Source organism: Sarcophilus harrisii, chromosome 4, assembly GCF_902635505.1.
Source record: "Sarcophilus harrisii chromosome 4, mSarHar1.11, whole genome shotgun sequence".
In the NCBI taxonomy this organism is placed as follows: Eukaryota; Metazoa; Chordata; class Mammalia; order Dasyuromorphia; family Dasyuridae; genus Sarcophilus; species Sarcophilus harrisii.
The window spans coordinates 462,163,328-462,304,069 of NC_045429.1; the positions used below are offsets into that span (position 1 = coordinate 462,163,328).

Genomic DNA, 140,742 nt, shown 5'->3' on the forward strand with positions numbered 1-140,742 from the left:
AGACCTTCAGGGGGTGTGTGAGTGTTAGTGTGTGTAAATGTGAGTGTGTGATGTGAAATTCCATACCCGCGCTGATCTACCTTCAGGACACGTCCAGATAATCACATAAAGCCTCAGGTCAAAATTGCCTCTGCTTTTGAGTCCCTTCACTGTGTCCCTGCAGTCCCCCACCAGCACAAGGGCTCTTTCTGCAGGATGCGGCGTTCAGGTCCCTTTCGCTTCTGAGCTAGTCATCTCTAGCAACCATTTGGTTTCTAAACAATCCATAAACAGTCTTGATCCTTGCTGTCCTTAATGGATTACTGCAGAGTCCAGCCAACCTTTCTCTCCCTGGCTGCTTCTTCCAAAAAACCTCATGCTGCCCCTACTCCAAAAGGTGACATCATGCCTTCCCTTTCCTGGCACTGGACTGAGAGCTCCAAATCTCTGAATCTCACCCAACGACTTCTCCATTAAGAATGGCCCCAAGATGTCTCCCTTTAAATCTCTCTCTTGTTACAGACGGTGCCTTTGATAGTCCCTGAGCTCATCCCCTCCAAGTCTCCACTGCAACCTTCTTTTCATTTCCTGGTTTCCTTCTCTCTTCCTGAAACTTTAGATAACTCCCCAGATATCCCACTGGAGAACTTGTTTTCTGGATCTGGTCTTTCTTCTTCTTTCCTTTTCTCCTTTCCCTTCTTAGAGAGCAGCATGATGTAGTAGAATGCTGAGCTTGAGTCAGAGGATCTGCCTTTAGAATCCTGCCCTATATATGAATGTTATGGAATATTATTGTTCTGTAAGAAATGACCGGCAGGATGAATACAGAGAGGCTTGAAGAGACTTACATGAACTGATGCTGAGTGAAATGAGCAGAACCAGGAGATCATTACATGCTTCAACAATGATACTCTATGAGGATGTATTCCAATGGAAGTGAATTTCTTCGACAAAAAGAAGATCTAACTCAGTTTCAATTAATCAAGGATGGACAGAAGCAGCTACACCCAAAGAAAAAAAAAACACTGGGAAATGAATGTAAACTGTTTGGATTTTTGTTTTTCTTCCTGAGTTATTTTTTACCTTCTGAATCCAATTCTTCCTCTGCAACAAGAGAACTGTTCGGTTCTGCACACATATGTTGTATCTAGGATACACTGTGACATATTTAACTTGTATAGGACTCTTGCCATCTGGGGGAGGGGGTGAAGGGAGGGAGGGAAAATGTTGGAACAGAAGTGAGTGCAAGGGATAATGTTGTAAAAAAAATTACCCAGGCATGGGTTCTGTCAATAAAAAGTTATAATAAAAAAAGAAAAAAAAGAATCCTGCCCTAGCCTCTCTCTAGATGTATGACTGTGGGAAAGTCAAAGTATCATCTTGAATCTCAGTTTCTTTATCTTGGAGCTACCAGAACCATTGGGAAGAACAGGGGGCAATCAATAGTATACTTTCCGTGCCTGGCAAGAACCCAAGATCAATGCACTCTTAGTTTCAGCCACAAGTTGGTAAGACGACCATTTGGGAAAGAGAGTGAAGGAAACATTTTATTTATCCCTCTTCCTTTTAGCTAGAAATAGCCATATTTGATACAGTAGAGAAGAAAAGTCACGGCCTCCCAAAGGGAGGGAGAGTACTGTGCTTTACAGAGAAAGGCACAGCTACCTGGGCAGGGTCTGCAGGGAAGCCCTGTCCTCAAGTAAGATGTCCCAGCATGCAGTCAGATAGGTCTGCTTCAGAGTTAAAACGATGGGTTGGAGCAAGACCTACTATGCTTCACTTGAACTCAGCGGTGCTCGTTATTGTGTTAATCTAAGAACATGTAAATGCAAAGTCACTTTTGGTTTATCAGGGATTGTTGCTCTGTGGTCCATGTTAAGCATTAAGTCAGTAATATTATCATCTATTTGTTTTGTTGTCATTTGCCGTATTTCACTTGTTTAGAGAAGTGTTTTATTATTCATTGTGGTGCAATACAACACCATTTGATGTTTACTAAATACTAAATTTACTAAATTACAATATTACACATTTGATGCTTAACAGCATCGATTGATTCACTGAATGTTGTAGTTTGCGTGACCCCAGCCATTGGTGATGGTGTGATGGGAGGGGGTGGTGGGGAGAGGTTAAAAACTAATGGAAAGGCATTAAGTATGTGTCCCCAACTTTAAAATACTCCATAGATGGCGCTCCATGGGAGCACCATGAAACAGGGGATGAGTGACTGAAATGAAGTTGCTCTGACTCAGTAAAAAATACTAAGTACAAAGGACTCCTAGTTGAGAAAAGCCAGTGAATGTTAGAGTCAGTTCTTGAGAGGTCATTTGTTACTGATTGTGCCTCTGGGCTTGTCCTATGGAAGACCCATGGCAACTTTAATTAGCCTAGAGCTGCACTATGGCCATAGACGGACAACAGAAAAGGATGATGTTGGGCGGTTAGAGCATAATTATGGAACATCAGTGGAGCTTTGAGGAGCTCCAGGACCAAGAACAGGTGTTCTTGTACCAGGTCAAGATTCAGGAATTTGCATCCTGAACTTAAAGAGAAACTGAGGAAGAGTCATAAAGTTCAGAGCAAAGATGAAACTCAAATTGGTGTTCCTAATCTCACACCTAGAGCCATTCGATAAACTTACGCTTATCTTAAAAACACTTTATTTTTGCAATATGAATGAAACTATCCCCAACTTGATATTATAGAAGCTAGCTGGAGCAGTAAGGCATTCAGGGAGAACCAGAGGCTTCTCCTTTGCACACAGCAATTAACAAGTCTTTCCACTTACTCATTCTTCACCCATCTAGGTATGAGTATCACATGTTCAGACATGATCAGGGGACTCGTAGCAGTACATATTATAATACACCATCGGTAAATGTGTCTGTGAAAAATGAAACTCCCCTTTCCTGATTGGCTGGTACTCGTTTCCTGTGTTTTGGGAGATTGGGGCAACTCAGTTGACCTCCGATTTCTAATCTAAAACCAAAGGACTTTGATCTCTAGGGCTCCTTCTGGTTCTGAAGTTCTGTGCCCTCATGTTATAAAAATGAAATGTCTATAGGGCTCCTGGATGCCTCAATGATAATTCAAGCTAAAGGCTTCAGAGGCATTCTTAATTTGCCCAGCCAGGGCCTCCCCTTTTAATTTTCCCCAAAGGGCAGGAGGTGCAAGTGGCCTCTGACGCCAACCATTGCTTGCCTTTCTTAAAAGTGATATTCAAATGCCCATGGCGGTGTCCTTCTCACACCTCAGTCATCCAGAGAGAAGCTCAGTCTTACCTCAAATGGACGTCATCCAAGTCGGGCCCTTTGGTGAGACTCCGTATTGGTGAGACAGATGGAGATGGGGCAAGACCAGGGTCCTCTGCAACCAGAGAGAAGTGATGATCTCCAAATAACTGGCCTGAGCTGTAAATAACAGTGAAAAGTCTTTCCCAGGAACTGAAATGCTGGGCTCAGCAGACAAGCTTTGAACTTCTGATTCCTATGTCCATGTACTGCCCGGGACTACCTGTGGGAAAAGCTTTCCCAGATTCAAGGTACTGTGCACATCCACCCTAAACTATAAGTCAAGGGTTCCCACCAACAACTTTGCTTTTGCTAGTCATTGGGGGAGATGATTCATTCAAAATAAAGGCATTGAATGAAATAGCATTGAAAGAAAAGTAGCAAGTGCAAACCACTTCTCCCACAAACCCACAAGACATCCTTGCCCACGAATATATCGTGTCTGTTGCTTAGGATGGAAGGACATACATATAAGAAATGGCGTGTGCAGAGAACATGGGTACCATGGTGTGTTCTGGTGAGCTCATCATGCTGCTCTCTGCTGGGCCTGGTCGCCACTGGGGACGGCTCTGCCCTGAGTCAGTCCTATCACTAATGCTCCCAGACTATCCCTCTAGGGACCAGCTTGGCTGGTCCTTGACCTTTCCCCTTCCCTCGGCCGCTCCTGTTGCTGTCCCCTCCAAGTCTTTCAATAGAGTCCTCAGCTAAGGGACCACCTTCCCCCTGTAATGGGAATGGGCTGGATTTCTTTTGGATGAGGAACTGGCCCTTTTAGTGAGACAGGCTGCCTGGTCCTTTCTCAGGACACACGGTGACATGTGTGAGGGCTGTTTGAGGGGAGATTAGAGCCCCCAGTTCAGCACACTTTCAATTGTGGTCACTGCCTTCAGAATTGGAACGTCGCCCCCGCTCACAAACTCATACGTTCGTCCCTTGCCGTGTGTGGACCCCGACTTGATGGATTTTCACTAGAGAGGATGAGAATTGCTTGGGGCTCACTTTCCAGATGCTTGTTTGTTGTTGTCATCAGTATGGGTCAATTCCTCTCTGGATGGTAAGTCTAAGAGGCCGTGCGTAGGTGAGAGCCCCCCTGCTGATGGGTGCACCCCTGCCTGGGAGGGTTTAGGAGCCTCTGCTGTGTCACCAGGAGGTTCTTTCCCACCACCACGTTTTCCTCACCTTCGTGCTTCTTCGCCCTGACCCAGCTTGGTAACCGGTCATTTCAGCAGGGGAACAAGTAGCCCTGCTAATGTGGGGAACCAGCTGGGTCCCTTGAGAATGGAAGCTCCCTAAAGGCAAGCCCTGGCTAGGAGGTGGGTTTTTGCATCTCCACCGTGGACGGCAGAGCGTTGGGCTGGGAAAGGTTCACTTGGAAGACTGGCCACTCAAATCAACTTGGCAGTTTGCAAAATAAAGCGAGAAGCAACGAGGCAATCGCTTGGCCTGGGCGGCCGATCAGCTTCTGGTGTCCTAGGGATGGCAGGACTGCAGTTCTGCATTTCCTGGACAAAGCGCTCCAGCCTTGCTCCACCTCGGCCCTCCTTTGCCCGTGAGAAATTTGCTCTGCTTCCCTCTCCCTCTGACCTCTACACTTACACACTAGCTTCTTCTTTTGTTTAAAGCAACTGAAATATCAACAATTTATATATAGGTGTGTGTGTCTATATAAACACACACATATGATATTGGAATATTTGGGGTCCTGGAATGCCTAATTTTCCTCTTTAAGATGAAGGGAAATGGGGTTTCCATCAGTGGAATTTTATTTTATGGACAATTTTTATGGACTAGGTTTTGTCTCCCCAGTAGGGGAAGGAAGCAGCACTTCCTGGGCAAGGGCACTCAGGTGGCATTGCAGGTTCACCGGTGATCACGGCCTTATTCTGAGAAAGGAAGGAAAGAAACAAGCATCTACTAAGTACCTACAGTACCAGGTAGCATACTGAGTACTTTACCAGTGTTATTTCATCTGATCCTGTAATTCTGGGAGATCGGTGCTATCATGACTGCCGTTTCACAGCTGAGGAAACCCAGGGAGCCGGAGGTGGAGCGACACAAAGGGCCACACAGTGAGGCAAGCTTTGAATGCAGATCTTCCCAGTGCTTTGTCCATGGCTGTATCCTTCCCTACGCCCGAATTTCCCAGCATAAAGTTAGAGAATGGAAGCAAAAGGCTCACAAAAGTCTGTTTGGTGAGTGTTTGAGATGGCAGGGAAGCAGTGTGGTCCACTGGGCCAAGTGCCCACCTCAGAAGCACAGGACCTACATTTGAATCTCCACCCCAGCACTTCATGAGATCAAGCTTCATTCTCTTTCCTCCCAACCCTCCTTTGATTATTTAGATCACAAAGGAAGCGTTTTAATTATGGCAGAGCGTCACTTCTCTGGACTCTACTCATTTGATGTTGCAGGGCCAGTTTCCCCTTCTGTCCAATCAGAAGGCTAAGTCAGGTTCTCTCTGGAGTTCTGACTGTGTATGGGGCCGGGTGGGGGGGCTCACAGCCTCCTGAGCAGCTTTTGCAAATGATTAATTGATGAACTAACTGGACTGTTAATAAGGGAAGTCCCCTCAAATAAGGAGTTCTGTCCCCCGAGAAAACCACGGGCTGGGACCATTGAGAAAAACAGGACTAGCTGGAGAGGAATGAATTTAAAACTTATTGTTTGCTTGGTCTCTAATATTGAAACTGTCCAGCAGTCGTGCTCTCCGATGTTCTGAGTCTGTCCCTGTCTTTCCTGGAGGGGGGAAGGTAGGTGGAGGGAAATGCTAAATTCTCTCCGGGCCTAGCAGAGCCATACGGTTCAAACGCCTCTGCCGCAAGGCTCTGGTTAACCCTAAGGACGAGACACTATTAAATTTCATTGCTTCCCAAAATAGGTCACCACGGATCTGCCAGGTGGCAGGGGACGGAGCCGGAGGAAACCCCAGCACCAAAAATCCCATCGCGTTTTATTGCATGCTGGTAATAAAATGAACTTAGTACTGTAAATATATTTTTAATGGGCCTCTAAACAGATCATGGCAGGGGCTTCCATTAAGCCCTTTAAATCTCCTGCGCATGAAGGAAAGCAAGCTTCTGCACGTCTTCTCCTTGCACCACTGACGGCCCACGAGATCTTTCAGGAGGAATGGAAACGTTCCCACCCAGTTGTAGCAAGATATTTTTAAAAGGAATCCCTTTGTGAGATCTGATGACTGGAGAAGGCAGAACGGTGGACGTCTTCCCTGATGGAACTTCCCAAGCCCCGCCAGCTCACTGAACACGACTTTGACGACACGGGGCGCCACACACCTCAGTGGGGACTCTGGCCCTTTGCTGGCTGGGCCCGGGAGAATGCAGGGTGGCCCCGAGGGTACTTGACAGAGGGGCCTTAGATCCACGCACAGCTGGCAGGGACTATGTGTCGTGGTCAGCGTTCCAAAACGCTCCCCGTAACTGAATGGGAGGGGGAGATTTCAATTTCTAACATTACCCAAACCTCAATCTTTCACTGTCCCCCTTCGGGATGTGATTATTTTACTAACCAGTCCCTTGGGTTAAGATTGGACATTCTCCCATCAGGTGGTATTAGGTATTTAGCCCCATTCACAAGTAAAATCATCCTTCAAGGCCATAAGGCCTGATCACAAAGGATGGTCCCTCCACAACCTTTGGCAACTTGAAAGTGGTCTTTTAGATTGCTGGGACCCAAGACCAGTAGGAGGAGCCTCTCTGAAGAAAGGGCTCCTTAGCCAAAAGACACTCATGTCCCATTCAGGTCCGTCCTGAGTTTGGTGGGACCTGCCCAGGCTTTCCAGGATCAGGGTCACGTCTCTATCAAGATGAACCACCACAAGCCTTTGCTATTCATGTGTTTGGGGAAGGAGGGGAAAGAACAGCTGGGATTTCATGGGATCCCTGGTGCGTACAGTTCCTTCACCAATCCAAGCTCAGAGTCTTAGAGAGGGGCTGGGGCACAGAGAGATAAAGTCATCTGCAGCCTCTGGCGACCATAGCTAGTATGGGTGGAAGGCTGGAGTCTGACCGGGCCCTTCCATCCATTCTACCTCTTTGCTCTTAGCCAGGGGCCCCGGGAGGCAGCCACTGCTGACATCGGGGAAAGGAAAGGATCCTCTGGAAGTTGGAAAGCATCAGTAAGAGTCCTCAGGTCTTTAGGCCTTTTCTGTGAGGGAGGACTGTCACTTGGGTAATATTGAGCCCGAGGTCTCCAGACCCCCTGGGACTGGTGGGAGGCCGAGCGTGAGCTGAGCTTTCCGGCTTCCGGGGCCGTTTGTAAAACACCCGGAGTCCCACCTGTTTCACTGGACTTTGGGGCTAACGCGCAATTAATTCAATAGATTGAAAATAACAAGAGGGTGGACAGAAGACGAAGCTGGCACTAGAATGAGCTTTTTTTTTCTTTTTATTTACACCACAAGAATAACAAGTTGTCATAATGTGGTACAAAATACTGGACTCCTAATAAAGTTCCAATAGAAGTCGGTACTGTCAGAGAAAGACACCATTGGCCAGTGGGGGAAAATGATCCAGAACAAAATGAGGATGAAAATGAGAAAACAACAACAGCAACCAGAAATAAAGAGGTGAGAGAGAGAGAGAGAGAGAGAGAGAGAGAGAGAGAGAGAGAGAGGAAGAAAAAGGAATAAAGGAGAAAGAAAGAAAGAAGAAAAGAAGGAAAGAAGGAAGGAAGGAAGGAAGAGAAGTAGAAAGAGAGAGAAAGAGAGACAGACAGACCTCTGGGATCCACTGAGCAAGGGCCACGGGCAGAGGTCGGCAGAGAGAATGCTGCTGCCGTTCCTGGGAGGAGATTCCATACAAGAGGGAGATTGTGTCTGGATGACAGAACAAAGTGGTCGCTGCTACCAATGGTGACGTCGTTCTGAGCACGGATAGGTAGAAAGGAGAATATAACATAGTTACAGCTTTGGATACTATATATCTGTAATAAGCTCTCGGGCGAATAATGCTTCGACCCCCCCCTTTTATATATATATATTATATATATATAAGTTTGTCATCCCCATAAATGGAAAATATCGCCTCCACTATGGAGCACACACACAAAATTGTTAGATTTCTTTTTCTTTCAATAGGATACTTTTAAAATCAACATCAAAGACAAAAGGAAGCCGGCCTCCAAACGGCTCGGCCTCGGAACAATGAAGAAACTTTGGGTTTCCTTTCAATGCGGTCGATAGGATATTTTTTTAAACCACAGTGTTGCTCACACAGTCTGTGACTGTTTATCAGAACGTGAGATCGATAGATAATGTCGTCTAAAAGTCACTTTAAAAAGGGGGGGAAGGAGGGAGGCTGAGAAGTTAACTCTTTAGGCTCCTCGTCAGGTTTTTATTTAATTATTTTTTTTGTCCAAACAAAGCCCGGTGGCAGAGAAAGGGTTGCATTCACTCACCCCCAGAAAGGAAATGAAACAAAACCAAACAAAAACCGTGTCTCTCCCCCTCCCCCCACCCCAGGAACAGAAACTCTTTGAAGAGACCCTGGCAGTTCCATTCTGCGCTGGGAGTAGTTTCTCCAAAACACTGTTTCCACATAAATACAATAAACTCTCTTATTGGTATGTCACAAGTGCTCGATAAACTTTTTCCTTAAAATGACAAAGGTTGAAGTAGTCCTTTTATTTCTCTTACAATAAAAAGCACAAATTCTTCAGAATAAGTTCAGTAAGACGCAAACGTCCCCCCTCCCCACTTTCCTTCCGTGTTTTGCTTTACAGAAAATGTCCCACCTTTTAAAAAATCTGCAAATGCCACGAGAGGGGGGAAAAAACCGGTTTTTTTTGTTTTTCGTGTTTTTGTTTTTTCCCCCCCAAAGCTGCCAAGTTTGGCGTGCAAAATCTGTATACAATAGAAAGACATGCCGACCTTACAGACCATGCAACCTCAAGGTGTAGGAAACTTAAAAAAATATATTCATATATATTTATATATATTTATATATATATCAATGCCCGTAAAACACATGGGCCCCAAAGTTTACAAAAAGCGGAATGGAATGAATACATGACTGTGACGAATACAAAGGAATGTTCTATATCGAAAATAAAAACAAAGCTGAAAAAGAAGCTCCCCCTCCGACCCCTCCCAAAAAAGAGGCTCTGGAGGCCCTCATACCTGCCCCTTGCAGATTCTGGGTCTAAGACCGCCGAAAGAAAGAACCCACCATCCTTCTTCTCCGGACAGATCGAGGGAGAAAAGGGAAGCAACGGGAGAAACAAAACCGCTTCGAGGAGGGGCCCTATCCAACCAGGGCCCACGAACACCAACGTGGGGGGAGCGGGGCACAGCCCTGCCCGCCGGGTTCTGCAGGCCAGGGGAGCAGCCTCGGCGCTCCTGCTGGTGGAGCTCAGGCACATCCTGGAGGGTCAAAGATGCTTGGGCTCCGGGGGAGGCGGGGATAATGAAAAGGGCAGATGGGGAGAGTGGCTCGGAGCCACCCAAGCTGCTCCAGGAGGGCCGGCAACCCCCATCCCTCTCCCTGGGAGCCAGTAAAGTGCTCACTCACCGACCCTGTGGACCAACATTTGAAAAATGCCCCAGTAGCCTCGGCAAAGGTGCAAGTGAAAAACGGGGTGTGGAAAGGATCCCCTCGTGGGGTCAGCATGAGAATGGAGAGCTAAAACGAAGCTCCATCCACGGGGCAGCGAGAGTGGTGGTCGGCCCGGGAGAAGGGGAGCCCCACGGAGCCACAACGGAAAGGCCGAGCGTGGGCCAGCCCCACCCAAAGACAAAAACCAAAGAGAAACATCGATTTTTTTAAACGGATGGCGGGGGGCCGGAGGAGGCTGACAAAGCAAAAGGGATTTCACTCGATGGGGCTTTGCAACATGCAGTAAATAGCACAAAGTCCAAAAATGATAACGGGGCCGCAGAAAGGTCCCGATTATCCCCAGCATCTTGTAAAAACGACAAACGACTCTTTTGTCTCCGATAACTGCTTGCAGTGAAGAGGGAGCCCCAAAAACATCCCCCCTGCTGCTGACACCGAATGCTGTGCTCCAGGTGACAGCTTGGAAAAGTCTGAGAAAAGGCATGAATGGGTGGCTGTTCCGTGGCCATTTCAATGCCGCCAGGGCCAAAGAGAAAAAAAAAAGGGATTCTTTCCACCCCTCCCCCCGACCCTAAAATCAACCCCAGTCGGAACAACCCCAAGGAGCCGGCTTAGGCTTTAGCCCCATGGACAACAAGGGGTGCTCACTTGGGTCAAAGGGGGATCTTTCTTTCTGCACCCAAGGCTGCCCTTCTCAGTCGGCTGCATGCAGATCTAAGGCTCAAGGATAAATGAAGAAATCCTCCCCGCTCTTGGTGCTGATCAGAAAAGCTGAACTGTAAACTAGACTCAAGCTTAGAAAATTCCTTGGCTGCCCCTTCTCTGGAGAGGGGGCCAACCCCCCCCCCAACAGCTTCAAATTCTTTCCACAAGTCTGAATTAAATCAATTTTGGAATGAAAGTGGTGACTTCAAATGTCACCAAAAAAAAAAAAAAAAATAAAGAGAGAGAGAGAGAGAGAGAGACACACACACATAGAAACAGAGAGAGAGAGAGAGAGAGAGAGAGAGAGAGAGAGAGAGAGAGAGAGAGAAAACAGGGGTTGTCCAGAGGAGTGAACTGTACTATTCTATATACTTTGGGGGGGGGGGGAATACATGTGTCAATCGGCCTCCTGCAGCCCCATGCTCCAGTAATAAGCATCTGGTGCTTCAGAGTGAAGGTCTAAACCAGATGGCAGAAAGAAAAAAAATTGAAAAACAACACTCCTCGCCCCGTTCCACATTCTCAAAAGCATTTTTCCCCTAAGGTCTTTGGAGAACAAAAGTTACAATTCTATCTGAGCAACAGTGTCTCGGGGAAGAATTTTGGAAATTATTTTTGTCAAGGCAGACAAGTCTTCCCCGGCGGAGCTCGGCGTGCCGACTGGAGCGGAGGGGGGCCCCCTGGATGGAAGGTCAAAAACACCCCAGCTCCGCTCCGTCTTTGCCAGAACAAAACTCAGGAAAGAGACCTCGGCTCTATCGTTCCACGAGCGAGAGCCGAGGAGCTCTCTTTTCGTTAAACGCTCCGTTTCTGAAAACAGACTCTAAATTGTAATGTCTCCTCAGCCCGGAGGAAAGATGCTGACTGTACAAAACAACAAAACAATCCCCCAAATAATAATAATTATAATAATAATAATAAAAAAGACCTTTAAAGGTTAAAAACTGTATAAGCAAGGACCGAGGCAAGAAAGACCTTTTGACATCATAACAAGTCAGAAAACTGCCCAGTGGAAAACAAGTTCAAATCCACACAAACGAGGTTTCTTCGGGATTGAAAAATATCGATACAAAAATCAACAAGTTTTTCTAGTTCTCGCTACCAAACCTCCCCCCCAAAAAAAATCCCCAAAACTCTGTGTATGTGTGCGAAGAGGGGGAGGGGGGACAGAGGTCCTGTTACAAAAGAAACCCAACATAACAAACAGAACCTGAAATTAAAATGCAAACATCGAAGGTCGTTGCCCAGTGGCGAATGTGTTGGCGGTCTGAAGCCTTTCTAACTTTCCCTTTCCCTCAGCACCGGTCTGGTCCAATTCACAAGGAAAACCATTCGCTAGGGAACCTTGAAAAGGTGACTTTTACAATCTGCATTTATTATATTTACCTTTTTATTTCTTCTATAAATGCATTATAAATATTTTTATCAAGATTTCATAAGAATCAAGTTTCTAAGCTTGGAGTACATTTGGAATATACATTATACATACATTATATATATATCTATATATATATATCTATTTATACCTACAATTGAAGCAATACCTCATGCTAGTCTGCTCTCGGGGAAAAGCATCCCAATCTGAAAACTGCAAGTGTATCTATTACATGCGTCGACGACCAAATTGCTGTGTTCGACCGTTCTGTGATCGATGCCGGAAAGAAAACGCCTCGGATCCTTCTCAATCTGTCAGACTTCAAAACACCCAACCGTATTTGCCACTTCGGGGGCAACTCCCTTAATTTGTCTTAAACAGCAATGAAATGAAATAGAACCACAAAAAAACAAACAAAAATCCAACGGGACCGAACCGAACTGAACCGAACCGACCGCCCCCCCTTTCCCCCCAACTCAGGAGAGAATTCCGGAGGCACCGCAGGCAGGGAGGCCGGCTGCCTTCAGTCCTCACGTGAGCACGGGCCGCTCGCTCGCTCCCTCGCTCTCTCTTGCTCGCTCTGGGCTCGCTGGCAGGTCTTGGCTCTGTCAGCCAGAGGAAGTCGCTCCGCAGAGTCCTGCTTTTTCTTTTCTTTTCAACTTAAGGCATTGTCCTTCAAACTTCTGAAAAATCCGCCACACCAAATCCATCGGATCAATTGAAAAAAAGGCACAAACTCTCATCTTCAGGCGGCTTTGAAAAGCTAAAGCCGACTCCTCCCGGGGGGGGGGGGGGGGGGGCGCTCGTGATTTTTTTTTTTCCTGTTTTTTGTTCTATTAAAAAAGAGAGAGGGATTAGTCTCCTCAGCCCCCCACCCTCCCGATAAAAAAAACCCGCCCTCGCGCATCATGGGGGTTTGTAGATTAGATTTCGGACTCCCGGGCAGGCCGGAGTCATAAAAACCCTTTTCCCCCCTTTTCTTTTTTCTCCTTTTCTTTTTCTAAAAAAACAAACAAACGAGCTACACGATGAGTCGAGTGGTTTCAACGGAGACTGTGGAATTGTGGGTAATCAAACCTTAAGCACCAGTTTTAATGAAGTTTGTTTTCTGTAGTATTAGAGCTTTAAAACGTGGGTCTCCTCGGCGGCTACCGCCGTCTGTCTCCACACAACGTGGCCGTCGACCCAAAGCCGCCACTGGCTGCTTCCTCCTCACGGGTTCCCACTTTGGAGCGGAGAAAGAGCCCCCGGCTCCACGTGTCTCACGTGCGTCGCGCTCACCGGCGGGCCACGTCGAGGCGGAGGGGTCGTTGATGTCTGCGGGTGGGGGGTGTGGGCGCGCCCGTCTATATATCTATGGACGTAGATATATTTCTATATGTCTATCGAGATATCTGTAGATGCAGAAGACTCGTTTTCCGTATCCAGAAAGACCAGTCCTGTGGTTGCGTCACACCTGGCCGTCCCTTTGTATTCTGGGAGAACACCCTGACAGGACGCAGGAGCAACAGGAGGAATTTTCTTGGCAGAGCTTCAAGACAAGAGACGCACAAACGAGAGACCAGCAGGTCTGAGCTGGCTGCTACAGGGGAGGCTCCTCTTCCATGGGCTCATCATCGGACCTGGGATTTCACCCCGGGGTCACGGGAGGGGAAGGGGCCGCAGGAAGCGGTGGGGGAGAGGCGGGGGAAAGACGGGAAGGGAGGAGACAGAGACAGAAAGGCAGAGACACACAGAGAGAGAGGGAGGTACAGAGACAGAGAAAGGGACAGAGAGAGAGAAAGGGACCGGGGGGGGGGGAGAGAGAGAAAGGGACAGAGACAGAGAAAGGGACAAAGACAGAGAGACACAGATACCAGAGACACAAAGACCGAGACAGAGATAGAGACAGAGACAGAGAGACACAGATACCAGAGACACAAAGACAGAGAAAAAGAGATACGGAGAGACAGACAGAGAGAAGGAAGGAGAGAGACAAAGAGATAGACACAGAGACAGAGATAGAGACAAAGAGAAATAGAGACAAAGACGGAGAAAGGGATAGAGAGACACAGAGACAGAGACACAGAGAAACAGAGACAGAGACAGACAGAGAGAAAGGGAGGAGAGACAAAGACAGAGAAACAGAGAGACACACAAAGAAAAAGAGACAGAAAGAGGGGGAGAAACAGAGAGAGAGAGAGAGAGAGAGAGAGAGAGAGAGATGTCAGTTCAGGTTCAGTCACAGACCCTCAATAAGCCTTTGACCTGCTGGGTTTTCCTGACCAGCAGCATCTCTTGCCACTCAGCTCGCCTGCCCCCTTCCCCGGCCTCTCCCCTCTGGGCTTCCCCTACCCCCAGGAGCCATGTTTTCGTACTGAGCCAATCTGTTCTGGATTAAACTTCCTTCCCCATATTTCTAAGTGTGTCCCAACTGGAAGCAGTTAGTGATCGGGCCTCTGTCACCCTGGCCCTGCCCCCTGCCCCCCAGGAGAGCCCGGTGCCCCCTGGACCCGCGCCCCGCTCCCTCCTGCCAGCCTCACTGAGCAGCAGCCTCAACAGAAAGGGTGGAGCCAGCGCCAGCTTGGGGACCTCCCCAGGGGCTCACATGGCAGAGGAGGGGGCAGGGTGCGGGGCACCTACCTCTTCTCGGCGTGCTTGACCCCCACAGACAGGGAGGCCAGGGCGCTGACAGTCTCCGCTTCCTCATTCTCACACTTCTGCGCCTCAAGCAGGGAGTAGCCCACGGTGGAGGAGAAGCGCTGCAGGCAGCGCCAGTACTTGCCTGGGGAGGGAAGAGGGCGGCATTTGGGGGTCCCTGGGGCCGGCCCGGGCTGAGGCCCCCAAGCTCCCCGAGCACCTGCAAGCACCGGAACCACCAACCCCGAGACTTCACTTAAAACCAAATCCGGACCTGGAGCCCCGAGCCCCCGCCACAGCTGGGGGCGCCCCTGTCCCTCACCGTGACCCGGCCTAGGGAAGGCACAGCAGCAAAGGGCACAGGGGGAAGGCAAGTTGGGACCCACCCAGGGGCTCAGGCGGCTGGGACACAGAGGCCGTGAAAGCTGCCCCAGACCAAGCGCCCCTTGCTCAGCTGGGCTCTGAAGCCCGTGGGGGGGGGGCACTGGGCTCCTGCTGCTGCCACCCAGTGTGGGGACAGATGTGACTGCTCAGCCTCTCCGGCTGGGGGCTTGAGAGGGACTGAAGGCAGGGCCCAGGCCGCCACCTTCCCTTATTCCTAAGAACCCTCATCTCCTTTCCAGGCCCATTTCTTTCACGTCCCCTCCTCCACGAAGCCTTCCTGGACCTACCCCTCCGTGGTGTTCACGGACACCTTCCCGGGCACAGGCCCCGCTTCCTTTCGGCCCCTCCAGTTCCAGCCCCGGGACAGGGCAGACCCGCAGGGGGCCCGCTGCGCACTAGGCCATGAGGGTTAAGCCTGGCCCAGCAGTTGGCGCCTCCACCCCCTCTAACCCCTGGCCCTTCTCGCCACTTGCTCCCGGAAACCTTTCCTGAGTCCCCTTAACTCCCCGGGGTCGACCGTCTCCAAGTGACCCAGTTGGCAACTCCTCCGGCTGCCTTTGCCCTCTGCGCCCTGGGGTGCGGTCCTGACCACCAGGATTCTGAATTCCCTCAGGGTGGGCCCCGAGGCCTTGGGGCAGGGGGGGAGGGGAGGGGGGTGTTTGCCAGGGAAGACCAGGGGCCTCTGGCATCATCCCAGAGGGGCCGGCCTGCGGGCATGGCCCGGGGAGCCACATGGTGGGTACTCACTGTGGGTCTCGATGACTTTCTCCATAGAATGGATGGCGTTGGCGTTTGACCTTTGTTGCAAGACCTTGTCTGGGAGGGGGTCGAGCTGGGGAGAGAGAGCACAGATGGCAAATTAAAGGAGCTTGGCCAGGGGAGGGGGCGCTGCCGCCCACACAGGAGGGGTAGGCACAAGCAGGAGCCCCTCACTGACCGCCCCGATACAGCAAAACCCACTTAGGAGATTTGTGTTGCCTCAGTTTCCCCCTCGGCCGATCCCTTTCAACCGTAAGGATGACCACTTTCCCTGGACACCCTCATGGTCAGCCGGACACGAGAAACCAGGGGCGGCAGTGGGGGCTGGCGGCCAGGGCACGGGCTGGCGCTTTCATCAATTCCCCCGTTCTGCCGATGCCTCCGGGTGCTTGAAGGCTTGAGAAGCTTCTCACAGCAATTAGGTACTGGAGACACAATTCCCATTCTACAGATAAACCAACCGAGGTAGCTTTCCCCAGAGTTCGTGTCAGCAGGAGGGCAAGAGCTGTGAGGGCCTCGGCAGCCAGGTGGCAAGAGGCCTGGGCCTGGAGTCAGGAGGATTCGAGTTCAAATGCTGCCTTGGGCACTTCTGAGCTGTATGATCCCGGCCCCCAAAGAAAACCAAACAAACACCACTTTCTGCCTCAGTTTCCTCATTGTAAAATGTTTCACAAGCCTTAAAGCACCGTATAAATGCTAGTGAAACCCTCACTGCCTGCTGGGGCAGGTGAGGGCTGAGTGGATTTCCAAGGATTAATTAAAGCTTCCCCTCCCCTGAGTCACTGATTCTGAAAACATCCCTGGGGCTCCCACACTCTCCCCAATTCTTCAATAGCAGAAGTATCTGAGGGAAGCAAGAGCCTTAGCGGGCGGCAATGGCGGCCGGGCCGGCGATGGGCAAGGTTAGCTCTGTGATTATTCCTGGAATCCCCGCACCAAGTCTGCCTCCTTCCGAAATGCTCCGTGCACAGGAAGCCGCGAACTAAAGCTCATTTGACTTCCATCAACTGACTGGACAGAACTCGGACTCCCAGTGGAAGGTTAAGCTAAGCTAGAGAAGGCTCCACGTCGGGTGTTTTTCTATTTCACGCTTACGCTCTCCAAAGGCTTTTGATTGCAATATGTCACAGACGTGTTTTTCTTCTTGTTACTATAAGGGATGAGGAAGGGCTGGCAAAGAATACAATAGGGTATTTAGGTGGCAAAAAACAAAAGAGAGCAACAAAATGCTATTTTTAAAAGTTGGGGGGGAGGAGTTAGGGAAGAGAAAGGATCTGGGCTTCAGGAAGATAAAACAGCCCCGCAGGTGGATCGATTTGGGGGTCTCATAAACCCGTCTTTGTTCCTCCGAGTGTCTTTGATTAGCCAGGGAATTTCTGAAGTCTCCAGTTCAAAAGCATTCCCGTGGGTCTTGGAAGAATTACGAGGTCACCAGAGCCCCCAAGAAGATGGTTGTAAAATGTGTCGGCAAATCCGAGGTGGAATTTGGAGATGGTTTTCAGGGTTTGGAAAAAACCGTTTCATTCCTAGAAATGAGACCCCTCATAGGATCTCCTGGGAAGAGACGCTTTTAGAACGGGAGGGGGGAGCTCCCGGGGGCAAATGGCCTTCCTCACTCCAATGACTGTTTTGCCACTACCTTGTGGGGATCCCAGAAGCCTCCTCAGATTTCGAACACAGAGACCGAGATGTCCAGGGCAGGGCTTCCACAGAAAGAGGAGGAAAACCACTCAAGTGATTTTTGGGCTAGGAGCTGTGACTTCTGAGCACGTCTCCACGTGAGCTCTCCCATCCGACTGCATCTCTGCATTCCGGCAGGTCTCACCCCCGGCCTCCTATCTGCTCTGTCCACAGCCGCCATTTGCTGGATATTGCAGATGAGGTAAGAGAGACAAAACAATTCCTCCTTTTGAAGGTAGCACTGACTTTGCTCAAAATCCCCACTGGCTCCCGCTGCCTCTAGGATTGGACTCTTCCCCACATGGCACATGAAGCCCTTCCCAGCTTCTCTTCAATCTTTTTAATTCCTATTCTTCTCTTTGGACGCTCTCTGTTCCAGTCACCAGGCTGTGAGCTTTTGCACAGACAGAGCACCAAGCCTTCCTCTGTGGCAGAATCCTGGGCTTCCGATTTCAAGGCTCAGCTCGTGTCCCCTTGTACAAGATCCCTTCCAGGGTCGGCATTCTCACTCTCAGCACAATAAAGTCATCCCCCAGCAGAATGGAAACTCTTAGATTCCTCAGCACTGAGCTCACTGGATTAAGAAAGGCGACAAGGCTGCGATTATCTAGTCTAGGAAAGGGAATTTCTGGGGTCAGTTTATAAAACATCTTCAAGGCTGTGAACTACTTGGGACCTCCATTTATCAAAACTTAGGCTATGGAATAAGGTGATGGAGATCCATGGAAGGACCAAGTCTTCTTGGGTCAAGATCCACAGTCTCAGGCTAAACAGGATTCGTTCTGGCAACTCTGTTCTAGGGAAATTCTTGTAGGGCAGGTAGAACTAGAACCGCTCCATCCCATTTTTGGAGTATAGAATGAAAAGGAATTCCCCAATGGTAGAGATCCAATTCTGTGTGAACCATTCCCTCATCTACAAAATAGGGGATGAATAACTGAAGAACTTTCCTTCCAGCATCTGGCTGGTGAAATTCGGTGGCCCAAATGCTTAGGGATCTGGCCAAGGCTTAGGGCTGTCCTAAAGGGAATAGAAACAGAGCAGACAGGATCCACAACCAGTCCTGAGGACACTTCCAGGAATGTTTCATTTTTGATGGATAGATCTCTAAAACCAGCTTGCATTGTGAGGCTCTTTCCCCATGATAAATTCTGAAAACATAAGCTCCAATCATCTGTCAGTGCTCGTTAGTTAATTAGGCTCATACTCCATTACGGTTGTTTCAGAGATGGGGAAATGGAGGCCCAGGGTTGGGATGTGCCTTGGTTGAGTTTAGGGGTAAAACCTCTGAAGCTAAATTCTGGGATGTACAGGCTAGATGGTCAGTGGAAAAGAGATTCAGAGGCCTGAGCTCCACAGCGGTGTCAGCTCCTAAAAGCAACATGGAAGCCCGACTCTAAACACTACATAGCCCAAGGATGAGAACATTAAAACAGAGCACACAGTTTACTATTGCGGGGGGGGGGGGGGTGTGCATGAAAAACCAGACAGACAGGGGTTCTACTTTATGCTTGGGCTCAGTCTACCCAATACCAAAACATCTGGTCAATTCATTACCAAAAGATAATTTTTGTGCGTGTCATGGCACACTGGTTGAGTGAGTATAAATAATGCTCTCTTTTCAACCATCAGTTGTAGCACTAGCTTTGGGTTGTTTTTCTTTTTAATATGATTTATTATGTTAATTGTTTCTTAATGTTGAATCATCTAAGCGTCCCTGGGATAAATCCAACTTGTCCATAGTGAAGATTTTGTATACACTGTGGTCTTTTTGTGAATATTTTATGAAGAAATTCTGCATCCATTTTCAGTGCAGCCATTGGTCTGATGTTCTCTTTCTTGGCTTTATCCCTCCCTGGTTTAAATCTCAGAGACACATTTGTCTCATAAAAAGGATCAGGGAGCAGAGACAACGTTCCTACAACATTGGATAGATGCTCTAAATCTGTGTGGACTAGCCTTGCTGTTTGTTCTCTTTGGAACTTCTTTTAAAGTACAATTTAGCTTTCTGGCACCCAGTTGTTTAAGGACTTTTTGTTTTTGTGATTTGGGGATTTAATATTTTGTCGGGAATTCTTCATTTCCTTTAGGTTGCCAGTTTCACAAGAATTTAATTGCGTACAATCAATTTGAGTAATTCTTTATACTTTCTTGTGAATTTACCTTATTCACTTTATATTTTAGTCATCAATTTCTTTTTTTGGTCGGGGGAAGGTTAGTGAATGTTTCCTTTGTATTTTCGAAGAATCAACTTTTGGTTCTTATTTTCTTTTCTATAGCTCTTCTTCTCTCCGCCCCCCCCCCCCCCATTTTCTTCCAGTTCCTAATTTTCAAGATTTTCTCTCTTGTGTTTCATTTTTTAAAAACTACATTTTCAGTTACTCATAGTCAGTTTCAGTATTTCACACTCCTCCCTCCACTGCCCTGTGGTTCCCTTCTGGGGCCCCACGAACCCCAGGCTTTCTTCAGGCCTTTCAAAGCAGACTAAGATGGTGAAAAAGTTAAAATGCTACCAGGAGATTTTCCCTTTTCTGCCTTTATCCAAGCCAAGGTTTACCAAAGCCATCACTGCTTCTTCTCGCTCACTTGTGTCCACTGCATTATTAAAAACAAGGGACCATTGAGGGTGAGGGTCCAAAACCGTCCTGGAGTATTTAGCTCCATGGCACATATATGAATTCACACACACACACATATGCATTTCTACACTTATCCAAAACATTACACACATATACACTCATACACACACATACCCCTTGGGTCTGAGATGATTCTCCCACTCCTCTCCCTTCTGAACAAGGGGCCCTTCTTCCTAGTCCTTTCTCACTGAACCCCTCTTTCTCTTCAAGCGGCCTCTGACTGTAGTCCAGGGTTCTCCCCCACCTCCACTCCCTCCTGTCTCCCAGACAATCCAATTCTTAAGTGTCTTGGGCAGATTCCAAAAATCCCAAGTCCTCCCAAGTGGCCTCAACTTTCTGACTCGTGTCAGAAGTTTTCATCTCGGCTGGTGAGCACCAACACCTTGGGGTGGGGGGCCCTGAGTCTCCCCCCCCCACTTCCTACTATTTCACTCCATAATTTAGCCGTCCCTCTTAAGTTAGCGCATTTCCCCTCTGGCGGATTGCTGGCCACAGCTGGCCGCCCATGTGTGTGCGTGCAGAATTGTCCAACACGCTGTATATCAAGCTTCATCAAAGGCCCCGCAGGACAGAGAAGCCATGGGCCGTCCAACTCGCCTGCATTAAAGAGATTTTATAAAAGTCCTTGATAAAACGAGCGTTTCCTGCTTTTTGATGTGTGTAAGGAGAAACGCTTTCTCGTTAGGGGAGCCCGAGCAGGTTCTTCCTGAGAGCGCCAGCCGCCACCATCAGTCTGAATGCCGTTAATGGCCCCAGTGCCAAAGCCGGCTCCAGAGCGGCTCTCGGGGCACAACGCTCTTATCTTTCCCCTGAGCCGGGGAGATCAAAGGCGGCCTTCTTTTGGGAAAAGGGAGATTAAGTGCCGAGGACACTTCAGAAAGCAACCGGCTCTCAGGGGAACCGGCCCGTGAGAAACTGGGGGGCTCCTGACCCTCCGAGGGGAGACCTGGAGGAAACGGCCCCAAACCACAGGGTTGGGAGCCCTCTGCTTCGGGGACCAAGCTCAGGCTTCTCTGGGGGAACTAGGCCATGGCTTTGGTGGGTGACTTGGGGGTCTCTGAGCTCCCTCGGCCTCTTCCTTTGCCCTGAGCTCCGCCAAACCTGCTTCCAACAACCTCAAACGGTTCATTAGCCCCATTCTCTGGATGAGGAAAAGGAGGCTCCTAATTTGTTCCTAGTCACTAAGCTCCCATCACTCAATGAGCATCTGTTAAGTGTTCTCTGAGGTCCCGGTGGGGTGAGAGAGCTCCCCCTCCAATGGCGGCAGGGGCAGGGAGGGCGGACAACAGGCGGATGAGCTCCAGAGACCTGAAGGAAGCTGGGGGGAGGGGAGGGAGAGGGAAGGGAGGGAAAGAAGACAGGAAGGGGAAGAGGAGAAGAGGGAGGGAAAGGGCAAGAAGGGAGCGTTCCAGGCATGGGAAGGTGGAGGGTCTGGGGGGACGTTGGGGGGCTTTCTCTCCCGGCCGGAAAACAGGGCTGGGGACTTAGGCGGCCATTGGCATGGGGTTTGTTCTTAAACCCAAACCAATGCTCAAAACTCTCCCTAACACATTCTGGAAACTTGAAAAGGAAAAAGAAAAAACCCAATGGAAAACACCAAAAGGCAACACCTCAAACAAAACCCCACAAAACCCCTAAACAAAAATTAAGGAGGAAAGGGGCCAAAAAATTCTAACTCCCATTTTACAAATGGAAGGGAATAGGCTGGGGAAAACCAAGGATTAGAAACTGGGACACCAACCTATTTACGAAATCCGGTTTCCTGGGGCAATGAAGTCATGGAAAGGGACCAAACACCCCTCCCAGCCCCTCCTCTCGCTCCAACTCCTCCCCAACTCTCCCTAGTATTTCATTGGGGTCTGGCCCATTCCATCCCCTCGGCCCCTGGGCCAAACCTCAACCCAAACTGTCTCCAAAGGGGCGGGGAACCCCCCTGGGCCTCCTCAAACAAATTCCCCAAAGGAATCGCCAAACCCCCTAACAAACAACCCCACAAAACAAAAGGCTTCAAACTTCTTCCCCCTGGAAAGGCGGCCTCCCATCTCACCATCATCCTCTCACAGGAAACTCTGTCTTTCCCAACCTCCAAAAACCACCCAACCCCTGGGCTGTTAAGCCCAAAGGGAAACTCTCCAATCCCAAAATGACTTACTTCTGTCCTCCAACCACCCAAGGGAAACCTCCCTTTCCCCCCAAACCCTAAAATTTCCATTGAGGAAATTCAAAAACAGAAGGTTAGCCAAAGCCAAAAAGTCCCCCCTCCCCCCCCTCCCAAGGACCCCCCCTTCCCCCACATCCCCAAAATCAAACCCAGTAAACTCTCTCACTCCCTCCAACCCCCAAACCCGCCAAAATCCCCGCCCCCACCCCGCTCCCCAGGAACCCCCTCCCTCACCCCCGCCCGCAAAATCAACCCTTCCTACGCCTAAAAACCGGCCCCCCAACCACCCTTTTTCCCGTTTCCCCAAACAAAACACAACTTCCAACATAAACAACTCCGGTCACCGCCTTCCAAAACCCAAACGGTCGGCCCCCCACCCTTTCTTTCGGTATCCCAACCGGAAAACAAAACACTGAAATTTCCCCGTCAAAACCATAGCCCTTCCCAAGAAAAACCCTGGTCCCCATAAACGGCCAAACCAACCAAATTCCCACTCCAAAACCTCATTTACCCACTGCCCCCAAACCGGGCCTTGCAAACCCCCAAAAGGCACAAAAAAAACCACCACCAACCCAACCCCCCTTAGGCTTCCCACCACCCTCCACCCCCTCCCCCGCCCTTGGTCCCTCCATCCTCGCCCCCCCGCCCTCGGCCCGTGGCCCTCCTACTCACACCCAGCAAGGGTTGCCCCCCAAGGGTTGGGTTGTTTCCCCAGCTCCAACCCGAGGATTACCAACCTCCCGGGGGCCCAAAACTCATTGGCTTTACCCATACAACCTCCTCAACCCAAAACATTAAACCCAAACCCACTTTACCCCAGGTCCCAAACCCCATCCACCAAACCACGGGCCAAAACAGGGAAAAGGTAACCCATGGTCAGGGCCCGTCCTTGGGCCTCCAGGCTTGGGCCCCATGGGGGCACTGACTCATCCTCCTGCCTCCGGCTGCTCTGTCCAAGTGGGGAAGGGGTTTGGAGGCCGAGCAGTCTTTTAAGGGGTCCCCAAGTCCCCCACCCACGGCCCGGCTGTGTTCGGTTCTGTCTCCCCTCGGGGCACTGCGGTTATTCGCTGGGAACCCGAGAAACTGCCCAACTGCTCCTTTCCTCAGGCACCTCTGCCGAGGGGGGATGCCTGAGCCCGGGCAGGCGCCCGCCAGAGCCGATCAAAGCCAACAGGAAACGGCCCCAGGGCCACATCCTGCCACCAAGAACGGGACCCCGAGCAGGCAGGGCTGTCCCCTGCCAATCATCTGCCCTGCTCGGCCTGGGGGCGCTGGTGCCGGTCCTGGTACCCTTGTTCGTACAGAGACAGCCCCGGCGGGGGCATCTCCCAGGTTCTTTCTGGCTTCTGAGGCTGGTGCCGAGCCCCCCAAACCACCGGGGGTGGTGGTGGTGGAGGCCGCCCTTGCCCAGGCAGGGCCAGAGAGAGGCCTGGCGACGGGACGGCCACGAGGGTCAGAGAGCGCTTGTCATGGGACCAAGGCCTGTGTCCCAGCCACCAGAGCTCCAGTGCCTCCCAGGATCCCAACGAAGGCAACAAAGCTGGTTCTATTTTTGAGAAGCAGCAAATCGAAGCCTTTCTGGGCCAGGCCCCAGCAAATGCAGCACGGCGGGCACTGGGCCCACATGGTAGGGCAGCCTCGGGGACCCGTGATAGGGCGGCCTCAGGCCCCATGATGATAGGGCGGCCTCGGGCCCCATGATGATAGGGCGGCCTTGGGGACCAGTGATAGGGAGGCCTCAGGGCCTGTGATAGGGAGGCCTCGGGGCCCGTGATAGGGAGGCCTCGGGGCCCGTGATAGGGAGGCCTCGGGGACCCGTGATAGGGAGGCCTCGGGGACCCGTGATAGGGAGGCCTCGGGGACCCGTGATAGGGCGGCCTCGGGCCTTGCCCTCGATGAGGTTTGGGTCCCGCTCTCAGTGGCCACCACCAGGGCCCAGCGCACTGGGGGCACTCCCCCAGCCGGACCAACGCCCGTTGCTGGTGTTGCCCCCGTGTCTGACGAGGCGTCTTGAGGGTTATTTATCCACTCGGGTGACTCGGCTCCCGCTGGGTCACTGAGGACACCCAGGGCCCTGCGGAGACCAGCCACTGCGCCATCCAGGGACTCCCCCAGAGTGGGGGTGCTGCGGCCCCCAGGGAGAAGGTGGGGGGCGGGACGGGGCAAACCGGGGGAGGAGGTGAGAGGCCCCAAGGCCAGGGATAGGAACGGGGCCCTTCCCCCCTTCTCCTGTCCTCACCTTCTCCTCCCCCCTCCCTCTCCACATCCTCGTCTACCCAGCATCCCTTGCCATTACCCGTGCTCAAAGCCCAGGGGCCGATGGCCCAGCTCTTAAGGATGGGGGCCAAACACACACAGGGGGTTGGGGGCCCCCATCTGTCACTGGTGGGACACTGGGGAGCTCTCTGGACCCCACCATTCACAGCTGCCCACAAGGTCACACAGAGATGCACTGTCAGAGCCCCAGGCCCAGGAGAACCTTGAGGGCACGGTGACTCAGTTTACCCAACTGTGAAACGGCCCTGTGTGCATGTGTCCAGGGTGAGCGAGCGACCCCGAGCCAGCGGATGTCCCCACGGCCGCCCCGATCCCGGGAGCGGGGGAAGCTCACCTGAAGGCAGTTAGATATTCTGTGTCTCCCATGGGCGGGTCCAAGCCACCGGTAAACGCCATGTTCACATTGAAGCCAACCCCGGGTCCTGTGCCGACCTAGGACAAGGAACGGCCACGGTTAAGTGAGGGAGCGGCCCTTCTCAAGGCCTCCCTCGACTCCCGGCCGGCTTCCTCCCAGGCACCCCCATGGGGCCGGCCAAGGGGCTCCCACCGTGCCCCCCAGGGAGACGTCGGCCCTCAGGGAAGGGATAGACGTGTTCCACAGGGGCCCAGGCCGTGCTGCCTCTGTCCCCCCCCCAGCCCCCACTGGGGTCGCCAAGGTCCCTCGAGCCCCCGGGACCAGTGGAGCCGCCCCCTGAGTCTGAGCAGGCCCCACCCCCGCACTGCCTGGGACTGTGCCCTCCCGAGGCATCGCAGCAGCCGAGCAGCCGCACGGGATCACAGGTTCCTGTGGACACAGTGCCCGTCACACACAGTCTCTGCCAGCACATCCTGGCTCTGGGCCCTCTCTGGGGGAACCCACGTGGACTCATCTTGGCCCCCCCCCACCCAGCACCGGCTTCTGGGGTGAGCCACAAGCAGGGGCCACGTGGACTCTGGCCGGGCCTTGGGGTCCGGAGCTCGTGGGTGTCCCCTCCCTGGAGGCTCCGATGCTGTGCAAGGGACAGAATGGCGCAATGGCAGTGGGGGGCGGGGGGGATGGGGGCCAGCCATGAACGTCCCAGGAGGGGAGTGGGAGAGAATCCTGTGCCTGTGGGCTAATGCTCCAGGACCTTCGGACTTAGGGCACAAATAAGGGGGCAGCGGCCCATGGCCCCGGAGGATGCCGGCCTCTGCCGCTCCCCGAGCCTCTTACAATGGCTGACTTCCTTCAACGCTCAGCTCGAGCCATGGGGGCCAAAGGGTCAGCTCTGGGGCCGGCGCTGCCTCAGACCCCTCAAAGTCAGAGAATAATAGGCACCAGGGGAGGGATTTGGGGAGCGCCCGGCCCAGAGCAGGGCCCTCCCAGTGCTCCCTCCTCCCTTCCCTCTTCTTCCTTCCTCCTTTCCACATAAGCGTCCACGTGCACGCATTGTCTCCCCTCACAGAATGGGAACTCCCTGCGTGCAGAGGCTCTTTCCTTCTTGTCCTGAACTTCCAGGACACGGTGCACGAGGCGTCTAATACACGTTTGGTGGCCGAGTCACTGAGAAGGACCAAAGTCCAACCAAAAAACATGCAGGAGCATCCAAGCCCCTACTATGTGCAGGCCCCAGCAGTGTTGGAGGGTACCGTGCTAGGACCCTGTGACAAACCTGAGAGAGAGAGCCCGTTACGGCCTCCGCCTCCTGCCCGGGACAGCCCAGACCTAAATAAAAGTAAACTCAGACACTGGGCCAGTATTCATTAAGCACCTACTGCGTGCCAAACCCCGCTGCAGCTATACAAAGATAAAACTGCCTGGGCCCACAGGGGGAGTTTGCACTGTCCCGGGAGCCTCATGAAGCCCTACTGTGCGCTCAGGCCACGCCGGGGCTGGAGCTGGGACACCCGAGGTCTGAGCGCAGACCCGGAGCTGCTTTTTGCCCGGCCACCCCTCACCTCGTCGGGGGCTCCGCTGCCCGGGAAGAAGTTGCCGTCATCGTAGCGGTGCAGCGAGATGTAGAGTACATTGGGGTCGCTGTAGAAGGCCTGCTGGGTCCCGTTGCCATGATGGACGTCCTGGGGGGGACAAGACCCCGGTCAGGGGCCCCCAGCCCGCCTGAGCCGAGCCCGGCCCTGCTCCCTTCTGTGGCCTCCCTGGCCAATCCTCCCCCTTGCGCCCTTCCCCCCTGGGCCCGCTGTGGGGGCCAGACCGCCGCCCATCCCTCCCTCACTCACCCAGTCCACGATGAGGATCTTGTTCACATTCAGCCGTTGTTGGAGCAGCTTGGCCGCGATGGCCACAGAATTAAAGTAGCAAAAGCCCCTGGGGAGAGAGCAGGGAGGGTCAGCGAGAGGGGCTGGTGCAGGACCTGGCAAGAGCAGCCCTGGGGCCGGAACGAGGGCCTGAGGGAGCGACTGCGGAGCTGGGGAAGCCCCGAGGAGGCCCCAGGGAACTGGGGCCGGGGCTTGGGGAACAGGGGCTGGGACCCTGGGCACCCACCCCCAGACCCAGGCCTGTGGCCTGGCGCCCTCGAGGCAGGAGGCGGTACTCACATGGGCGTGCTCTCCTCGGCGTGATGGCCGGGGGGCCGGACAACAGCGAAGCCGTTCTGCAAAACAAACCGGAGCCAAAGGCCGTGAGGGGGAGGGGCCCGGAGCCACGCTTATCCTGGGGCTGATGGGAAACACCAGGGGGTCCTTCTGTAGGGCCCCCGGCCCCGGGGCGAGTGAGTGGGTGGGTGTGCAAGAGTGAGCATGTAAGCGTCTGTGCACGTGATTGTGAATGGGCAGGTGTGCAAGAGTAAGTGTATAAATGCCTGTCGGCGCATGTGGGTGTGAGTGTGCAAGAGTGAGTGTGTAAATGTGCACACGGGTGTGAGTGGGCAGGTGTGCAAGAATGACAGTGTGAATGTCCATGAGTTTGTGGACAGGGGCTGGAAGTGTCGGGGGGTGTGGGATGGCACAGGCCCCTTCCCATCCCACCCAAACCCCCATAAGCTGCAGCCCACTGGCAGAGAAGCTCCTTCTGGGGCACACAGGGCCCCCTGCCCACTTCTCCCACTTGCTCAGAGGGGCGCACGAGCCCTGGGGACAAACAGCGTCTCAGGGGAGAGGGGATGCCTCCTGCCCGGCCCGGGGGGCCGCCTCCTCAGCCGAGACTCTCCCTCGCTGCTCCCTGCTCCCGGCGGCCCCGCCCCCGGCGCCCGCCCTCACACCCACCTTCAGCTCTCCGGTGGCCACCTTGAAGACCAGCTCCACCACACAGCCCACGGCCAGGCGCGCCGCTCCGGAGGAGTGGACCTCGTTCCAGATGGTGTCGCTGTCCACCTGCGGAGAGAACAGGCCGTGCTGCAGGAAGCGTGTAGGAAGGCAGGGCGGGAGGCTCGGCGCTCCTTGTGTGCTCCTCCTCACTCACTCCCCACATGCTCCCTACTCATGAGGGCCGCTCACGCTCCCCGCCAAGTCCCCCTCCCCACCTGCCCTGCAGAACAACAGAAAGGCCTTGAGGGCAGGACCCAGCCCCAGGCACACAGTAGGGCTGCTGGCTGTTTTCTTCCTTTCTTCTTCAGGATTTGGCCCCACGGTGTCACCCCAACTCTTGGTCCCCTCCATGGGGAGCGCCTCCCACGGGCCGAGTCTGGGCCCAATGCCAGAAGGAAACGGGCTCAGTCTTCCAGGGGACTTCACTTGTCCCCGGGCCGGGCGCACAGTAGGTGTTTCAGCACAGCTGCCTCTGCTCACTGACTGGGGCGAGGAAGTAAAGGCGGGGGACAAATGGCATCAGTGATTTTCCATCAGAAAGAAGAGCCCATTTCTTCTTTTCCTCGTTTTCTGGGCGGGACGAGCATTTCATCGGTGCGAGGATCCCCCATGAGCAAAGATCTCCACGTGTGGACCGGCATCTGCTCGGGGGTGGGGGGTCTCCCAGCCCGGGCCCCTGGCGAGACATGGCAGAGTCCCAGAATCCCATGCGCTCCATCCATGGGCCTCGTTTCCAGTTTGCAATAAAAGCCGGTTGTTAATGAGGGACACGTCAGATAAACTGAGGCACACGTGAGGGGAATGTGTGTGCGCCCAGGTAATGGGTGAGCATTCCTACGTGGGCACAGAGTATGCACTTTGGACGTGGCCAAGCCCTCCGAGGGGGCTGGGAGCTTGCCCCGGGATCACCGGCCCTGACCCTCCCGGGGCTGCCTCTGGTCCCAGAAGAGACTCTAGTGGCGTGTCCTGGGGGTGCCCCGTGGGCAGCTCGGCCCCAAGGGAGGGGCACCCGTTGGCCGACTGCCCCATCAGGTGCTAGCCGGCATTCGCCGAGCCCCACAGACCTGCAGATGTGTCACCTGGTGTGTGTGAGGAGAGGACGGCCCCTCGGTGCCACGTGAGCTGGGTGCGACCTGCCGACCGCCTTCCGTGAAGATCCCTGCCCAGAGGTCGGGGGCCCCATCGGGGATGGGAGCCATTGCCCTGGGAGCCGGCAGCCCCTCGGGCCCTGAGGCCGTCCACACCCCCTGACCGTCATCCCCCTGGCTCTTTCTAACGACACCACTCCCAGAGCAGAGATTTTGTCATGACTCAGGAAGAAAACAATTTAGTCTCATTTCCCTAACGGGATCCAGACTTGTGGCTGCGGCCCTGTGGGGAATTCCGTGCAGGCCCCGCCCCGCTGCACAGTGCGGCTGCGTGCTCTTGGATCGGGGGAGCTGCCCTTTCACCAGGGAAAGATGACGTGAGCCGGGGGTGGGGGGGCATCTGGAGCAGAATCAGGCTGTGACGTCCGTGTTGGTGAAGGACAGACAGATGGACGGGCGGACATTTGCCGGGGGGGGGGGGGGGGGCGTCCAGAGCAGAATCAGAGTGCAATGTCAGCGTTGGTGAAGGACGGATGGATGGACAGATAGATGTTTGCCGGGGGAGTGTCCGGAGCAGAATCAGGCTGTGATGTCAGTGTTGGTGAAGGACAGAAGGATGGACGGATGGACATGAGCCGGGGGGGCCGCCCCAGGTGACCCAGGCTGTGATGCTGGCCCTGACGGAGGGCGGACGGGCAGACAGTCGGACAGCCACGGGCACCGGTCACGTGCTCTCTCGTTGACGTGCTGTGCCCGCCGCCCAGCCCCGCGCTGCCTGGGGAGCTCCCTTAGTTGCTGGTCCCTCATTCGGTCTCTGATCCCCCCCCAGGAGGCAGGGTGGCCCGAGGGCAGAGAGCCTGGTCCGGCTCCCACAGGAAGCTCTGACCAGTGAAATCAGTACATTAACATGTACCCACTACGTGCAGGCACCGGCGCGGACCCTGCCACGCTCACGAGGCCGCCGGCGCTGAGCCTTGGGACGGGGCAGCCCCCGCCCCTTCCCTGGCCGAGCCAGAGCCCGCTCAGGGGAACATCTGGCAGCAATTCCCCCTCCCGTGGAGGGAAGCCACGAACCGCGGCCGTCAGTGCGGCCGGGAGAACAGAGCGCCCATTCTTGGGACATCAAAGGAAGCACTTACCCCCACACCGCCGCAGGGGAGCCTGACGAACATGGACGTTAAGGAACCTGGGGGGAAACGAGAGGAAGCGGTGACCTGCGAGCCCCGGGCCCCTCCCCTCCCCCCCAGGCCCACGGGGGGCCTGAGGGGCCCGGGGGAGGGGCTGGAGGACCCCGCCTCCGGAGGCCAAATCTCATGCAGTCTCTGCGTGCGCCCCCGGCTCCTGCCGCCTTCCCTGACTGACCGATCCCAGCCCTGCTGCCCCCCAGCACTGACGGCGCCCCCGGAGGCGTCTCGCCGAGCCATGGGGAGGGCCCTGCCCTGGCCAACGTGGGCCCCGGGCCTCGCTCGCCCCTCAGAGGCCAGAGCCCCGCCGGGCGAGGGGGGACCGGAAATGGGCAAAGGCCGAGGGGAAGGACCTGAGGCACGCCGTGGGCCGGAGACGCAGGAGTACAATGAGCTGCTGGGGAGGGACCCCCCAGCCTGGCAAGGCCCAGTGTGCTCGGGAAGGAAGCACCGGCTGGACGGGACATCCAAGGCCCCGAGACTCGCTGGGTGGCCCGTGCACGTGGATGCCAGGCCTGCACCAGGAGGCAGGGGGGCCGCCCTGGGCCGCCTAGAACCCTGGGGCAGCCGAGCCCACGGCAATTGGGGCCTGCCGGGCACAGGCTGAAAACAACCTGAAGGAGGAGGGAGAGGGGCTGAAAAACAGCCCCCCATTCCTCGTGCTTCATAAACACAACCCTGGGAGGGGCCCTGGCTAATGTTCTCCCCATTTTACAGATGAGGAAACAGAGGCTGAGAACTCGGAATCGGAACTCAGGCCTTCCCGGCTCCGTGCTCGGTGCCTGGCGGGGCCCCCTCCCCACCGCTCGTGCTCAGAAAAGGCGAGCAGGGGCGGGGGCTCCTGCTGGCATGAGGGGTCTTCTGTGGGCCCCAAGATGGCAGACAGCGCACTCACCCCAGGCGCCCCCGGAACTGCGGGGTCCGGCGGTGCCACGGGTGGCTCGCTGTCTGCCCGGCAAAGATCCCACCTAAATAAAGCCGCAAATCGGGCCTCTTCTTTAATTGAGGGGACGGGCCCCAGGAATGATCTTAGGTGTGACGGCGGATGACCAACGGCCTTGGGGGCAGGAAATCCTGAGTTCAAATCCTATCTCAGACAATGACTCACTGTGTAACCTTGGGCAGGTCGCTTAAGCCCTCTCTGCCTCAGTTTCCCCATCTGTATAGTGGGTATAACAGCACTTCTGCCATCGGACGGCTGCTGTGAGGACCCAAAGCACCAGTACCTCCAAGGGGTTTGGGGCTCTTTCCCCCGTATCGATTCTGGTTCTCATGACTGCGATTCCTGCCCGATAGTCTACGAGGACCCAGAGCCGCTGACGTGCTGGAGCGCGCCATCAGGAGCCCCCGCCCGCTCCCACCCGACCCGCTAAGGTCGGCTCCTTGCCCGCTGCCCCCCGGACGCCCTGAGTCAGCTCGATCCTGGATTGACGGAGAGAGCCAAGGCTTGCAGTCCCCAGGCACCCCGGCCCTGTGTTCACGCTGCGCATGCACCAAGCGTGCAGCACAAGCCAGCAGCAAGGTGGAGCGGTTTTTCAGGAGGCCGAGGCGCACTCTGAACCCCTTCCCAGCTCCCTGTCTGTGTGTCCCAGCATCCTCTCTGCCTGCCCTTCTGGAGTGCCTCTCTATCCGTTCCCCACATCTTAAATGGGCATTAAAATAGGAACCGTCTCCCTTCTCATGCTCTGCACACAGTAGGTGCCTAATGAATGTTTGCTGAAGAGATGAAAAATGCATTTGTTGATGGTAAAAACTGGATTAAGGAACTATTCTTTAACACCAGGGGCAGCCGGTGACCCAGTGGAGGGAGCGCTCAAGACAGGAGGGCCTGCTCTCAATCGGACTGCACACTAGCTGCGAGGCCCATGGCTCGCCTCAGGTTCCTCAGCTGTAAAATGGGAATAATATTCCTTTCTCCCAGGGTTGCGGGGATGACCAAACGTGACACTATCTGGAAAGTGCTCAGCGTGCTGCCTGGCACCTGGCGGGACTCCCATGATTCCTAGCCCTTGTTTACAAAGGCAATCCAAGGCGGGCCATGAGGATTCGGAAGAGCCTCTCCTCCCAAACAAAAGCCAAGGAAAACCATCCTGGGTGAGCGCCCCGGCCGTGAAGGGCAAGGGGTCCTGGAGGGAGGGCAGAGGGGTCCAAGGGGTGGGGGGGGGGTCGAGGGGTGGGGGTGGGGCCGAGGGGTGGGGGTGGGGCCGAGGGGTGGGGGTGGGGCCGAGGGGTCCGAGGGGTGGGGGTGGGGGGTCCAAGGGGTGGGGGTGGGGCTGAGGGGTCCCGGGGGGGCTGAGGGGTCCGGGTGGGGGGCCCCAGGGGTCCCGACTGCCCAGGCTCTGGGAGCATCCTCGTGCGCACCGCCTCCTCTCGGCCCGTGCGGAGGGAGCAGCTTCGGCCCTGCCTTCGGGGCCGCGGGGTGAGCGAGCGCCAGGGCGGCGCCGCCCGGGGGAGGGGGGCAGCCTGCAATAAATACCTAGAAGTTTCTTACTGTCCAATTTCTGCCTGTTCAGGGGGTTGGTGCCGTAGAGCAGGGCGTGGGCCTCCGAGTGCACCGTCTGCAGCTCCTCCAGCGTGGCCTTCCGGCCCCGGATGCACTGCCAGGGAGAAAGGGGCGCCCTGAGCCCGGGGCTCGCAGACCCCCGCGGCCCGCAGACCCCCCGCAGCCCGGCCCGGACGGCGCCGGGGATCACCGAGGTCCGGGAGCTCGCTCGGGGGCCGCCTCCCTCAGGGCAGGGCCCCCTGGTGGCGAGACCAGCTTTTCTCGCCCCCCCCCCCGGGGTGACCGGAGACCGCGCTGGGCCCCCCAACTTCCGGGCAGCGGCTCTTCCGGGGACCTTCTGGCCGCCCCGGGGAGAGACCGTGATTCCTTCTTCGAGGGGCTCCCAGAACGCCCAGAAAGGAGAGACGCGGGGGCTCCTCGGGGACGGCCACCGTGAGGCGCTGCGCCCAGGCCCCCTCCAGCGCCCCGTCGGTCCCTGATTTGGGCCCGGGGGCGGAGCGGCCTGGACCCCCCCTCCCCCGGCCGGACGCCCTGGACACGGCTTTAAGTGGGGGAGGGGCGGGGGGAAGGGCGTCTCTCCCGGGGCCCCGGGAACTCTGGGCCCGAGCCGGCAGCAGCGGCCCCTCCCCCTAAGACACAGTGGGGGTGGCGGGGGAAGCTCCCCCCCGCCCCCCGGGGCCACGGGCCCCTCACTCGGAGGGATACCAGGCCCGGAGCCCCAGCGGCGGGCCCACGCTGCCCCCCGGTGGTCACTGCCGGACCTGCGCCCGCCCAGCACCGGAAGCCTCAGAAGGGCTCCCCCTGCAGCAGAGTCCCCTCCTCTGGGAAGGGCGGGGCCGGCCCGGCAACAGGGGCGGAGCAGGGGCAGGGCCCCCCCCCGTTCTTCTAGGGGGGATGTCCCCTGCCCTTAGGGGCCCTCCCGGCCCCCGCCTTTGCCCCTTGTTTTTCCTCCCCCCAGGGTCCGGGGAACCACGGGATGAAGAAGGCAAATTAAGACTCACCCAAATGGAAGGCCGGGCGGCCCCTGGGCCCCCGCTGGCCGTCCCTCCCTCCCCTCCCCCCCCGCCCGCCCGCCCCTCCCTCCCCTCCCCTCGCCCCGCCCTTGCCCGTCCCCTCCCCTCCCCCTCGCCCCGCCCCGGTCCCCTCCCTCGCCCCCCCCCCCCTCCCCTCCCCCCCCTCCCCTCCCCCCCCCCCCGTCCCCCCCCCTCCCCCGCCCGCCCCCTCCCTCCCCCCCGCCCCCCCCCCGCCCCCACCCCCCCCGCCCCCCCTCCCCTCCCGCTCCCTCGCCTTGCCCCGCAAATTCCGTCTCCTGCAGCCGGGACCAGATGCTCTGGATGCCCCCCTCTCGGGTCTTTTTTCCCAAGGTGCACTGGTCTTCACATCAGCAAAATTTACCCACAAACCTGCAACGCAGGGTGTTAAAAGTCAATCACCACCCCCGGCCCCCCCGCCCTCCCCTCCATCACCCCCCCCCTCCCCCTCGCTGCCCTTTCCTCGTCTCCCCCAGGCCCCTCACCTTGGTAACCTCGGCGGGGCTCCCTCACGGACATGGGGAATGGCCGGGACAAAGGCTCGCCCAGGGACGGGGCGGTGGCCCCGAAACAGGGATACCGGCCCTCCATGGGGAAACCTGGTTTTCTCAGCTGGTGGATCGGCTGGGGGCAGGGAGGGGCTTGCTGCAAAAAGGGCCTCAGCGGGGCTGCCGGTCAGGGAGGGGCGGGGCCCATGGAGGGGCGGAGCCGGGGAGGGGTGGAGCCAGGTAGGGGTGGGGCCCGGGGAGGGGCGGGGCCAGGGGCGTGCCGGCCCCTGGTTCCCCAGGGCCTGGGGCCCCACAACAAGGAAACCGGGGCCGGCGGCCCCCACCCACCCCCAAAGCGGGTTGGATCCCAAGGACTCCCCCACAGGGGCTCCCTCCCGAGCCCGCAGCAATTCCCCCCTCCCCGGGCCCCGGGGGCCGGCCCAAAGACCCGGCCCGGCCCCCCTGGGGGGCCCCCCCTCCCAGGGCCCCTCACCTGGCGGAACAGCAGCTCCTGCTCCGCCTGCCGCTGGCCCGGCTCGGCCTCGTGGGCCTCGGCCTCGCCGTCGCTCTCGATGGGCTCCTGCTTGACCTGCACGGGCTCCTTGTGGCCGGGGAGCCGCTCGGGGTAGGCCTCCTCCAGCAGCGCCTGGTGCTCCCTCAGCTCCTCCTCCGTCTCCTCGGGGTGGCTCTCGTGCTGGCGGGCGGGCTCGGGGGGCTTGGGGAGCATCTGCGGGGTGCGGGGGAGGGGCAGGTCACGGACGGAGGCAGCCACTGGTCACCCGCTACCACCAAACGCGAGCCCTCTGCAGGAACCCCCTCCGCCCTGCTGCGCTGCCCGCTCAGCCTCACTCCCGTCCCCTTCCTCCTTGTTCACTGCACAGACGCTCCCCTGAGCTCGGGTCCCAGGCCCCCATCACACAGTGGGCCCTCCAACACACTTGCTGGCCGTCAGGATCCCCCATCACACAGTAGGCCCTCCAACACACTTGCTGGTGGTCAGGATTCCCCGTCACACAGTAGGCCCTCTAACACACTGGCTGGCGGTCGGGATTCCCCGTCACACAGTAGGCCCTCTAACACACTGGCTGGCGGTCGGGATCCCCCCGTCACACAGTAGGTCCTCCAACACACTTGCTGGTGGTCGGGATCCCCCATCACACAGTAGGCCCTCCAACACACTTGCTGGTGGTCGGGATTCCCCATCACACAGTAGGCCCTCTAACACACTGGCTGGCGGTCGGGATCCCCCCGTCACACAGTAGGTCCTCTAACACCCTTGCTGGCGGTCGGGGGCCGCTGTCACAGTGGGGAGCTTGGAGCCCAGAGGCTCTGAATTCACACAATGTCTCAGGTAATGACTAATGGGGTGGCCTTGGCTAAGGTTCCCCTTCTTGTCCTCAGTTTTCCCATCTGTACAATGGGGGTCATCTGAAACCCAAGGCTGTTTGCCAAGCTCAGGCTGCTGCAGCCAGGGTCACTGTTGCCATCGTCAGCGTAGGCAGGACCGGCTTCCTGCAGCCCTACCCCCTTCTCCAGCCCTGGCCCCAGCTCCCCCCTCACTTCTCCTTCCCTCCCCCCCCCCCCAGAGGCCCGGTGCCTCGGAGCGCAGGCTCCTACCTTGTTAAGGTGCATCTGCTGCTGCTGGAACTGCTGCTTGTGTTTCTCCAGGAACTGCTGGTGCTGCTGCTGGATGACCAGCTGCTGCAGCGCCTGCGTGTTCTGGGGCAGGGGGGCCGACTGCGTGCGCCCCAGGGGCCGGTGCTGCCGCAGCTTGTGGATGGACGGGGACAGCCGGTCGGCGCCCACCAGGGACTGGGCGTGGAGGGGCAGCGCCCCCAGGCCTGCAAGGGACGGTCAGGAGGTAAGTGGGAGGGAAGAGCAGCCGAAGGGGCCCAGGGGGCGGGGGACCCTTCCCCTCACCTGGGAGAGGCGGCCCGCCCCCTCCAAGGGCACCAGGGCTGGCCCTCCCCCCACTGAGCGCCGGCCACTGTCACCACCGTGGGGGCCGGCTGCGGAACAGCAGCGCCGGGTCAGCGGGACAACTTAGGCTCACAACAGAACCCAGTGTCGGACAAACCCAGAGCCCACCTTCGGGGATGAGAATGCGGCCTGGGCAAAAATCGCGGGCAAAGTGGAAGCCGGCATGGCAGAAACTGGGCACCGCCCCCCCTGCCACCCAATACCAAGGCACAGCTGAAAGGACTCATGAGCCAGACCTAAAGGGGATTGTGGGAGCAGACGAGGAGAGCCCAGGACGGCCCACCCCCCGACGTACGGAGAAGGACTCTGGCCAAAGAAGGGCTAGAGGCCACAAGGGAGGCAAAATGGCTACCTGGGAGCACACTAAGTTAAAAGTCCTTGTACAAACAAAAGCAAGAGTGAAAGGGAAACAGAAAACTGGGGACCATGTTCCATCCACGGGCTCTGAGAGAGGCCTCAAAGTCCCAGCTTTGTCAGAATCCAAGCCATTCTCCAAATAATAAATGACTGAAGGAAAAGAACAGACGATTTTCAGATGAAGAAATTAAAACCATCACTAGTCATGTGAAAAAATGCTCCAGATCACGACTGATCAGAGAAATGTGAAGACAGACAGCCCTGAGGCACCGCCTCACACCTGTCAGACCGGCTAAGGGGGCAGGAAAAGATAATGAGCAATGCTGGAGGGGATGCAGGAAAACCGGGACACTGATACATTGGTGGTGGAACTATGAGCGTATCCAGCCATTCTGGAGAGCAATCTGGACGCTCAAAGGACTATCAAACTGTGCACATCCTTTGATCCAGAAGTGTTCTGGGCCTGTGTCCCAAAGAGATCTTTAAAAAGGGAAAGAGACCCACACGTGCAAGAATGTCTGTGGTGGCCTGTGATGTTCTTTTTCCAAAACACAGCCAGGTGATAAAAATTCAGATCTTTTATTGTGTCCTTCAATAGAGCCCGGTTAGCTCAGAGACCTGTCTCTCTGCCTGAGCTCTTGCAGCTTGGTCCTTGGCTTCTGCCTCTGCTTTCTTCAGCCTCCAGCCAGCACCAAGTTGGAAGATGCAATGAATTTCTCTCGCCTTGAAGATAGGGCTTGTGGGCTTCCTCCCAGAGTGCTCCTCTCCAACCCCAGTCAATGTTCCCAAGAAACTCTCTCTAGCTCTAAGAGCTTCCTGTATATATGTGATCTCCCAAAGGTTAACTCCTCCTTCTGGAGAGAGAGGAATTCTGGGTTATCTCCCAGAGTGCTCTCTGGCCCTAAGGGAGGTGTGAATTTGGATATCTCTTTCTAAACCCTGAACTCTCCCAAACATGTGAACTCCATTGAGTACTTAGATACTTATGAGCTCTCGAAAGGTGTGAACACAAGCATTGTTCTATCAGTTCCACTTAGTACCTTGTTTCAAGTTCTGGCCCAAAATATCTCTTTCTAAGATCAAATCAATCATATTGAACCAGGCCAAATTAGAGAATTATCGTCTCTATCAACTCTAATGGCTTAACACTTTGTAAAGATTCCAACAGCGGCCCTTTTTGTAGTGGCCAGAAACTGGAAACAGAGTGAATGCCCATCAGTGGGGGAACGGCTGAGTAAATGATGGTGTATGAATGTTATGGAATATTATCGTTCTGTTACAAACGACCAGCAGGAAGGTTTCAGAGAGGCCTGGAGAGACTCACAGAAACTGATGCTGGGGGAAGTGAACAGGACCAGGAGGTCACTGTATATGGCAATAACAAGATTATGTGATAATCAAGTTTGAAGGACGTGGCTCTTTTCAACAGCGCAGTGATTCAGGCCAGTTCCAGTGGCCTTGTGTTGGAGAGAGCCATCTGCATCCACAAGGAGGATCATGGGGATCCTCCGAGTGTGGAGCACAACAGAGTATTTTCACCGTTTTTGTTGTTGTTTGCTTGCTTTTTGTTTTCTTTCTCATTTAGTTTTCCTTTTGTAATTTTTTTGAGTAGCATGATAAATGTGGAAATATGTATAGAGGAATATGTTTATATTATATATTGTATATATGTTATATATTATACATGTTTATATAAATATATGTTTAATATATATTGGATTACTTGTTATCTAGAGGAGGTGGCAGGGTGAGGGGAGGGAAAAAATTTGGAACACAAGCTTTTGCCAGGGTGAATGCTGAAAACTATTAATGTTTTGAAAATAAAAAACTATAATAAAAAAACAAAATGAAATTATCCTAAGAAAAATTTTAAAAAGCAAACCAGCACGTGCTGTGGCCCTCGGAGGCCGGGGCTCTGCTCTTGTGGGTGTACACCCACCGCGTAGCATGGCGAGCCTTAGTACTGGTCATTGCTCCACAACTGACCTTTTTAGAAAAGCTCAAAGGTACCATGAGAACAAGAGAATCCTGAGGAGGGAGAGATAGGAGACAGGCACTAATCAAGGCCCAGTGAGTGCTGCCTTGTCTGTCCGCACTTGGCCATCTGCCCACTAGGGGAAGCTCTCCGAAGGCAGAACCAGGTTCCACCTCGTCGTTCACCAGCAGCCGGCCCGATGCTTGGCACACAGTAGGCATTTAATAAATGCCTGTTGCACTGAACAGCTCATGGCCCTCACTCCACTGTAAGCCTCTGGAAGTCAAGGACTGAGGGGCTTCTGTTGGGCATCTGTGCAGAGTGGAGCCAGTGGCTCAAAGGGCAGAGGATTCATCTGTCCACACTGTTGGCCCAAAGAGGGGCCGGCGCTTTCAGCCGCTCCAGCTCCATTTCGCCATCTCTTGGGGGGGCGGGGCGTGACGGGGTACTGCCAGAACTCCTTTGACCCCTAAGTCCAAGCTCCTCTGAGAAAAGACCCAGAGTCTCGGGGCTGGGGGGCTGAGTGAGATGCTCTCCTCCCTCTCTCAGGGGTCTCGTGCTCCCCTGGATCTGGCTTCAGGCCGTATCTCCCTAGAACCCAGGACAGGCACTCCACACGAGCCTCTCACCCACAACGAATGAGAAACGAAAGGTCAGTGGGCGCCCGGTGCTTGCAAAGGCGGTTCCTCCAGGGCCACAGGGCCAGCAGCCAGGGCAGGGCGCTCCATGCTGGGCCAGGACTGGATGTCCTGGGGCTGCCTGGGACAGGTTGCGGGTTCGCTTGGGCACCCAGCACAGGGCTGCTAGAACCCAGAGCTCTAGAGTGGGCTGGGGCGATGGGGGCATCAAAAGGTTCTGAAGGGGAAGCTGAGGAGCGAGTTCAGAATGAAGTTCTAAGCCTGCTGGCCATGGAGAATCAGCCACGACAACAGGGAGTCACAGACCAGCACTGGTGGAGGGAGCTTCCACACCAGAAGTTCTTGCTGAAGAGAACAAAAAAATCTTCCCTCCCCCTTCCTTCATTGATTCCAAAGACAAGAAGGGAGAGACCCATATGCCACCAACAGGAAAGTGACTGTAGGGTTGGGGGGGAGGGAGACATCCACAGAGCCCCCACCCCATCATGGCCCAGAAAAGTGCTAAGCCCACTTATGAGGGACTTTTTGCTCTGGCCCGGAATTAGCTTTTTAGGAGAGCTGGGGGGCAGGGGCAAGCTAGACGCCCACTCCCAGGCCAGTGATTGGTCCTTGTCTCTGATCAGAGGCAAATGTGGAAATACGTATGGAATATATTTATATTATATATTGCATATATATGCAAATGCCCTCAGCTCCCTGTAAGGTGACAACCAGGGTGTCCTGCCTCAACTGTGGCCCGCAGGGAAACCAGTCACTTTTATGCCTGGAAATGGAAATCTGCAACAGCAGAAAGTGGCATAAAAATGGGAATGAGGGAGGGCTTGGGCCCTGATTTCATAAAAGTGCCAAGCTCCCAAATAAACTCTCGTTCCCACCTTGTGTCCTGATGGAACACTCTGGCCCTAATGCAAGGCAGTGGGGCTGGACCGATACAATCAAAACCGGGCAGGGTGGTCTTGCCAAAGAAAACTCCGAGACTGAAGAGGCATCAGGAGGAGGAGGCACTGGCCAGTCGCCCCGCTGATGGGCTTTTTCACCCTCTGGGGGAGTGAGATCTTCCCACGGGCAGCTACGCCTGCCTTCCCACAAGCTTTACCCAGAGAAATTGTTTTTTCTCCTTGTCCCTAGTATGATATCTCATCAATTTAGAACAGAAACTGGCCCTAGAATACTGGCAGAGGCCTGAGCCACATCTGCAGACAGTTCCAGTTTCCCTCATCCCCCTGCCCCCTGCTCTGCGTCTCCATCCCTGGATGGCCAAGTATGAACTGTGACCCCCCCCCTCCCGTTTGGGCAGGAGGCTGGGCTGGCTATGCCCAAGGGTTCATGGAGCTGGAAGCAGCCCAGGCCCCAGGGGGTGACTTGCCTAGAGTCACTTTTCCCGACACATTCATCCTCAGCTGGTCTCCTGGCCACGTCCATGCCGGCTCCTAATGCTGCACTCCAGGGCTCTTCCCTGTCAATTCTGCGAGACACACGGTCTGTGTGCTGCAGGCTGGGAAGCAGGCCTCCCTGGGGCAACACGGCTGGCTCTAGAGCGCCAACTGACCTGGAGTACCCATGGCTGGCTCTGCCTTGGCTCTAGAGCACAGACTGACCTAAAGCACCAAACTTGGCTCTAGAGAACAGACTGACCTAAAGCACCAAGGTTGGCTCCAGAGCACAGACTGACCCGGAGCACCCCGGCTGGCCCTGCCCAGCTCACCTGTGACCAGGGGCGTCTGTGCCGGCTGCTCCAGGAGCACCATGTGCTGCAGGAGGGGGTTGTGGGCGCCGCTCCCATCCCGGTCCAGTGCGGCGGCCGTCGTGCTCAAGTAGGGAGTGAGGTGGGTGCCGGGAAAGAGGGAGATGCGCTGCTGGAGGGCCGGGATGGCCAATCTCTCAGCTTCCTGCTGTGCGGATGCCCCCTGGGAGAGAGGGCAGGCCCGAGGGGTCACTCCCTCCCTTCCCCCCAGAGCCCCAGGCCCCCCAACCCCCGACCCAGCAGTCCTTACGCTCGAAGGGCCGGTGGCGGGCAGGCCCAGCGTGATGTTGGGCAGGGAGGGTGACGTGTACAGGGGCAGCTGCGTCACGGAGCCTTCCCGGGTCACCAGGCGATGAGCCAGGCTGGTCTGGAAAAGGCAGAGAAGGCGAGCGTCAGGGGACTGAGCCCTAGAGTGGGGTCGGGGATCGGGGAAAGGGCACGAGACCCCAGGTACCGGGCACCCGCCCTCCCAGAAGGCCTCAAATCGGGCCCCCGAGCTCCCCCCTCCCCCCATGAAATCGAGGCTCCAGCAAATACTAGCAGGGACTCCCTGGCCCAGGATTCTCCAGGGACTTGGTGAGGGAGGGTCTGTGGCATCCCCATTCTACAGATGAAAGCACTGAGGCCGGGAATGGAGAAGGAATTGCCCGGGATCAGCCAGTGACTGGGAAGGGATTCAGAGCAAGGGCCCCAAGGACCAACCCAAAGGTAGGGACCCATGAGACATGGGGGAAGCATCACTGGTCAGCATGTAGCTAAGAGCACCTGTGAGTGTATACAGGTGAGTGGGGGCGGGGCTCTCCCCAAGAGGCTGCCACCCCCCACTGCTGCCTCAGAGGGGCCCCCGGGGCCATTCCCCAGAAGGAAGCTGCGCTACAGCCCCCAAGGGTCCCAGAAAGACTCCCCAGGGGAGGGGGGGGGCTCTCGGGCAGTGCCGAGCTTGGCCCTGTGGGGGAGCCAGCAGGGACCATGGGAGGTGCCCTCTCCCTGTCTGGGGGGAGCCGCAGGAGAACAGGCTGGGGAGAGGGCAAGGACAGGGTCTCCCAGGCCTGGGGGGGGGAGGACCAGGGGGCTGAGGGGGCCTGGAAAAAGGCCAATTTGTTCCCCATGTCCTCCCGAGGGTAGGTAAGGACTCAAAGCGGTGGGAGCCGTGGCTGCCGCCAGGAGTCCTTGATGGGGAACGTCCTCGGGGGGGACACCTCGGGCAGGGGATCTCCTTGTGGGGGACGCCCTCACCTCGGCCTGGATGCTGGCGACGGAGCCGGCGATGCCGTTCTCAGCACTGACGTTGTTGGAGCTGTTGTTGGGGGAGCTGGGGCCCGATCCGGGGGCGCTGCTGCAGGCCGAGTCTACAACAGAGCAGAAGCGTCAGAGCCGGGCCGGGCCGGGGGAGCCAGAGGAGCTGGCCTTGCCTTCCACCTGCTCCGTCATTTCTCGGCCACCCCAAGCAGCCCAGAGCGCGAGGCCGAGGGAAGCTCAGGCTCCTTTCAGATTCACCCTGGCCCAGCCCGCAGCAGAGACCCCCGTCCCTTTACTTCCCGGTCAGCCCCCGTGGCCTCCTGTGGCAGGGCCCACGCCCACTTCAGGATCCCCAGCCCCGGAAATCCCTTCATGGCAGAAGGCAGGCTTTCCCTGGGCCCCAGGAGCGCCCCTTCTCAGCCCGGAGCCCGCGGCCCCTCCAGCACCGTCCCCCTACTCGGCACCGCCCACGGGGAAGCGCTCTGGCTGGAGGGAGTCAGCGCCTCTGGAAACACACACACACACACACACACACACACACACACACACACACCGCTATACCTCCAGGTGCACGTGCACACACACTCCCCACACCACACGCAAACATTCTCTCATCATCTCATCCCACAGTTCCCCTTCAGCATCAAGGGGCAAGAATCCGCCCCGGGGCCCCTGGAGCTTCCCCCTGCTCCACACTGTCTTCGGCTGCGCTCCCGAGAACACCCCGAGCGCGGTGAGTGGCCCCAGAAGGTGGCCCCGCCCGTCAGCGAAAGGCCCGAGAGCCGATTCACTTTCCGCAGGTGGGACGGCAGCCCCAGAGGGTCTTGGGAGGCGACAGAGAATGAGGAGCTTCGATCCAGCTGGACACGTGCCGGCCTGACCCAATGCGGGCTCCGAGGGCCGAGCCCAGGACGGGGGCCGCGGGTGAGTCTGAGCCGCTCCTGGGAGAGACGTCCCCCGTACGCGGCTTCCAGGCCTGTGCCCCCCAGAGCGTGACTGAGGGGAAAGGGCCAACCTGCTGAGAGCAGTTCCGAGAGCAGGACACGGGGGCGCCGCCCAACGAACCAGCCTGGGGGAGCCTGTCACCGGAGGGAGGCGAGCGGCCCCAGGACGGCCAGGAGTCGCGGCAACTCCGAGGCGACCCCACAGGACTCATGGAGGGAAGCAGAGAGCCCGCTGGGGGCCGGGGGCAGACCGAGGCTGGGCCCCTTCCCCTTTCCTTGTGCTTTTGCTTTTCTTATTTTCCCGGGGCTGGCACGGGGGCGTCTTGGGGACTTCAGGCAGAAGGCACGGGAGGCCGAGCCCAGCCCAAACTGATGGAGAGTCTACTCCGGGGAATAGAGGCAGGGATTGGGATGAGATCTGGGACTCTCCTGATGGGGAACCTGGAGGCGGCTCTGAACTGAACCCTGAGGGTACAAAGGGCTGCAGGGGCTGGCTACAGTCCACAGGGGTCAGAGTGAGACTGGACCCTGGGTCTCCGGGGCTTGGTGGCCCCCTGCCGGAGGCTCCTGGGGAATGCCCCCAATTTGGCTCTGTCTGGCCCCCAGGGAAGTGGCCGCCACCCTCGCAGGCCTCCCTGAGCACCAGCTCCCACTCGTGTTGCTGCCATTCCACAGCCCCCTCCACCCTGCCCCTCGGCCCCGCCATCCAGCCTTCCTGCAGGCGGGCGGCCCCGTGGTGCTCTCGCCACATTCACCGTGACTCCACCGCAGCCGCTGTGGCTCTTGGCCTGGCCTCCGCCTCTCCCTGCCCCCCAAAGTTCATCCTGCTGACTGCCAGAAAAGCCAGCTGAATCGTGCTCTCCTGCCCCGGCACCAATGGGTGCTGCCACGGGCAACCACCTTCCCCTCGGCCTTGCAGGCCCACGGCCTTTCCCGCTCCTGGCCCCAAGGCCCCTCCCACCCCTGGCCCCACAGGGTTCTTGGGCCTCTTGACAGCTGTGGGCCAGAAGCCCAGCTCTCCAGGACAGGCTGCGGTCTCCGAGGGCCACGGGAAGAGGGCTGGCAGCCTCTCTCCCGTCCAGATGCCGCTCCGTCTCCGGGCTTGAGCCTCCGCCCCCTTCCTCCTCCCACTCATCAAGGCCAACGTGGTGTCCACCAAAGGTCGGCCTTCACAGGGTCACCTGAACCCGGGTCATGGGATGGAAGCAGGAAGAATGAGGGGGTCCGGGGACGCACCCACTGAGCTCCAGCACGAGGGAGGCTCTGTGGGATTAGCCCCTCCTCCCGGAGGGCGCTGAGGGAGGCCGACCGGCAGGATGGGAACCCCAGCCCAGCCGCAGCAGCTTCTACGGCCTCGGGCTGACCTCCAGGGCCATCTTGTCCGGCTTCTTCTTCTGCTGGGGCCTGAATGACCCGTGGGGTCAGGGGGCACGGCCCACGGCTGTCCTGTGAGCCCTCAGCGGAGGCTGCCACAAAATGGCGGCACGTGAACGGAAGCGGGGCTCTCCCTCTCACCGTCAGCCTGAGATCCCGGGATCCCTGCAGTCTCTCGAGAAGGCCATGCTCAGCCTCGGAAGCCTCCGGAGGCTGGAGCAAGCCTGGGTATTCCTCCTGCCAGCCTCACACGAGTTTGCAGTTAATGTGGGTCTTCCTCCAGCCATTGAGCCCACGGAGGGCACAAAGGGCACCCACACATTGCCCTTCCACAGCATCCTCAGGCCTTCTTCCACTGAGCCCACGGAGGGCACGCTGGGCACCCACACGTTGCCCTTCCATACTTCAGGCCTTCCTCCAGCCACTGAGCCCACGGAGGGCATGCTGGGCACCCACACGTTGCCCTTCCACAGCATCCTCAGGCCTTCTTCCATTGAGCCCATGGAGGGCACGCTGGGCACCCACACGTTGCCCTTCCACACTTCAGACCTTCTTCCAGTCACTGAGCCCACGGAGGACATGCTGGGCACCCACACGTTGTCCTTCCACACCGTCCTCAGGCCTTCCTCCAGCCACTGAGCCCACAGAGGACATGCTGGGCACCCACACTTTGTCCTTCCACACCGTCCTCAGGCCTTCCTCCAGCCACGGAGCCCACAGAGGGCACGCTGGGCACCCACACATTGCCCTTCCACACTTCAGACCTTCCTCCAGCCACTGAGCCCACGGAGGGCACGCTGGGCACCCACACGTTGCCCTTCCACAGCATCCTCAGGCCTTCTTCCCCTGAGCCCACGGAGGGCACAATGGGCACCCACACGTTGCCCTTCCACAGCATCCTCAGGCCTTCCTCCAGCCACTGAGCCCACGGAGGGCACGCTGGGCACCCACACGCTGCCCTCCCCCCGTCCTCCGGCCGGCTGCCACAGGCACTGAGATGAGGAGAAAGCCCGGGGGGAGGCTGCTAGTTGCGGGGCGCACACCCCGGCAGCTGGGGGCGCCCGCCCTCGCACCAGCCAAGCTTTGTGCTGCCCGTCCCCTGCCGTCTCATGCTCCCTTCTGTACGAGAGGAGGGCCGGAGCCTGGGCCTTGGCTTCCCTGTGCTTCTGCCTCACGGCCTCTAGGTGGCGCCCAACATTCATAAGTCCCAGTCATCCCTCCTGAGGAGCGCAGGGTCCCTGTGGATCAGGAACAGCCCCAGGCCGCGCCATTCTCGGGTCTGGAAGGCCGGAAGGTCCTTCCATCCCGAGCAGCCACGTTTGCACTCTTGGGTATCCTCCACGGACCCCTTGCCACGGCCGGCCGCGAGCAACCCCAGCCCAGACTTCTGCCCCGGGCTATCCGACGGACACCCTCCGGAACCCCCGAAGTGAGACCCTCTCATCCCAAGGGCACCTGGCAGGGTCAGGCTGGAGCCCAGCCCCCCGGTTCTGCCCTGCCCCCCTTAATTTAAACAGCCACGAACAAAACCCCACTAAAGGAAGCACGGCTAGGGTGAAGGACCCCCAAGCCTGCCTCGTGTGGACAGCAAGCAGTGTGCTATGGGAGAAGCCCCCCCCCGAGGTACCTGTGACATCCAGGGGGCGCTTCTTCAGAGCCGTCACCACCGGGCCGTCTTTCCTGCGCAACAGGGGGCTGCTCCGTCTCTCGGCCACTTTCTGCTTCAGCCTGGACCGGAGCTTCAGATTGGGTTCGGAGGCTGCGCGGAGAGGAGACGTCATCGTTAAGGCCACAAAAACACGGATGCTTAACGGTGTCTCATTTGCGGAACTGAATCATTTTTTTAAAAGGATAAATATCAGCTTAACGCGGATGCGCGTCCCGGGAGCGTGAAGGGGAGCGTTCCCTCGGGACGGGCACCGGGCACTACCGTCCGACCCATCGGCCAAAAAGAACAAACAGAAATGCTCTGGTGTCTTTGGCAGCGGGTGTGTCTGTGTGTGTGTCTGTGTGTGTGTAAGGCCCACGGCACAATAACGCTGGTGTCCCAGTTTTACCCAGGGCCTAAGAGCCGAGTGATATTGGGTGTGGCTGCAGGGCCCTCGAGGGGAGCTTGAGGCTGGGCTCCGGGGCCTTCTCACACCTGGGGAGGCCTCCCTAGTCCGGCCCCCCACATGGCTGCTACTTTCACAACCAGGGTCTCCTCATGTTTTTCTAGGCAGAGAAGACTCTTATTACCAAGGGATGTTCAACGAGACAGAAAACCGGCCGACGGTCACCAGATGTGGCCTGGAACCCTGGCTGAGCACCTCACGACCCACGTGCCTTTGGCCTCCGTTGTCTTCCCTGTGAAACAAGGAGGTGGCGGCCGGGGAGACACTGGGGCCCATAAGCCACATGTACAGAGCATGGCCATGGAAAAGGCTGCGGTTAGAGTTTGAGGCCTGAGGACCGAACCCTGGTCATTCTCCCAGCCGTCCTGGTGGACAGTGCCAGGTCTGGAGTCAAGAAGACCCGAGTTCAAATCTGGCCTCAGACACTTAGTAGCCGTGTGATCCCAGACGAGTCCCTTAACCCTATTTGCCCGCTTCTTCATCTGAGAACAGGCCGGAGAAGGACATGGCAGTGCACCCCAGTGTCTCACCAAGGGAACCCCAGACAACCGGGCAACAACCCCAGCCTGGCCTGCTTGAGGGCAAGACGGGACACGTGGTCCTAGAGCAGAGTTGACAGAGGCGGGGGAGCACAGGAGGAAGCATACGGAGCGTTCACCGTCACACTGGACGATGGCTCAGCTGCTTCCACCGAGGTGCTCGGAGAAGGGAGCGGCCACATCTGGAAATGGAGGCGCCCCTTGTCCCAGTTGAAATTTGGGCTGCCTGTGCTCTGGGCCTGGGAGATCTCCGTGGTCTGGACAGCTTCCAGCCTGGGAGTCCTCGGACCTGGCCATCCTCAGCCCTAGATATCTTCCAGCTTGGGCATCCTCAGGCCTGGGTATGCTCTGGGCCTGGAGTGTCCATTTTCTGTGTCTCCTCCAAGATGACTTTCCATCTCCTCCGTCTACACCTTGCACGGCCCCAGTTCTGTGACTGCCATGGAATGGAGCCTTTGCCCTTCTTTGCCCGCCCGGTGCTGCCGGCCACAAACGAACGCTGAGAGAGCCGGGGCCTCGATGCCCATCCCTGTCTCCCTGGCGTCTTCCTGTGCCCTCTCTTCTTGAACCTGAGGGGCCGGCGCCTCCTTTGTGATGGTGATTAGAGAGCAGGCGGAGAGAGATGGGGCCCCTGGTCCTTCAGGTCCTTCCAGAGGTTGGATATGGGGAGCCCGGGGCTAGGGGTCCTCTCTGTACCCAGTGCACAGCACCCACCTCCAAGTCTAGTTTCCGTTTATCCCAAGGGTGGCACCATTTCCCAGTCTCAGAAAGTCGCCTCCTTAACCTGGGTTAATTGCTGCCCAGTTATCAGCGCTTCTCCCTTCAGGCCATCTTGCTGCCATCTCCCCCCAGCCATCACTCACAAGGAGAGCTCTTCCTCTTCTTCCCACCCCAAGCTTCGGGGCCGCCCTTTGGCCCGGTCACAAGCATCTGGGCTCCACATGCACCTGCACGAAGCGTGGGGCTCAGCTCCTGCTACATCAACACCCGGTGGAGGTCAACCCTGTGTCTAAACCTAGATCCCGATGTCACTGTCACGGGACAATGTGAACGACTGACAAGGAGCTGTGGTGATGGTGGAAGGCGCCACGTGCCCTCGTCACAGCCACAGCTCGGGCCGGAGAGTTAGGAGCCCCTCCTGCCGTGGAGGACCTTGGATGGGTCCCAGAGACCCCCAAGTCGGCACTGGTGACACGAAGGAATTCAACCAGATTCCCAATTCGGCCCTAGGAGCCTGAGGTGAGCTAGGGCCAGGAGAGGGACTCATGGCACAGAGCAGGACCCATGGGCCAAGGTGGCATCCCGGGCAGGCATCGAGGCCGGGCAGACACAGGGAGGTGTCATTTAGGGAAGAACACAACCTGAAACATCTCACTGGAAACAACTAACCTGGAAAATAGGTCCAGGAGAATTAATTTTAAAAACATTGGACTCCCTGAAAGCCATCATCAAAAATACCCTAGACGTCATCTTCCAATAAACTATCAAGGAAAACGTTCCTGCGATTCTAGAACCAGAGGGTAAAGCGGTCATTGAAAGAACCCACCAGTCATTGCCTGAAAGCGATCCCAAGCTGAAAACTCCCAGGAATATCACAGCCAAATTCCCAAGCTTCCAAGTCATGGAGAAAATATCGCGAGCATCCAGAAAGAAACAACCCAAGTACAGCCGGACACAGCCAGGATTCAGCGGCTTCTACACTAAAGGATCCGAGGGCTTGGAATATGATATTCTGGAGAGCAAAGGAGCTAGGATCGCAACCCAGAATCGCCCACCCAGCAAAAGTGACTATGATCCTTCAGAGGAAAAAGCGGACGTTCAAGGAGATAGAGAACTTTCGGATCCTTGAGGAAAAGACCGGAGTTGAAGAGAAAAATCCGACTTTCAAATATAGGAGAAGCACAAGAGGGTCCTCAGGGTAAGAAAATCATAAAGGACTTAACGATTAATCTGTTTACATTCCTACATGGAGATGATACTTGTCACTCCTAGGAACTTTGTCATTATTAGGGCAATTAGGAAGAATATAGACCGCTGTGAGTTGAGTACAAAGGGATGATAACTTTAAAAAATAAAGTAAGGGATGAGGAAGAGGAATGTACTAGGAGAAAGGTGGAATGCGCAAATTATCTGCCATAAAAGAGGTGAGAATAAGCTTTTACAATGGAGGGGAAGGGGGGGCGGGAACTAAGAAAACCTTACTCTCATGAGAATTGACTCAAGGAGGAAGTAACGTTCACACTCAATTTGGGCATAGAAATCTATCTTCCCCTGCAGGAAAGCAGGAGATAAAGGACATATGAGAAGGGGGAAGGATGACAGAAGGGAGGACCTAGTGGAGGAGGGGATGATCAGAAGTAAAACACTTTTGAGGAGGGATAAGGTAAAAGGAGAATATACAAGTTAGCAATAGTAATTGTGAAAAGAATTTTGAAGCAAATTTCTCTGACGAAGGTCTCGTGTCTCAAGCGAAGAGGGAACTGAGGCAAATTTCTTTTCAAAAAAGAGCCATTCCTCAATTGATAAATGATCTAAAGATATGAACGGTTTTCAGGTGAACTCATCGAAAACTTAACTAATTGTTCATTCAGGAAATGCAGATTAAAATCATTCTGATGTCTACCTCATACTTATTAGACCGACTAATGGGCCAGAAAAAGAAAATGACAAATGTTGGAGAGAAAAATGAGACATTGACGCGACATTAGTGGAACTGTGAATTGATTCGGCCATTTGGAACTACGCCCAAAGAGTTATAAAATCACGCATATCCTTTGACCTAATACTATCGTTACTAGGCACGTATCCCACAAAAGAGTGAAAAATTAGGAAGAGGACCTAAATATAGAAAACTATTTCTAGCACTTCTCTTTCTCAGGGCAAAGAATCCAAAATCGAGGGGATGCCCATTAACTGGAATGGCTGAATAAATCATGGTATGTGACTGTAATGAAATACTATCATTCTGTGGGAAATGATGAACAAGATGCTCTCAGAAAAACCTGAAAAGTCCTTCTGAACTCATGCAAAGTTTAATGAATTATGTACAAAGCAATAGCAACATTGTGGGATGATCGACTTTGCTATTCTCAACAATCCGATGATCCAAGACTGCTCTGAGGGACTGAATGATGAAAAATGCAATCCACGCTCAGAAAAGGAGCCGATTGTGTCTAATACAGAATGAAGTATACTTTTTTTAGTTTCTTTTTGCTCCTTAAGGGTTTTTTAGGGGGGATGTGGAATCTATGTTTTCTTTTGCAATGTGACTTTTATGAAAATATACAACTTCATATGGACCTTCTCAATGGGGGGGAAGAGGTTGGTTGGTAATTGTCCTTCATTCTCAAAATGGACCAATATGACATCACTGGGGAGAGAGGAAGAAAGAAAATCTGGAGATCAAAGTTTTAAAAAAGAACTAAATGCTAAAAAAAAAAAAAATGCTTTACAAATAAATGGGAAAAATAAAATATTAAATGAAAATTTAAAAAAAAAGAAATTATCAAGGAAAACTACCCTGAGAAATGAATGTAAACTGCTTGCATTTTTGTTTTTCTTCCTGGGTTATTTTTACCTTCTGAACCCAATTCTCCCTGAGCAACACGAGAACTGTTCGGTTCTGCACACATAGATTGTATCTAGGATATACTGTGACCTATTTAACATGTATAGGACTGCCTGCCATCTGGGGGAGAGGGTGGAGGGAGGAAGGGAGGGGAAAAATTGGAACAGAAGTGAGTGCAAGGGATAATGTTGTAAAAAATTACCCTGGCATGGGTTCTGTCAATAAAAAGTTATTAAAGAAAAAAGAAAAAAGAAAATTACCCTGAAATTATCTTTGGAGAGTAAAATAGAAATTGAAAATAAATTCACCAATCACCTTTGAAAGAGATCCCCAAATGAAACCCCTCAGGAATATTACAGGCAAATCCCAGAGTTCCCAGGTCAATGAGAAAATATTGCAAACATTCAGAAAGAAACAATTTGAGTATCATGGAACCAAAGTCAGGATGACACAAGATTTAGCAGTTTCTACATGAAAACATAGGAGAATTTAGAATATGATATTCTAGAGGGCAAGAGTTTGGATTACAACCAAGAACCACCTTCCCAGAAAAACCGAGTAAAATCCTTTCAGGAGGGGAAAAATGGCCATTCAGTGAACTAGGGGATTTTTAAACATTTTTGATGAAAAGATCAGAGCGGAATAGAAAATTTGACTTTCAGATACAAGACTCAAAGAAGGGTAAAAAGATAAACAGGAAAGGGAAATAATAAGTTCAATCTGTTTACCCACCTACATGGGAAAATGACACTTGTAACCCATATACTTTCTTATTGTCAGTTAGAAGGAGCATTGACAAAGGGCACAGGTGTGAGTTGAATGTGGTGGGATGAGACCTAAAAAAACTAAAATCAAAGGGGGAGGCAGAAAGGGAAAGGGAGAAGTAGAGTGGGATAAATGATCTCACATAGAAGGGGAAAGAAAAAGAAGGGCTAGAGGACGGAGGGGGCTGATAGAAGGGAGGCAGACGGGAAAGGGTGAAACAAGTGAAACACTTTGGGGGAAGGACAGGGTGAAAGGAGAGAGAACTGAGTAAATGGGGGAAATACAATTAGCAACAGTCAAATTTATGAAAAGAGGAACCTCAAGTGATAATTATTAAGAGATGAAGCAATCACGGCTCCATCCTCTGAGGAGGTGCTTTAAGTCACTACTCAGGGGAAAACGCAAACTGAAACAATTCGGTTGTATCACTACATACCTAGGAGACTGACTAACGACCAGAAAAGGAGAATGACAAACGTCAGAAGGGACGGGGGAAATGAGCCGTTATCGCACCGTGGCTGTGGTGGTGAACTGACTCAGCCAGTAGGGAAGGGCTTAGAACTAGGTCCAAAGGGCTATAAAATCATACGTCCCCTCTGACTGGAAAAATCGTTCAGAGGCCAAAAGGGATTAAAAAACAAAATTGAGGGGAAAGGACCTCTATGCGCTGACGTGCTTAAAGTAGCTCTTTTCGGGGGCCCAGGATGGAAATCTGGGGCAGGGCCGTCGAGGAGAATGGCTAAGTAAATTGCCCTGTGACTGTGATGGGATACTACCGGGATGTAAGGAAGGATGCGCTCCCGCAGGCGGGAAAGACTGCCGCCAGCTGATGTGAAGTGAAACATCCCTGCTCACCGGGGCTCCGGCCAAGCGGGGGATCCCCAGGGACTCGGGGAGACAGAACCGGGGATGGTCACTGCACTTTGTCTCAAAGGGGAACCATGACAAAATGATTGAACCCCTTTCCGACACTCCCCCAAGCACCCAGAGCTACTAAGGGCCGAGCCACAGCAGCCAGGGCTTGTCGTGGACAAGATGGTGTGGCTGGCAGGAGTGGGGGGGTGGCCCTCGACACAGACAGCTGTCCCTCTGCAGAAGTGGGGTGTCCCTCGGCAGAAGTGGGGACGGTCCTTGACAGGGCTCCGTGGTGGAAGGGCAGGCCCAGAGGGCAGGACTTCAGCATGCTCCCCGCCCCCTTCAGGAGCTGTTCCAGCGGGGTTGATGGGGAAGGCGGGCTCCCAAAGGCCCCTTTTCCATCCCAGAGCACCTCGGCTCCTCCTGCCGTGGCGGGGCATCCCCAGCTGGCCCGCTGGCCAGAACCCTGGAGACCTGGGGCTCTAGTCCCAGCCCTGCTGGCCAAATGTTCCAGGATGGCAGGAGTGGAATCTTTCTGCATCTCAGTTTCCCATCAATAAAAGGGGAGCTGGGGGTGGTCTTGACTCTCAGAATCGGTGACGATTCCCCCCGGGGGGACCTAACTAGGCTCTCGGGGCAGGAGCAGGGCCGGTCTCCCCAGCCAAATGAGCCCTAAACCCCAATGTCCCCATCTGTAAATGAGCTCACTGGGCAAACTCTCGAGTCTCTCAGAGCCCCAGACCGGGATGTTCGACAAGGAGAGACAGCCCCGCCAGCAGGAAGGAGGCTCTCGGAGGGCAGGGCGGCCTTGGCGGCCTCCCAAAGGCCTGGACAGGCGGGCAGAGGGAGGAGCCGCGAGCCGGCCTCCCGAGCTCCAAGTCGTGGAGGAAGGCCGAGGAGGGGCGGGTGCTCCGGCTCCCGGGGCAGGGAGGGCCCACCTTCCGGCACTGCCCCCCACAAAAATGCCCGCTGACCGGGACGTCTTTCCATACTCCAAGCGGGAGCAAGTTAAGGAGGCCCGGGCTGCGCACGGAGCCCCAGAGGAAGTGAGGAGGGCCTGCCTAAGGCCCGCCGACTATAAGCAGGCGCTTCTTTGGCACTCGGGGGCCTCGGCGAGTCTGCTCAGAGAGCGGCTTAACGTCCCCCGAGCCGGGGTGCACGAGCTCGGCAGGGCCGGCCCTCGGCTCAGAGACCAGCTCTGGCTCCGTGGCTCTGCCTGGAGGCCCTGAGAGCGGAGGGATGGAGGGTGGAGGGGAGGCAAGAGGGCGGCTGGGCCTGGGGAGCCAGGAACCCGCTCGGACGGGCGCGAGCCCGGGCACATGAGAGAGGCGTTTTCCAGGAATGCTGCGAGACGGTTCCCAAGCCTGGGTCACGTGCGGCCGGGGGAGGGGCCGGGGCCCGCACGCAGCTGGCCTGATGGCCGCCACTAGCCCCCTTCTCCTGCTTCTCGTTTCTATTTTTAAAGCGATTTCACAAGCGCAGGCGCTCACGCTCACCAGGGAAACGGGAACCTCCCAGATGGGGAGCTGTTGGCTAAAAGGGTAGCGCTAGACCTTTCGCTTTCCTCACGGGCCTGCTCTCACTGCCTCGCTTTACGGGGTTGCCTCACTGCCTCGTTTCTACGGGCCTGCCTCACTGCCTCGGTTTCTACGGGGTTCGCCTCACTGCCTCGGTTATGGGGTTTGGTCCTAAGTTGACTGACTTCGCTGCAAGTGGGACTCTACTTTACGTAGAATTTTCTCTGGGTTTCTGGTGGGCGTGAGGGGTTGTCTGCCTTTGCTGTGGGCGATTGTGTAATTTGGTTGTTGCTTTTGTTTGCTTGTTGTCTCTGCGTTGGTGAGTTTGCTGTCCATGTTTTACATAGAGGTTCGAGAGGTTTCTGCTACCTAGCATAGGTGTAAGGATTGGTTTCTGGAGAGTTTCTGGGCGCTAGGGGTTTGAGGGAGATGCTATTCGGCCTAGGTTGCCATATGGCCTGGAGGGTTGTCTTCTGGATTTAGGGGGTGTGGAGTAGTTTACATAGATTTTAGCTACTTCAGTTTGTGGTTTAGGGGGGGGAGAGAGCTAGGGGGCTAGGGGAGGACAGAGTTAGGGGTGGAGACAGAGCTAGGGGAGGGGAGAGAGAGTGGGGGGGGCAGAGAGTGAGGGAGAGAGAGCTAGGGGAGGGAGCACAGAGCCAGGGGGCAGAGCAGCGGGCAGGGGGCGGGGCAGAGGGAGGAAGAGCAGAGAGCCCTGGGGAGGAGCACAGAGCCAGGGGGCGGAGCACAGAGCCAGGGGGCGGAGCAGAGAGCCGGGGGCGGAGCAGAGAGCCAGGGGGGAGGAGCAGAGAGCCGGGGGGCGGGGCAGAGGGAGGAAGAGCAGAGAGCTGTGGGGAGGAGCAGAGAGCCAGGGGGCGGAGCATCAGGCCGGGGGTGGAGAAGAGGGCAGGGCCAACACAGACCCCCAGCGCCGCTGGGACACTAACCTGTTTTTCGAAGAGGAAAGTCGTCTTTGGAGTCATACATGCCCAGCACCGGGTGATTGTAGGCTGCGGGGCCCCCGCTCTGGGGGGGCGAGCTCTGGTCCAGGGAACTGTGCTGGGTTTTCCTGCAGGGGGGAGAGAGGAAGCGTCCTTAGCCGTGTCCCAGGAGGCGGCCCGGCCGGAAGCCAGAGGCCGGGCAGCCGCCACGGGCAGCGCGCTGAAGCAGGGACCCCTCAGCTCTGCCCGAGGCCCCAGCCCCGCCCTCCCGGGGCCTCCCCCCGTCAGGACGCCTCCGGCTTCTGGGGCCCGGGGCCATTTTCACCACACCTCACTTTATAGGATGGGATTGGGCAGCAAACGCAGGGGGCCCTGTCCGAGACAGGCCGAGGTGCTGCTCTGTCTCTCTCCATTCCTAAGCTCCCTCTGTCTGCTCTCTTTGCCTCCGTCCCCCTCGCTCCCTCCTTCTCTCCTGCACTGTCTCCGTCTCTTTATCTCTCTGTCTCTGTCTATCTCTCTCTCTCTCTCTGTCTCTCTTTATCTCTCTGTCTCAGTCTCTGTCTCCCCCCACACTTTCCTGGGACCCTGGGGTCCTGTGCCCCCCACTGGGCTTCGCCAAACCCCCCTGACCCCCTGGTTCCGCAGGCCCCGGGATGCGGGGAGGGCAGCGCGTGCCCTGGTGCCGTCCAGCTCCCTTCCCAGCAGGGGGTGGCGCCCCCCGTGTCTCAGGCCCCGAGACAAAGACCACGACGTTGCTCCCCCGGCTGAAGCATCCCCAGGCCCAGCCTCCCCGAGGGACGTGGCAGCCGTGGCCCGGGCGGGCGGGGGAGGAGCTGGGGCTGTGACCCACCCGCAGTTGGCCCCTCCCCCCTGGGGTGGTCACTGGGACACTTCAGCACCTGGGGGGGCCTGGCAGACCCAGGCAGGGCCCACTAAGAGGGAGGGCCAGCGAGGGGCGAAGGGGAAGGGGGCAAAGGGGGAGGGGGCGCAGGCCGAGGCCACGACAGGCGGACCAGGGCCTGCACCCGGTGCCTCAGCTGAGCCTTCCGGGCTCCTTGCGCCGGCTGCACCAGACGCCCCGGCTCCAAGAGCAGCGGGGAGGGCCCAGCCTGCGGCCTCTGACCTCTGCCCCCCCCCGGGGTCCCAGGCACCCCCACTTACCCATACCAGTAGCGAGGGTCGCTGGAGATGCAGTGGTTCAGATTGCGGTGCGCCAGGGCCTTCTTCTTGTTGAGGACGAACTCCTGGAGCTTCATCTTCACTTCGGTGCTGGCCACAGCGCCTGGAACAAGAGCGGGGGTGCTCAGCGGGGGCGTGTCGGGAAGGCGGGGGCTGGGGGGGCCGGGGCAGAGACAGGGTGGGGGGTGCAGACCACTCACCTCACAAGAGGGCCTGGGGGCTCCCAGTAGGGGGCCTTCAGGGCTCTGTCTCTTGGTCTCTATCTCTCTGTCTCTGTCTGCCTCTCTGCCTCTCTCTCTCTCTCTGTCTCTGTCTCTGTCTCTGTCTCTGTCTCTCACACAAACAAGGACCCTGCCTGTCCAGCTCTCCCTGAGGGGCGCCCGTCTCGGGATGCAGGAGATCCTGGCAGAAGCACGGCAGGAAGCAGAGCAGCCCCACCCCGGCCCGGGGAGGGCCAAGCCTCAGGCTTCCATCAGCTCCTCTGCAGGGGCTGCATTAGGGGCACAGCAGGGGCAGGGCCTGGCACCCTCACCTTGGGCCAGCTTCCCGCTCCTGGCCACGGGGCGCCGAGGGGGCGGTGAAGGAGAAAGCGCTCTGGGGCAGCCGCCCTGCGCATCCCCGGCACCCAGAGGTGGGCCCAGAGTGCCGGCCTCCAAGTGACGGGGAAGGGGAACTGGGCAAGGACATCCCAAGGGGCCGAAATGGGGGACGCTCATCACCAGCCTCCCCCGGCTTTGGGACGGGAGACAGGGCCCCAGAGACATCTGGTGTCCTGGCAATGAGATGGGAGGGAGACAGAGGGAAGGACAGAAAGGAAGGGAGGGAGGAAAGGTGGGAGAGGGGGAATGAAGGGAAGGGAGAGAAGGAGGGAGAGAAGGGAAGGAGGAGGAAAGGAGGGAGGAAGGAAAATAAAGGAAGAAAAAACAGAAAGAAAGAGGAAGGAAAGAAGGAAGGAAGGAAATAGGAGGGAAGGAGAGAGGGAGGGAGGGAGGGAGGGAGGGAAGAAAAAGGAAGAAAGGAGAGGAAGGAGGGAAGGAGGGAGGGAAGGAGGGAGAGAAGAAGGAAAGTTTCCAGAGCCCGCTCCATGCCAGCTGCTGTGCTAAGAACTTTCCAAGTGCTTTTTCCTTCGATCCTCCTAACCCTGGGAGGGGGCGGCTGCTGAGATCATTTTACAGCTGAGGAAACTGAGGCAGCCCCTCTGTCTCCGGCTCTGCCGTCGGTGCCGGACGAGCCTCTCCCGGAGTTCGGGGAACAAACGTTTGGCGCCTCTGGTTCTGTGGGGTCAGTGTCCGGTCCATTAGCCCAGCTGCCAAAGTGGCTTTAAGACGTCTAGACCCGGAGGGAGGGGCAGCTCGGCGGGCTGCGGCCCCGGGGACCCCCGTGCCTCCGTTCCCACTCACTCTCTTTGCCCTTCTCCTTGTTCTTCAGCTGCTGCAGCTTCTGCTCACGGTGCTGCTTCTCCAGCTCCTGCTCCTGCCGGTGCTGCTCCAGCTTGCGCTGGTGCTCCAGCAGCTCCTGCTGATGCTTCATGGCCAGCATCTCCTGCTGTTGCTGCGGGGCGAGAGGCGGGGGTCAGTCCCTCAGAGCCGGGCCCGTGGGGAGAGCCGGGGGGCGGGGGCGCCCCCCTCAGGGACCCGTGGCCGCCTTGTGCCCAGCCCAGTGCCTGGCACGGAACAGAAGCCTCTCGAGGGTGGGCACAGTGCCTGGCATGGAACAAAGCCCCTTGAAGGCGGGCACAGAATGGCCCCTGCTCTTGCCGCCAGCACCCCCAGTGACCGCTGGCGTGACCCTGGCCTCGTGGCTACAGCAGGCGGGTGACTGTCCGGGTGCCCGGCCCCCCACCCCCGCCCGGCAGGCTCCCAGGAGCCACCGCGGCCACGCAGGAAGAGGAGGCCCCGTCAGATGGAGCCGCTCCGGGGGAGGGTCTGCCTCTCCCCCACCCCCACCGGCAGAAGCCACAATTAGTCCTTCCCACGTCTCCCGGGGAGGAGGCAGCACCACGGACAGCGCTGCCCCAGGAGGCCTGAGTGCAAGTCCCGGCCTGGGCTCCCTGGCCCAGCTCAACCACGGACCTCAGGGCTCAGCCTGTGTCTGTCTCGGGGGCGGCCCCTCCCTGCGCCCCCTGCTGGCAGCGGACTGGCAGTGCCCACGGGCAGGGCTGCCCCCGCCCCCCCCCCACCCTGCTGGAACAAGGGAGGCTGGGATCCCCGGACCTGTCACAAACACCCCCCCCCATATACCCTGGACTTTATTGGGAGGAGGGAAGGGGAGGGGGCCCCTGCTCCAGTCACACCGAGAATACGGGGAGGAGCCGCTGGTCCCCGTCAGGCCCAAACACAGCCCACTTATTTGGCACCAACTGAATACCAAGCTCGGAGGACATAAGGCCGAGCTCCAGCTGCTCCCGGCGACACTTTCCTAATTAACCCGGGGCCAAGTGCGGGCTGTGGGTGCAGAGGCAGCCGGAGGAAAACCCGGGGCGAGGCGCAGGCCGGGCGGGCTCGGCTTCCCCGCGGGACAACGGGGAGCAGGGGCTGCCCCGGCCCCAGGAGAGCTGGGAACAGGCCGGGCCGAGGGCCTCCCTCCTGAGCCCCCCAGTATGGGGGGCACCCTCACCTTGATGTGCTCGTGCAGCTGCGCCTCGTGCTGCCGCGAGAGCTGCTCGTGCTGCCGCTGGAACTCGGCGATGAGGATCTGCCGCTGGATCTGCTGCTTCTGCTTCAGCGCCAGGAGCTCCTGCTGTAGCTGCTGCTCGCGCAGCGTGGGCTCCGTCACCGGCAGCGAGAACTGGTGGTCCAGGCGCAGGTCCATGGGCACGGCCGAGGGGGCCACCTGCAGGGGCAGCGCCGGGCTCACGTCCACTGCGGCGGCAAAGAGAGAGCGACAGGCGGCGGTCAGGCGGCGTCCGCGGGGCCCCAGAGCCTGCCCGGCCCAGACAGGCCCGGACCCCCCCAATCTGGGGGCAGGGACTCGCACCGGGGTCTTCCTGGCTCCGGGCCCAGGTGGCCGCACAGCGGGTGCCTCCCAGAGGCCGGGCACGGGCGGGCTCAGAGAGCAGGAGCAGAGACCCCGCCCCCTCCCCCGGGGAGGCCCCGAGGTCCCTGGGCAGCAGAGGCCACTGGCGGGGAAGGGGCAGCCCCTGGGGGGAGGGGAGGCCCAAGCCTCTCCATGGCGCCCCCAAAGGGAAGGGGACAGACATCATCCCAGGGCCTGTGCCCACTGCTCCCCTCACCCCACGTTCGAGGTGGCGGAGGAGGGCAGGGGGCCCCGCGCCCGACCCCAACACGGTGATGCAAAAGGCCGGAGCAGCGGGGCCGAGGCCCCAGGAGAGAAAGGGAGGCCATGGGACATCCCCCGAGAGCTGGGATTAGGGGCGCCCGGATGAAAGCGGGGGGGGGACAGGGAGGGAAGGGAGAGGGGGCGGCCCCTGCACAACAAGGGCCTCCCAGGCACACGCTCGCACTCACACACAAGCACACGTGCTCAGACAAACTGGCTGGGACGACGACGGTTGCAGCTGTAGAAGTTGTACAGCCTCCCCCCCCGTTACCCAAAGGCCCTGGGACCATTTCCGGGGGGTCACTTAGAGCAGGTGCCCCGACCCCCAGCACTGACCCTGCCCCAGGGGGACCCTGCCAGCCACCTTACGTCCCCTCGGGGGGGGGGGGCGCTGATGCTCCCGAGGAGGGGCCTGGGCTTTGTCCGGGCCAGAGCTGGGACTTCTCAGCGCCCATGGCCCGGGTGCTCACTCTCCTCCTTGAGCTGCTGCTGGAACCACCAGCCCCTAAGCCAAATGGGGGGAAAGCTGCCGCCGTGGATGACCAGAGCCTGGCGGGGGGGGGGGGGGGCCGCACGCATACGGGGAGATGCCATCTGGGGGCTAGGTCTGGGGGGGGAGACTGGGCGGGGGATTCCCGATGACGGCAGCGAGCCGACTGCCAAGGGCAGAGCCTCGAGCCCCATTCATCCCATTCCCGGCCTGCACGTCAAACAGGACGGCGACTATTCCGGGCTCAAACCCCCCGTGAGCCCGGCCCCTCCCCCAGCGGCCAGGGGCGCTGACCCGCGGAGGCCCCGGAGCACGGGGCCGCCTCCTCTGATGCGCGGCCGACAAAACGGGCTTGTTTGCAGCGAGGCTCGGGCCAGGCCGCCCGCGGCCTCCATGGCCTCTGCCCCGGGCGCCGGGAACCCGGGCCGGGCCTGACGTCAGCCGGCCACAAAGCCTCCATTCAGGGGGAGGCTGAAAAACGGCACGGCCCGGGAGGGGACGGGGAGAGGGGCCCGGGGCACAGAGCCCACGCCATTGTCTGCGCCCCACCCCGGTGCCACCCCTGGGGGCTCCTGGGTCCCGACTGAGGAAATGAGCTCCCGGGGAGGCCTCAGCGGACGGACTGAAGGAGCCTCCCGCGACCCCCTAAACTCTCAGGGAGGAAAACGCCGTCCTCGGCCTCTCAGGGCTGGCAGCAACCTCAGAGGCTGCAGCAGCAGCAGCATGGTGGGGGCGGCAGAGGGATTCTGAGGGACTGGGCACGTGGCTCCCGGGGGGCCCTGCCCAGCTATCAGCCTCCAAAGTGGGAGCCCCACCCAGCAGCCTTGGGGCACCAGCGGCCACCCCCACCCCCCCGCACGAAGGCCAGGAAAGACCCTCCTGAAGTGAAGAAGGCAAAGATGGGACCGTTCTTAGGGGCCCAAGGCCAGGGGCGGGGGGTGGACGACACGGGTCCGGGCCGTGTCCCCAGCGATGGGAACCGCCCCCCCCATGACACTGTTTCCACTGAGCTCTGCCATTGTTCTCGTTTGGTCTTCACAACAACCCCCCCAATTACAGACAAGGAAACTGAGGCAGCAGCTCCAGGCCTCCGGCACCGCAAGCCCCGTCTGGCTCATTAACCTGGTTATCAAACACCAACAACCATCAGGGCCTGGCCAGGAGGCCCCGGGGGGGGGGGGGCGCCTGGCTCAGAGGGGCTGCCAGCTGGGACCCCCCCCCAGCACTGGGCCTCCCGCAGTCCCCCTCCCCACGGGCACCTCCAGGTTCCTTTGAGGATTTTTTGCCCACTAGGGAACAGAAGGGAGCAGGGCAACTCTTGGGAAACTTTTGCTGCCCTGGGGGAAGGCAAGTGAGCCCCGTACCCCGGGGAGGGGGGGGCTTGTGGGATGTGCGGGGGAGGGGCTGACCACAAAAGAACCTATTCTCCCCCCGTCTGGATCCCCTCCCCCATGGGGGCTCTCCAGACCATTCTTTAACAGGGAAATGACTGCGATGGGAAGAGGGGAGGGGGCACCGGGGAAGGGTCCCAGGGAACTGTGAAAAAGGACCAGGCAGGATTCTGCCGTCACTGCTCCCCCCCACTTGGCGCCTTTTCTGAGACTTGTTTGTTTTTGCTGTTTGGGGAGGAGCAGAAATGAGGGGGGGGTTTGGGGGTCCATAAGTGGAACTGACTGCCCTAGGGATGGCTGTGACCTTCCTCCTGGGGGGCCACTAGGCCCCAGGGCAGTCACAGCTTGAGGCCCCGAGAGCCCCCTGCCCGCTGTCCTGCCCTCAGCCGTGCCCCCGCCTCCCTCCTCGTGCCCGCACCAGGCTACAGTCCGGGGACGGCTCGGCTCTCCCGGGGCCTCCCGGGGAACCTGAGGACCGGGCTGGGTCTCAGAGGCGGCCCTGGGGGCGGGAGGGGGTCTCTGGGCAGGCGTCTGAGCTCACCCACACGCGGCTTCGGGGCCCTCCCGCCTTCCTGGGGACTCAGCCTTCGGCTGCCGCTGGCCGCGCTCCTGGCCAATGAGGCCCCGGCATCCTCCTCCCGCCCAGCCCAGCCACGCGACGCCCTGCCCGGCAGCGGGGCCGGTTCCCGGCCCGGCGGCTCTCCCTGAGGCCGGCTCGAGCGCCCGAGCTCCGGGGCCAGGGCAGCGCGGCAGGAGCGAGCGGCAGGAGTAAGCGAGCGCAGGCCCGATCCCGGCCCGGGCGGAGGGCGCTGCTGACAGCTGACTGAGCAGAAGGAAAAGGCATTTCCCGGAAGGATTATTTTCAGCTGCTTTCATTGCGAAAAAAAGCCAGAAATAGCTCGGTGGCGGGCGGGGTGGGTGGGGGGGCTCTGCCGCGGGGGGGCCGCACCCCGCGCTTCCCTCTGCCGCTTCTCTTGCCTTGGCTACCGGCCTCGCCCCAGGTCCAGGCCCCTGCCCGCAGATGCTCCCACGACATGAGCACCTCCCAAAGGAAACGCACTGTCAGCCCCCCCCGAGGGCAGGGGAGAGGAGATTCTGGAAGGGGACCCCCCCTGCCCCCCTCCCCAGGCCAGGCTCCCTGGGGAGCCCCGCACTGAGGCCTGGGACCCAGATTCTGGCCAAGGGTACCCCCGCTGCCCAGCCCCCCCTGGCAGGCTCCCCCCCATCTCCGGGGGAAGGGGACCCGATGCATCGATAAGTCAGTCAGTCCCTTAAAAGAGACAAAGCTATTTCCAGAAGGGCTCATTGTGCATGCGAGGCACTCGCCCCCCGTCTACACTTCAGAGGATGTCACAACTCCCCGAAACGGAGAGACGGCGAGATCGCGCTATTTATAGCAGCCGTTTCTGCAATTTCTGACTCCGGCTCAGAGAGGGCGCGGGGGGGGGGGGGGGGGGGGGGGGGGGGGGATGGAAACAAAGGGCGGCAGCCACGATGGCCCGAGCGGGGGGCGGCCAAGGGGCAGGGGAGAAAACGGCCCCCTCCCAGAGCTGCCCCCCACTCCTGGCCAGGCCCCGGGGTGCCACCCGGTGCCCCAGGGCCACCACAGTGCCCAGGGGCTCCAGCACTGAGCCCAGGGGTGTTGACAGAGGGCCCCGGGGTGCCACCCAGTGCCCCAGGAGTGCTGACACACAGCCCAGGGGATGTCGACACAAGGCGCTAGGGTGCCACACAGTGAGTGCCCTTGGGGCGCTGCCACGGTGCCCGGGGGTGTCGGCACAGAGCCCGGATCACTAAGTAGGGAGAGTGCAGGCTCTGTGCGGGGCCCCAGGGCAGCAGCAGCGGCTCCCTCCTGCTCATCCAGCAAGCCTTGATGCTGTGGAAACCCCCAGTGTATGGGACGGTCTGGGGAGGAGACAAGGCCTGCGTATGGGAATCGGCGGCCTCGAGGGTCCGGGCCAGGCGACGACACACGAGCCTCCAGCCCCATCTCTGTCTGCCTCCTCCCACGATCGGCCAGACCACACCAGGGGGACCATCTACGGGCAGCCGGGGCCAGGAGCCAGGGTAGCCACGGACAAGTCTGAAGGGGAGGCCGGGCACACCTCCCCCCCCCCCCCCCCCGAGCTCACAGGAACCAACCAGAGAGAGGGGCTCCCCGGGACCCCCGAATCCTCAAACAGGGGACAAAGGCAGGACAGTGACCGGTCAGCAACAGCCCGGGGGTCAAAGGCTAGGTGATGCCCCCAGGCCACAGAGCCCCCGGCCACAGAGGGCAAGGGAGGTGTACGGGAATCCACTCCTTCCTCCCCTCTGCCCCCCCGGGGGTCAGCCCTCAGAGAGATGGGCACTGAGCCCTCAGAGGAAGCAAGGAATCACCATATTCCCAAGCACGGTCACCTTTTTACAGACCACCAGCCAAGCCCCAGGTCGGAAGCGAGGACCTCATAGTTCCCATTTTACAGATGAGTAAATCAAGGCAGACAGAGGGGAAATAACTTGCTCAGGATCAAGCAGCTGACCAAGTTTGAACTTACTGCAGGCCAGACGCCCTTGACCGCTACTCCCTAGAGCCCTCCTTGTACCTGATACCTTGCCCTGCTCTCAGGAGGGACAGTCCTGGAGGGCAGGGCCTGGGGGGCTTCCCGGGGAAGAGGCGGCAGGTGCGGACTTGCCAGAGAAGCCTCGCCTGCTGAATCAACCTTGATTCATGGCTGGGATTCACTGAAAGCCATAAAGAACCGAGTCTGTCCCTCCTCCATTTACAGATGAGGAAACGGAAGCTCGGGGAGCTTAAAGGACGGACTGAAGCTTTAGAGGAAGCTTCCCATCGGGCCTCCTTGTCCACTTCCAACAAGCACCCGAGGAGCCCGGGGGCCGCGGCCTGGGCTCAGGAGCGGCAAACACAGTGCGGGACGACGTGGAAGAGTGTCTCGGGGCTGGGCTGCACAAAGCTCTCCCGGGTCCGGGGCCAAGGTGAAGCTGGGGCATCAGCCACTCACTCCAAAACATCAGTAAACATTGGGTGGCATGCGAGGCATTGTGCTGGGTGCCAAGGCTCCGAGAAAGATGGGAGCGGGGAAGGGATGGGAGCTGCCTGACAAAGGGAAGTGCCTGCAGGAAGTGGGACAGGACTGGAAGGCCTTTGGACAGACAGATGAATGGCTCCAAATCGTGCCCTCTTTCTGTCGCACCAGGTGGCCTGTTTTGTGGGATCAGCCTCTGGCCACAAAGTGTGTCGCGCACGCAACTCCAAATTTGCAGCCATTCGGACCCCAGGTCAGCCCCTTACTGGCTCGATGACTCTGGGTAATTCACAGGATGCTGGCTTTGGATTATCCGGCCCAACCCCCGCTTTGTACTGAGAAGGAAGACCCCATTTCCCTGGGCCTCATCTCCTCTAGATACACGACTTCTCTGCCCTCAGCTGCCATTATCCTTGACTGCTGTACCACCATCACAATAACGACCCGGGAGAGACACTGCAAGAGTTCACAGGGACCTGGGTGCGGAGGCTTATCGGTTACGCCGACAGACTAAGATCGGGGTCAGCCCTTTGGGGCTGCGGGCACCTGAGGCTCGGCCGCCAGGCCTGGCCGGCGCCCTGGTCTCTGGGCGCAGGCTGGCCCCTCTCCCCCCGGCTTAGGGAGACTCCGATGGATGCACCGGGTCTTCCCTGAGGCGGCGGCGGCCAGGCCGGCTCAGCTGGGGCCGGGCTGGAAGGACGGGCTTCCGGTCCCGAGAGGCTCCCACCCGGACGGGCTCAGCAGCGAGCAGCCCAAAAGCCTCGGTGCCCCCGGAGCGCGGCAGGGCCCAGAAGGGCGGCTTTTGCATTTTGTACATCCTGCGCTGGAGGGCAGGACCCAAAGCAAGCCTGCGACTGCTGAGGGACCAGTTGACCCCGGGAGGGGCTGCAGAAGGCAGGGGGGGTGTGTGAGGAGGCAAAGGGCCCGAGTTCAAACCCGGTTCCACTGCAGTTTTCTCTTCTTTATCTCCTCTCCCTCAGTTTCCCCCCAGGGAGGCGGGACCTCCGCTGGGCTCCCTAAGTCTGCATTCTGGGCCTTGGGAGAACAGCTCACTGAAAAGCCAGCAGTGCTGGTGGAATACCCGGAACCAAGCACCCCGCGTCCCTCCGAAGCCCTCGGCCAGTCATCAGTTTAACGGGCTCGGCCCAGGCCAGGAAGGCTGCGGACCCGTCAGGACCCGGGGCCCTCCTGAAGGTTGGATCTCCCCGGGAGGAACCGTGGGGAAGGATGAGCTCGAGAGCAAGCCCGGGCTAGCAGGGAGCAGAGGGGCACGGTCAGAAGAGCCAGGCGCAAACCCAGGCCCTTATCATCTAGGCAACCTCAGGGAAATCAGCGGCCTCCGGGGACTCTGCTTCTCCATCTGGGATAAGTGCTGCACTAGGCAGCTGGGAGCCCAGTGGGGCTGGCTCTGCCCCTGAGCAGAGTTCAAACATGAAGTCAAGGACTAAGGAAGACATTTCCTCCTCTTCTTCTTCCCCCCTCTCTTCTTCTTCCTCCACCCTCTTCCTCCTCCTCCCCCTTCTCTTCCTCCTCCCCTTTCTCTTCTTCCTCCTCCATTTATTCTTCCTCCTCCCCCTCTTCTTTCTCTTTCCCCTCTTCCTCCTCCTCCCCCTCTCTTCCTCCTCCTTCTTCCTCCTTTTCCTCCTCCTCCTTCCCCCTCCTCCTCTTCTCCTCTCCTTCCTCCTGCCTCCCTCCTCCTTCCCCTCCCACCCCAGGCCCCGAGTTCACTCTTTCTAGCCCCTTTTAAAGCTTCCCCTTTGTTCTCTGTCCCTGGAGAAGAGAAGCCGTCTCCGAGAAGGCCTCCAAGAGCCTGGGTTGAGCAAGAGCTGCGAAGAAAGGCCTGGAACAGGCGCTCGGATGCTCAGCTTTCACTAGGGGCTCCAATGGACTTCCTGGAAATTATAAATAGCCTGTGTGCACACGGGAAGCTCTGGGGGGAGGGGGAGCTTCTCCGGACTCTGAGGGCCGATGCCGGGGGCCGGCCAGTCTGCTGCCTGCTTCCCCGGGAGTGGCCGGTGCCGGTCTTTGTCATCAGAGCCCCGACCCTCCCTCCGGGGGCAGCCCATCCCCGGACCTCTTTGGTCATTCACAGCCTCACTTTCCCCTCCAGAGCCGTCCGGGTCCAGTGGCCGGAGAGATCGGGGCGACGGGCCCTGGACACCAGGAGGCTTCGGCCTTTCCGAGCCGAGGTCTTCAGTGGGTCTCAGTTGACAGGGGTCGCCCCCGTTCAGTGATTAAGGCTGGGAAGCAAAGGAGGCAGCGCGGGGAAAGGAGCCAGCGCGGGGGGTGGGGGGGGGAGGGGGCTCAGCCGGAGGGGCTCCTAGCGCCGGCCTGGGTCCGGCCAGTTCACCAAGAGGGGCAGAAGCCACATTTGGGCTCAAAGAGCTTCCATTCTTCTCAAAGGAAGACTGGGAACAGTTGAGGGAGGAGAGGAAGACTTGGAGTAAGGAGGGGCTGGGAAGGTTTCCCATACAAGGGGGCACTTTAACCAGGGTGGAAGCCGGGGAGCTCAGTAATCAGAGAGGAAGAAAGTGCTCCAGAAATGGACCCAGAGACTCTTGGGAGTCCAAGAGAAGCTTGTTCATGAAACAGCCCAGCCACCGGTCAGGGGAGGAGTGAACAGGGAGCCCCCTTTGGAGGCCTTTGAAGGCCACCCAGAGGCCGGGGCAACGTGCTGGGTCAGCCCTGAGCGGAGGATGGGCTGCAGGGGGCAAGCCTGAGGCAGGCAGACCACCCGCCCAAGGTGGGAGGGCCCACGGGAGGCTGGTGCCCTCCGCCCCTGACAGCGAGCGGCCGCCTCCAGCCTTTGCCCATGCTGGCTTCGGTTCCTGGAGGAACCAGGCAGGAGGTAATGCGGGAGTCCCAAGGACTCAGTACCTAAGTGACTGCAAGAGTGAGTCTCAGTTTTCTCATCTGTCAAATGGGGGGAGACACTGTCTTGGAGATCCCGTGACTACCCCCAGCCCAGAGCACAGATTATTGTTCAAGGGCCCACATTTTAAATGAAGGAGGACTGAAGGAAGGGGAGCATCGTGGGACCCGGGGCCTCTGCCCCAAGCTTCCCCTGTCAGGAAGGCCTGGGCTTTGCTGGAAGGAGGGCGTCCCTCCAAGAAGGGTGGGTGGCCTGGGCCCAAATCCCACCTGCCAATTCTTAACCATCAAGTAAAACGCTCAAACCTCAGTTTCTCCCTGAGGGAGAAAAGAGGGACGACGGCAGCGGAGGAGAGGGAGGGGAAGGGAGAGCCGGAGACGGGCAACCCCAGGCAGCGGCCTGTGGCCAGGGGCTGGGGAGGAAAGAGTGATTCTCTCCATAATCTCATGAGCCTTCGGTTTCCTTTGCAGTCCTGTGCGTGCTAACACCTTTCCCAGCCTGATCCAGCAGGGCTGTGTCCCCAGGCTTCACCAAAGCCCCAGGGAACCCCAAAAGGGGCATCCCCATCCCCAGGGGAGAAAACCTGCTTTAGAGGAAGGTTCAGCATTGCCCTGCAGGCAGCCACTTACTGGGGTCCCCACCTAGAGTGGGGGGCTGGAGGGGTCCCGGTGGGCTGGGACAGGGACAGGTCCTGACTGGCGGTTCCACCTGTTATGAGACCCTGGCAGCGAGGTCTTTGGGAAACCCAAATCTGGGGGTGCAGATGTGTCTTAAAGAGACATACCCATGTTTGGACAAGCAGGCAAGAAGGCCTCTCCTGACCAGATCTCAACAAGCCCAGAGGCCTCAGACACTTATTGGTGGTCCTCTTAGGGCCAGCCTCAGTTTCCCCATCTTGAGGTCCAGATCCATGATGTTCCAGGTGAAAGCCAGCTCTGACTGAGGGTCCTCCTTTCACAAGAAACCAGTGTCTTTAGAATCTGTTTCATCATTTGGCGTTCTCCAGCTCTGCGGGCTCAAGATGACTTTGCATCCGCTGCTCTTTCAGCTCCTTCTGGCTGCCTCAAAGGGAAGCCGGTCCCCACCCCCTCCCTAACACACCCTGGCCCCTGACCCTGACCGGACACATTTTCCTCATTAACCCTTCCAGGTCAGCAAGCGATGGCACAGCCCGGATCCTTCCCTTTGTCACCGGGAGTGCACCGGATTGCCTTCCAGCCAGAAATCCCAGGATGCCTGAGCACTTCCGGCAAGGAAACTCTAGGAACGCCAAGGCCGGTGTTCCTCACTCAGAGGATAAAGTGCTGCCTTTAACAGCTTTACAGTGGGCTGGGAAGTAGAGCTTCAAGTTTTTCAAAGACACTAACAGGCACCAACTGCTTGTGCAGACATGGCCTGGCCCGGGGGTAGCCAGGAATTGGAAGGTGAATTCGAATCGGGAAGTCAAAAAGGCGGACGTTATGAACCCTCCCCCCTTCTCTCTCTCCTGGACAAAAGCGAAGTGCTGCTGCTCCCAACTGCCAGCCTGCCTGGGCACGATTAACACACTGTCCCAACTGGGCTGGGAAGCTCTGGAGGGAAAGGCTCTAAACACTGTCAGATCTAGCAAAAAAAGGAAAAAAGCTAAGCCTCTGAGTCTAGAAACTGCTCCCAAGAAATATTAATCACTAATCCTCAGACCACTGCTCATTCTGGAGGCACCAAGAAGTATTAAGGATGTTAGGGGTCCCGATGCTTCCCCTCATACCTTGCTTTTGTCTTTCTTGTGCTCTTTTCTACACCCCTTTCCTCCTCCCCAGTATAACGAGCCACCGCCCCTGAGAATTCACACACTGGGGGTAAAACAAGCAAATGGTATAAAACAATCAAATGGTCTACATTTATTAAGTGCCAACTATATACTAGGTCCTGAATTTCTACAAGTTTGGTATCTTTCTCTTTTGCTTGGATAGGGTGAAAGATCAGATCGAGAGGCAAAGATTGACGGCGGCCAGTTATTTAGGACCCAAAAATAGAACAAGCAGCCTCTTCTAGGTCACGTTGTAACTGGAGAATGCAAGCGCCACTCAGAAAGAAGTCAACCAGGAGGCAGAGGCAGCCAACCCGGAGCAAGGAAACTGGACGCTGGCAGAGCTGGGAGGAAACAGGTGCGCCGGCAACTGTGGCCCGACCTCACGGAACCTCTGCGCAGAGCAATCTGCCCGGACCCCGGGAAAACGCCCAAAGATCGTGCCCTTCGACTCCCCATCTCCGTCACTGGGAATACGTCCGGAGAGCACTCGCAGCAACAGCAGAAGCAGCAACAAAGAGCCATTCAGAAGAGTCCGTGGGACTGGAGAGGATTTAGTGAGGGAGCGGACTCATGGCTTCACTCTATCTTAGTCCCAGGAAAGAAACTCATCATCTTTTCTCCTAACCCTTGACCCCCTCCTGCTATCCCTTTCTGTAGAGAGTACCCCATCTTCCAGGCCCCAGGAGTCATGCTAAGCTCCTCAAATTCTCCTTCTGCCTCCAATCCAGTATGGCACCAAGGGCTGATGATTCCATCTCTGCGGCACCTCTTGTCCATTTCATCTCTGATATCTCTTGTCCATTTCACCTCTGCAACACCTCTTGTCCATTTCACCTCTACTACATCTCGTCCATTTCACCTCTACTATATCTCTTGTCCATTTCACCTCTGCAACATCTCTTGTCCATTTCACCATGGCAGCATCTCTCATTAGCTTCACTTTGGTTCTTCCCCTTCCCCCCTCTGCTCCCACCAGGGCAGGCCCTGTCCCTCATATCTGGATTATGGCAGCAGGTGTTGGGGGCCTGGCTGTAGTCTCTCTTCCTTCCAATCCATCTTCCATTCAGTCATAAAGGAATTTTTCTGAAGCTCAGAAGCAATCGTGTCACCCCCCTTACTCAATAAACTTCAATGGCTCCCTATGACCTCTGGGATCAAATACAAAATGCCGTTTCAAAGCCTTTCATCACCTGTCCTCTCCTTCCTTTCCAGACTTTTTACATAATGCCATACCACGTCTTCTTCCATCCAATGATACTGGTCTCTTGACTGTTCCCCCTCTCGCCAGACTCTGAACATTTTCTCTGGCTGTGATTCCTGCCCTGGGATACTCACCTTCCTCATCTCTTCCTCCTGGCTTCCTACGTTCTACAAGGATCTCCTGATCCCCCTTACTGTTAAGGCCTTCCTTCCACTGATTATTTCAAATTTACTGCGGAAATAGCTCACTTGTCCAGAGTTATTTGCATGTTATCTCTCTCATCAGACAACGGGCTCCTGGAGGGTTCTTTGTACATACCCAGCTTTTAGCCCAGGGCCTGGCCCACAGTGCACGTTTAATCAATAGTTGTCGACCTGGTTTTAACAACCAATAAAGTTCACTATCTTCTCTGCAACCTCTTTGCATGCTGAGAGATGCCATGAGTGATCCACATCCAAGGCCATCATTCAGGCAATGCTATCATGGGATGGGGGGGAGGGGGGACCTCTTAAAGCCATGTAAACACCATGCAAGGGGAAGCATGAATCAATCAGGTGCATTAATGTGATGGAAGAGGAGGATGCATTTAAGAATGACGAGCATGAGAAACATAAGGAAACAGGGAAGGTCCTTCAGTAAATAAAGCAGAACAAACCAAAAGGCCCACAGAGCACACGGGGAAAAGGCGAGCCAGTCACTGGGCAAACAGACGTGTCTGTCAGAGTCAAGTGAAAAGCCACCTAGCACAATGTATTTCACAACAGGAACAGTTGCAAATAACTTCTAAGTGAACGTTCTTGGACGCCCTATTATGTGCAACATACATGTGTGAGTATGCTAATGTACACATATCTGAAAATTTCACACGCATGTACATATAACATCCATGTACGTACACACACTCCTTCAGCACCAACAAATTTCATTTGCAGCCATGACCCACTAGAACAGGCTCAATGACTTTACCCCGAATGGAAAGGTCTGGATGACCAGTGGCCAGTCAGAAAAGCTCAGCTGCTCAGCTTGCTTACAAGAGGCAGCACTTCCTCCTCCAGGATCCGCAACAATCAATCACAAGGCAGCTTCCACAGGCAGCCTCTGCTCATTCCTTGTGGGGCAGCTCGTTTCAGAGGCAGTTTCCCCTTTGAACCCCCATCAGTCTCTCTCCGTCATCTGTCTGCTTCAGCACTGCCAGGTGGACTTCACACTTCTAAAGTTTGCCCCAAAGCCCCTGACTGCCCCGTGGCAGCGTTCCCCGAAGGCAGGGGTGCCACACACTCGGCCCGTCTGACGAGGCCGGGCCTCTGCTCTGTAAAGGAAAGGCCAAGGTGCCTTGGGTTTTCTAAAAAGGGAAGAGAACGGGGGCTGTCAGCTAGAGCCATTAGCCGGACTTCGCTTCCTGGGAAAACCCGGAGGCCCCTCTTGCAAGCAGGGATCACAAAGCCCAAGCCGGCCTCTCCTCAGTGCCTGGGCCGATCTGCCTCTCGCCTCCCGGGAAGGTTCCAGGTGGCCAGTCTGAGAACACTGCCCAGACCTGGGAACCCCCAAAACAAAAAGGGGGCAGCGTGGAGGCCGCCGGACGGGGTGACAGCAGCAGCCCCGAGAGCTGCGGGACACGTGGCGGGGGGTCTCCCACGGAGCGCCTCGGGACGCAAGCTTCCCTCCCTGGGCTGAGACTCTCCGCAGGCAGAGAAGCCGCTTCTCCACTCTACAGGTGGGATCACCGGCCATTCCCACTCTGCTCTCTCCACAGCGGGCTGGGCCTTTGCTCCTTGTCGTGACCTCCTCCATTAAGTGCTGAGTTCCCTGAGGAGGCTCTTCTGCCCCCTTTTCTCCCATCGGCACTTGGGGGGCCCTGACACCCTCGGGTGCTGGGAGACACGGCCAAGAGGGGAGGAGCAACAGCAAGAGGTCATGTGACTCCTCCATGGGGAAACTCCAGCCAGGGCCTGGTCTCAGAAAATGCTGTTTTCAACAAGTGGTGATTCATGAGGAGTTAGTCAAGCTCACTGTCTTCTGGGTAGAGGGGGGACCCTCCGCACCCCCCCCTCTCAGGGGCCGCCGGGGCCACAGCAACAGCCTGAGCCCAGAATCTGCCCAAAGTGAGTGTCCAAAGTGTCACCAGCTGGAGCAGCGCTCACGGCTTCCAACCCTCCGCGCATTCCCCCCCCCCCCCGCGCTTATTCGGAGACCCCTTTGTTCCCTCACCCAAAAGGGGCCCCTCCCCCCCTCACCACAGAGACAACTTTCTGGGGCGCTCAGAATCTGAGCTAGGGCCAAGGTGGGAGAACGGCCGGATCCGGGGCGGGGGGGGGGGGGAGGGAGCTGCACGCTAACTTTCAAAGAAACACCGAAGGGACCCTCAGCAGGCGGGGACCACATGATACATCTGCACACACTCTCACACACACACACACACACAACCTCACACACATACATACACTCACACAATCACACTCACACACACAATTACACACACTCAATCACACTCACACACACACTCATACATATTCACACACACATCCTCACACATGTACATACACGTACACACAATCACACACTCACAATCACACACACACAATCACTCACACATACTCACACACATCCTCACACATAATCACACACACACTCACTCACACATACTCACACACAATCACACTCACACACAATCACACACACACACAATCTCACACCCTCACACTCACAAACACACATCCCCTCACACCCCCGCGCGCTGCCAGGGCACAGGAACCTGTTTCCTGCCGGGACAGCATTGCTGCAGTGGCCAGCCCTGCTCTCTCATTCTGTACAAGTGGCCACCGCCAGCTCTGCCCAGCGAGACGCTCGTGGCCACAAGTCTGGCAGTGGAGCGGAATTCGAGCCAGCCCCTCCCGGGGGCTCCGCTGCCTCCCAGGGTCCCGGCCCTTCCCAGGATTCGACAAAATGGCTACAGACGCCCTGGGGTGCCAGGTTATCACCGCCCCCCTGCCTCCTCGGAGCTTCCTTCTCCAAGCACAAGGTTCCTCAAGGACAAGATGAAAAATGTGCATTGCCCCCGTGACCAGGCCCGTCCTGGCAGGGCCCCCGCGACCAGGCTGCCCCCAGTGCCCTGCTCTCTCTCCCCCCTCGCATGCAGCCGCTGGCCCCCAGACAGCCTTGCCCTCGGGGGCAGGGACACAGAATGGGGCCGCTCCCCCTTTACCTGCACTAGGCATGTGGTTCACTCTGGGTGGGGTGAGCAGCTCGACAGGCTGGTCTCGGCCAGAAAGTCCGTCTGGAGGAAAAAAAGAAGAGAAGCCGTCAGAAGCTGCCCCGGGGAGAAGCTCCCCCCGCTGCCTGGGGCTCCCCCAAAGCCCACGGGGGCCGGCCCGTGGGGGACCCGGGATTCCTTCAGCCCTTCCTGCCTGTCGGGCCCTGAAACCAAGGCCTGGGCTCTGTGTGACTCGTTCCAAGGAAAGGGAAGGGAGGAGGCAAGGAAAGGGTGAAGGAAGAAAGGGGGGGCCCCCGTATGTAAGGGAACATGACCCTTGCCTCCGGCCACGATCCCTCACAAGCTCCGTCTCCCAAAGAGCGCCAGAAAGAGGGGAACAGGAGCCCCACGGGCAGCGACGTTTTGCGGCTCTCTCTGGGTGACCGAGGTCAGGAGCTGAGGCGGCCAAGCCCCCGGGGCTGGTTCTGGTGGGAAAGGGGGAAAGCCCCGCGCCAACCGAGCCGAGGGCAGCGCACAGAGCCGGGGAACGTGGCCGGGGCCGGGCTGGGCTCCCCTCGGGAACACGGCGACCCCGGCCTCCCAAAGCCACAGAGAGCCCACGGCTGGGGGAGGAGGGGCGCGGGCAGGCGGGGCTTTTCCCTCCAACTCGGTCACTTTTGTTGCGGCTCCTGACGAAGCCTCATCTTCCCGTCACAGGTGAGGACGGTGGTTTCTCGGCAGCTCTGGCGTTCCCTCTCTCTCAGCCCCCCACCCCCACCCACCTAGGAAGCCGAGGGCCCCGATGCAGGTCACACCCGGGCCTCGCAGAGAACGTGTCCCCACATGGGCCGTCTTGGGAAAGGAGGAACGGAGCAAAAGGCCGTGAGGAGGCCCGCGAGGGGCTGCACTTCAGCAGAGCTCGCTGGGAAAAGGCGCAGAGAAGGGGCCGGAAGCCAGATCGGAAGCTAAGTCTCCATCCCGCTCTGCTTCCCTCCTGAAGCCCCCACCCACTCTCTGGCCCCTGCCCGTCTGGGGGACCAGCCTGGGAGCTGGCTACGGTCCCGCTCTAACCTGGGTCAGCCCTGAGACGGACAAAGTGAGAGAGGGGACATCGTGACTTCAGAGTGACAAGCTCTGCCTGGGAGAGCACGGGCAGGAGGTTCTTGTGGGAGCGAACCCAGGGTGACGGGAGCAGACCCAAGAGCCCTCCGAGGAAGGACCCGCCCGTGGGGCTACAGCAGGGCCGGCCCCAGCGGCTTCAGGCCACAGGCAGCCCCAGGCCCCTCCAGCCCTTTGGGGGAAGCTCCGGCCCTGCCTCAGGACGCGAGGAGTCCCTCCCAAGGCCCAAAGGGGCCGGAAGCTACCCCGCCGAGACAGATGGGCTTTCCTGGCCCCCGAAGGCCTCGGCCCGGCCACATCCACCTGCGTCACAAGCCCAAAGCCCCGGCCTGGAGCCGCTTTGCTGACTCAGGGGGCTCCCACCCAGAAGGCCCCTGACCCGCAGAGCCTGGGCCCAGGTCATAGAGAGCAGCCCCCTCAGGGGTCCGTGTCCCAGAGTCCTGCCCAGCCCGGCCTTCCTGGGCCTCCGGGTCCCCCTGTGACCCAGCAGAACCCCCCTCCAGGCCCCCGGCCCGCTTTTTGGAGCCCAGGGGATCCAGCCTGGGGCCCCTCGGACTGAGGCAGGCCCAGGCTGTGAAAGCTGCTTCCCCGCTGGAAAGGCTCGGCCGCCTCCCCCTGACCATGGAGGAGGAGGGAGGACAAGAGGGGCGTGAACCCCCAGTCCCACAGCTGACCCGCTTTGTGCCTGCGGAGGGGCTGAAAGTGCCAAGATGCCCAAGCTGAGCTGCCTGGGCTGGAGGTCGCCTGCCCTGGAGCCCCGGCCCCTCGGAGGCTGCAGCTGCTGCTTCGGGCAACATCTGCTCCTACTCCAGCCTCCGGGGGGCTCCCTCTGATCCCCACGGCCTGGCCTCGGGAGGCTCCCTCTGATCCCCAGGGCCCGGGCTCCCCCATCAGGCTGGGCCAGACCGCTGGGCTCTGACCGCCAGCGCCGATCCGGGAGGACTCCCGGCCTGAGGCAGCCGCAGCCGATCGCCACCTGGCCAGACGAGCCGTCCCCACGACCTCAGGAGCGGCTGCTTCTCTCCAGGTCTCAGTTCCCTCTTGTGGACAAGGAGGACGCGGCGCGGCCCTTTCTCCGCTCTCCCAGCACAGAGACGTCGCTTTGACTAAAATCGGAAGGCAACGAGAGGCGTTTCTGAGCGCGCGGCCCCCGAGCGCAGAGAGCCCGAGCCCAGAAAGCCCAAGGGGACGTGGCTGCCCGCTTGCTCTCCTCTCCTGGGGCTCGGCCGGTGTTACTTTCCAGGTGTCAGATGGTGCCTGGCAGGGCTCAGATCTCACAGGCCCCGGGCCCAATCTCCGGCTCCTCAGCAATGAATCATTCATGTCTAAGGCAGCGAACCGCAGCGCCCACCTAGTAATGCGGGGGGGGGGGGCTGTGGGAAGGGTCACTCCCTGAGGGCTCCGGGGGGGGCAGCCAGGAGACCCCTGCCCCACCCCCTCCTTCCTTCCCATTAAATGAGCCCCACTCCCATCTCCTCCCTTCCCCAGGTCAAAGGCAGAAAACCAAGAAGGACGTGGGAGAGGCCGCACGGGCAGGGGCTGGACACGGGCTGCATGGCCTTGGGCACAGCCCCTTTCCTAAAGTTTCCCCATGTCTAAGACGGGGGTTGGACTCAGTGACCCCCAAGAGGCTCCCCGCCAGCTCTGAACCCACTCCCATGGTTGTTCTTACAAGAAACCAGGACCCCCGAGAGGCCCCCGAGCCGAGCCAAGGGTGAAGCTGAAGACGGCAGCGGCCGAGGAGCCCAATGTGGCCCCAAATCACTTTGGAAGCGTTTTCTATCTACTTACACACACGTGTGTGCAAGAGAGACAGAGACAAAGAGAGAGAGACAGAGACACACAGAGAGAGACAGAAAAAGAGAGAGAGAGAGACAGAGACAGAGAGACAGACGGAGAGAGAGACAAAGAGAAAGAGACAGAGAGAGAGAGACAGAGAGAGACAAAGAGAAAGAGACAGAGAGAGACAGAGACACAGAGAGAGAGATACAGAGAAAGAGAGAGAGAGAGAGAGAGAGAGAGAGAGAGAGAGAGAGAGAGAGAGAGAGGCAGAGAGATCTTCCCTTTGTGAAGACTAGGGGCAGTTCCCCATCTGTCTCCATGGCTGGCTCAGTATCCAACACATAACAGGTGCAACACTGGAATGGCAGAAGACACCCCCCGCCACCATGGCACATCCCGTTAAAGCCGTCCTGGGGGGGGCCATCTGGCCCCCAGACAATTCTCTGGGACCCGTGGCATTAGCTGCACCAAGGCCCTGCACCAAGGCAAAAGATCCTGAAAATGTGTCAGTCTGAAGCAAAAAAAAAAAAAGGAGGGACAGCTGCTGGGGTGCAAGGGATGAAGCCCCAGCCCTGAAGTCAGGAGGACCTGAGTTCAAATCTGGCCTCAGACATTTAACACTTCCTGGCTGTGTGACCCTGGGCCAGTCACTTAACCCTGATTGCCTCAGGAAAAAAAGAAAAGAAAAGAAGAGAAGAGAATATGAAAATCGGCCTTGAGAAATCCCTTTGGATTCTTGGCCTTTGGAATGGACAAACTCGGCAGGAGGCGCCCTGACCCCCAAAGGGCCTCAAGTTCCCCCCAGGGTGAGCGCGCTGGCAGCCATTGGGGGAGAGTGGACTCCAGGACACTTGTGGGTTTTCTCCATGGCTTTCTTTAATCTAGCAAACGCCAACGCCGAGTCGAGCAGAGCCCTCGCTGCCTGCGCAGTCACTCCACCCAAAGTGCCCCTCGAGGCGCCCCCGACACCCGTTCAGCCTTCGTGGCAGCCCCCAAGCGCAGCCGCCCCCTCCACCCTTTCCACTGGGGTCCCAGGAAACGGCGGCCTCCCGCCTCCCCCAGCTGGCTCTGCCCCCTCTGGACGAGGAGCTTCTCCCTCCTGCCTGAGCCAGATGCCCTTCCCGCCTTTGCTCTCCCACCAATTTTTTCAGAGTCTCGTCCCCCACCTGCTCACTCAGAAGTTCTCACTGTGACTGCGGCGTCTTGGATAAAACACAGATTCACCTGCGAGACCAGGAAAAGATGCCAGGTCCGGCCTGCTCTGTTTTCCAAAAGCCTTAATTCACCCCTGCCTCCCCCCCTCTTTCATCCCCCCGTCCCTGAGCGGGCGGCGAGCCCTCAAGGGTTCAGTTCCAGAGCGGGAGTGGACTGGTGACATCGGACAAGGAGGGCCCCGACGAGCAGGAAGCCGGTGCCCCCCAGCCTGAAAAGCAAAGGCCAACGGTGGCACCTTGAGAGCCTCCTGGGCCCCTGGGCAGCCTCCGCGCATCCTCTCAGGGACTGCCAGGGCCAGCTCCAAGCAGTCCCGACGCCCAGGATGGACAGTGCACGCCCTGGGAGGGGCCGGGATGGGAAATGTGGGACGTGGGCGGGCCCCGAACCATCTGGAGCCACGTTTCAGACACTTTAGACCCAAGTGAGCAAAAATGAAATGGAAAACGAGATGACGGACGGGAAATGACGGGCGATTACCCAAAATGTGTCCCTTCTCCGCCTCCTTGCTGCAAGTTTGCAGGCCGGGGGTCCGGGGGGGGGGCCTAGAACATTTACAAGGGAGAAGGCGATTAAAGAGGCGCGATGTTGAGTCTCCCCTCAAACCGAGGAAAGGCGCGCTCCCCGCGGCTTCCTCTCCCATCCTGTACTCGGGGAGCTGTTCTGGGAAGTCTCCCCAGACCGAGCAGCAACATCCCGGGCACCGTGATGGCACTTTAATTGGCCGGGGAGCCGGGGACGAGCCCAAAGCAAAGCAGTCGGAGGAAACGAGGGGGCCTTTGCCTGGCTCCCACCGCGGGACATATGAGCCCCGGCATCCGGGAACGCCGGGACCGGCCTCTGAGACCACCCAGCGGCTGCGGTCAGCTCCACGGCCAAGTCAGTATGAGGGCGAAAAGGAGGGAAACTGATAACAGAGTGCCCTGGGGGGACCCAGGGACAGCCCATGGACTCTATACAGTGTGACAGTGGGCAGGCAGGGGAGAGGACCGGAGGGAGGAAAGGAGAAAGGGAGGGAAGGAGGGAGGAAAGGAGGGAGGAAGGGAGGGAGGAGGAAAGGAGGGAGGGAATGAAGGAAAGAGGGAGGGAGGAAGGGAGGGAGGGAAGGAAGGAAGGAGGGAGGGAGGAAGGGAGGGAGGAAGGGAGGAAAGGCGGGAAAGAGGGAGGGAGGGAGGTCTAAGAGGTTCCTCTGTCCAGACCTGGGCGGGACCGGCCTCCCAGATGCTGCAGCAGACACGCCCACTGCTCTCCATGCTCAGCTCACTACCAGGACTTCCTCCCAAGCCCCCTCTCCCCCCCCCACCATGTACACCCAGAAAGCAGCAGCTTCTTGTTCCCTCCTCAGGGTTGGGAGCCTGGTGTTAGCACAGTACCAGGTATGCAGGAAGCACTTAATAAATGCTTCCCTTACTTATCCATCCTCCATTAAAACACCAGCTACGAGATGCGAGAAACGGGCGCAAATCCAAGTGATTTCAGTGCCTGAGGGGCCGGGAGCAGCCGCTCTGGGTGACCGTCCCATCAGCCCCTCTGGCCAGCGGCAGGAAGGCCCCGGGGGGCAGTAACGGCCCCTCGATCCTTGGGCCCCGCTGCCCCAGGGCCAGCTCCCTCTCGCTCCCGCTGCAGGGAGGCCGGCCCAGCCCAAACAGCCGCACTCAGAACACAAGTCCCGAGGCGGCGGCCCCGTTTTTATGGCCCTCGCAGCCCCAGGTTCCGTCCTGAGGTTCCTCTGGAGCCCAGAGCAGCAGGGAGCTCCCCACCGAGAACCGGGAGTTCCCGAGGCGCAGAGTCCGTGCTGGGACTGGCAGGAGAAAAGCCTCGAGGCAGGAAGCAGCCTCAGGAGGGCATCTGCTCCCTGCCCACCTCCCCCGCCCTTTGCCCAGAACACCTGGGACGGGACTGTCAGATGGGCAGGGGCAGCGCTGGGGGCAAGTGCCAACGTTCGGCCCTTCGGGGACCCGGGACGAGGAAGATGGAGGCTCACCCAGCGGAGGAGGGGGGGCCTGCAAGGGGCCCCGGGCAAACCCGGGTGGAGCCTCTGCCCCGGAGCCACCGGAGCCTCGAGGCTCCCATTGCAAACCCAGACTGGGCCCAGGGGGAGCCCCGGAGGGGCCGCAGAGAAGGCAGGGGAAGACTCGAACCCGAGGCCATCGCCAACCCGCCCTCCTCCCCCGGCCCCTCATGCCTGACTCTCCTCTGTCAAACAGGAATGGGGAGAGGGTGCCGCCCCCACACTGGTGCCCAGGAAACCCCCCCATCTTGGAAAAACTCAGGGCCCCCAGAGGCCCCCAAGCCCCCACCCGGCTTTCCCACAAAAGCTCAAGGATGAGCTGCAGGGACTGGCCCATGGGACGGATCCCACAGTGGGGGCTGGGGGCTCAGAGGCAGCCCAAGCTGGAGGCCCCGCCTTCTGTGCCAGCAGCTAGTCCCCCTCCCTCCTTTCCTCCTTTCCTCCCTCTCTCCCTTTTCTCCCCTCCCTCCCTCCTTCTCCCCTCCCTTTCTCCCTTTCTCCCTCCCTCCTCGCTTCCTTCCCTCCCTCCTTCTTGTTTCCTTTTCTCCCCCTCCCTCCTGTCCCCATCCTTCCCCGGGGCCGGAGCACCCTGACCCCTGTAGACGCGCTCTCTGCTGCCCTTCCCGGCCCAGGTCCGGCCTCCTGTCCGGCCCGCCGCCCGCCCTGCGCCCATCTCTGGCTCTGACCCAGGGAGCCGGTCCCGTACCCTTTGAGAGGCCGGCAGGGAGCACGGAGAGAGCCAGAGGCCGGGAGGCTGGGACAGGGCAGGCAGAGCTAAGCGCCCATCATGCCCCACCCCCCACCCATGGGACGCTCCGCACAAAACACAAGCGCGCTCCCCAGGCCGGCGGGAACCGGGTCAGCACCTTGCCCCACCCCCAAAGGCCTCCCGGCCCAAGTTACAGAAAGGACCCTGATCCTCTGAAAAAGGGCACCCCGTTCTTGGGGAAACTGCAGCCCTGACGGCCCCGTTGCGAAGAGGATCCCTGCACTCCCTTTGGGAACAGGAAACCAGGCCAGCCAGGGGGTGGCACAGCGAGGCTGGCGACCGGCCCCCCAGGCCTAGGCCCCCGGGACGCAGGATTTGCATTCAGGGCCCTGGGCAGCCCGGGCTGCCCCCCCAGAGACTTACTCTGTTAGTCTCCGGCTCCGAACCAGAGGGGGGTGGCCCCCCAAGCGGAGATGTTCCCGCGGCGCCCTCCCCTCCGCCCCGTGCCTGCGGCCTGCCAGCTGCCAGCCTTCTGCCCTCCCTCCCACAGCAGCTGCTAGAGTGGCAGGCCCATCTTGTCCCGGGAGGGAGGCGGGGGCAGGGCCCGAGGGCACCAGCAGCAACTGTTCCTGATAATCCTCTGCTACAGAGATCAATTCCCAGGAAAACAAACCGTGCTGCTGGCGGGCGGCGCGTGCACCTTGAACCGGCTCGGGCTATAAATAGACAGCGAGCCTGGGACTGCCATTGGCCCGCCCGCCCCCTCCCTCCCGCTGCCCGCCCAGCCCGAAGCCATGAGCCGGGCCTGCAGGAGACCCGAGGGAAACCGCTTTTTCCCCCGCCCGCGGCCTACCTTCCTTGGGCAAGCACAGGCTCAGGAGAGCTGCCGGCTCCGGGCCCGGCGCAGCGGGAGGGAGCGCTGCATTAAGCGTGGCCGGAGGCTCAGAGGGCACGAGGGCAGGAAGGGCCCTCAGAGCCCCTGGGTCGGGCTTCGCTACAGTCCCCACGGGCGCCGAGGGGAAGCTCTCTGCTCTCCGCCAGGCTGCCCGTGGCCGCCTCCAGCTATCAATGGGTCCTTTGGACCATATTACGGGACGTGGCTCCTTCACGATTACTGGCGCGCGTCAGTGCGACCGTCAGCATCACTTGGGGGCTTCCAGAGGTTCCGTGGGTCCTTCTGAAAATAACCCGGCCCGGTGGGCCCCGGCACGGCCACTGCCGAGCGGCAGAACTGGCGCAGCCTGCGCGCCAAGATAAAAAGAGCAAGAACCTTCTCCCTCCCCCGGCGGGACCGGGCCTATAAAGTGGGAAAGATTAAGTACAATATCTGATTTTTTCAACAACGAGCAGTTTCCTGGGGGGGCTTTTCCAAAGACTTCTTTGTTTAAAGGATAGTTTTCTGGAAGGGGAAGGACACGGGCAAAGTCTGGGGATCAGAAACACGAGCACAACCAACATCTACTTTGGGAAAAAACAAATCCTAAACAGACGGGGCCTTCCTATTGTTCCCACCGGGGCAACCCCAAAAATTGGGCACTAGCTCCGGGCTGATGAACAAAGTTGGTTGCTGGGCGGGAAGCCCAGGGTGTGCCCTCAAACCCACACAGAGGGACGACACTCCTGAGCCGAGGACGGCAAAGGGCCTGGAACCACTAGGTGAGAACTTGGAGAAGCCCCACTGGACTTCAGGCTCTCGGAGGCCGGGCTGCCTCCCTCCCCTGAGCTCCCGGCCCAAGAACTCCGGCGCCCCAGCCCAACATCTGGTTCCCGTTCCCCGACGGGGCTGATTACACAAGCGCCAGATGCCGCCAGCCTGGGCCCCGGGGTACGGCCGAGGCTCGTGAGGCTCACGGGTCGGGGGGAGGAGGGGGTTGCTGACACACTCGCAGGGAAGGCTTCCCGAGGCCTGCACACTGGGAGGGGCCGGCTCTGGGGCCCCCTTTGGACCGTGGCCCGAGTGGGAGAAGGAGGGGCCAGAAAAGGTACCCACTGTGTGCCCGGGGGAGGGGAGCCAATCTGGGTGACACTCAGGGCCCTCCCGACCCCCTGGGAGGCGTGGCCCAGTCAGGTGGCCCCTTCTGCTGCTGGGCAGCGACCCAGGGACACCCCAGGAGCACACTCTGCCCACGGGGGCAGAGTGTGTGTGATTGTATGTGTGTGAGTCTGTGTGTGTGACTGTATGAATGTGTGTGAGATTTTGTGTGTGTGTGATTGTGTGTGCGGTTATGTGTGGTTGTATGTGTGAGACTGTGTGTGACTGTGTGTGTGTGAGATTGTGTGGGTGTGATTGTGTGTATGTGATTGTGTGATTGTATGTGTGTGTGTCTGTGCACACGTGCCCTGGCACCGGGGCTGGTTGAGGGCACACTGCCCACAAAGGTGCCAGCAGCATCTTGGGCTCCCGTGGCCAGGGAAGGACAGCAGAGGCCGCCCCGGGCAGGAAGTATCCGAGCGCCCTCGGGTCCATGCAAACCCCCCCAGGGAAAGGGCCGGCAGGACAGGGGTCACAGGTGGGGAGAGCACCCCCTCCCCTCACAGGGCCCGCCCACGGGCCTTCCTTTGGGCACAGCCGTTCGCCAGGGCTCGTTCCCAACCAGAAGCGGGACAAAGGTTCTCGGGAGAGACGGGACAGCGGCGGAGACCCCGGAGGAGCGCCCCAAGACCTCCCCGTGGCAGCGACGCTCAGCACCACAGATGCACAGGCAGGAAGGGCCCAGGCTCCCCAGACAGACTGTCCTGTGAAATGGGGAGGGAGAGCAAAGAAGCACTTAGTAGGCACCTGCTGTGTGCCGAGCCCGCTGTCCACTCAGAGCGCCCACATTCTAATGGAGGAGGACACTCCACCAAAAGAGCACGGGGGGGGCCTTTGGAGGAGGCCTAAAGGTGGGGGGGCCTGCATGGGGGGTCTATAGGAGGGCCTGTGGGGGGGCACAACCCCCTCCCCTGAAAAAGCAAACCTTGAACCCATTGCTCTGCCCTTCTGAAAAGCTCCCTTAAGGCAGAAAGCCATCTCGCTCTCATCTGCAGGAGCCACAGGGGGTCTGGGGTCAGCAAATGAGCACACATTAATCCCCTACTGAGTGCCCAGGTTACGTCATGGGGGGGACAAAGAGACTAAAAACCAAGGAGCCAAAATAGGGACACTGCAAGTACCAAGGAGTCAAGGTCATGGGCGGGGGCTGCCCTGGGGGGCGTGCTCTGGGGAGGAGGAGGAAGGAGGGGGAAAAGGGAGGAGGGGAGGAGAGAAGGGGAGCCTAAGAGTCATCGGTGTTCAAGGGGTAGAAGAGAACGTCCCGGGGAGGGGTCAGAGGCTGATAGAGCAGAAAGAGTCCCAAGAAAGGGCCGATCCTGAGGGGGGAAGGCAGTGCCCCCATCTGGTACCAGGGGCTGGGGGGCTCCCAAAGGGGGCCAGGGCCGGGGGCTGCGGGGAAGGGGGGAGGGAAGGGGCCTCTGGCTGTGCAGACCCTAGTGCAAAGCCGGAAGCCCCCCTTGGGGACACAGAACGGGCTCAGAGAGGGCAGAGCCCCGCCCCCTCCTCGCCCGGGGACATAAAGACCCCCCCAGGCCTCTCCCGGGGTCCCTGGGGGGCCCCCCACCTGCCCTTCCCAGAGCACGCCCCCCAGGGCAGCAGCTCCATCTTAAGGGGGAGGGCCCCCTGCCCCAAGCCCTGACAAGGCGGGGCTGCCCAGAGAGCAAGAGCCCTGTGTGAAGGGGGCGAGCCCGGCCAGCCACAAAGTGCCCTTCCAGCTTCAGACTCGGGGCACCGCCCTCCCCCTCCGCCGCGGCCCCTCCCCCTCCCTTGAGGCCCCTCCCCCTCCCCGTGACTCCTCCCCCTCCCCCTCCCCCTGCGGCTCTGCGGCCGCGGCCCGGGGGTGTTTATGTCTGATCCCAGACCAGCAGCGGCCGGTGACGCCGCATTGACGCAAGAGCCGCCCCCCGCGGCGCCCGAGCCTCGTCAGGGCCCAGGAATGCTCCTCCCGCGGGCCGGGCCGGGCGGCCTGAAAGCCGAGCCGCGGGAGGCGGCCCAGACCCAGGCCAAGGGCCCGGAAACCCCGAGAGGCGGGGGAGGGGCCGCGCCCGAGAGGGCCGAGATCCCTGGGACCCGAGGGAGGCGCCGCCACGTGCTCCCCGGCCCCGGCCCGGGCCCTGGCCTCTGGCCCCTGACGGGCAACTCCCCAGTGGGCCCCAGAGCCAAAGGCCCCCACCCAGGGTCCCAAGGCCCCTCTGCCCCTGGAAGGAGCCCGGTCGGAAAGAGCGCGTCCTCACGGGCCCACGGGCTCAAAGGCCCCCAGCTCTTCGGCCTCTGCAGGAGCCACCAGTGTCCGCATCTGGGGCAGCCTGGCCCCCAGCCCCCTCCTACGGCCCCGCCCACGGCCCCGCCCACACACCTCCTTCGGCCCTCCCACGACCCCTCCCACACCCCCTCCTTCAGCCCTCCCACGGCCCCTCCCACGGCCCCTCCCACACTCCTTCCCCTCCCACGGCCCCTCCCACACCCCCTCCTTCGGCCTCCCAGGCCCCTCCCACCCCTCCCCACGGCCTCCCACACCCCATCCCTCCCTCCCACATCCCTCCCCCCCTTCCCTCCCACGGCCCCTCCCTTGGTCCCTCCCACGCCCTCCCCCCCCTCCCACGGCCCCCTCCCCACCCCTCCTTCAACCCTCCCCAGGCCCCTCCACCCCCTCCCCAACCCCCTCCCCACCCCCCTCCCCACTCCCTCCTCCCGGCCCCTCCCCCCCCTCCCCCCCAATCCCCTCCCACACCCTTCCCCTTACCCCTCCCCCCCTTCCCCTCCCCACCCCCCCCGGGCCCCTCCCCCCCCTTCCCCCACACCCCTCCCCACCCCTTCCCCGGCCCCTCCCTTGGTCCCTCCCCACCCCCACGGCCCTCCCAAACCCCTCTGCCAATTCCCCGGTGGAGACAAAACTCTGCCGGCTTCCCAAACCAACCCCCCAAACTGTCCAATCCCAGCCACACCTTAAACAAGTTCATCCCAACACCAAGTCATTGTCCCCCCCCATCCCCCCTTCCCTCTCCCCGGGCCCAATTCCCCCCAAGGGTGGCCCAACCCCAGACCCCCCCTCCAGGGCCTCGGGCCTTTTCTTTCCCACCCACATCCCCCTTCCCCACCCTCCCCATGAAAGTTCCTCCCGCAACCCTGGGAAGGGCCGCCCCAAGGAAAGGTCTTTATGGCGGGAACCCAGCGGGCTGCTTTGGGGTCCGAAGGCCAACCTGCCAGTCCTCCCAGCCCCGGCCCCATCAGTCTGTCCCCGTAGCAAGGGAGAAAAGGCGGTCCGGCAAACTAACAATCGCCTAAAACCAAACCCCTCCCTACCTCCCCCCCCGCCCCCTGGTTACAAACACAATCCCGGGGGTCACCACCAAACATTTTTGTCCCCCCATTATTCCCAACGTCCGGGCTCCCCATGGTCAACCCTTCCACCCCTTCAGGCCGGGTCAGGGGCTTGGGAACCAGAAACCGTCCTGGGGCCACCTGAACCAAGCCCTGCCCCCTCCCTTTCCCTCTTCTCCCCCACTTCCCGGCCCAGCCTCCAGGGGATTTGCAGTATTAACCCTGGCCCAGCTGCGGCATCTTCGGGCATCTGCCTGGGATTCGCCTCAAAGGCCCCTCTCCAGGGTGGCCGGGCCCAATAAAAACAGCACAAAGGGGGCCTTTGTCCCCAAATCGGGGGCGTGTCTCCCCCCACCAGAGCGCAAGGGCCCCCGTGCTGCACCTTTGGGTGCCGGCCCAGCCAGAGACGGGGATCAAGAAGGCCCGGCCGGACTCCCAGGCCTCCCAGCCCCCACCGTGCACCCTCGGGAGAGAAAGACCCGGCCTGCGCAACACCCACATGAGCCCGGGAGGCTCCACACAGACAGCACTGCTGCGCCAAGGGGAGGAGACAAGGGGCAGGATGGGAAACTCTCAGAGGCCTCGGAAACAAGACCCCCTGGGCCGGCACTGGGGGCTGGCACAGGAAGGTCCGGCACTGGGGGCTGGCACGGGAAGGCCCATCTGGGCAGCCCTGGGGAGCCCCGCCTCCAGCCCTCCACGCCTTTGCTTGCACACACAGAACCCGAGTCCAGGCCGCATCTTGGGACAGATTCATGTCCCGCCCTGCCCTGCCCCGCCCAAGCTCCCACTCACGCTTCTCTTTGCCCCCCCACCCCCATGGCCCGGCTGCAGACCACAGCTCATGGCAAAGGGGCTTCCCGGACCCAGCCGAGGCCTGGAGCCCTGGACTTGGTTCCACGCCGCCCCTGGCCAGGGCCCTGGTCCAAGGCCCGCAACCTAGGAGGCCCGCCTGCGGGCCCGAAATTTCCGGGAGCATCGGGGTCCGTGCTCCCCTCACGGCTTCCTCCTCTCCTTAAGCAGCCGGGGACCTCACGGGCTCCTCGGGTTTCTGGCACCTCCTCCCCCGCTGCCTCCTGGGCTGGCCTCGAGTGTCTTTACGCAGGAAGCGCCCAGAGCCCCTGGGCCTGGTGGGACAGTTCTCCTCATTCACTCACATCCTGCTGGGCTTGATCCACCTTCCCAGGCTGGAGACTCCACGTCGGCGGCTCCATCACCTCCCAACGATCCCAGGGTCTCCCCGAGCTGGGAAGGGCCTCCCTCCCCCTGTCCTGGGTCATCCCTGGGCCCACTTCGGCTCTGAACAAATCGGATGCCCCTCACGGCGCGCCCCCCCGCCCCGCCCCCCCCACCAGTGCCGCTCCTTCTGCCCCCAGGCATCCGGCAGAAGGAGACTTGGACTCTCCCGCAAGGACCCAAGACCGGGACGCTGTCAGGGGCATCCCAGCCAGCCCCTCCCATTGCTCCAAGCCCTTGGGCTCAGGTCTGGCGCCCTCCTCAGGCCTCTTGGCAATTCCAAGCGACCACCCGAACGTCCGCGCTGGGAACTTGTCAGAGCTGGCTCCGAGCCGATCCTGGAGCCGCCTCTCCGACTAACCCGGGGCCAAGGAGACCCGTCTGTTCAAGGCTCGAGGAGCACTGAGACCCAGAGCCGCCCCTTTGGCCATCGCTCCATGGGGAGAAGCTCCTCCCACCTCTGGAGAAGGCCGACCAGATAACTCGGCGCTCCAAGGCGCAGCGAGCGGTGACCAATGACCCGAGGACCCTCAGCCGGGAGTCCGGAGGGGAAGTCATGTAGACGCTCAGAGCCCCCACCCCCGAAGCCAGAGTGCCCTCCAGGCCCGACCCAGGAGCTCACGCGCTAAGCCCTAGAAATCAAGATGGCAGCTCGGCGAGAGGGCAGCTGTTATTTTCAGGGAGAGAGGAGTGAAGGGAGCGAGGGGGGAGGGGGCTGGGAAGCCGCTCCCAACCCCGAGGGGCTCCCGCCGTGTGGCAGCAGATTCACAGCTGCCAAAGCCCCGGCGTCGCAGCGATCCACACTCAGACCCCCAAGGCTCTCGGGAAGTGACCTGCCGAGGGGCACTGACTCCCAAACCGATGGGGAAACCCTGGAAACTCCAGTCAGTGCCCCCGTCCTGGCCGAGCAAGCACGGCCCCCAAATTCCCCCCCCGTCAGTGAGTCTGGCAGCAGCCCCTGCCCCCCCCCAGCTCCCACACACATTTCTGAGTGTCCTCTCCATCCGGCAGCGCCACAGGGCGGCCACAGAGCGGGCTCCGGGGCCCCCTCCTCACTCACAGCCAAAGGCAACAAAGGCCACCCACACAGCGGGGGCGAGCGCAGGGTCCTCCGGGAGGCCGGGGAGACCCGCAGGTGCACAGGCACTCCCCGGCTCAGGGGCTCAGCCAGCGGGGGCCTCGTCACAGGGAACACAGGCCATGGGAGGACCGAGGACCAGCTTGGTCAAGGGAAAAACTGCCCGATCAAAAGGCTGCCTGGGCCTTTCCTGGCTCCCCAGCAGGCTGTGGGCACGAGCGCCCGCCCTGCTCGCTTCAGAAAGGCCCTTCAGCAGCTGGCCCCAGGGACCCCCGAGAACCGCCCCCAAGTCACAGGGGGTGCCGGCTGAGTGGCAGGAGGGGCCCACGCCCCCGACGCCACGGGCCCCTGCTGGGCAGTGCGTCGCCACGGGAAGTCCCGAGCAGGCCAGAGGGCCCTTTGTTGTTGTTCCGTTCTTATCCCTAAGGCCCAGCACAGCGTGTGGCACCCGGGGGGGAGGGGGGGGGAGCAGAGCCCTCCTCCGCCATGCTTCCAGGAGGTGGCTCTAAGCCACTCTGTGTGGCTGCTCTTCCTCAAACGAAGAGCACTGTCTTCATCAGTTTCCTTTTCTTTGGCTCCAGAATGTGCTCCTTGTCCGCTTCCCTCCTGCTGGGCTCTTTACGTCCCCTCCTTCTGGCATGTTCTTGGTCTGCTTATTTCCTTACTGCCCATTCTTTGCTGGTCTCTGTTTTCCTCGGGCCCCCTGAGCTCATTCTCCCCGGTCCCTTTGCTCCCCATCGCTTCCTCTCCCTTGGCCCAGGAGGCCCCGCGGGCAGGTCTCCTCCTCCTCCACTGTCTCTTGTTCATCAGCCATGGCTGAGGTTGGAGTAAAACCCACTGAAACCCCAAAGCAAGAAGACAGGAAGTGGTTCCCTTCTTCTCTATCTAATGGACGCGCTCATCTGCTTAACGCAAAGAGAAAGAAGCCCCAGAACCGCCCACGAGGAATAAGCCACCTGGAGTCCATTTGCCAGGCGTGCGCCCCGTGGGCAGCCTGGAGAGCGGGGGAGGCCGCCCGGGCCCTTTCTGCCCATGGCCGGAGCCGCCGCCGGGCCCTCTGCTCATGGATCGACAAGAAGCAGGTGACTCGGCTGGACAAACCCCAGGCTCGTGGACCCCGACTCCTCCCGGGCACGTCACACGCAGGGCTCCAAGGCGCACCCAGCACTGAGCCCGCTTTAGTCACTGACCTGGGAGGCACTGACTGGACAAGAACGCGACGGGCTCGCTCGCCAGCGTCGCGGGAGACGCCTCGTGCCCACCTCCAACGACGTGTGAGTTTTTCCAATTCTCTGCCCCTCCCCAGCACGCTCGCTGTGGGAGCCCCAGAAGCCCGGGACGTCCTCACAGGAACAGCTGCCGCCTGCCAGGGGTCTGGTGGCTCTGACCTCGTACACGAGAAAAACAAGGTGGGAGGAAAATGCGCTTGGCTCCGACTCCGACGGGCCCTTGAGCAGACACCACACGGACAAAAGCGAGGAGAAAGATGAGAAATCGCCCGATATCCAGGAAACCGAGTCACTCTTTCGGAAACGCCGCCCACGTTCTCTGGGCCCAAAGGCTGAGGGTTCCCAAGTCCTCTCGGCAAGGTGGGGAGCGAGCCCGAATGGAAGCGAGCAGACGACGGCGGCCGTTGGAGGGCACTCTGGCCCCCTCCGAAGTGAGTGCAACGTGAACACAAAGTCATGGAGGAAGGGAGGAAGAGGCGGGGCCGGTCCCACAGCCGTGCCAAGAAACGGGACACGGGCAGTGGGTCTTCCCTGGCCCCCATCCGGTTACTCGGGGCCGGCCTCTGGCTTGAGCTGGGCCCATTCATATAAACCAGACTTTGGGGGCAGCATCGCGGGCAGGAAGCGCCAGCCACCGCCGCCACGGGAGAAGCGAGCTCGCCGAGGAAAGCGCCTCAGACTCCTGTGGGGGCCTCCAGCCCCACACTCCGACCAAGAGGGAAACTTCCTGTTCTCCAGAACGGAAGCATCCGGCCTCCAGCCGCCAGCTTGTGGCTTCTCGAGGAATCACTCTCTCCCCTGGGGTCCTTCCCGCCTCAGTTTCCCTCCTGTTGGTGCGAGGGTTGGCTCTTGGAGATGGCCCGTGGCAGCGGCCAGGTTAAAGGCCCCCCCCCATCCTTGGCACCCGGAGTATTTGTTTGATCCCAAAGTTCACCAACACCGCCCCAGAGCTGCCGTCCATTCCCCAGCCCGGGCTGGGGGCAGCCCCAACCCAGCTTCTGGGTGGGACGCTCGGGGCCCACAAGGTGGGAAACTCAGGGCCCTGCTCCGGGACCCGCCAAGCGCACGTTCCATGGCGAGCAATGACTCTCCTCCCGAATTTTCCACGTGCGACACGCTCCCCTCTGAAACTTCACTATCACTGGCCCCCCGCCCTCATCCTTCGAGAACCTGGAAATCCGCACCTTCTGCCACGAATGGGAGCCCCCAAACCCCGCCCAGCCCGGGGCACACTGACGGGGGCCGGGGGCCCTCTCGCCTAACAGGGCGTCTGCAATTCAAAAGGGGAAAAGGAACGGCCGGGCCGGTGGCAGAGCGGGCCCACCTTCGGGCGACTAATGGGGCCCAGGTCGGTCCTGGCGGCTCTGGCCAGAAGCCGCCAGGCCATGAGCCATCCCGGGAGCCCAGCTGGGCGGAGATGCCCCCTCCCCAAGTCCCCCGGTCACCGCCCCCACGAACCGAGCCCCAAGCTGGGAAGGGGCTGGGCAGGCCCACTCCCGGGGGGCACTTACCTGGGTGGGTTTGGGAGCTCATTGCGAGCGGGGGCAGGTCCAGGAGGCAATTCAGAAGTGATCACAGAGCCCGCGGGGGCGGCCGACGCTCCACATCACACAGGGCCCGGGCGGGCGAGGGCTAGGGCATGTCCGGGCGGGCGGCGCGGGCGGAGGAGCGGCCGAGGCTCGGCGGGCTTCAGAATCGGCACCTGCGGAGGAAGGGAAACAGACTCCTCAGATCCGAAGGCCGACCCTCCCGGCCCCCCAGCGGCTCTGCCCAACAACCCCGGATGTGATGCCCCTCCCCCCGCCATGGGGGGCCACGTCCCCTGGCCCAGGGCCACGTCCCCCAAACCCCCCTCTGACCCCCCAGACCTCAGCGGGCCGGGGCTGGGCAAGGCCCAGCCAGTCAACAGTGAGACTGGGAGAAGGGGGCGAGTCCTTGAGAAAAAGCACAGGGAGCCTCGGTCGCCCCGACCCTGCCTGGCGCCATCTTCCTGACAAGAACACGAGGAGGAGGAGGAGGGAGTGGGCCGGCCGCTGCCAGCGCACAGAAGTCTGCAGGGGGTCTTGGGGGCCTCTCCAGGACCCGATGCTCCTTTTGTCCCCCTTTCCCAGAGGGGGAAACTGAGGCAGCGCCGAGGTCCGGCCCGAGCCCGGCTCTCACGCTGCCCACCCTGCCGCCCGCCCGCCCACGGGTCAGCGGGCGACTCCCAGGGCCCGCAGGCACTGCTGGCCCAAACCAGGCTGTTTTAGGACACGAGGACGGACCAAAGGTGGATTTCTGGTGATAAAAGGCAGAGCTGAGTGAGCTGGAGGCTGTGAGGGGACGCAGGAGTTCCTCCACCTCGGCCTGCAGGGTTGGGGGGTTGGGGGGACTATGCCGCTGGGCCTGTGACAACGGCCGGGAGGGTCAGGGCCAAGGATCTGGGTCAAGCCCAGGGCTGTGGTCGTGGGGGCCCGAGGGAGACCCCAAGGCCCTTCCACTCTCGCTCTGCTGCCTTTTCTCTATAAAGGGGAAATCAGGATGACGGGGGCCCGGGAGGGACGGGACCCCAGCCGCTCAGAGGGCAGCTGCCCGGGCGAGGGCCCCTCTCCAGGCCCCAGACGGTCTGAGTCCGTCCTTGCTCTTCCCAAAAGCGGCCACTCCCGGGCAGGAGGAGGGCGGCACCCCGGACAGGGCCGGCGGGGACCAGGCCCCCACGGCCTCCCTCCAAGCCCGGACCTCGGCACGATCGGGGGATCCCGGAGCCCGAGGGTGGGTATGGGGTCATTCCCCACGTCGTTACCCCAGGTCAGAGCGCCCGCTTGGGCTGAGGCCCCAGCTTCTGGGAAGCAGCCCTTCCCCACCCCCCCCGGGGCTCTGTCTTTGGGCCAGTGTGGATTCGGGCCCTTCCTTAGCCCGGGGGTCAGACGTCCCACTGTGACCGAGGAGACCCAGCGGCTCCTGGGGACGATTCCCCCCAAGCCGCCTGCCCCGAGAGCCCACGTGGCCCTTCCATCTCTGGCCCAAGCTGCCCACGACCAGCCCCGGCCCCTCCCCTGGCAGCGGGGAGACCCCCTGGTGACCCAAACCTTCTCTTCTCCAGGGAAACCTTCAGTCCCACCTGCGAGGGAGAGCTTGGGGTCCTGGACAAATGGAGCTCCATCCCTTTGGCCACTCTCTCTGTCTGTCTCCCTCCCTCCCTCTTTCCTTCTCTCCCTCCCTCTCCCTCCTTCTCTCTTTTGTCCTGGGGGAGCCAGCAGCGGGCCCCGGGCGGAGGCAGCACCCGCAGGTGGGCAGGCAAGGACAGCGCAGCCCCCCCGGCGCCAGCAGCCGCCCCGCCTGTCCGGCTGCGCCCGGGGAACCTCTGCGGGGCCAGTGCCCTGGCTCATGGCCACCCACGAGCGGGGCCCGCACTGTCAGACCCCCGGTACAGCTCGGGTCACTCAGGGCAGAGCGCGGGGCATCCGTTGCTGTCACTCTGTTAGAGAGGACAGAGGCCCATTACGCCCCATGTGGCTCGCACCCATGGCACCCGTGTCTGCCAAACAACACCAGCTCCAAGAACACCACTGCTCTGGGCCCGGACACTTCTGGGTTCAAGGAGCTCCCGAGGAGACCTGCAGCGGGGACTCGGTCCTCTGGGCAGCGCCCACGGACTTTGGGACACACTCCCGCGGCAGCAGCCGGAGCGGGGGCCCCAAGGCGGGAAAACCTGGGTCTGAGTCCTCCCTCTGATGCTGGAGCTGAGCCGCAGCAGCAGCAGACACGGCCGGTCCCTAAGGCCCTGTCGCGGTGCTGGAGGGGCCCTACACGCCGGGAGTTCCCCAGCCTGAGGCCATCAGGGGCCCCAACCACCCTGTCGACCCAGACTCCCCCACATCTGAACCGCCGCAGGCCCCTAATTGTGCGATCCCCCGTCGGAGCTAACCCACCCACCCAGAGCATGGAGGGAAGGCACCGCAGGCAGCCACAGATGGCCAAGCGCGCCTCCGCTTCCCGTTCCGAGGCCACACCCGGCTTCGCCGTTTGTGCCCCGAGTGACCCTCGGTGCCAAGACCCTCCCTCAGAACGAGGGGGTTGGGGCCAAAGGCTCTTTGGGCCCCTTGAGAGAGGGCCAGGGGGGCCCCCAGCTCGTGCTGAGTCCCCAAAAGGAAATCAAGCCACAAGACGTGAGTTCTGTGTCTGGGCCCAGAGCCCCCTCGCTGCAAAAGTTGCTGCCCAGAGCAGCTGCCTGGGGGCCGGGCTTAAGCTGGGGGGCGAGGCTGGCCCGGGGGCACAGTCTTCCTGGCACAAAACCTGGCACCCGTGTCCAAGGGCGGCGCGCAACACGCACCCACACTCACACTCTCACTCACACTCACACACACTGCTCTGAGCCGTGTTGACGGTCCCAAAGACACTTGAGGGGACGGAGCCCCGGGGGGGAGGTCAGAGGAGATGGAGCCCCAGGAGGTCAGAGGGCAGGCCCCCCAACCAGCCTACACAGGCCAGAGAGCAGCCACATACACGGGAGGACACGAATCCCTCCACGTGCGAGACTTTGCCTTCTTTGCCTGATGGGCTGTCACTGAGCCGCAGCTAAACAAAGGTCGGTACGACGGTGCGTGGAGCGCGTGGCCTGCGCGGAGACTCTGGGCGCCCCCACCAGTCCGGAACCCCGGGCCTCGAACAAAGCCCACGCGGAGGCAGCGGGAGCAGGGGGAGCGCGGCAGCCACATGAGGGGCCTGGGAGCCGGCCCGGGACGAGCCACGGTGGGTGCCCGGCTCGCGACTCCCAGCCGCCCTTGAGGGAGGTGAAAACGGCCTCGGGCAACTCGGTGCAAACTGCCGCGTTCCTGCCACCCCCGCTGCAGGTGCCTCAGCCTCCCCGTCTGCAAGCTGGGCTCCCCGGGACCCCTGGGCTCCCACCAAGGCTGGAGACAGAGGCCGGGACTAACGGGGGAGGCGGCCGGAGCCGTCCTTCGCAGGAGCTGCATGCTGGGAAAGCCTGGGCAAGGCCCACCGGCCTGGTCCATTAAAGGGGAACAAAAGCCGCTGCCTCCCCCAGGGAGAGCAGGAAGGGGAAGAACAGCCTCCAGGTTGTAAAAGCCTCTGAAAACCCTACTGAGCCTGGATGGATGCTGAGAACTTCACCAGGAACTGGCATCGAGTCAACCCCAGCCGGGCCTGGCCAGGAAGCCGCCTCTTCCCGCTCCCCTCACCCACCTCCAGGACCAGCCGCCCCCTCCCCACAGGGAGGCATGCTGGCTCTCCCCATCATACAGAAGAGGACTGAGGGCCCGCGTCCGTCTGGGGCCGGGGAACCCGGGGCCCAGAGCGGGGCCGCCAGAGCTCACCCCGGGGCCCGGCCCACCGCTGCTCCCGGGGGCGCTCCCCACTCTAGCCGAGCTCTCCGCGCCGCTCCCCCCATCCCAGCGTGAGGGCCATGGAGCCTTCCCTCCTCTGGGGAGCACTGTGGGCGACCCCGCGTCGCCCCTCTGAGCCTCTCCCTGCTTATTCCTCAGAGGACCAGCCTTGGCGCAGGGAGGCGGTGAGGGAGAGCGCGGCAGCCCGAGAGCCAAAGGCCCCGGCTCCGAGGCCCCCCGCGGAGGGCGGCCACCCCCCCACCCGGCGATCCTAGCCGAGGCGCAGCCCCGAGAGACGCGGCAGAGTCGGGACGGGTTGTTCTCTGAAGGAAAAATGCAAATGATCAAGAACCTGAAAAACTGGGCAAGGCCTCCCGGAGGTGGGGAACGCCGGCTGGGACCGTTCGGAAAAGGCCGATGGGACCCGCGGAGAGCGGGCACAAAACAACAACAACAAGCGATGCTCTGGGCGCCCGAGAGCCAGGACGTGAACAGGAACAACCCCGGGGGAAAGCAGCGGGTCGGAAGCTGAAAACACAGGATTTGACAACTTCAAATTAAAAACTCCATCAGAAGGGGGCCGCTAGGGGGCGCAGTGGGTAGAGCCCCAGCCCTGAAGTCAGAAGGACCTGGGTTCAAATCTGTTCTCAGACATTAACACGTCCTGGCTGTGTGACCCTGGGCGAGTCACTTACCCCCGATTGCCTCAGAAAAGAACAAAAGAAATATTCCATTAAAAGACAAGAAAAATGGACTAAGAAAAAGCTCTTAGATTAAAAAGAATAAATAAAAGGAACATCTGAAACATAAGGAACAGCCGTTCAAGGGCCGCACCTGAGCAATGGTCAAAGGGAAAAGTGAAATTCTGCCAAAGGAAAACTGGGCAGTCACTCCTACTACTCGGAGATGGAGGGTCCAGCTCAATCCCATCATGCTGCTGGTGCTGCTAACAAAAGCCTACTATGTGCCAGGAAATGTATTGAGAACTTTACAATTATTCATTCATTTGATGCTCAGAACGGCCGGGGAAAGTGCTGCTATGACTCCCTTTTTCCAGCCGAGGAATCAGAGGCAGAAGTCATTTGCCCAGGGTCACCCAGCGAGGGAGCGTCCACGGCCACATCTGAACCCGGGTCCCGACTCCAAGCTGGGCCCTGTACCCCCGCGCCATCTCTCTAACCCAAATCGCAAGTGAGAGCCTGCAGTCGGCCGATCGGGGGAAGCGGCCGGTCCCTCCCACGCCATGGGGGGAACGCTCTGCAGGTTACCCAGGATTCCACAGGAGCCATGAAAACAAACCACTCTCTTAACCACCGACCGCAGTCATTCCTTGGACTTCCCTAAGAGTGTCAGCATCAGCACGTCCGCGTGTGAGTGTGTGCGCGTGTGTAGACGTGGGACGTGGACTAATTACATCATGTCTTTGACAATTGGTGACGGACACAGATTCATTCAGTGGCACTTTGTGGGTTACAATCAGACTTCAGGTCACTGGCTAATTAATACACGGGCACTCCAAGCAAGGCGCCATGTTGGACACGGGGACATCAAGGCAAGAACAACAAACTAGAAAAATCAGTTCCCGGCCTCGAGGAACACTTGGGACACTTGGGGGAGGGGGATGATGATGATGATGGTGGTTCAGTTATTTTCAGCCGTGTCCAGCCCCCGGTGATCCTCAGTGGGACTTTCTTGGCAGAGACACTGGAATAAGGGGCCATTTCCTCCAGCTCGTTTTGCAGATGAGGAAGCCGAAGTAAACAGGGGAAGTGACTTGCCCAGGGTCACATGGCAAGGACATGTCTGAGGTCAGATTTCAACACAGGAAGCCGAGTCTCCCACCTCCAGGCTTCCAGGCCCAGGAGACAGCCTGACCTTCTCCGAAACCCTTGAGGTCTGTCAAAGCTGAGTAGTTATTGTAGGTTTCTACAAGTTCATTCAAATCGATTTGTAGAAAGGAAGATGGAGTTGGGAAATATCTACAGGAAAGCCTGGAAAGGGCAGAGTGGGCTTGAGGAAGGAGAACGAGGGGGTGGAGCTCCATCCCTCTGCCCCGGCACAGAGGGGAAGTACGGGAACCCCTGGATAAAGAGACCGAGGGGCTGAGGGAGGGGCCAGGCCATGTCCCACACAAAGGCGCTTTGTGGAGGAGGAAGCCCCAGGCCCTTTTCTGGTTTGTGTTTCCGCTAAGCTTTGGCCTCTTCCACCGGCCAGGTCTGAGAGGCCAGAGAAGGCCGCCCTAGGCCAGGAAACAATCTGTCCCATGGGCCATCTGGGCAAGTCACTGACCTGAGGGCTCCCAGCCCACAACAGCAAGTCCACCCCCCTGCAAGCTGTCGGCCAGGGCTGCGCTTTGCTCCTCTCCTGCCGGCTCCATGGGTTTCTCTGTCAGGGGTGCAAGGTGCCCACAGAGAACACCCTCGGGCTGCCTGGAGGCTGGGGGAGGGTCACTTTGGGGGGGGGGTCACAGTACAGCCCTGTTTCACACCCAGCCATCAGAGCAGTTAAAAGCTGGCACCGAGTAATCCAGCCTGTAAACAGCCCTTGGCTCTCTGCAGACACACAAGGCGCCTTCACAGACTGTCCCACCCCCACCGGTCACTCCCGGAATCAGAGATTCAGAACGGTCTGTCCCCCAGGCTCCCCTGGGCTATGCACAAGTTTGCAAGCCCAGAAGTTGCTCCCTGCAGCTCCAGGAGACGAGGGCTGGTCTGGTCTGTAGGGGGACCTCCCGGGGGGCCTCTCCTGGGGGATCTTCCCTTTGTAGAGTGCTGTTTGTAACCCTGCCTCCGACCCCCACGCTAGGCAGCCCTCAACTCCACTGGGAAAATCAGAGGGAGGCTGAGAGTGGAGGAGCCCCCAAAGTCACCCCCACAAGCTCAGGGGCTCTGACTGGACGCTGGGATCTCCGGGCCATCGCCTCAGCACCCCAGATTTGCAGTCTGGTGCCAAAGGCCCAAGTCCCCTCTCCGGAGGCTTTGCCTTCCTTCCCCTGGGAGGGACCCAGTGACGGAGGCTCCCGCTCTGGGGACAAGGGGCAGCCCGAGGACAGCGATCCCTGTCTGCGGAGAAGGAAACTGAGTCTGCAAGTCATGGAGCAGCGAGAAAAGGGCGGAGCTTCCACGCTGATGTTTCTCACAGACCCCCCCCTCCGCCCCCCCAGAAATCACCCCCAAGAGCCCAAGCTCTGGAAGAAGGAGACAACAGCAATTAAGAGTGACAGCTATTGGGCGTACACTGTCTCATTAGGTCCTCGCCCCCTGAGTCAGAGGGCCCCGGTGACTCCCACTTCAGAGCCTTCCTGCGGGGAAACTTGGCCACGGGGCTAAAGTCTGTTTCCTCAGCCATAAAAAAGGCCTGGACTCGATGGTCTCCGAGGGCCCTCCCAGCTCCCCATCGTCGCTCGGACGCAGCCGACCCGGCCAATGAGGAAGGGGAGAAGCCTTGAGGAGCCAGAGGGCGTGTGCCTGTGGAAGAGTCACGGCCAGGGGAGGGAGTCAGCAGGATTACCCAGAACCCTCGGTTCAGCTGCCAGAGGGGCCATCCCCTGGGCCGGCCCTCCCAAGGAGGGAGGGAGGAAGGGATGGAGTGTGTCAGAAATCACCTGCAGACTCTCCCCTCAGGAAGCTTACCCGCCACCCAGAGCAGCCTCCAGAGCAGGTTCTGGAGACTCAGCAACAAGGCAGCCGGGAGCCCACCTTGGGAGGGGCTTCCCACTGAGCAGCTCAGGGCCCCCCTCCCCCAGACAACGAATGAATCTCCCGGTGTAGCCTTTGCCCACCCGGCCGGGCTCCTCTCTCCCTCTCTCACCTGAGCTTGTTCCCAAGCATCTGTAGACACTTAGATTCAATAACTAGACAGTTGTGAGCCCCAGCCCCAGGAGCTGGGTGCAGATTGTGCTGACTTAGAAATCCCCCCCCCCCCCCCCGACTCCCCTCCCAACACACGGCCTTGGGCAGCCCTCTCCTCTCTTTGTTTCTCTCTCTGTGTGTCTCTGTCTCTTGTTCTCTGTTTCTGAGTGTGTATGGATATTTCCCTTACTATCTCTCTGTGTGTATCTCTCTGTCTTTGTTTCTTTCTCTCAGTTTCTGTCTCTGTGTATGTGTCTGTTTCTCCTTCTGTGTGTGTGTGTGTATGTATCTATCCCTTTCTCTCTGTCTCTAGTTCTTTTCCCTTTCTCTTAGTCTCTGTCTCTTTGCTTCTTTGTGTGTGTATGTGTGTGTGTGTGTGTGTCTCTCTCTCTCTCTGTCTCTTTGTCTGTCTCTCTCTCTCTGTCTCTCTCTATCTCTGGTTCTTTTCCCTTTCTCTTAGTCTGTCTCTTTGCTTTCTTTCTCTCTTCTGTCTGTCTCTGTGTGTCTCTCTCTCTTTCTCTGTCTGTCTCTGTCTCTGTCACACCCCCACCCCCACCCCAGCCCATTTCCCAGAAGCCCACAGTCTCTCATTCTCCACTTGGCCTTGTTTTTGCCGGCGGGACTGGGAAGGGGCCAGCCCCTCCCTGAGCACCCCACAGGAGGCCCAGCAGGCCCCAGGCCCGGCTGGAAATCCGCATTTCCATGAGGGGAGAATAAAAATAAACAAACAAGGCAAGGAACAAAAGCCCAGCTGGGGGTGTAGGGGGTGGGCCGGGCTGGGAGGGGGAGGAGCACCTGCCGCAGGGGCGGCTCTCAGGCTCCGCTGCCAAGACCAGCAGAGGCCCGGGCCCGGGCCCGGGCAGCGGCCCTTCTCGGGCAGTCCCTCCCTGACGGACAACCTTTGTTCTCCCGGCAGCATCTGCATGCGGAGCAGGCTCCCCCAGAGTCCCGGGAAATGCAAGTGCGGGGAATGGAGCTTGCAGGAGAAGAGAGGGAGGGGAGGGGCGAGAAAAGAAGTGGGGAGGGGGAAGGAAAAGGGGAAGGGATAGGGGAAAGAAAAAGGGAGGGGAGGGTGGAGAGGAGCGGAGGGAAGGAAGGGCAAGGGCCCAGAATGGCCCCTCTCCCCCCCAAAGCAGGCAGGGGCTTCAGGGCGGCGGGCCAGGCCCCAGAGCCGCAGACCAAGGCCTGGTCCCCAAAGCCCTAGAAGCGCCATCGGGCTGGGCCGGGGCCTCCAACGGCGTCCCCTCGGGGCCTGCAAGGTCACCCCCCCTCCCGGCGCCCAGCCGAGCGCGCCAGCAGCCTGCACCCACGTAACAGATTAAAATTAGGCACCCCGGTTATTAAACTGTCAGGGTGGAGGGGATGGGGATGGCGCTGGCGCGGGTGCGGCCGGGAGGATCCGGGTTTCTCCCTTGGCCCTCATTTTGTGCTGCTCTGCGGCCTGTTCCATCATCACCGGCCCTTTACCGACAGCGCGCGCCATCGCAATGCACCGTTAACTCCCTTCCCAGCGGGAGGAGCTGCCCCGGAGTCAGAACTCGGGGCCTGACGGGGCCTGGGGAAGCAGAAAGGCGCCCCTCGGTGGCTGCCCTGGCCTCTGAGGGGCTGGGACCCCAGAGCGGGTGTCCCTTCCCCTGCAGGGAGGTCCCCGGGCTCTAAGAGCCACCGGGGCAGAAGGAGGCTCCCACCAAGGCTCGGGAGCTGGAGGAACCTGCACTCTCCACTCTCCGGGAGGGATTCTCCCAAGTCGGCACGGACTGGTCAGGTGGGAGCGATTTGTGGGAGGTCAGACGGGGACACGCACACGTGTGTGCAATTGGACACACTCGTGGGGCACAACCAGCAGCGGGGGCCTGGTCGTGGGGTCCAAGTCCGGCCAATGTCACAATGATGCCCATTTCTCCGCAGTTCTAGCCCGGCCAGGGGCTGTTAGAGCGTGGGTGAGATTTCCATCATAATACTAAGATGTTGTCCTGCCAATGCAGGAAATAGAACACGGTCCCACCTAAAGAAAACCCGGGGAGGGGAGCAGCTTAATAACTGTCATTTGTAATGTAAAATGTGGAAGAGTCCTGCTCTGGGCCACCGAGATTAACGTCCAACCCGAGTCCCAAGCCTGTAGTGCCCTGATGGAAGCACCCAGAGGTCGGCACGGGAGCACCCAGAGGTCGGCACGGGAGGACCCAGAGGTCAGCCGGGAAGCACCCAGAGGTCAGCCGGGAAGCACCCACAGGTCAGTCCAGAAGCACCCAGAGGTCAGTACGGGAGCACCCAGAGGTCAACACAGAAGCACCCATGGATTGGCCCGGAAGCACCCAGAGGTCAATACAAAAGTACCCACAGGTCTGCACGGAAGCACTCAGAGGTCCAGCACCGTTGCCTATTTTCCTCTTTATCACCCACAGCAATGGCTGGCAGGCAGCAGGCATCTAATAAATGCTTGGGGGTGCTCAATTCTTCCTCTCAGAAAGATCATTCTAGACTGCATCGGGAGCGGTTCTAGGGGCAGCTGGACCAATTACCCTCTGGCCCCGAGCCTCCTAAGAGTGGGAGTCCCTCTGCTCCCATTTCTGCTTCTGAGAGCCAGAAAAGCCCCCGATCTGGGAGGGGAGGCGGCGACACTGAAGAGGCAAAGAACACAGGAGAGCTGCAGAGGGAAGAGGGGTTAGGGGCACGGGCAAGCAGGGCAGGATCCATTCAGTGGAGAATCTTAGAATAACCTGACACATGGCCCTTTCAGATTCAATCTGTTCTCGGTTCGTCCGTGTGGATGTCCAAAATAAAAGGGTAAAAGAAACTGTGAACAGGCAATGGGAGCCACCCCGGCCTCCAGTCTATAAATCCCCGGGCTCCGGCACCCAAGCGAGCCTTCTCTACAACCCTTCCCTGCAACCCTTCCCCCGCTCCAGATCAGCACCTGGCCCAGGGGCCCCAGCACACACACACAATGCCTCAGCCTCCTTCCCTTCCATCCTTAGAATCCCCAGATGTTCCCTGCGGCCCGTCCTCCTCGTGGACTGAAGCCTTGGTCCAGATCTGGACTCCTTTTGTCATGGGCTTCTCAGCCTCCCTCCACTCGGCCACGGGGGCGGCCCCGTTTCCTCTGGCCATCTCTAGCATGCCAGCTCTCCCTGCCTCCGGATCCAGGCTGGCCACCAGGCCCGGACTTTCCCTCCTCTCCCGCCAACACGCCCCTGTGCTCTCAGACTTCCACCGTGGCTCGCCCCGACTGACAGGTTTCTCTCTGGGCAGCTCTGCTCCACCGGAAAATGTCACAAAAAGTATTTTCCCAGGCAAGGAATTCGAGCTTCATCCCTTTTGGCTGGGCCCTCCCTACTGTTGAGCAGTTTGGCTCCTTTCCCCTTTGGGTGTGCAGAAGTTTGAGCCTAACATTCAAAGCCCTGCCCAAGAGCCAGGTCACAACTCCATGCAAACAAGACAGACGGGGTGGTCTCATGGGGAAGGAACCGAGAATCTGGAAAGGCTTCTCATAGAAAGTGGCTTTGGGGCCAAAACTTGAGACGGCCATAAAGACAAAGCGTCCCAGGCATAGGGGGCGGCCAGAGAAAATGCTGATGTCAGGAGATAAGAGTATCTCGTGCAAGCAACAGCCGGGAGACCAGTGTCACCACAATGAAGAGAACACGACAAGATGTGAGGTGTAGGAAGCTGCAGGGTGCAAGGAGGGAGGCACGCTTTTGAACAAGTGTTTGATATGTGATCTCGGGGTCAACAGGGAGCCACCAGAGTTTATCGAGTAAGAGGGTGTTATGATCAGACTTGGTTTTCAGGAAAGTCACTTTGGTGGACAATTAAAAAAGAAGGACTGGAGTGGGGGAAACACTGGAAGCAGAAAGACTCCCTCCCAGAAGCTGTGATGGAGACTGGATTCAGGAGTTGGAGGGAGGTGATGGAGACTGGATTCAGACTTGGAGGGAGATGATGGAGGCTGGATTCAGGAGTTGCAGAGGTGAAACTGATGAGAGATAGTTCAGAGGTGAAATTGATAAGAGATGGTGCTGAGGTGATACTGATGAGAGATGGTGCAGAGGTGAAAGCAGAGGTGAAATTGATAAGAAATAGTGCTGAGGTGAAACTGATAAGAGATGGTGGTGAGGTGAAATTGATAAGATGATACACAGGCGAAACTGATGAGATTGGAGGTGAAATTGACAGGCCTTGGCAGCAATCTGGATATGGAGGGGGACCAAGAGCAGTCAGGGCTATTGTAGGGCTGAATGGTAGGAGGGAAGAGGGGTTGGGGCTGAATAAATGGATGCCAGGGTCTTCAGAAGAGACAAGGTGCGCACCTCATGTTTCCAACCTTCTCTCACCCAACTCTCTTCCCCAGGCTTGCCCCTCTCACTGGGCTAATCACAGCTCTCTACTCACATGCTGCCACCTTTTCCAGATCTGGACTGATAATGCCCACAGTGAAGGCCGGTGAAAGCTGGGCACATAGTACCTGGCAGAGAAAACGTCTGTAAACCTTCCTGATGATCCAGCGTCTTCCCAAACTTGGCTCAGGTACCGTCTCTCACAGGAAGCCACAAGGCAGGACCCACACCTCCCTCATGGCCTCAAGCAAGCCCCATTATTTCATGGTACCATCATCTGGAGAGAAGCCACAGGCCTCTACCCTATGTCCAGCTTTACCCCAAGCTGGAGGTGCCCCAAGATGTAAGCTGTGCGCATGTGGGGCTGGTTCTCCTGTGCTTGTAGCCCAGAGCCTGACACGTAGCACCCATTCAAGAACCCCGGTGGATTGACTAACATCCCCTATCACAAAGCTCTTTGCTCTAAAGAGGGAGAGCTATGGGGCCAACTCCTTGAGGCTATCCCCAAGTGGAATGGGCTCCCCTGCCCTGGAGGCCTTGCAGCAAAGGGCGCGGGAATTCTCACTCAGGTACAAGGCAGAGTAAGAGCCCTGAAGTCCCTTTCCACCCTGAGATTCCTCCCCCTGCCCTCCCTCCCCACAGCAGCCACCTAGAACCTGGAGGAGCCCGGATTCTGCCTTCACTGTGGTCCGTCTGATCCTCTAGCTTCTCTCTGGGCCTCCCAGAAGGCCTTTGAACTCTCACCAAGTCCCAGCAATTGAAACACAGGGTAACAGTATAAATGTAAGAAAACCTTCCTTAAGGGAAGCCCTGGCACTTGTCAGGTGAGCTTCCCGGCCATAACCGCTCTGCTCCCAGAAGAAAACTTTCCCTTCTAAGAGACAGAAGGAAGGCTTTATGTAGCCACAGGCCTGGGGCCCTGGCGACTCCCACCCCCCGCCCCGGTCCCCTCGGGAAAGAGTCCCCATTCAAGGCTGTCCCATCTCGAAGGCAGCAGAGCCTCTTGTGCAAGGGCTGCGAGCTAGCTGAGAGGTGGGACCCGGTTAGGATTACACAGGGAGGATGAGGGATTTCATCATCACTGCTGCCGTCATCCCAGAGGCCGGCCAGGGTGGGAGGGGACGGCCCTTCTTCCCTCAGCAAGCAGGGGAGCGCTGCCAGTGGGAGGCTGGGCCTTCCCACCGCCACACCCCATCCGCAAAGTCCCCTCCTCCAGGAAGCCTCCCCAGGCGCAGTCAGAAACGATTCTCCCTTCCTGCTGGGGCCCACGCTCCCATTCTAGCCACATTCTCACTACTCTTCAGTGACTTAGTGTGTGTGGCTAAGGCGAGCATCAGACTGTGAACGCAGGAAAGCGAGCCCTCCCACCCCCACCTGGCCAAGTGCAGTGAACCCAGGAGACGGTAAACAAGTGGCTGCTGAATGACAGGCAATGACATCTAGATGTGGGGCCCGAAGGGACCTCGGAGATCGGGTGGTCCCATTTTACAGATAAAAGAAACTGAGGCCCAGAGAACAGAAGTGACCTTTGCAGGGTCATACAGCTACCAAATCCAAGTCCTCTGACCCCATGGCCACCGTCCCCTTTCCACCTCTTAGTGGGAGCTCAGCAGTTAAAAAAACAGGACCCTTGCTTCTGACAAGTGATCTCTCATGGCCCGGCTCACCATCCCTGAGATGGTGGGAGGAGGAGCCACCCCCAAGTCACCCCGAGACTTCAGGGGCAAAGGTGGGAGAGGCACGTGGCTCCCTGGCCTGGGCCCTCCCGAGGAGGAGAGGCCGGGGGCCACCTTCTCTGGCTCTTTCCGACTGGGGGCACCTGAATCAAGGAATAAATAAACAGGCCGACTCCCCGAGAGCCCGGGCGAGGGCTGCCCCCCTTCTGCTCCCAGCCAGAGCTCAGCTGGCCCGGGCCTTCCCTGACCACCCCATTCCTGAGCGCCAGAGGCGGCCGAGATCTGCCCAGCAGGCCTTGGGCTCAGCCACGAGGATCAGATGTCCAAACACGGCCTCCTCCCCTCGGAGACAACAAATTAACAAAGTTCTTTCTCCCTTTCTTGCCTCCCACCCAGCGGGAGCAAGAACCCGTGCCCAGAAGGATCTGAGAGCCTCCCTCCATGCCGGAAGGCGGCTCACTCTGAAAAAGATGAGGAAGAAGCCATATTCTAGGAATTCTCTCTCAGGAAACTTCTCCAGACAAGGCCCCCGCCACGAGGTGCCTGCTGGGCCCCCAGCACAGACAGGGGGGCCGGGCCCACAGAACCAGCGTTCATGCTCCAAGCCTCCTCTTGCTCAAAGGGGCCCGGTCCAAAGCTCACCTCCCCATCCAGGAAAGAGCAGCGGTGCACCGAGACAGCGCCGAGCCCCACTTTGCGTGGACGACCATGCCCTGTGGCCCCAGGAGCCATCTTTCGCACCGGACGGGGGCCATTTTCCCAGAGAGGATCCTCCCAGCAGTCACGCCGAAGCTTCGCCCAGGCGCTCCCCCCCTGGCGATTCACCTGCCTGGCGGGAAGGAGTCTGGCTGCGGGAGCCAAGAAAAGCAAGGAAATTCCCAAGACGTCTTGGGGAGAGGCCGGCTAGCTCGAAGAACCCCGGCGAGGTTGGCTTTGCCTGTGCCCTCATGCCTCCAGTTGGCAGAGCTGGGGGCCCCACCTCCCTCCCATCTCTCTCCTTTGGGGGTCCAACACGTGATAACTTGCTTCCCATTTGCTCCTCCATCCGCTCCCCGGATGAGCAATTTCTCCTCTCACCCAGACCCCCCCTAAGTTCTCTCCTGGGAATCACCCATCCTTGAACTGAGAATCCCCAGAGGCCTGGCCAGAGTCAGAGGTGGCAAATTCAAATTCTGCCTCTGACATTGAGGGCAGGGTACCCTTCCAACACCTCAGTTTCCCATTCTGTAAAACAAGGAGCAAGAATAGATGGCCTCTGATCCTGCTCTAAGACCTGAGGAGCTTTAAGAAGGGCCTTCACCCCAGACAATGACATGAGGGGCTCCAAGCCCAAAAGGGTCTAGCAAACTCTCCCAGCCCGGAGCAGGCCGCAGGGACGCCTGGCCCTATGGGAGGGGCCTCCGAGATCCACGGGACCCAGGTGCCAAATGTGCAACGGAACAATAAAGATACAACAGCCCCAACTCCGTTACGTTGTGGTTTTCTAAGTCACCCTGGTGGGCCCCGGACCCGGTTTTATCTGAATTTCACACACATCAAATTTAATCCCTACTTCTGGGGGGGGGGGGAAGGGCACAACCGGTGCCCAGAGAAAAAAGCACTCCCAGGACTCAGTGATCAGTCAGTCGATCAATGAACATTTATTAAGCACCTACTGAGTCCCAGGTGTAGCGCCAAGTGCCGGAGCTGCGAAGGAAAGACAGACCAGCCCCAAGGAGCTCCTCGTCCCATGAGGGAGACAATAAACAAATGGGCAGAAACAAGCTGCCATCCACAAAAAGGGGAAATCCCTATGTCAAGGAGGCCCTCTGAATTAAGGGTGGGAAAGGCTTCCCTGGGGGGGGGGGGGGGGAGGGGTGGGCGGGGGGGGGGGGGGGCGTAGCTGGGATGAGGCTGGAGGCAGAGATGAGGAAAAGCAGACAATGTTGCCGGGGGGCCGGGGCCAGGGCCGGGTCGCTGGCTCCCATGAAGAGCTGACCATGGGGAAGGGGGAGGGCCGAGGCAGAGGATTCTGGGACTGATTCTGGAAACGAGCGACAGCCACTGAATCGGGAGGTGAACAGCCCCCTTTGGGAAAGCCCTGAGCACCCCCCGCACATGGGATGCCTGGGGAGCCGGGGTGAAGGCCCGACTTGCAGCCGGTGACTCCCGTTCCTCCCTCCCAGAAAGCACCAGGGAGGCCAGAAGCCGAGGAGTCACTGAAGCCATCCCTGCTGCCGGGATCGCCAGCCACAAAGGGCACACAGGCGTTCGTGTTCCTCATGCCGGGGTCTCTGTAAAGGCCCCTCAATTAGGTGGGGGGAGCAGGATGGGGAGCACTCGCCCCGCCTCCCAGCTGCCCGGCTCCTCCAGAATCTCCCCACGTTTCTCTCAGTCGTCCACTTTGTCTGGCACAATTAAGGAGGAGGCTGCTCCTCCAAAGAGGGAGGTGACCCTCTCCCAACATAAACCTTCCCCTGTTCTTGAGTGAACTCACACTCCCTTCACGGCTTACCTGGCAGGGCCACAGGATGCTGGGAGATCCCCCGGCCCCGGCAGGGAGCAGCACTGTATGTGGCCCAAGCTCTAGAGAAGGGACAAAACGGGAGGGGTTGGGATGGGGTGGGGGGAACCTCGGGAGCTCCCCTTCCCGTGGGCCAGAGAGAAGAGGGCTCCCCTTTGCCCAAGGCATTCCCAAGGAAAAACAGAATTCTAATTCATTCCGGCGACTCCTTCCTGTCAGAGGCCCGGCCAGCCACGGGCAGAGGCGTCCAAACTGCAGGAAAACAGGACACTCTAAACAACCTGAAAACCAAAGCAGGCCCGCCGAACGTTGAGCAACAGGGCCGAGTTTTAAAATATTTATACAAGAAACCATATTAGCGCATCACGGGAAGTTACAAGGCTCAGGGGGAAATCAAACTGTATGAAAATGTTATGAACACAGATAAACCACAAATCACAAAAAAAAAAAAAAAAAAAAAAAATGGAAAAGAAGAAGAAAAGAAAAAGCCCGATGGATAACAAGAAGCTGCCTGAATTGGAACACAAAGGGACCACAGAGGCCCAATCCGGCCCTGCCTTTGCTCCTGAGCAGTTTGGAAGGAGGTTCTTCCAAAGCATCAAAAACTTGCTGTTCCCCAAACTGGGCGCGAAGAGATCACGGGTCAGAGATAGACACATATGTGCTCCCCATTGCACGTGCGTGGATGACACATGGACCGCTCACATTCTGGTTCCATACATAGATGCACAGACATCATTCGTACAGTTAGATACGGGGATCGCACGCACAACACACACGGATCACTCACAAACACAAGGGTCACAGACAATTTACTCACACATACAAATCATGCAGACACATCCCGTGGATGTGCGTTACACACAGAGATCACACGGAGATTTTACATGTTGCACTGACTCCACGGGTCGTTCACATGGGCTGTTTATAAACATCACTCACACACACGGATCACACACACAAAACACATCACAGAGCATTCACAAATACAGATCATTCATTCAGATCACACAGTGAATCACACACGAAGATCAGTCACACAAGGAGCGTGCAGATCATATGGGAATCACATACGAATCACACACAGATCATGGATCACATGCACACAGGCTGCTGGTACATGTATCATATATGTAATGGATCACATACATACCAAGATCATTTCTGCAGGGATCACTCACACGCATGGATCACATGCAGATCCCACCTTCTACACTCATATTGCACACACAGAGATCAACCATGGATCACATGTACACAGGCTGCTGATACATGTATCATTTAGGTAACAGATCACACACAAAGGATAATTTCTGCAGGGATTGCTCACACGCATGGATCACATGCAGATCCCACCTTCTACACTCATCTCCCACACGCAGAGATCATATGTGGTTCACATGCACACAGGCTGCTAATGCATGTATCATTTATGTAACAGATCATACGCAAAGGATCATTTCTGCAGGGATTACTCACATGCACGGATTACATGCACACAGGCTGCTGATACATGTATCATTTAGGTAATGGATCACATACATACCAAGATCATTTCTGCAGGGATTGCTCACACGCATGGATCACATGCAGATCCCACCTTCTACACTCATCTCCCACACGCAGAGATCATATGTGGTTCACATGCACACAGGCTGCTAATGCATGTATCATTTATGTAACAGATCATACGCAAAGGATCATTTCTGCAGGGATTACTCACATGCACGGATTACATGCACACAGGCTGCTGATACATGTATCATTTAGGTAATGGATCACATACATACCAAGATCATTTCTGCAGGGATCACTCACACGCATGGATCACATGCACACAGGCTGCTGATACATGTATCATTTAGGTAATGGATCACACACAAAGGATCATTTCAGCGGGGATCGCTCACACACATGGATCACGTGCACACAGGCTGGTGATACATGTATCATTTACACAAAGGATCATTTCTACAGGGATCTCTCACATGGATCACATGCATGCAGGCTGCTGATACATGTATCATTTAGGTAATGGATCACACACAAAGGATCATTTCAGCGGAGATCGCTCACACACATGGATCACGTGCACACAGGCTGCTGATACATGTATCATTTACACGAAGGATCATTTCTGCAGGGATCTCTCACACACATGAATCACACACCCACACGCTACCTCCTGCCAGGGAACCCAAAGCACAGAGTTCTGCCCTGGACCACGGCCAGAGCCAGTCCCACTGCCTGCCGAGGACCAGAATGGGCAAAATGCTGAAGCTGGCTCAGGAAGGCCTGGGCTCCAAATCTGCCTGACTCTTTCTAGTTGTGTGACCGGGGAGCCTCTCCCTGGGCCTCCGTTTCCTCTCTGCAAAATGGGTGTGCAGCCTGTCCCCTATGACTCCACCTGAAGGGTCTTTCTAGGTTCTCAGAAAGAACCTCTTCAGGGCTGAAAGGCCCAGGCTCAAGGCCTCCTCTCATCACTTGCCCTTCGCAATTCACCAGGTTCTTTCTGTGACTGCATCTGACCCCTCCTCAAGAAAAAGAGGCCAGCCTCCAGGAGAAGAGCGCATCCCAAGTAAAGGCCCGGGAACCTTCTCCCTCTCCCAGAGGCCGCTCAGGTGACCTTAGTGCTCTAACATCCCTTCAAATAGGGAAGGCTCTACAGGGTGCATCCCCCGCCCCCGGGCCCAGTCCCCAAAGCAGCCCTGGAAGCAGGAAAGTTCAGGAGGAAAAGCTCCATCCTCCCTGACAGTTCCCAACAGGTGCAGCTGCCTCCACGCAGCCAGGATTGTGCAGGGTCTCACAACGGTCTCGGAGGCAGCTGGCCACGGCCTGGCCCCCACCTCCGAGGACCACACTGACCTTCCTCCCTTTCTCATCCTCGCCCCCCATGCCCTCATCCTCCCCATCTGCTTGCCCCTGGACGAGGCTTCCTCCGACTAATGGGTTCCCACAGGGTCTCTCGGCATAGGCGGAGCCTCCAACTCCCCAGCCCTCGTCTGGCCCGCAGCCCGGCGGCCTGATGGCCCGGCCCATTCAGGGGGAGCTCTCAGGCCCCTGCCGTTCTCTGCCCGGTGCCTCCTCTCCTCTGACTAGTCCCCCCACTTCACACCCATGTCTCTGCACCTGCAGGCTCCTCACAAATGGGCTCTCCCCTGGGCTGGGCCGCACTCACCCTCACTGTTCACAAGGAAGCCAACGCCACCATCTCCCCTTCTCCCGTGGCCTCTCCCGTGGCCTCCCCTGTGGCCTCTCGGCAGCCGCGCCCCCCTCGCTCCCCAAATCGCCGCGTTTTTACTTTTCCATCCCTCGGCTGCGCACGGACACGTTTTACACGCAGTCAGTCAGTCCGTGCTCCCACATGCGGCCACCCCCGGATGGCCAGACACCCGTATGGACTCTTGCAGACACACACACCCCCTGAAAGAAGTAACCCGAGGGCCCAGGGCCCGGACCCACTGGTTCCTGTCTGTCTTCCAGGGCCAGACAGGAAGCCCACACCGAACCATCCCTATGGAAGCCCAGCTGGGAGCCCTCCCTCCCAAACTCCCTCCCACTTCACGGCTCCGGCTCCAGTTTCCTTGATGAACTTCAGAGCCGATGCCACATGTACTTCTCTGTCTGTCCCCCGCCCACCCGCTAGGAGCTCCCCCCAAGCAGGGAGGACTCATTTCCTTGCTCATAGTTACTATTCCACTGTCTGGTACATAGTAGGCACTCAATAACTAGACTACAAACTCCTCCAAGCAGGGAGGACTCACTTCCGTCTTTGTATATGTATCCCCAGCACTTGGCACCCAGTAGGTGTTCTGGAAAGCCTTTGTTCCTGGAGCACAGCATCTGCCACATAGTAGGTGCTCTAGAAAGGCTTCAATCCTGAAGTACTATACCCAACACAGAGAAGGTGCTCTGGAAAGGCTTCGTTCCTGGAGCACAGTACCTGCCACACAGTAGGTGTTCTGGAAAGGCTTCGTTCCTGGAGCACAGCATCTGCCACACAGTAGGTGCTCTGGAAAGGCTTCGTTCCTTGAGCACAGCATCTGCCACACAGTAGGTGCTCTGGAAAGGCTTCATTCCTGGAACACAGCATCTGCCACACAGTAGGTGCTCTGGAAAGGCTTCATTCCTTGAGCACAGCATCTGCCACACAGTAGGTGCTCTGGAAAGGCTTCATTCCTGGAACACAGCATCTGCCACATAGTAGGTGCTCTGGAAAGGCTTCATTCCTGGAGCACAGCACCTGGCACATAGTAGGTGCTTTGGAAAGGCTTCCTTCCTAGAGCACAATACCTGACACACAGTAGGTACTCTGAAAAGGCTTCCTTCCTGCTCCTCATAGGATTCTAACTCAGAGAAGTGCCTTTCATCCAAACAGGCTATTTCCTTCTCTGGATCTTGAGCCTCTCCCTCTGCTCACTCCTCAGATTCCTGCCCACTTCCAAAGCCAAAGAATGAATATTCCCCAAGAAACTTCCCTACCGGCCCTGGTGAGTGGCCACCTTCTCAACTCTGAACTCCAGGGCCGTTCTATCTGGTGCAAATGAAATGTGCGTCTGTTCCACAGATCTGCAGAGCGTTCTCTGCCCTTCTAATCGACGACGGACTAACGGTTCCCATCGCCGATGCCTTGGATTCAGCAGCAGGCCAGAGTCAGGAAGACTCATCTTCAGGAGCTCCATCCAGTCTCGGCTAACTTCCTACTTGTGTGACCCTGGGCAAGTCACTTCACCCCATGTGCCTCAGTTTCCTTATCTGTAAAATTCAAACCACTCTAATATTTCTGCCAAGAAAACCCCAAATCGGATCACCAAGAACCGGACAAGATCAAAACCACTGAACAACAACTACATCACAGACCCCAGAGAGCCCCTTCCTCCCAACCCCCGGGACAGAGTCCGCAGCTTCATAATTTGGGTGGAGCGAGTACTCTCCCCATCTGGTATCGCTTGGCCCCGAGCCCAGTCCTCGGGCCCACTCCCACCACTGCAGTTGTGCAGCCAGCGAGGATGGAGCGCAGTCACTTTCCAGGAAGGCCGGGCTCTTCCAGGCCATCCCTCCCTCCTCTGGCTCTCAGGAAGCCCCTGGAAGGCGGAGGTCTCCGCCCCTGCACTTTTGCCCCCGCGCTCAGCCCAGCGGCGGCAGCAGGAAATGCTTCATCAATACCTGTTCCCCGGCCTTTCCTTCACAGGGAATCCTGGGCCGCCAAGGGCCCTCTGGAGGGGCCTCGGCTTCTGGGCGACTGGCAGGCGCGATGTGGTGGCCGCCCTCTCCGGCCCCAGACAGCGGGAAACAGTAACATTTACTAGAGCGGGAAACGGTAACACTTGTACAGGGGGAAACAGTAACATTTCCTACAGCGGGGAAACAGTAACGTAACCGGCTCCCGGCGGATACTTTGTTTCTCTGCACCAGCTCCATCCCGGCCCGGGGCAGGTTCACAGCCCGGAGGCCTCTCCTCCCCCTCCCCCAGGTGGGCTCGCCAGCCCCGCTCGGCCAATGAGAGGAAAGGCTCCGAAGCAGCTCTCCGGCCCACTTGGGCTTCTGGGTATTTTGGCTTCAGCAGGGCAGAGAAAAAGTCCCGCCACGCCCCCAAATGCGGACCGTCCCCCACAGAACCACCGAGTCTGAGCCTGCAGGTGCCTCCGGGAGATGAAAGCTCGGGCCCGAGGAGGAGCCCAGGATGTCTAACCCGAACAAGCGGCGGACTCCAGCACCCGCAGAGACCACAAGGCAGAGAAAGGAGGGGGTCCTCCGCGCATGCGCCGGCGCTCCCCAGTCCGGAGCCCAGGCCCAGTACCAGCCGCCACCCCTCTGATGGCCACGGACGACCGGAGGAGGGAAAGTCTGGGAAGGAGACCTCAAAGATCCTACTGCCTCATAGTTGGAAAGAAGGCCAGCATGGGGGGGGGGGGGGAACCATGCCGTGGGGTCTCTGGGAGACTGAATGAAAGGTGGCGACTTCTGCTTTGCCACGCAAAGGTAGTGAGCTCACCACTGCTAGAAGTATTCAAGCAGGGAGTAGATGGCCTGGCCTTGGGGAAGTGGGAGGAGGAGTCCCCAAAGGCAGTGGCTATTGGGACCAGATAATCAGCCCTGGGAGAACGGAACCCCAGAGGTTTCGATTCCAATGCGGTGCCTTTAAAGGCCATGGAACCTAATCCTTCTTTTACATGTAAAGAGCCGTGAAGAGGCCCACAAGGAGCAGGTTGAGGATTTGAACCCAGAGCCAGGACCTCAGTAGGGTCTCCCTCAGTTTCTCATCGCCTAAGAAGTTGCTCCGTCCTTGGTTCTACAACCTGCATAATGGCTTCTACTAAGCTGCACCCTTGAAAGCAGTGGCTGTTTTTGCTTTTCTCTGGATCCCTAGCACCTAGCACAATGCTTAGTATACAGTAGGTACATAATAAAGGCTCACTGACTGACTTAAGAAAGGCACAGAAATAAAAATGAAACACTCCTGGGAACCAACAGCTCGCATTGGTTCCTCAGACGGAAACGCCACACTCCCAGCATCCCCATTGCACTCCCAGCATCCCTGCTGCACTCCCAGCATCCCCGCCACACTCCCAGCATCCCCGCCATGCCCTCGGCATCCACATCCATTTTTCAGAATGGGGACCACACCCCACAATGAAGAAACCTGCAGGCCCAGGTTAGAGCCTCTGCACCTTCTCTTGGGTCCTTAGTGTCCACATGGCTCAGTTTCCTCCTCTACCAAATGATGAGGTTGGATGAGAGGGCCCAGAGGCCCCTTCCAGCCCCATGAGCCTGCAGCAGACCTGGGTGCTCCCAAGTGGATGTTGCAAATTAAAACCCTGCCATCCGTATCAGCCTAACCTGGAGAAGACTCCTGGGTGTGAATACGGAGCTAGGGGACCTAAATCCTGGGTCTGTGCCGGGCGTTGGCTAAGTCCCTATCATTCTCTGGGCCTCCCTTTCCCCTTCTGTACAACAGGGAGGGCAGATCGTGGCCCCTCTTGCACACAGGTGGCTTCATGCACAGCACCTTCCCTCAACTGATGTTTATGATCAGAGGAGGCTGGGTATACAGTAAGTGCTTAATAAATGTCTAAAGATCCCTGCTCCTCCAGGGGCTCCCATCTCTCTGCAATTGGACAGCTCCAAAGTGGGCGGAAGGGGCTGGATCCCCGAGAGGACAGGCCGGGAGCTGGAAGGCCGTCTAACTCGGGGGTCTGGGGGGCACTCCTGAGTCTCCACTGATGGAGAAGCCGGCTGCTCAGGGTCACCGGCCCGGCATGGGTCTACAGCAAGATCTGAATCCATGTCTTCCTCACTCCTGCTCCACTGCCCTATTCAGCCACTCCAATCTCCTCATTTTACAGGGAGAGAAACCAAGGCTAAGATGGGGCGTTGGCCCCCCGGGAAGGCACCGACCCGCTGGGGCGGCCGGGGAGGGGTGCACCGTTTAATAGAAAACACATGGATGGCTTCCGGCGAAACATTTGCTTCGTTGGAAATTGCCGGGCACAGTCCTTTCCTTCTACCCCCCCCCATCAAACCGCCTTCAAAGCCCAAACCTCCCAACGGCTGAGGAGGCCCCGGCAGGCACGGGGCCGTGGAGAACGGCGACGGCATCGGCCCGAGGCCGAGGGGCCGCCGCCACGCCCCCCGGGCCGGGGCCGGCCGGGGCGGGTCCGGCGGGCAAGTCTTCCCCTCCGGGCAGCCGCTCGCGAGGGGGGGGCCGGGCCATGTGTTCCCCATCACAGACCCAGAATTCCCTGCTGCCGCTCAGCCTTCGCCGAGTTTCTGGCCTCGGAGGAGCAGGACATTTTGCCGGTCGGCAGGCCTTCCCTGCTGACCATCAAAGTCTCCCCTGCTCGGGCAGCGGGCTGGCTGCCCACGCTCCCGGCCTCCCCAGACCCTCCCTCCGCCAGGACGCAGCCTCGCCTGCCTTGGCTGGATGAGGCAGAAGCAGGGTGGCCTGTTAGGCCGGGCTTCTGGCGCCGGACCCGAGCGGCCAGGGCTGGAAGGCCCTTGGGGGGCGCGAGCACGAGCCCCCTCCCCGCCGGGGGAGGGGAGGGCTCCCGCGGCTCATTCTGTGGCAGGGATCTGCTCTCTAAAACAAAAGCCTAGAAGCCAGATCCAAGTCTTGAGCAAAATCGAAGGCATGAAAATACTTCCTTTCCTCCCACACATATTTGAGCTCTCGGGTGTCACGGATTCAAGGCAGGATCTGGAGCACATGAGGGATCAGAGAACTTTCAGAAAGTATAATCCGGAGGAGACCCGGAGGGGGCCCCTGCAGCTGCACTGGGGCCCCTCTGGCGCCCGGGGGAGGGGGGCCAAGGGCCCGCTCACATCTCTAGCCCACCCCCAAATCTACAACTGCCAAAAGTTCTGACTGGGTGGCATTTTGCAATTCCAATTATAATCGAGTAAACGTGTTACCATAGCTACGGCAAAATGCTGCCATAACTTTTGTTGCCTCGTAATTGTGGCGGTGACTATTTGCACACATGCAGCTGAGTTTCCTTATCCCATCCCACCCCCAACACACACACACACACACACCCCTCCCCCACGAAGTTTGGGGCTCAGAAACCACAACACTCCAAAGCCCCTCCAATAAGGCCCGGAATTATCAGAAACAATTACAAGTCCAGGAAGCGCCTGGCGCGATCCTATTACAAAAGGGGGTGGGGGAGGCCAGGCGGCAGCCACTCCTGCACCGGCTGACAGGCAGGGCTGGCTGGGGGGAGGCCCGGGTTTGTTTACTACTTCGGCCAAAGCCTGTTTTCGTTCCGGGCACCGGGCTCTCCGCTGCATCTGGGGGGGCTGGCGGTCTGACCAGATCCGCCCTGGGGGCGAGGGGGAGAGGCGGGCAGAGGGGCCCGCGCCCCAGCAGTCCCCGGCGATGGGGATGCTGATGGGGACGCGCTCCCTCCCCAGAAGCAGCAGGCATTTTTTTTCCGAGGCAATTAGGTTGGTCTCTGTAGTCGTGCAATTAAGATTTAGTTAAGAAAGTCATTAGTTGAAAATAACTTAAGTTTAATTTCGCCAAAGCTTTATTTGAAAATTGTGTCACAGCAGGTCAATTTCCAGGCACCCAATAAAAGGCAGCTCCCCATCGGCGAGCGGAGTTCTTAGGGACTGTTGCTGGGCCTTGCTGGCGAGGCAGGCCCTTCCCGGCGCCCGCAAGGTCTCCGGCTAGTGGGGCGGCCGCCGGGTCTGCGGCCGGAGGAGATAAAAGATAAGTCTCCTCTCGGTTCGCGTTGGGTTTGTGCAACGCCGCCCGAGCTCAGAGGATATAATCTGAGCCAGCCCCATCCCCGGGCTGAGAGAGCCATGCAGAGAGCAAGCCAGGCGGGCCTGCCAGGCGAGCCGAGCCGCCCTTGGAGCTGGCCTGGATCCGGGCTGCGGCGGCCCTTCCGCTCCGGCTGGCGGCTCGGCCCCCCGGGAAGCCTCGGTTTCCCAGGGTGGGGGACGGAGCCCAGCTGCACGGTCTCCGGGTCCCCCGCAGCTCAGCCGAGGAGCCTTCCCCTGGATTCTGGGCCCTGGCACAGGGATGGATTCCGCTGCAGAGACTCCAGCCAGCGGTCCCTCCTTTTTTCCATTCCGACAAAATTAAGCCTCAAAACTGCAGTTTCTTATTGTGGGTTTCGCTCCCCTCCCTCCGCCGCCACCCCCCCCCAAGCCGCATCAAAGCTCTTAACTCCGCACCCCCAGGGGGGGTCCCCAGGAGGCAGCCAGGATCCCGGAGGACGGGTCAGCCAGCCGCTCGCTGCTCTGCAGTGTGGGGCAGGGCGAGAGCGGCAAGGCCTCCCCATTTGCAACCTCCTTCCTCGGCGCCCCCCCCAACACACACACACATACACACACGCCAAACCAAACCGGTTTGGGGAGCCCACGCCAGGCAGCCAGTTACCTATCTCCGTCCTCAATCTGCCCGGAGCTTCAGGCTCGATCTTAGCAGTCCCACGGACCCCCCGACTCCCAAACGCTATGACAGGGGACGGGCTGGGGGCAGGAGCCCCCCCAAACCACAACGGGCACCAGACGGGGGGCCGGGGGCACCGAATCGGGGTGGGGGCTCACTGAATTGTAAAATCACCCCATTCTCAGCACGGCGGGGAGGGGGCCGGAGGAGGGGGCTGGGGGAGCCCCCTCTCCAAGCAGGATGCTCTCCAACCTGCTGGCGCAGCAGCAGCCGCTGCCGCCGGGAGAGGGCCGGCCGGGCAGGGACCGTGGGGGGCTGGGGGCCCCACTGCAGGGTTGGGACCGAGCTGCCCGAGTCATCGCGGGAACCCCAGAAAGACGAGGAAACCGGGGAGAGCCGGGGCCGGGGAGGTGGCGACGATGACAAGCTCGGGGGAAGGGACCTGGGGCGCAGATCTGCGGGAGGGGGCAGGGGGAGAAATGGGGGGAACAACAGAAGGACCCGGGCTGGGGAGGGGGGTTGATGGAATCTGGGGGGGAACGGGGGGACTGGGGAGGGGCCCCGGGGGAGGGAGGAGGGTGTCTGTCCCGGGCCGGGCTCTGTCTGTCTCTGTCTCTCCGTCTGTCTCTCTGCCGTCCGTCCGACCGTTTGTTGTTCCCCGGGGAGGACGGGGGGGCCCGGCCCGTCGGGCCCGGGGGGGGAGGCGGAGGTGAAGGCCCGGGCGGGCCCTCACACCGGGGGGGCCCGGGCGGGGCCGTGGCTCGGGCATCGCCTCCCTCTGGGGCCGCATCTCCCCGGGCGGGCCGGGCCCGGGGCGGCGCTCGGAGCGGCGGCGACGGCTCCGGGCTCCGGGATCGGCGGGCCGGGCCGGGCTGCGGAGGCGGCGGCGGCGGCGGGGCTGGGGCGCTCGGGCACTGGCTCGCTCCCCACCTCGGCGGCGACGGCGGCCCCACAACCTCCCTCCTCATTCACAAAAAATTGACCCACGTTGAACCAGGAGGCCTGGGCCCCCACTCGCCGCGCCCCAAGGCCGCCTGGCTGTCGTCAGAGCCACGGCCCGCCCCGCCGCCCGAGCCCGCCGCTGGGCCCCGGGGGTCCCCCTGGTCCCTCCGCCCGACTCCTGGAAGGCCGTCAATTACGGTTCGGCCCCGCCCCTCCAAGGGCACCTTTACGCTCTCCCATTGGACAACTCAGGGAAGCGGGGCACCACCCAGGTCGCTCCCGCCCCTCTCCCGAAAGCCAAAGGACCCGACGGAAAGGAGGACTAACCCGCCCCTTAGAGGACGTCCGGGGGTTTTTGGCAGAGCGGCTGCCTGTCGGAAGGGAAGTTTTGGCCTCCCCCAGGCCGACCGGAGTGGGTTGGGGGGGCGGCGCAGGATGAAGGAGAAAAGAGGCAGGGGGGCACGTCGGGCCAGGCCGGGAGGCTAAACCCACACCAAGCGCGGGGGCAGGGGGAGGGGCGAAGGGGCCCGACGGGCCGAGAGCTCCAACTCTGAAGAACCGTTAAACCGGCCGTGGCCGCCATCTTGGGGCAGGGCCTGAGGGCCTGGCTCGGCAGGGGCCCCATCTCGTGCGTTTGTGGGGGTCAAGGAAGGGGGGCGGCGGAGTGGGTAGGCGCTGCTCAGTGCGCAAGCGCGGCCCAGCCTTGGGACGCAGGAGCGCCCCCTCCTGGGTCGGCCCTTCCCCCCCCAGCCCCGCCTTCTCACTCAGCTGTTTCTGCCGGAGCCCGAAGTGCAGGACTTGGGCCCGAGGTCCCACAGCCGCGCTGGGTTCGAGGGTCCTGGCGGCCTCGTTTCTGTCTGCTGACCCTCCGAGCCCGTCTGGCCCAGCCCCCTGATTATCCCAGACCCCTGAGGCCTGGGAAACTGAGGCAATGAGTGGGAAAGGGACTAGGCCGTGTGGAGGCTTCGAATGACCCTCACCCTCCCCCCCCCCACAACATCCGGCGGGGAGGGGGGAATCCAGGTCACCCCCCGGGCTCAGCTAGACCAGCCCCCCTTTGCGGAAAAAGGCGATCCTCCCCTGCCGGCGGGAGCCAGCCCTTCCGGGTGGGGAGGGGGGGGTCCCGCCGACGGTAGGGAGGGGGAGGGAGCCAGAGCGGGTCCCAGGGGGAGAAGCCGGAGGGCTCCCGGGGCGGAAGTGCCCGCCCCCCAGAGAAGTGGGATGGGAAGAAGGTGGGGAAGCCGGGCCCGGGGCTGCCCCCGCCTTCCCCCAGGCTCCTCTTCCAAAGGCCGCACGGTTCCGAGCCTCCGAGGTTCTTCCCCGGGGGGCCCACAAGCCCCGGTTCTGTCCTACCTGCCAGCCCCGCCGCTGCCCAGATACCCGGCGGCCCTGCCTCGGAGGAGCCCCGGGCAGCCTCTCCGGGACGGGGCAGCGCCCCCGCCCTCAGTCCTGGAGCCCCCAGTGAAAGCCGGGCCGGCGCCCCGGGCCCAGACTCGGGCCGAGCCCTGCGGGACGGGGCGGCCCCCACAGTTCTCTGGGCCCGCGCTTGCTGTGAAACGGAAGGCTGGACCCCGGCTTCCACCGCCCAGATGACTGGGCGTCCCGGCACTGAAGGGAGCCGGCCCTGGAGGAGCAGCCTCCCTCTGGCCCGTGCGCTTCCCAGGGCCCAGCTTTCTTGCCGGCCTTTTCGGGAAATACCCCTTGGGAAAAGGGTTTCTCAGAGATCTCGGGAGAGAGCAAGGGCTGAGTGAAATGAAGGGGCCAAAGGCCAGAGGATTCTGTGGAGTCTCCCACCCCTCTCGGGTTGCCCGCCTCCTCCCAGACTCCAGGCCTTTTGGCTGCTTGGCATTTGCTGGCCTGGTTCACTCCCTCTGTGGCGGCTGCTCGAAACTCCCCAGGTCTGGTCCATGCCAAGCTGGTCTTGGTCTTGGTCTGGAGCAGGGAATGGGGGCTGGCGGAGCCCCTCGGTGCTTACGAAGGAGAGGAGCTGTCGTCAGTGATTGAGCCCAAGACGGAAAACCGTAGGGAAATAGACGTGTGTTGTTGGGGAAGGTTGCTTTTCTCTTCCATGTCATGTTCTAAGTGCTTTACTGACACTTGTCATTCTGGGGCTTATTCTGAAACGGTTCCCACTGTCTGTGCTTTGTAATGATACCTTTGCCACAGGTGTCTCATCTCACCACTATCTCGGCGGAGGCTCACAGGCCCCGTCGGGCAGACAAAAGAAGGGCCCCTCCCTCAAGGAGGGGCTGGGCCAGGACCGGCAGGGTTTGAAAGTGGCGCTCCCTTCATCGGGCGCCGGGGCCCACCTTCATCCTGGAAGATAGTTCTGCCCTGGAAAGTTCTCTCTGCCCCGGGGTCCCCTGCCTCTGTCCATTGGGGAGGGGCCCTGGGCCACCTTCATGGCCCCACCCCCCCTCCATCGGCCTCCATGCAGGGACCTTGCCTCTGTTCCCTGCCCCCTTCTCAGCCTCCTTTGGTGCATGGTCTCCAGTAGCCTGTGAGTCCCGTCTTTCACCCCTCTCTGTGTTCCTAGCACTTGGGCCGGCCCATCACAGGCCTTAATAAACATTTATTGACCAACTGCTTCCCATTTTTGTAAGGAAGCTTTCCCATCCACAGCCCCTTCCTATAGGGAGGAGGAGATGGGCACAGACAGGATGTCCTGGGGGCATCCCTGGGGGCCAGACGCGCTCTCCAGGAACCTGGGATTTGTGGGGTTGAGTGGGAAGAATAGACTGATGCGAAGGTTTCGTGGGTGCCCCCAAATGCCGCCCCTGGCCAAGGGCTGCCTCCCCGCCAGCCCACAGTGTTGGGGGAAGCTCTACAGAGAGCAGGGAGGGCCTTTGGAAGCTTGTGCTGCCATGGCTGCTCTGGGCCCCTCCCTGGCCTGCCTCCCTGCAGCCCCTCCAAAGGTTGCTCTGGAGCCATCCTGAGCCCGGCGTCCCTGGGCTGACCCTCTTCAGTTCCTCCACCAGCCGCCCGGGGGCCGGGACGCAGGCCCTGCACCCTCCATCCTCTGGATGCCCTCCAGATGTGGGCTGACCCGGGCCAAGGATTCGGGCCCGGCCCCTCCTGCTTCCTGGAAGCTCGGCCTCTGTAGGCAGCCCCAGATCTCATCGGCTTCCCTGGCTGCCATAGCACATTCCCGAGTTCTAGGGAGACTGTGCTCCACCAAGACTTTCCTTTTGTCCCCCTGAAAGGCCGTCTGATTCAGTGCAGGCATCCAGGTCTCTGGGTCTTCCCTCTGTCATCCAGCTGTCGGGGTAACCTCCCACTGCGGGCCGGATGCCCCCCCCCAGTTACTGCTCTGAGCCCGATTGGTCTGGAGGTTCCTGACTTATAAAATGAGGGTGTTAGAAGATGCCAGATGTCCCCAACCCCACCGGCCCCCCAGGTCTCTTCTAGCTCCAGGTCTCTGAGCCCAGGAGCAATTCAGGAGGCTTCTGTGCTCGGCTTTATCCAGGCCACAGGCACAGGTTTCCCCGGTGGTCTGCAGACCCCTGTGGTGCTGCCCTGGAGACCTGCTGCCAAGGTGCCGGGGGCACCAGGGACTGTCGTCCTTAGCTCTTCAACCAAGTCGGAACCCATCTCTCCTGGTCATCTTCACAGTCATCAGAGGCTCTGCTCAGGGCCAGACCCACCGTACCAGCAGTATTCTCCCGACTGACCAGTTTGGTGACCCCATCCCAGGAGGGCCCGAGGTCAGGCTGGTATGAACCAGGCTCCATGACGTCACACCGGCCCTCGCTCGCCTCGGGGCCGCTTCTGCAGGGTCGGGCCCTCGGCAGCCTTCCCGCCAGCTGCCTTAGTATTTGCTGAGAAATGAAAGTCAGGCTGCCCAGCCTGCACTCCGTGGGGGGCCTTCTCCCATCCTGCGGGCACTGCCCCTCTCCCGACCGAGCTCTTTCCCATCTGCCCTTCCTCCGGGGCCGGCTCCTTTGCCGTTGGCTGCGCTGGGGCCTGATGACTAGAATCCAAAGGCACCTGACAAACAAGGCTTGAGCCACGTCACCTCCTATTGTCTCAGACAAGGGAGAGATCTGATTGTCTTGGGTGCCGTTTCTTCTCTCCATTTGCTCACCCGGCTCTATCTGACAAATTGAATTTGATTGTTAAAGGCTTCTTGTTGAGCCTGCTGGAAGCCACAGGCCTCCCCCGGAGACCAGACTTTGGTGAAATGTAGCATCCTCAGGATCCCCAAGGAGCCGGGGGGCAGGGCCTGAGAGGAGGGGGGGATGGGGTGCAGCTGGGGAGAGGGCAGCACACCTCTGCGAGACTTGGGAGCAGGCCAGGAAAACGTCAAGATCCCAGGCCATGGATCAGAGATCAAGCGAGGAGCGGGGTTTTACCAGCGAGTCCCTCAGCTTAGACAGTCTCTCAGATCTCAAGAACAGGGGAAAGATTATGGGCTCGGGAAGTACTGGGCGCAGCTGGGAAGCCTCGGGTTCCTCATCCACGTTTGTATCCCCAGCACACAGCACAGAGCCTTGAACTTAGGAACTTAATCAGTTCTTTCTGCTTGATTGACTGATCTGATAAAGTGACTTTCAAACCAGCTGCCTCTGGAAGCCGGTCGGCGTCTCAGAGGAGAGAATGCCTTCGGTCCCCTTTGCCACCACAAGAAAGCTCAGGGAGTGCGGGCCGGACATTCAGTTCCAGTTCTCGAGAGGCGGAGAGCCAGAGGATTTCAAAGATGCTTTGGCTGGCCCGAGATAAATGCCAGCCTCAGCCAGGCGTGCTCACACACGCTCGTCACATGCATACATTTGCACACAGCTCATCGTCCCCAGATGGTGAGCTCACACAGGGGAGGCAAACCCAAGGGTGTCAGAGAAGCTGAGATCTTTCAGAAAGCTCAGCACCTTTCCTGGGCGTGACGAAGGTAGCGTCCCCTTAGAGAATCCCACTTCCCTGGAACCTTTTCGACAAAAGTCTCCACCCACTAGACTCAAAGGTTCCCCAGATCGTGCTTCCCTTAATTGTGAGGACTTAGTCCCAAGCTTTTGGTCTCCTCATGGCGACTGGGGGCTCACTCGTTTTCCAGGTTGTCTGAAACAAGATGATTATCACCAGCATCCCTCATCCCTCTGGATGTGCGCTAGCGACTTTCACAGGTGATCTCACATGCTAAACGTGAGCAATAAACCTCAGGATCTCCTGGATTCCAGAAAACTACATCAGCTCCAACCCACTACTGTAGAAAGGGCAAAATATTCCACTGGATCGATGGGTAGATTCCATGTGGCCGCCATTGTGATTTTCTTAAAACACAAGTCTGACCAGGCTGCCTTTACCCACAAGAAACTTATCTGAAACGGTCAAAGGATATGGACAGACAATTTTCAGATGAAGAAATTAAAACCATGTCTAGTCATAGGAAAAGGTGCTCGAAATCACTATTGATCAGAGAAACACAAATGAAGACAACTCTAAGGTACCACTTCTCAAATTGGCAAACATGACAAGAAAAGATGACAAATGTTGGAGGGGATGTGGGAAAACCGGGACACTGATACATTGTCGGTGGAACTGTAAAATGATGGAACTATGCTCAAAGGGATACTAAAATGTGCATCTCCTTTGACCCAGCAGTGTCTCTACTAGGCCTGTATCACAAAGAGATCTTAAAGGAGGGAAAGGGACCTACATGTGCAAAAATGTCTGTGGCGGCCCTTTTTGCAGTGACCAGAAACTGAGTGGATGCCCATCAGTTGGGAAATAGCTGAATACGCTATGGTATATGAATGTAAAGGAATATTATTGTTCTTTAAGCAATGACCAGCAGGATGATTTCAGAAAGGCCTGGAGAGACTTACATGAACTGATGCTGAGTGAAATGAGCAGAACCAGGAGATCATTGTGCAAAGCAACAACAAAATTATACAATGATCAGTTCTGATGGACAGGGCTCTCTTCAACTCTGAGATGATTCAAGCCAGTTCCAATGGTCTTGTGATGAAGAGAGCCATCTGCACCCAGAAAGGACTATGGGAACTGAGTGTGATTCACAACAGAGTATTTTTACTTTTTCGTTATTTGCTTGCCTTTTGTTTTCTTTCTCATTTGTTTCTTTTTTGATCTGGTTTTCTTGTGCAGCATATTTGTGAAAATATGTATAGCTATGTTCCCCTAGACAAGCAAGGGGAGGGAGTGGAGGGAAGGGAGGAAAAAAATTAGAACATAAGATTATGTAAGGGTAAATGTTGAAAATTATCCATATTTATATTTTTAAAATAAAAAGCTGTAATTAAAATGTTAATATAATACAAAAAAGAAGTTTATCTGGCTCCCTATCGCTTCTGTTGAGTTTTTATAGCCTTTCACCACTTGGCCCCAAACTACCTTTCTAGTTTTATTACAACTCAAAAACTCCCTTCATGAATATAAAGACTACTAGAAAGCAGCACCATTTTTAGAGTGCATGAGCTGGAGGCAGAAGATCTGAGTTCAAATCCAGTCTCCGATATTTATCAGCTTTGTGACCTTTGGCAAGTCACTTCTTTTTGCCTTGGTTTACTCATGTGTAAAATGGTAATAATAGTACCCATCTCCCCAGAGTTGCTGTGAAAACCAAATGGGATAATAATTGTAAAAACAAACCTTAAAGAGATATATAAATGCTAGTTATTCTTATTGTTATACTATGGTGCAGTCCAACTGGTCTTCTCATATTCATAGAACTCCATTGTCCTCTCTTTCCAGGACTGGAAAGACCGGCCCCCCTGTGCCCCCCCCCCTACAGTAGAAACCCAGTGTTTCTACCGGACTTATATCCCAGAGATCTTAAAGGAGGGAAAGGGACTCATGTGCAAAAATGTTGGTGGCGGCCCTTTTTGTAGTGGTGAGAAACTGGAAGCTGAGTGGATGCCCAATAGTTGGAGATTGGCTGAATAAGTTACGGTATATGAATGTTATGGAATATTATTGTTCAGTAAGAAATGATGAACTGGCTGATTTCAGAAAAGCCTGAATCCATATGATTCTGATCCATATGAACTGATGCAGAGTGGAATAGAGCCAAGAGAGCATTGTACACAGTAGCAAGAAGACTATCTGTTGCCAATTCTGATGGACTTGGCTCTTTTCAACAAAGAGGTGACTCCAGGCAATTCCAGTATACTTGTGATAGAAAGTGCCTTCCACACCCAGAGAGAGAACTATGGAGATTGAATGTGGATTGAAGTAGAGTATTTTCACCCTTTTTATTGTTGTTTGTTTTTTCCTTTCTTTTGAAAGGATCCCCTTTTGATCTGATTTTTCTTTGCTCAGCATGATGAATATGGAAGTATGTTTAGAAGAAATACACATGTTTAACCAGATGTTAATCAGATATAAATCTGATTGCTTGTTGTCTTGGGGAACGGGGAGGAGAGGGAAAAAAATATGGAATACAAGGTTTTGCAAAAGTGGATGTTGAAAACTAGCTTTGCATCTATTTGGAAAAAATAAAATACTACTAAAATTTAAAAAAAAATGCTTTTTAATCAGTTGATTGATTAAAGTACTTGCCTACCCAGCTCTCACTCTAGGCACATCGGATCACCTATTTAGCTGCTTACTAAAAAATGATGCGCATACAAGCTGCTTCCTGAGGCTATTGGTGGAAAACTTCATATAGACCGCAAGACTTTATATCTATGGGCTAATTTTAGCCCACTAATATGATATTCCAGTGATTTCAGGAGGCTATAACATTTCATTATCAATTCGTTAACATCACAATAGTTTGGGTTTAGATTGACAATCAATGGATCTGCTGGAAGCTCTTATCTGTGGGATGCCGCAGGCTAAGTTGGCTCTTTCTACATAGCCTTCCCATCTCATTAGTTCTCAAGGACACTTCCTATAGTGATGAATCAGTGAAATCCACAGGTCCTTCACTGGAAAGAAAAGGAAAACTGAGGAAGGAGTCTGGTTATTAAGAGAAGGCAGAATCATGGTTAGAAAACCACATCATGATAATGATGGACTAAATGGGAGAAAGCCTTTGGAGAGCACCCCCAGTACCTAGACAGGAGTTTATGGCTTAGTTTCTGATCTTAACTTGTAGATCCTAAATGGTGGAACCTGGCCACTGGGAGCTCATTGTGGGCAGGAATCGTTTTGCCTCTGTCTTCATAGCTCCAGTCCAGGACACAGTAGATTAATATGTTAAGGTTTGCTTGAATCGCTAACTTTATTTGATAATTTCTCTAATTTCTGGTGAAATTAGACCATCTCCTGACCTAGAACTTTGTGGAAACCAATAAATATCACCAGTCTCCTGTCCTCTTCTTATGGAAACCCAATAAAGATGGTGATTGCTTTTTTTTGTTGTTTTTATTTTTTTGTTAATCAAACAGAACTCCTGTACCTCTCCCAGCTCAGTGCTAGATCTTAAATCTAGCACTTAGATTTAAGATGATCTTAAATGAGCAGCCCCCAATGCTTAGTAATTCAGACTTAGGGGACCAGGTTCCTTCATCTCTTCAGTAAAGCTATGGCATAGTGGGATGGGGCCTCATCGTGGCACTGAGCAAAGCAAGGGTAGAGGTGGGGAAAGGATCAGGAGTTCTTGTGGGCTTTGCCATTGGAGCCCAGGTTTCACATTCCTGGCCAAGCTGGATAAGCTTTGAGGACAGACTTGGTGAGGGACCATGTATAAGAATCAAGGGGGTCAGCACTCAGTAACCCATAGCATGTTCAGCATTTGGGGCCACAGGAATTCTCAAAGACCATCTAACAAGTCACAGAAGACTTTGGATCAGCTTTATCCCTAAAAGCTGGATCCTGAGACCGGAGACATGAAGATGGGGGGAAACAGATGAGTGAATCATCCTTATTACATTTGTCAAGCCTTGTTAGTAGGTAGTGCTAATCTAGGATTTATGCAAAGTATATATGACTCTTACAATATATACTTTGTAATACCCAGTAATTTAGGAGTTGGGTTGTTGTCAGGAGTACTGTAGGGCACATTTTAATTATTTTTTTTTACTGAAATTAATTACTCCATTTTGATTTTGTGATTTTTACAATCTAATGTCCAATGTGACATTAATTCTCTAAAAGCTTACTTAGTAAAGAGGAACACTAAGTTTCACTAAGAAATATATCAGACTTAAAGTAAACCCTTTTTTGGATTGCATCCCAAAAATACTGATAAGTCAGTCAATCAGCGTTAAACACCTACTATGTGCTAGGTATCAGGATGAGTTTTGACAATACAAAGACAAAAAAAAAATTATCTTCCTCTTTCAAGATATCCTCCCTGTTCATATGTGTGTGTATATATATATATATTTGTACATACACATACATATACATATAGATACACACACACACACACACACACACACACACTTTCTGACCTGAAGTCAGAAACTTGAGTTCAAATCTGGCCTCTGACACTTCCTAACTGTGTGACACCAGGCAAGTCACTTAACTTGTTTTGTCTCAGTTTCCTTATCTATAAAATGGGAATGATCAGCATCTCCCTCTAAGAATTCTTGTGAGGATCAAGTGAAATAACAATGGTAAAGTACCTGGTATATAAGTGCTACATAAATGTTATACACACATACACATTATACACAGTATGTGTGTGTGTATATATATATATATATATATATATATATATATATATAATATGACCATATATATAATATCTATACATAACAGTAGAGACAAAACTTAGAAAAATAAATATATAAATATAACTGGGGCAGGGGAAGTGATAGCTTTGGCAACAAAGTAGCAATAATCCTTCTTTTTTCATTTTTCCCTTTCTATCCCCAGTGCCTAGCACATAGTAGGTGGTCAAGCAATAGCTGTTTATTGACCAAGTGCTTGTTTTTAAGGCGACTCCGCTTCTGAAGCTGAACTCCCTGAGGTAAACCCAAATATGGCGAGTCGCCAGCCCGCGGTCACTCTGCCGGACCCACCCTTCTCCTCCACCTGTCCACAGATGGTTGCCATGAGGAATCTGAAGCTCAGTGATCACCCCAGTCTCAGCTGTTTTCTTTGGGGGGGGGGAGAAGCCCGGGGCTGTTGCTGACCTCCGGCTCTAACACTTCACATTCTGCAAATCCATTTTCACATGAAGAAGACAGGCTATGAAAACAGGCAATTAGTGTGTTTACTCACACTGCCCTGAGAGTCTGTTCTGGGTTGTAAATTGTGTTTAGTTTATTCTCAGAACTTCCAGGAAGAAAATGAGAAGCCAGCCTCGTTCCCTTGTCCTCCCCAGAATTCTCCAGTCTGGTGGAGGGGAAAGCTGTTTCTATACAGAAGAAACTAGAAGAGAAACCAGTGCAAATCACTGCCTTTTGTTTAATCCAAGGCAATCAGAGAGGGAGGTCGTCAGCAATTCAGGCAGAGGTTGAATTAAGAACCAAAGATGGCTCAGAAGAAAGGCTCAGGGGTGAAATATAGCTAAGGACCTAGCAGAGGAGAATGACCATCAGGCCAGTAACTGGCACAGGGGGCAAGCCAGAGAAAGCTGGAGGAGAGAGAGTCTTGGGGCTACTCGGGAGTGTCCACACAGGCAGAGAATTCAAGGAGGTTGAGATGGAGAAGGGGCCCAAGGACTAGGAATCACCATGGTTTGGGGCATTGGAGAAAGTTGGAGGCGGGGGTGGGGGGGGCAGTTGTTGCAAAGGATTGAGAAGAGAAAATGGAAATGAAAAAAATGGAGCCCAGTCTTTTGGGGAGTTGAGCAGAGCTATAACACTGATAGCCAGATGACTGGGCAGGACCGAGAGGAGGCTCTGAAAGCCTGAGTCTGGGATGTGCGGACTGACAATCAGGAGGACCTCGGTGGGTGAGGAAGAATGGGGCCAAGAGAAAGAGAAGCTATGAGTGACAGGGAGTATACAGGAAAAGAGAGTGAGCTCCCCGCCCATTATTATCAGGAAGACCCCAGCCTAGGCTAGATGGCATGTTCTCGGAGGGCTTCCCACGACAGGAGAAAGAGCAGTGCTGAGGGAAGGGCACACTGTGTGCAGGGGCAGGGAGTTGAAGCTGTGTATCAAGAGCTGTCCCAAAGTGGAAGGGGGATGGGGTGCTCAGTGTCCCCCTCCCCAGACATCCTCAAGCAAGTTGGATGACTCCTTGTTGGGTGTAAATGGACAGTTGGGAATGGTTGAAGACCTATTTCAACATTCCATGACTTCATTGGGGGAGTGCCAGTGTAACACACCCTACAGATGTAGAGCTGGAAAAGACCTTGGAGGCTATCTAGTCTATCTTTTACAGATGGGGAAACTGAGGAAGGCTCAGAGATGATAAGAGGTTTGTCCACAGTCATACATGTCCGATCAGGATTTGGATCCTGGCCCTCGGATGCCAAACTGAGCCCTTCTTCCATTGAACCACACAGCCTCCTATGAAATGGAAAATCAGCCTGAGACACTTAACACTGACTAATTGTGTGATCCTGAGCAAGATACTTAACCCCCATTACCTCGCAAAAAGAAAGTAAAAGAAAGGGAATATCCCTAACTTGCATGTCATGCATTTTGATATTTGTAATTTGTTTTTTTCTGAAAGTAGGACACATCTTAATTTAAAATGTGGCCCACAGTAAGGCAGCATTTCCTTTGATCTCATGGAAAGCCTCCATTCCATGGCCACAGTCCAATGATGACGGGGATGGTGGGCTGGAGAAGAGCAAATGCTCACCTACTGAGCGCTTTCAAGGCAAGGGTGAGAACACCTTGCGCTCTCATTCTCATCTTACTGGTGAGAGACAGGTGAGTGAAGTCATGGGCAGAAAAATGGCAGCTGGCTGAAGTGATTTACACTGGTCATCTGTAGATTGAAATCCCCTTAGGAAACAGTGGATGGATGGATGGATGGATGGATAAATGGATGGATGGATAAATGGATGGATGGATGGACAGATGGATGGAATTAGATTGAGGTTCATAATGTAACATTTACTTAGCTCAGTCTTTCAAAGGATCATCCCACCTATGTTCACAATGAAGTCAGTATTTCCAGGTCACAGAATCACAGGATTTTGAGGCTTTAGGAGGCACCTCTGTAGTCTGATTAATACCTCAAACCAGACCCCTCCATAATATATCCAACAAATGGGCATCCGGTGTTATTTAAGGACAGACAGACCTCCATAGTGGGAGACAGGCCCTTTTCTGTGGGGATGAGTTTCTCCTGACTTTGAGCCTTACCTTGCCTTCAGCTCCTCCCACATTACTCCTGGTTCTCACTACCTTCTGGCCCAATCACAGTGCCTCTAGTCCCTCCTGTCCAGGACAACTCTTCAGATACTTGAAAACAGACCCCTTAGTCAGTTCTCTTGATGAAGTCTCCAGAATTCTCTCAGATGCTTCTCCTTCCCCAAAGTCCAGATATGGTCTGAGTCAGGTAAAACTCCTCATGGAGTACATTCTAAAATCCTATTTTTAAGGATTTTGGCTGTGTGACCCTGAGCAAGTCACTTAACCCAATTTGACTCAGTTTCTCATCTGTAAAATGGGACATATTGGAAAAAGAAATGACAAATCCCTCTAATGTCTTTTTTTAAAAAAAAAATTTCCACCTAACAGTATTTTATTTTTTCCAATTATATGTAAAGATAGTTTCCAACATTTACTTTTATAAGATTTTGTGTTCTGAATTCTTCTCCCTCTCTCCTTCCCCCCCCCCCCCAGATTACAGGCAATCTGATATAGGTTATACATGTAGAATCATGTAAACACATTTCTACATTAGTCATGTTGTAAAAGAAGAATCAGAAAAAAAGGGGAAAGTCTCTCTCTCTCTCTCTCTCTCTCTCTCTCTCTCTCTCTCTCTCTCACACACACACACACACACACACACACACACACACACACACACAGCTAAAAATCACCTGCTTAGCTCTGCAGTCAGACTCCACTGTTCCTTCTCCAGATACCTCTCCAGGATCTCTTCCAGGAAAGCCCCACGGACAAAGTCCATGGGGTCCTGTGGGGCTGGACATGACTAAACTCCTGAACAGCAGGTTTATCAGTAATAGCAATTAACGCAGGAGACGGGCCAGCATGTCAGATGCCCATGATCCTGTGGGCATTCTCTGTGGGAACCTAGCACTTTCTCCTGTGTCTGCTCCAAGTAATGGACCCAATTTTTCAAGAACGTAGAAGTTCCAATCTCAGACAAAGATCAGAAGCCTAGTTTCTGTTCTGTTCTTGCTCAGAAGAAACTCTCTAGAAAAGAAAAAGAATCTCTATACTTAGGGGCACAGGGCACGGGATCCCCATTGGTGTTCATCTCACCCCCAGGCAGGAGAAATGCTAGCCCAGGACTCCCACTTCCCCTCAAGACTCAGCCCAGCCTTCGGTTGGGCCAGAAATCCCAAGTGTGGGGAAGGACTTCTCCAAATCTCCTTAGCCTGAGCCTCTCAGCCTCCAATAATTTAGGAATCCTCAGCTAAATAAGCATATGATCAATAAATAAGCAAATAATAAACAAGCAGGACTGAGTGCACGGGGTGTTCCACCCAACTTGCCTCCTTCTTTGAAGGAAACATTAAAAACAGATTCTAATGTCGTTACACCTTTCTATTGCGCAGACACCAGCCGAGAAGGAAACCGATTTCTCTTTCCTATGTTTGATTTAGGAAACTGGACCCATTTAGCAGTAATTACAAGCTCTGGCCTCGATGCTAAGTACTTGGCTTGGTTCTTTAATAAAGACAAATCCGACAAGGATAAAAAAACTCATTTTCATTTTGTCCACGGTGCTGATTTATGAGTCGGGTTATTAATTATTGTTTATTCTCTGGCAGGGGCTATTAGTGGCAGGCTGGAGAGGCCTGGACCATTGGAAATTCGTTTCTCCCGGTTGCCAGAATTCTTCTTAAGGAGGAAAGGAAAACGAAATCTCTGAAAAACTTTATGTAGCTCATTTCAGTGGCCAGTGTTGGCAGGGGACACTCAATATTGTTGTTTTTAATGGACGCCTCAGCAGAGAGGGGATGGGCCCTGAAAAGAGCTGAACTTTCTTTGTGCAGGATTAGCGTTATCTCATAGAATGAATGAGGCCTCCAGAGCTTTTCTTGGAAGTGTTTTTGGCTAAATAATGGGTGAATAATCACTCTTTTAAATTTAAAAAAAAAAGCCATATGTAGTAATAATGGAAGAAACAAAATTAATCCTTGGTATCCAAGAGAGATGAGAACCGGGTGTGGTTTTCCATCATGTTTTGAAACACTAACCCCTTCTCACAATTGTGTCATTCGAAATCTAATTGGTGTTTGTTCTTAAGAGTGAAACCACGCAGCTACCACACTATCTAATTATTTCCATAAACATCTAATTACACTTGTATTAATAATTTGTCTCTCATAAATATAGAAGGACACATACGTTCAAGTTATTTTTCATCCAAAGTTACCTTATCTTAAGTGTATCCCTCCAGGGAACTCGAGTATCTCTCCATCTTTGATTTCTAGTAAATCTCAAAGCATTTATGAACTCCGCTTTGCACCGTGCTAAGTGCTGAGCCCCCAAAGCCAAAACCAGAAAGCTCTGCCCTCAAGGAGGTCATAATGAGACAGTGGAGACAACCTGTATACAGTTGGCTCAACTCACCCAGCCTTTATTAAGTGTGGGCTCTGGGTCTACTATGGTAGGTGCCGGAGAGAAGAAACCAGAGGGATTTCTGCCTTTGAGGAGCCGAGCCTTCCAGCAGGGACTTGAGAAGAAAGGCTCCAAAATGCTAAATGACAAGTAAGTAATTTACCAATATGGGAGGAAATAATTTGAACTACTCGTGAAGATGAAGGGGAAACGGCCGTTACAAGTAGAACAGCCCTTGATCTCGCCTTCAGTGCAAATCTTCTGCCTTGGTTTTTGTGGGGTTTGGTGTGTCACCCCCGCCCCCAAGACTGTTGCCACTCTGGTCGGGCCGACGTGTCAGAAGGCTTCCCTTTCTGCCAGTCTCCTCAGCGAGCCACCTGTAAAGTAAAGGGCCATGAGTATCTTCTTTTCAAGTAACAGAAATAATGAAGGGAGCTTTCTTCTAATACGAGGGAAGACGCTTTTTGCTTTCCTGTTTGACCATCAATTAGACTCCTTCAAAGCTGGGCACACACACGCCTCCTCCCCCACCACATCCAGACAGAGCAGTTTGGGGAATTTATACATATGATAAAAAAAATAAAAATAAAACTTTAAAAGCTCCTTTAAGGAGGATGGATTTTTTTCAGAGCAGGAGACTTCCTCCATTAAGAAAACTAAAAGGGTTAGGTCATTAAAACCATTCTAGGGCTTGGCTGATAATGCCAATTGACTTCATATTAACCCAAATAATTACTGTGTGGACAAAATAATTTAATATCTTTTTCAATTCTATTTTCCTCTTCTTCCCTTTCCTGCCCCCCAGCTCTCTAGTTCCCAACACAAACACTGAAGTGAGAAGATTTGTAGACTGATATTGAGGGCATAAACCCAGCTATTAGTCAGAATACTAAAGTCAACATTGCAAGGCTCAATCTGAGCTCATCTGCATAGTTGCTGCCTAGACAAGGCAATTGGATTTAAAATCAAAAAGATCTGAGTTCAAATCCCACCTCCGACATTTAGTGTGTGACCCTGTATAAGTCACCTCTGTCTCAGTTTCCTCATCTGTAAAATGGAAATAATAAACGCTCCCAGGGTAGTTTTGAGGATCAAATGCTACAATATATATAAAGTGCCTTGCAAACCTTAAGTTACAAAATGCTCGCTGTTATATTAAATTAATCCTGACTCTAACCCTAACCCTCCATGTCAGGTATTTTGCTAAATTCTAGGTATTCCAAGACATCAAGGAAATGCTCACGTTCAGTACTGACGCCTGTCTCAAGCCCTCTATTCTCAAGTAGATGGTTTCCTAAATTCTCATGGCAAAAGAAAAACCAGCCCATTCTGGTAACCTGTTGGCCGATTCTCAAAGTCATTAGGGGACACAGAATTTGGAGGTAGAAAAAGCTAAAATCCCACTGTGTCCAGAGTCCTCCTCTTGCAGATGAGGAAAACGAAGGCCCACAAGGTTAAGTCACATAGGGGATGAAAGTCAAGTCGGGGACCAGGGACTGCAGACACTTTGCCGCCAGCTCTGGCCATTTTATTTTGGTGATGGGCCTTTCCAATTTTAGCCGGTCCTTTTATACCAGACATGCACTTCCCTGATAGCTGCTATGCAAAGTCTTTCCAGCTTAAGATTCATCCCTCCCTCCCTCGCTCCCTCCCTCCATTCAACAAGTATTTATTAAGCAATTATCAGGTGCCAGGCACTATGCTGGGTCATTAGGATAAAGTGTTGTGCAAGCCCTTCTAAAGCACTACATAAATAGTCCAGTGCTCGCTCTCTCAAGTCCCTGCTCTTCCTAGCAGACCGAGTCCCCTCAGGAATATATGGGCGACCTCCAAGGAACTGGACGTTTTCCTAGTGCTATAGGGTTCACGAGCCCCCACAGGTGTGGGCTCTCAGTTGGTCACCGTCGATGTCAGTCGGCCAAACTGTAGAAATTAGCTTTTAGAAAGGGTGAGACAACAAGACCCATTCTCAAACATCCTCTTAAAACAGGGGAATGTCCTCCGCCAAGGACAGAAAGGGGCCCGGGGGAGACGGGCTCAAACTTCAGGCATGTAGCAAAGTCTCCATAGCACTCGGAAGTTGTTTTCTGGAAAATCTTTCTCTCCTCTTTGTGGGATCCTCAAGGATGCCTTCGGTACCAGCTGTGTTTCTGCTGAACTCTTTGTAGAGTCCTCAGAAAGCCTTTCCTCAGTAGGTCTAGTTTGTCTTCAGTCCTAGTACAGACATTGCCACCAGTTACTGTTGTCCTGGAGATAAGGCTCCCCCCCTCCTCCTTCTCCTATTTTTCCTCCTTCTCCTCCTTCTATTTCTACTCTTCCTACTCCTACTCCAACTCCTTCTATTCCTACTATTACCTCTCTTACTCCTCCTCCTCCTCCTCCTCCTCCTCCCATTCCTATTCCTCCTCCTCCTCCTCCTACTCCCTCCACCATCACCATTACCATCACCCTCTCCATTTATATGGTGCCTACTATGTTCCAGTCATTGCACTAAGTATTTTATAATGATTATCTCACTTGGTTCTTATGGGAACCTTGAGAAGTAGGTGTTATCATCATCCCCATTTTACAGATGAGAAAACTGAGACAAATAAAGGTTCAGCAACCTGCTCAGGCTCACACAACTAGTAGGGACGTAAGGCCAGATTTGAATTCAGAGCTCTCTGACTCCAGGTCCAGTGCTCAGATGCTGATGAGAAGCTCAAATCTTCTGCCCATTCAAAGCTCAAGAAGCCATGTAGTTCAGTGCCTTTGGCTGTGATCCATTAGGGAAGTTTAAAGTTTGTTTGCTTTAATGGAGAAGTCTGGGTGCTCTGAAATGGTTTGAGGCAGGGTTATAGAATCCTTCTCTCACACTAGCCATTGCTACTTTATTCTAAGGGCAAGAGGGAGCTGCCGGAACTATCTGAGCAGAGGAATTAGCTGGCCAGTCCTGAGGTGTAGGAGCATCAATTTGGCAGCTGAACGGTGGAAGATTAGAGCCGGGAGGGACTTGAGTTCAAGACACCAAAGGGAAGGATCTTCCAAGAGTCCAGATGAGAGGAGATGAAAGGCTAAAGTAAAATGGTAACTTTGTGCCTGGAGGGACAGGGTGAACACCTTGCTGTTTCTTGCACAAGATTCTCCATCGCCAGACTCTGAGCATTTTCTCTGGCTGTCTCCTATGCGTGGGAGTCTCATCTCTGGACTTCCTGGCTTCTTCAAAACATAGCTAACTAGGGAGGCTTTCCTGATCCCCTTCCCTCTGTGAATGTCTCCCTTTGGGGTTCAGCTCCTTTATCCTGCTCCCAGCTTGTCATTATCAGTTGGCTTGCATGTTGTCTCCCCCATCAGACTGGAAGCTCCTTGAGAGCAGGAATGGTTTTTGCCTCTTTTTCTATCTCCAGGACCCAGAACAGTGCTTGTCACTACTGGGTGACTGGAGAAGCGCCGAAAATAAAGTCAATAAGACCGGGCAAGGGACTCAACATGGGGCAAGGGATGAGGAGGACTTCCAGGTGGGGAGTGAATGGGGCGGCCAGCCTTTCCCAGAAGGCAGGATGCTCAGGAGTGGGGAAAATTTGGGGGGATGGGAGAGAGCTGGACTTTGAACGAGTCCTGAGGAAGTAACAAAAGAGCAAGATGAATCCCTGCTTCTTGGAAGCCCTCCCACTTTCTCTATCAAAACTACATGTTGTAGCATCTTTTTTTCATCCACTTTCACCATTACTGAAGCTAAAAGATCACGGTGGCCATTTATTTGTGCTCACTAAGCTTAAAAGATGCCCTTACCCCCTCCCCCAACTCATTTATTTTTTCTGGAAGCTGAGAGACCAAGTCCCTGAAGCTCATTCAATCTCACTTCAAATCAATAGAAAAAACACCCCAGAAATTGGGGTGTAAGTGTGTGTGTGTGTGTGTGTGTGTGTGTGAGTGTGTGTGTATGTGTGTAGTCTATATGTGTGGTGTCATGTGTGTGGGAGGAGAGAAAGAAAATATTGCCGTTGTCGGTGTTTTACTTTTGCTTGTAAAACAATAATAAAACCCCTTTGTAATGCAGAAAAAAATTAGAATGGATAGAACCATAGGAAAGGAAGCTGCAGAAGGGAACAAGTTATTTTTTCAATAAAACATAGATGTGATCTGGCCCCTGGGTGTTGGTTTTAAGTGAAGATATTGACTTCCAGCTGAATGATGAGGAAAACATCTTTCTGTTGAAATATTGATAGCAGATTACGCCCCAGCAAAAGCTCCCTCCAGAAAGCCCACCATTTCCAATCCTAATGGTATTTTCCTTCCTTGGGATGACTGCCGCATTCATGATCTGATGGCTTTCTTCTATCTGGGGGAAAAACTTTTTACCATACGGCTAAATTAACTTGTCAAAAGGCTTCAAACTTCGGAAGCTTTTACAGCTCAATTCAGAGCTATTATTCAAGATTGAATGGGAAGGCCGTGGACTGTAAAAGCTTGCAAAAAAAAAATAAATTTCCCAGGCTTTCATAGACGGAGTGAAATACTTACCTTTTGTTCGGCTTGTATATCTTCATTCAAGAGTCTCAGAATAGCTGTTTTTTTGCCTATAAATTCTTGTTCTTAACATGAAAGACAGCCCGGTTTTTTGTCTGCTGCCCTTGGAGTTAGCATCCAGGACACGCTCCTCTCTGCCCCCTGGATAATAATTCATTCCTATCAAGAGTTGGAGAGCTCTCCAGAAATGGGAGCAGGAGGGGGAACAAAGGCTCCCCACTCTCCGAATGCACCATTTATTTTTGTATTACCTTATTCTCTCAATAGATTCACGAGAGGCCCGATAGCCGATTACAGCTCCCAGACACGAGGCTACGTTCTGCCGCGTCACGTGTCACCAGGAGAAGGGACCCGAAGGAACCACCGGGGGAGAAAAGTGATGAATAATGGGGTCACCATTTTTGCACATGGTGGTCCTAGGTGGGGTGAGGGGATATGGCAGAGGCACAATGGGATTTCTCCCAATGTCTGTGAGTACAAAGATTAATTAAAAGTAATCACTTCGATCAATTCAGTTAAACGGCCAGTTTTTTAAAGAGGGGAAAGCAGCCATAGTGATGTTTAAGGGACTGAATTTAGTTAGCCAGTCAACAAGCATTTTTCAGTGCCTTCTATGTGCTTTCTACTATGCTAAAGGCCGGGGTGCAAAGACAGGAAAAAAAGCAGTCCCTTCCCCAAAAACACCTAATGAAGGAAGGGTCACACAAGAGCATAGACCTGGAGAAGAGGTAAAAATCCAATGACTGGGTATTTTCAATGCCCGTATTACCAGAGCTGAGCAATCACATAGAACAGACAGACAAGATCCCAAACAATTCCTGTCCCAGAGATGCTTGCGATCTGTTTAGGGGGTAAGCTCCTAGCTGAACTAAAAAATGGCCTGGGAGAACATAGCAGTCTCTTCCTAAAGGCTCCTTGATGGAGGGATTGGGGGAGGTTAAAGTCACCCCAGATGAGCCGCACTCAGAGAGGTGGGGCTTCCAGGAACAGGGAAATGCCAGCCTGTCTGCCCTTGCCCGAGCCTGTCCATCTCTGCAGGGTGAGTTCAGTCTGAGGCCCCACGGTTTAGGAAGGACACTGATAAGCTGGGGACTATCCAGGGAATCGTGATCAGGACCAGGAAGGCTCTTGTCTCCAAGTATTATGGGAATGTTTGCCCCAGAGAAAACAAGATCCAGGCCACCCAACATTAAAAGGGGAGGAATGTAGCCTCATTCCTTAGAGGGCAAGGGGCAGAATTTGGATTTGCAGAGAGCCAGATTTTCTCTCTGGGGCAAGCAAAACAGAAGAATCAGGCATCTCCTGATAAAATAGGTTTCCTCTCATGGGAGATCTTTAATGCAAAGCTTAGAGAATCACTTGTCAGATGAGTTGTAGAGGGGACCGCTTTTAATGGACAGATTGGACCAGATGGTCACTGTGGACCCTTGCAACTCTGACATATTGTGATTCTGTAAAGTCAGGCAGAAGGAAAAGGTTGCAGTTTGAGAAGCTCAAAGGATTAGAGGTTTTCAGCTGGAAAGGACTTTGGAGGACCCTGAATTCACCTCACTCCCTATTTCACAGATAAGGAAACTGAGTCGTGCAGGAGCCACGTTGTGTGTTGAGGGCCACACAACTCCCTAGTGACTGAGAACATTCCTAGGAAAGGAAGAATTGTTTGTTAATTAGCACGAGGAAGGAAACATTCTGCATTCAGATGAGGGAAGAATTGGATGGTTCATCTTGTTGATGAGAGGATATTTGATCAGAAATTATCTGAGGGAACACAAAGGAAAATGGGGTGGGCTGGGCGGTGGAGAATGGGGTGCGCTAATAGAAAGAGCTTTGCATGAGCAGATCTAATATTGCTGATGGCTTTTTTAAGGGGGGAAGGGAGACAAGGGGGGGCCAAACCAAACCAAGCAAACTTGTGTCTCCACAGGGTACCCCAGAAGGCAGGGGGGGCTGTTTCAGAATTAGAGAAGGATTAACCAGCAGCCGAAAAGTCGAGAAATACACGGTTTCCTCTGCTTTCTCCCCCCTTCTTGTCAGAGCCCACCCCCAGACCAACAGAATGCCACGGAACGGAGCCGCTAAGAAATGCCGTGTTCTCCGACATTTGCTTCCTGATTTCCTGAGTGGTAACTGTGGGCTTGAAAGCTACCGTGTGGAACCGGAAATTTTGTCTAAACACCAGGGCCGTTTTGTCAAGGCTAGAAAGATTGCAACGAGTTCCAGCCGGAGGATGAGTTGCTGAGACACGAGAATCGGAAGGCTGCTCACCGAGGCGCCATTTATCATAAGCCCAGGACGTTGGAAACAACAGCTGGCTCACCAGGGTCGTGCGGGCCGAGCAGATGCTGGGCCAACTTTCTCATCAGACGCCGAGCATCCCGGCGTTTGCCTTTGTCTACTCAGAGATTTTTAAATTCGGGAAATTCGTTATTAGAATTGTAAACAATCGGCGCTCAAGGTGCAACGGGATGCACCAAACACGACAGGAATAAGCCCTCCCGGTACAGCGCTCACATTTTTGGCTCGGCTGCCAAATGCAGCAGAACCAGAGAACCGCCGCCTCTGCTCCCTCCGGGTCTTTTTCCAAATCTGCTCCCAAGGATCTGTTTGTGTCTCGCATTATCTCTGGCTGCCGCCACGTGTGCTTCCTGTATGCTCCCGAGCTCTCTTTGTGCCGCTTCATATAAACCATCCCATACATCCTTGGACGCTTCCTGTTTGTCGGGCTCTCTCAACGCCATCCCCCTCCATTACCCTAATAGAGCAATGTTTATTCAGCTATTCCCCAATTATTAGATGTATCAGTTATGCCCAACGTCTCCCTGTTACAGACAGACACGGCCTTCATCCCACTTAATAATGTCTTTGGGAACGGTCGGCGGTGGGACCGTAGAACCGACTCAGGCCCAAAGGGGACGTGGCCTCATGGGTCTTTTGGCTAGACCCACGTATTGTTCTCTAAGACGAATGCACCAATGCTTATTCTCAGAAAACAAAGTTTCTCTGCTACTCTGGCACCTCACCTGGATCTGAATTTTCATCAGTCAGATGTTCCCTCTGATATGTTCCCTGCCATCTCATGTGCCTCTTGTTCGTGCCTTCTCATAGGTATGGTGCTGGGGAGGTCCTCCTGGAGTGCTGAAAGCCTTCCTTCCTTGCCCCTGCCTTCACAAGGAGCTTCCTGTTTATCCTGGCTGTCATCAATTGATCAAGTCCAAAATCTTCCTCCCTCATACAATTCCTTCCATTCTAGATCTTCTTCATTGGTTGTGCTTGGAAGCCCGCTCCCCACCTTGCTATTAGTCATTTCCCCATATAGTGTTGGTCCAATTCAACTGCTCTGCCCACTTTTTGTTCTCCTTGTTGCCATTTCTACTCCCGAAAGGGAAGGGGTGAGATGCTTGTTACTACGTGTGATGATTCTTGTCCTTGACCCATATGTTCAATTTATTGCTCTCAGTCATATACCGACACTAAGTAATGGAGCTATTCTACTGAATACTGATGTTAAAAAGATGGGCATTTGTTTCTGTGAGAAGTCTGGGGACACTAAAGGAACTTCATCATTTTTAGGAGGAAATTTAGTACCTTCTCCCTCTTCTGTTTAATTTTGGGTGCAACTTATTGTCCATTTGGCTGCTCTTTCCCAGACAAATATAGATTTAAAATTCTATAATATATATATATAGTGTATGTATATATTATTGAAGAAGTTCTACCTACTTTTTGTCTAAATGCACGTCACAACTTGTCATTCACTTTAGTTAGTCTTCTGGTTCAATTCTTTCGAGCAGTTTCATATCGCTTCCAGGAGGCTTTATAACGTTCCCGAGTTGGAACCAATCATGAAAAAGGAGAACCTGGAGAACATCTGTGTCCACAAAGAATCTTTCACCAATTTAATTTTGCATGTCTCTCTCCCCTCTTTCTGGCAAATGAAGGCATTCACTTCCTGTACAACTTGTTTGATAATTACCCTCAGAGACAATGCAAGAAGTTGCCTTTTATTACTTAAGATCTTGAGTGACTTGGATGTATGTCTGGGAGACGACTTATTAGATGGAATCCTTCGAGATGCGGTTTTGCTTTGCTGAAGAAAATGTTTGGTTTGGGTTTGGTTTGATAATTTTTAAAAGGAAGGTGGAACCTTGCACTCTGAGCACCTTTCAGTCAATATGGGTTGTTAATGATGTGGTCTAAGGTGGACTGACTGGGGAAGCCAGTCCATTTTCTGCTAATGCCCTCAGAGAGCTCTTTCATGGCTGAAGAACCACTTCTCCTTGGCATTGCAAAGAGCTGAGAAAGTAGGTCTTGGAGTAAGTAATTGATATTCTCTCAGCTCCTTTTTGGAGGTATTAATACGTTTAACAAATTCTTAGATTTCCCTCTAATATTCCTGTTATCTTCTCCTTTGTGAACTGATACCTCTATATCCTCACGACTGTGTGGGCTCCAGGAGAGACCTCCTCTATGTCCATTC

General features: G+C 57.1%; 1 protein-coding gene across 1 annotated transcript; it reads right to left on the reverse strand.

The window, feature by feature from the left end:
• Positions 1-10,917: 10,917 nt before the first annotated feature.
• Positions 10,918-90,417, reverse strand: HDAC4 (histone deacetylase 4). The gene is made up of 27 exons (XM_031968777.1): positions 90,167-90,417; positions 72,939-73,010; positions 58,302-58,546; positions 57,086-57,236; positions 55,668-55,788; positions 54,513-54,634; positions 45,835-45,966; positions 41,887-41,999; positions 40,901-41,017; positions 40,612-40,813; positions 35,574-35,797; positions 34,450-34,683; positions 33,954-34,092; positions 32,426-33,322; positions 29,890-29,936; positions 27,621-27,728; positions 26,955-27,010; positions 26,637-26,724; positions 26,358-26,477; positions 24,775-24,872; positions 24,054-24,288; positions 23,426-23,908; positions 22,979-23,112; positions 15,963-16,128; positions 15,672-15,783; positions 14,544-14,685; positions 10,918-13,543 (listed from the first exon to the last, which is right to left on the reverse strand). The coding sequence occupies exons 1-27, from the start codon at positions 90,186-90,188 to the stop codon at positions 13,504-13,506; spliced, it is 4,620 nt and encodes a 1,539-aa protein (XP_031824637.1). The 5' UTR covers positions 90,189-90,417; the 3' UTR covers positions 10,918-13,503.
• Between the last annotated feature and the right edge of the window lie 50,325 nt (positions 90,418-140,742).

Excerpts from the sequence above, each read along its gene's own strand:
- HDAC4 (XM_031968777.1), bottom strand. The coding sequence starts at position 90,188 with ATGAGCTCCCAAACCCACCCAG. Across the intron at positions 73,011-90,166 it reads GAGCTCCCAAACCCACCCAG|ACGGACTTTCTGGCCGAGAC; the intron begins GTAAGTGCCCCC and ends TTTTTCCTCCAG. Across the intron at positions 23,113-23,425 it reads ACCGGCACCAGCGCCCCCAG|AGCAGCCGGAGGCAGGAGGA; the intron begins GCCGAGCAGGGC and ends CCACTTGGACAG.